At 38.6% G+C, this 125,446-nt stretch overlaps 2 protein-coding genes across 2 annotated transcripts; one reads left to right on the plus strand and one right to left on the minus strand.

Moving 5' to 3' along the window:
* Nucleotides 1-36,307: 36,307 nt before the first annotated feature.
* LOC127410293 (B-cell lymphoma/leukemia 11B-like) lies at nt 36,308-96,933 on the minus strand. Its single transcript, XM_051645482.1, has 3 exons — nt 96,372-96,933; nt 84,647-85,006; nt 36,308-40,316 (listed from the first exon to the last, which is right to left on the minus strand). The coding sequence occupies exons 1-3, from the start codon at nt 96,433-96,435 to the stop codon at nt 38,368-38,370; spliced, it is 2,373 nt and encodes a 790-aa protein (XP_051501442.1). The 5' UTR covers nt 96,436-96,933; the 3' UTR covers nt 36,308-38,367.
* A 147-nt stretch (nt 96,934-97,080) lies between these two features.
* Nucleotides 97,081-119,818, plus strand: LOC127410188 (cyclin-K-like). Its single transcript, XM_051645321.1, has 13 exons — nt 97,081-97,214; nt 103,249-103,387; nt 107,141-107,351; nt 107,855-108,121; nt 108,264-108,345; nt 108,910-109,041; nt 109,131-109,236; nt 109,322-109,379; nt 109,805-109,974; nt 113,329-113,531; nt 114,236-114,269; nt 114,637-114,705; nt 118,356-119,818. Exons 4-13 carry the CDS (start codon nt 107,928-107,930, stop codon nt 118,844-118,846), a joined length of 1,539 nt encoding a protein of 512 aa, XP_051501281.1. The 5' UTR covers nt 97,081-97,214; nt 103,249-103,387; nt 107,141-107,351; nt 107,855-107,927; the 3' UTR covers nt 118,847-119,818.
* The last annotated feature ends 5,628 nt before the right edge of the window (nt 119,819-125,446 follow it).

Genomic DNA, 125,446 nt, shown 5'->3' on the forward strand with positions numbered 1-125,446 from the left:
GTTAAGTAATTATATTCTGACGGGCAAACACATTCAATAGCACCTCCTCAAGTGGAGTCCTAGATAGAGAGGTGGGGGGACCAGCACAGATATACTTTAGTTCAGTATTCAGCTGAAGGCCATTCACTATGTATGACCCAATTCAAATAAAGAAACACTTTTCTATCTGAATTAATGTACATGGGTTTGGCCAGTTTTTAGAGGGGTCATTCTAAAAAAAGCGGTGCTATTTGTGCTCTTTATTATAATAATAGTTTAATCCAATCATGTACTTCAAATAACACAGTGTGATTTTATCGGTTTTACGAGCCGTATCCTTGGCTACCTTTGATTAGAATTACGTGAGTAACTGAGAAAGCCGCATAGGTGATATAGGGGAAATACGGGACAAAACACAATTTTTTCAGAATATGTCGGGACATTAGAAAAAGTGCTTAAATACAGGACTGCCCTAGGAAAAATGGGACATCTGGCCACCCTAAATATAACAATACACTGTATTACATGTCTTGCAAATTTAGACCTATCACGTCGCATGAGTCGGCTGCAGAGACTGCCTATTTATTTCATAGCGATTTTTTCAACACTTTTTTTTTTAATCCTCTGAAATAGTTTACAATGGCTTTCCAATGACCAAAATATATTAATACAATTTATGAAATGTCCCATTGTCTGTGAAAGATGCTAGAAAGATATGTTTAAGTAGCACTTAATGGACTTAAGAGCGGTTCAAAGCTCTCTTTAATTTACAAATGTTTTACGAACTACTTCGATAACGATGCTTTTGGGAAATGTGCCTTAGAGATTAAGTACTACTTAAGTGCTGCTAACATTCTACTTAGTGCTTCGGGAAACCCAGACAATGTTCGTTACAACATATATGAATACATTTTTAAAATCAAAAGTTGTATTAGTTAACATTAGTTAAAGCACTATGAACTAACATGAACTAACAATGAACAATTTTATTTTTATTAAAGGGGTCATGGCATGAGGAATCAAATTTTCCTTGATCTATTGTACTATAAAAACATACTGTGAGTTTCAGAACTGAAAACTTCCTCCTTAATAGAAAAAGATCATTTATTTAACCAAGCTACAAAAACAGCTCGTTTGGAATCTGTGGAACTTGTGACGTCACAAGGACCAAACACATCTGCATATGACTGCCTCTTCAGCAAGACATCTATGCCCTGCCCACTGGTGCTCAGTCAGTCACACAGGTGAAGAGAAGAGAGATGGCCTGTGTTGGGCCTCATGTGCTCAGATAGGAGACAAAGGCAGGCCAATACACAGTCAAAGACTGATAACACAAAAACAGCACCAAAATCAAACAAAGGGAGTCCAAACAGACTACAGATCCAATCAAACCTTGCTCACTTTACACCTAGGTGTGAAATTCTGAAGGATCAAACTCTCAACTCATATTGGCTGAAACACAAAACAGAACGCATCCCTCAACCATGATGTCATCGAGCATATAAAACCCCGAAGATTCCTCCTAAGCTTAGCTTCCAGCGACAGTATGTGCCGCATCTAGTTTCAGCCCTGCTGCTCCCAGGTGTAGCCTCATTACCCAAGGAAGTAACGTACGTACCTGAACATTGGCCATACAATCTCCATCTTGTTGGACGAGCGGAGATTCTCCGTGTTCCACCGAGCTCGCTAACGGATCCGAAGGAGACCGCCGAGCAAACCGCGTCTCACCCTTTTGCCTGCAGAAGTGAAGAAAGAAGATTTCTCTTCCTTCTTCAACCAAGTCGATGATATCTCTGCCAACCCCGCCGAAAATCAGCCGCCATACCTCCCGCTGATAGAGCGAGGAAACGGCCTCCCGTCATCACCCGAGCTTCGAGAAACCGAGTCGGAGTCAAACGACGGACGAACACACATTTTACCCGCGTCCTCACGCAACTCAATTAAGAGGTTTACGTCTGGGCAGAGATAGTTTATTATAGTGTTATTCTTGTGTATCAAGGTGTTTTTACAGTTTACAGACCGCGAGTATGCTCATTGCTATCATTTTAATTTAATAATACTCAAGGTATTATTGTAACTAACTGTTACCACGAATGTGATTTGCTGTGTTGTCGTCTAACCACATTGGGCTGTTTGTGCATTTCCACCATCGTTGGTGAGACCGGCACACTGAGTTCATCCATTAAAGAACCAACGACCGCTGCAGACGGATTACAAGCCATTCACTGCGTCTCTGAGTGATAAAACTAATGGTTGCCGTCTCTCCCACGATCGCTAAACTGGCCTCAGTGTCATCACCCTGTTCTCTCTCATACTAACCATATACACACACAACCCCTGACAAACATTCCCGCACACACATTTGGCGAACAGATAACTTGGCTATAGAGGCCAGCTTTCTCCCTAAGTTATCGTACCAGCGGAGACACTTGTTAAATGGGCAGATGGCATTAACCAGTATCTCCACCCACATTCACGGCCACATTCTCTGGCCGGAAACCTCGCGACATACTCTCCATGAGAGCCACTCCCGCCATTTTGTGCACTCCTTCTCTCCTTACACACACACACACACACACACACACATACCTACCCTCCTCTCATGTATTATAGGCTTATCTGTTACCATATCTAATCATGTTACTATTTCGTTTGTAGTTGGAAGTCGACAAGTTTATCGACTGCATTGTATTGTTTATTAATTGATATTACTGCATCAATAAAATGTATTATACTTTAAAGAGAAGTGTTTTGGTATTGTCCTGCATGCACCTGTGTCAAAGGCTGGCAGGGGATGTCAGTGCTTGGATTCAAGACTTCATTGTTTACCTTTTGAATGTCGATGTTCTCCAGACGTTGGCTTTCCTAAGAGAAGAATCCTATATTGATACTGTTATACTTTCTGGTTATTAGTCCCTGATTCCAGGGTGGTGCCCCGGTAATATTAATCCTTATTAATATTCTGTTGATTTTGATAATTGATAGTTATTTTTGATGATTGTTGATTTGAAGGATTAATAAGCTTAAGTTGATTCAAATCAATGTTCTATTGATTTTAATAATTAATAAATATCTTTGATAATTATTAATTATTGCTAATAACCAAACCTGCTCCTGAATGAAGCCCCAAAACCTGTCATGAGAGAGACATCCAAAGGGGACTTATACAGGACACCTTCATGTGCCGATCTGGATTTAAATGTTTTTCTACATAAACTTGCATGGCGTTATCATACATCTTGCTCTGCTTTTAAAAGATGCAATGTCAAGTTCTAACACTAAAATGGAGACACCACCGTGTTACATTCAGCTGGGCTGTTTTGCACCCATCTGTGCTATTTTTAATTGTTGGTCTTTTGTAAACATGGACTAGATGGATTTCTATGATCGTATTTATGCGTTTCCACACAACACTGGTGATATTAAGAATGATATAAGCGCAACTTTTAAAAACACGTCTAATTCTGCTGCTGCAACTGACTGGGAGAAATCCATGCAGTCCTGTGTGTAAACAAACCAGGAAAATGTGAGATGTCACTCTGGAAAAAAGACCAGCATCGCTGCTTTGACCTGTTGAAGCACCCATCATCACCGTGGATTGTATTACGCTTGCGTATTCATAAAATTTCAGCTTGGATTGTGTGTGTTTTCGGCTCATATCAGTGTATATTGCTTGTGAACCAGCCACAATATGATTCAAGCTTTGTTAAGGAATGTTTATTGAAAGATGGGCCATTTAAAATTGGAATATTGGATGAAAAACCGTAAGTAACCAAATCTATTCATGAATGTTTTAAATTTCATGACTGTTTTAAAGTTTATGTTGTGCTTTTGAGTGAACAGTTTGATACATTTAGACGAAATGTGTTGGATTTACGTAATGTTTTAACCCTGAAATGTAGCTTGTTGATGTTAGCCAGTCACAACAGAGAGCATTTACATTGAAGTCTTAAAGGGCCAGACAGTTAAAAACAGAGCGTTTCAGACAGAGGGCCAGAGACAGGGTGGAAAATTTTATATATGACTAAATTAGGACATCAGGGAAGAAAATAACATTATAAAAAAAAGGATATGTCATGACCCCTTTAACTAACATTAACTAAAGTTAACAAATGGAACCTTGTTGTAAAGTGTTACCAATGATTTTTAGTTTAGTTTGGTTGTTTGCCCCTCAAAGTTCACATGTCCTGGCAGTCACTACAGGTATATTTTATCACATTAAATATGGACATGTTTCACTAAAGCTTGACAACAACAAAGTGTCAGAATAGATTTAGTCTTCATTTAAAATACAATACATGTTCACATACATATTGTAAACAACATTAACCAGTGCACGTTCTCAGGTGTGAATGCATAAGGTTTAAATGCAAGCCACTGTGAACAAGCTTCTCTCATGCCCTCTTATAAAGATACAACAGATGTCAAGATATTCAATGAATAATGACTTTTTTTTTTTGTGCCGTTTCCCACCAAAACATTTAGTATGCCTTCAGAAGGCTTGTTAGATGACACACAAGTATGATACTGAGTCCTTTTCGAAGTTTGAAAGTGGATTCACTATCCGCCAGAGGTGGGTAGTAACGCACTACATTTACTCCATTACATTTACTTGAGTAAATTTTTGGGAAAAAAATACTTTGAGTATGTTTAAACTTGGGTACTTTTTACTCTCACTCAAGTACATTTCTAATGATTTTTATTTTTTATTTGACTTCGTTACAATGGGCGCAGTTCCTGACATTACATTACTGGGTTTAATTTTAATTCAATTTGAGAGATTATAAAATGGGACCTTTACAACAGCGGAAGTTTACACAGCTGTGCGCGCTGTCACAGACTGACACTCGAGCCGAGTCCATCACTGCTGCAGCATCAAACTCTTCACAGTGAAAAAAAGAATAGTTTCATCATGCAACACCATTTTACACTAAGTCAAGCGGATATTTCAAGATTAAAATTGCAGCTCCAACTCAAGGCAGCATGCTGAGGTAAGTTGTGGCTCCAATGATAACACAGGCTTTTCTGTGACATGGTAATGGTCATTTTCAGGGTGATTCTGTAACTGGGCTCTTATGACATCAGTTTTTAAGTGTACATTTTTTAAATCAGCCCAGCAATATATCAGTGCTCTTTGTCCCGCATGACATGAGCAGTATTTACGAATTTACTGGAAACTATCGCTGCTACTTCGGACTGATTAACAGTATAAATCCATGTAAACATCCACATTAAGTGTAAATGCCTTTTGCTCTGCCAAATGTGTAATTGACAATTTGAGCGCGAACAGACAGCATTTCTGCTTAGAGCGTGAGAGATGTATGGGCGTGAAGGCGATCCTATGGCGAAGAGAGTATTGCGCGACTGGGGTTGGTGCCCTACGCAGGCTGTGTACTTTGTGTTTAGGGAGTGGTGGTACTGTGTACAGAACTAATGATCTAAATTCTTTCAACACTGAAAACTGTAACTACACTGAACTAACAACTAAAAGCTATGAAATAGCGAAAGTAGGCATTAATAAAATGATCTTGCTTTGGTTTTTTATTTCAGCATTATATATAATGTCCCTGTGGGACATTGTTCAAGTTTTCTCTGTAATAATTACTAGAAAGGTTTCCAAACCTCTCTTCTTATTGACAAATTCATCCAGATCTGACAAGAGCCCTTAAAGAGATAGTTCACCCAAAAATTTAAATTCTCTCATCATTTACTCACCCTCATGCCAGATGTGTATGACTTTCTTTCATCTGCTGAACTCAAATGAAGATTTTTAGAAGAATTTCTCAGCTCTTTTGGTCCATACAATGCAAGTGAATGGGTGCCAACATTTGAAAGCTAAAAAAAAAAAATCACATAAGTCAGCATAGAAGTAATCCATTCCAAGACTCCAGTGGTTAAATCAATAGCTTCAGAAGCAATGTGATAGGTATGGATGAGAAACAGATCACTTTCACATTCTTCTTCTTGTGTTTTTGGTGATTCACATTCTTCTCTGCATATTGCCCCCTGCTGGGCTGGGAGAAGAACTTCTAGCAAAGAAATCACTTAAATATTTATCTGTTCCTCAACTACACTAGTCATATCACTTCTGAAGATATGGATTTAACTACTGGAGTCATATGGATTACTTTTATGATGCCTGCTTTGCTTTTTGGAGCATCAACACTGACCTACACAGTTGAAATATTGTTCTAAAAATCATAATTTGTGTTCTGCAGAAGAAAGGAAGTCATACACATCTGGGATGGCATGAGGGTGAGTAAATGATAAGAGAATTTTCATTTTTGGGTGAACTACCCCGTTAAAGTGATAGCTCAGCCATAATTTAATATTTCATCATCATTTCCCTACCCTCATGTTGTTCCAAACCCATGTGACCTTTTGTATTCTGTGGAATACAAAATATGTTAGAATGTTAGAGACTGACAGTCTCAGTCACCATTCACTTTCAAAATATAGAGAAAAAAAACAAAAACACATTCACTGAATGTAAGGCTAACATTCTGTCTAAAATCTCCTTATTGTGTTGCATGGAAGAAAGAAAGTCATACAGGTTTGGAACAACATGATGGTGAATGATGACAGAATTTCTATTAATAATAATAATAATAATAATAATAATAATAATAATACAAATAATAATTCTGTAATACATGTTAAATGTGTATTATGTAATGGAATATATGGGAGTTAATGTCAATTATGTAATTTGTGAAAGTAACGAGTTACTCACTACTTGAGTACTCTTTTAATTGGATACTTTCTTACTCTTTCTTAAGTAATTATTTATGTTAACACTTTTACTTCTACTTGAGTGATTATTTTTATGTGATATATTTTTTAAGTAATTGTACTTTTACTCGAGTACAGTTTTTGGCTACTACTTCTTTAAAATTTAGCATTTTGCACTTCACAGAAAGTCATACATGTTTGGAACACCATGAATGTGAGCAAATAGCAAAATATTTTCAGGTGAACTTTTTGGGGCCACTGTATATTGATCACACACTGCAATATATTGCTTTTGCCATTGGATCTTTTCTTTATCAAATAGCATTCAATAACAAAAGGCAGTTCAGGATGTAAAAATGTGCTCCCTACTTTATAAGACATGCCAAAGGAAGAATAGAAAAACATTTCAGTAGGTCTTTATCGAAAACAGTGGAGAAAGAGAGAGAGAGAGACCACAAGGAGAGAAATAAACAGATTAGAATAGCAATTGACATTTCTCTAAAGCATGCCAAGGCTTATTTGCATCAGTTCACCGGCTCATGTTTTATTTATCTGTGATCACAACCGATCGTGAGGAAAATTAATCAATAGGAAAGCCACCCGAAGCGGCGGTATGCGCAAACACCCCCCCCCCCCCCCCCCCCCGCTTCACCCCCATACCTTTACACCCGGCATAGAGGTGATGGATTTCTCTATCCGAGGCATGCTTGGAGGAGCTCCATATGGCTGGGATCAAAGGTGTTGTTCACTGCATGGTTCTGCTTGGTTGCCAGCCACTGCCGTTAATTAGAAAACAAGATCAGAGGCGGTATTAAAATCCAATTAAGCTGGAATGAACAGATTGCCAAGTGATGTTCACTAATGTATTACCGAGCACCATGCAAATTTCAGTGCCTGTGTTTGGTCAGTGGCGTGTGTGCGTCGAATGTGGGTGTGCACATGTTTATCCCCCGTCTCTTCCTTCCATCTTCTGCACTCAATGAAAGTTCTTCAAATTGCCCGACTGATCATACTTCAGCAGCATAACATTACCTGGAGGGTGAAGATGTTGTGAAGAGCAAAAAAAAACTGGTGCCAAACAGAGTGAAGGGGCTTTACATGGCCTACATGTGAATGTTACAGAGCATCAGTGTGATTCTATAGGACCATTCCGACAACCTGAGCAAATGATGTTGCTGAATTGGGCTAATGAAGCAGATTCCCATGGGCACGAGACATATGAACTGTGAGACATAAGTGCTTCCAGCTGGTGGTCCACAGCCGACTGTGCCGACTGCAGCGGATGAGGGGCTCGCAAAGGAAAAGACATCAAGCCACATAATAAAGGCTAATGAGTGACAGGAAAGAGACCTTGAGTGTCAGGAAATTACTCCAATGCAAAGACAAATAATGGGTCATTAAAATGAATTCATAAATAGAGGCATGCAGCAAAAAAGTGGAACATTATTAGCACGGCAGATGACCCTGTGGCATGTATAATGCTATGTTTGCATTCGACCAGCTGTGACTATTTCTTGACAAAATAGCATATGATAGTAGAGGGAAACCCTACTATCTGATTTATTTCAAACATACTCATAAATTTTCTGATACAGTTGGATTAACATGACCGTGTAATCAAATTTAATCACCCTCACTTACTTAGCTAGTTCGCTAACCAAGTTCCCACTTGAATTCCTTGTTTATAAAGCCACCAATTGATTCTGGTAGCATTTTTCTCATCAGGAAAAATCATCCAGCCTATCTAAAACACTGTGGGTGTCCGTTTACTGGACTTAGACATTTTGTGACCAGTTTGTAATAATATAAGAATAATAATATGTTTATTTTATATAGCACCTTTCTTGAACCCAAGGTCACTTTACATGAGAGCAATTACATGTAAAACAGCAAATGGACAGATACACACACACAAAAAAAAGGGCACTCACTAACTAATTAGCAGCCAAAAGATAACACTGAGTGTAAAGATGAAATTTTAGTTGTGATTTTAATGACGAGAGAGTGGTGAGTTCCCGAAAAGGCTGTGAGAGAGCATTCCAAAGTCGAGGGGCAACAATCATAAATGACTTGCCTCCCATAGAAGACAACCTAAATTTCAGGACAAACAGGAAGTTTGCATCAGTAGACCTTAGAGTGCAAGTGGGAGTGTAAGGGTGAAGCAAATCATTTATGTACTGAGGAGCAAGTGTGTGAAGAGCCTTGAAAGTTATAATCAATATCTTGTATTGAATGCTATAGGTAATTAGTAACCACTGGAGCTGTCGCAGAATGGGAATGAGGTGTGCAGACTTTTTACTGGAAGTAAGAGCTCTAGCTGCATAATTTTGGATGTACTGTAGTAGGGCTACAACTAACAATTATTTTGATTATCGATTAATCTAACGATTATTTGAACGATTTTTTGACTATTCTGCGATTATTGCAATGATTAATCATTAGCTCTTAACCGATTATTCAGCTTGTGCACTGACATAAAGATTGTAATAAATGTGCTTACTAACAATAAAGAGGACAAAATCATTTTTTAAAAATACTTATAAATGACATTGACTAAATTAAAGGGGGAAAAAAATACTTTTTACTATGTTTAATTCAGTAAAGAAATTCACTGCAAAAAGTCCTATTGTTATCAAGTGTTTTTGTCTTGTTTTCTATTTAAAATTGTCTAGAAATCCTTAAAACAATATACATTTACTTGAGAAGCAACATATAAGATATTTAGACTTGCTTTAAGTGAATGTATCTTAAATATAAGTGTATTTTGTTTATAAGTGTATTTTTTCACTTGGTTATACTTCTGCGAGTGCAGTAAAGGCAAAATATACTTATATTCAAGATCTTTTTTCTAAAAGCAAGTCTAAATATCTTATATGCTACTTTTAAAGGATTTTTAGATATTTTAAAATATTTGCATTTTTTATATTATATTCAACATTCTCAGATAACAATTTTTTCTTCTGCAGTACAGCTGCCAAAGAAAATGTACGTTGTTTTAAAGGAGTTTTAGATATTTATATTGGAAAACAAGCCAAAACAAAAACAAATCAAAAATGTATTTTGTTGCAGTGTATAATGGGGTGAAGACTACCCTCTCTCACCTTTCTGTTCACTTCAATCCATCTTTAACAATTTTGTTCACGATAAGATATGCACAGTGAAATATATTATGATTCAATAAATCATGAGCCATCATGTTATAAACTAGCTGCATAAAGCTTGAGCGCTCAAGTGACAAGTGACCCCGCAACAGAGTGTGCCTCAGCCGGGTGCAGTTTCAGTCTCTCCCCCTTAGATCAGAACATTCGCGCAACTCATAGAAGAGGCACTAACTGCACAGAGAGATGCCAGTTTCAGAGTTTGTAGTTATTTACATGATCTGCTTCTGTATTATTTGAACTTTAATAAAGCTATAACGCGTTAAATATAATCGCATTTAAGACGTAACGCCAGGGTGTTTCCTTTAAAGATGCTCGACACGCAAGTTTTGCTTCAGCAGAGCGGCAGCTCCAGCTCCAATTATTCCACAATGAGAGTTCTTTTGTTTTTACATATTTTGTATTTTTGCAGTATAATTCCCTCATACTTTGCAATCTACATCACCTGAAGCTGTTTGGAAAGTTTAGAGTGCGTCTGGACTATGAGCTGTGTAATTCTTCCTTTCCTCTGCAGTGCTGCTCTCACACATCATCCTTAGAGTTTAATGTGATCTCATGTTACATTAAATGAGATCAAACGACTATTCGACAACGGAATTTTATTTCGACAATTCTTTATTGTTGACGTTGTCGATAACGTCGACTAATCGTTTCAGCCCTATACTATAGGTGATATAGGGTCTTAGTGGGTAACCCAAAGAAGAGTGAATTACAATAATCCAATCTAGGGGAAATTAACACATGGACTAGTGTTTCTTCATCATTCGTGTTGAGCACTGGACGGAGACAGGCAATATTGCGTAGGTGAAAAAATGATGTCTTTATAATATTATTTACATGCGCCTCAGAGGTGAGTGATGGATCAAAAATCACCCCAAGGTTATGAATAGCGAGAGAGGGCTTAATGGCAGTACAATCAACTTCCAAAGTAAGGTCTGAACAGTATGATACCAATGATTTGGGGCCCATTATTAAAATTTCTGTCTTCTCCGCACTGAACTTCAAGAAGTTAGCATCCAACCAATGTCTTAAGTTATGGAGGCATGCAGATAATGAACTAAGGCCATGCTTCTGAATCATTTGGCCAAGTGAAAGGACATAAATTACAAAAAGAAGGGGGCACAACACTGACCCTTGAGGGACCCCTCTTAAAACAGATGTAGTTGATGATTTGTAATCCTGTACTGAGACAAACTGCTGTCTGCCTTGTAGATAAGATTTGAGCCAATGATGAGCAGTACTGGAGATGCCTATAGCTGACAGACGAGTAAGACGGATTTTATGGGAGACAGTGTCAAAAGCTGAGATAAGATCAAGTAGAAGAAGAATGTTGAGTGAACCTGTGTCTGCCGAAATGAGAAGGTCATTTACTACCCTTATTAGAGCTGTTTCCATGCTGTGTAGTGGGCGAAAACCTGACTGAAAGGGCTAGAAGAGATTGTTAGGCTTCAAGTGTTCCTGCAATTGGGAAGCAACCACACTCTCAAGGATCTTGGCCCACAAATGGAAGGTTGGAAATAGACCTATAATTCTCCAATACACATGGGTCAGCACCAGGTTTCTTGAGTATAGGGGTGACAGCGGCAGTTTTTAATGCTAATGGAACAATACCTGAAGCAAGTGATGTATTAAGCAGGTGAGAGATATGCGTAGCGATAGCATGAAGAGAACATTTAAGAAGAGAAGTAGGAGCAGGGTCAAGTTGGCACGTTAAAGTGTGTGATTTATTAATCAACTCAGCAACATAGGATGGAGTGTTATGGGAAATAGTAGTAAGTTGGGCATCCAGGTGGATATGAACAAATTCAAAATACTCAGCAGCAGCCTCAGAAGGCTTAAAGCGGCCGCAGATTGAGTCAGTTTTGTTACTGAAAAACTGGAGAAATGATTCACATAGCTCAACAGACGCAGGCAGTGACAATGATGGAGACTGTGAAATATAGAGTTTTGGTTTTACAGTTTGAGTTACTGAAAATAGAAGAAAAATAGTTAGCCTGTGCAGTGTTAAGATAAGCCTTGTATTGGACAAGATGATCAGAGAGAGCCACAGAATAAACAGATAAACCAGTTTTCTTGAGGAGCCATTCCAGACATCTACCCTCTGCTTTCATGGCCCGCAGTTCAGGAGTATACCAAGGAGAAGAATGAGAGGAAGGAACCAGTCTACACTTGACAGGTGGATAGTCATCTAAAATGGAGGTAATTGTTGCATTGTACAAAGACATAATTTCATCAGGACAGGAAAGGGTTAAAGAAGATGAGAGAACAGTACTGCAGATAGAATTAGTGAAATATGACAGATTGATTGATTTTATATTATGGTATGATATCTGCTTTTTGCTACAAGACTTGAGATAACAACTGAAACTAAACTTAATGAGCTTATGATCAGAGAAGCCATCCAAAGTTCCCAATATAGAAAGATTGTTAAGTCCAGAGGAACATACCAAATCCAATGTGTGGCTATGAAAATGACTTTGAAAATTTACATACTGATTAAAATTGAAACAATTGAGTATAGACATAAACTCATTAGAAGCAGTTGAGTTAGTGTCAGCATGCATATTGAAATCTCCCAGCATGATCACTGTTTTATGTGATGCACAGGCTAAATTAAGTAATTCACTGAGGTCAGAAAGAAAGATTGGATGTCTATTGGGTGGTCTATAGATTAGAAATACAAGCAGCGGGGTATGACCAAACAGTTTAATACAAAGATATTTAAATGATGAGGTTTCATGAAAATCAGTAGTTGATTGAATTCTTTGTCGGTGGACAGCCACTAAGCCTTCACCCCTGCCTTGGATTTGTGGTTTAGCAAGGAAGGTGTAGCCCTCCGGTGTCATCAGGTTGAGTTCCATGAAATCCTTTACTGTTTGTCAAGTTTCAGTTATGAAGAGTATGTCCAAGTTATTGTCAATGATTACATCTCTAAGCATATTGCCTTTACCAGTCAACAAGCAAACATTTAAAAGAGCACCAGTATTACATGGGGACACATATGGAGTTAATTAACAGAGGTTCGGGAGGAGCATGTTAATTTTAATCTGACAAATCACAGCCCACGAGCAGAAGTATATAAGCCGCTGCTTACCTGCTTCCTGTGACAACTCTCCTGACATGAGAGTCTTTCTGGCATTCAGCCCCGCCCATTTCCCCACAAACAGACCCAGGCAGACGGATCATCGGATGCAACTTCCCTGCAAAGCATTCGGCTCCACCAGAACAGCTCTTCCATCCAAACAGTCTCATTATTCAACAGAAGCTCCCACAGCAGCTCTTTGTTTTTTAACAGTATTGACGGCTACCACGTTAAGTGTTTTATATATATATATATATATATATATATTATATATTTTTTTATCCTGTCTGTCTTTCTATGCTCCATTCGATAATGCAAAGTTGCTGCCGCAAACTGGCTACTCCTGCACTTTAAAATTTTTTTAAAAAATAAATAAATAAAAGTGAAACCGCTCTCTACGACTGCTCATATGTTCTCTAATCTAAACTTTCCACCCAAAGCAGTGCCAGCTGCCTCACGAAACGGGCGCCGTTCTGGCTTTATGCCATTAGAATTCAATTTTATTTGAAAGCGAAAGAAACAAAGATTAACTATTCAATCCAACCACCATTTCAACCCCCAGCATTTTTAATCAGGTTCTGCTGCACAGGTGATGCCTGTCAGCCTCATTATCTCACCACAGCTTGTTTAGGGGCGTGTTTTATTCAGCGATTGTTTCTCATCTTCTAACATGAATATCACGATTGTTTCTCCCTCCAAAGTGCCCTTCGGAGCGTGATTAATTTCATTCTGAACACAGGGGCATCATGCAATACAGAACTCCCTTCAATTGACCGATAATCTAATGACAAATTATTTTCAGACCAATGCAGACATTTTAACACAAGCTCGCTGCCGCGCAGCACTCGCTCTAACCATTCCGCAGCACACTGCAGTTATACATGGCCTCTGTCCGAACAGACACAAGCCGAATTCGGCTCCGCAAGAGGCGGATCTTGCGCCGCGTCCCAACTCATTCATAAACGCGTCTCGCTCTCAGCATTATTGACATATATTGACGTATATTGTACAGCAGGGAGCAGTCATACTCCTAAGGAGTGAATGACCACAACTGTATCCTTCAGTAATGATTTCAATTTTTCCTGCATATCTGCATGCAGTACAAAGCCAAAGATCTTATTTCTCAGTTCATTTTATGCTGTTTTTCACATTGTTTATTAAGATGTACTGTATTACCCAGCACATATCTCCTGCATTTCTGTCTGCAGTGCAGAGCTGCAACTCAATTCATTCCTAGATAATTCACACCTATTGCTATGCGATGCATTTCCTATGCAAGAAGTATATTGTACTGCAGGTGACAGTTATACTCCTAAAGAGCGAATGGCCTAAAGTGAATCCTTCGGAGATGATTGCAAGTCCATGCATGCAGTACAGAGCCAAAGATCTTATTTCTCAGATCATTTTATGCTATTTTTTCACATTGTTTATGAAGATGTACTGTCTTCCCTAGCACATTTTTTCTAAAGTTTTACCTAAATATGATTATATTGTCTTTTCTACAGCAACGCCTGAAATTGTGCCTTCCGCAGGGTCTCACCAATATTACTTCCAGCAGGTCTCTGCGAGAGCCTATTTAAATTCCTGTCACTGGATTGTACCTCTCACTTTCTCTATCTAGGTGTCTTTCCGAGACTTCACCATTACCTGCCGAGGAGCCAAATATGGCAACCGTTTTAGTTATGAAAGCACAACTGTGATGCTTCTGCCTTCGGTTCAAAACATCTCTAAGCAGCACAAATGTGCTGTCCACGTGCCACAACTGCGGCGTCTTATGGGTCATGCAACAAACCCCCACAACACCACAAAGCAGCACAAACGTGCTGTACAGGTGCCGCAACTGCGGTGTCCTTCGACCATGCAAAAAACTCCCACCACATAGCAGCGCAAATGTGCTGTACAGATGCCGCAACTGTGGTGTCCTTCAGACCATGCAACAAATTCCCACCACACCACAAAGCAGCGCAAATGTGCTGTACAGGTGCCGCAACTGCGGTGTCTTTCGACCATGCAAAAAAATCCCACCACAAAGCAGCGCAAATGTGCTGTACAGATGCCACAACTGTGGTGTCCTTCAGAACATGCGACAAACTCCAACCACACCACAAAGCAGCGCAAATGTGCTGTACAGGTGCCGCAACTTTGGTGTCCTTTGGACTACGCAACAAACTTCCATCACACCGCAAAGCATCGCAAATGTGTTTTTTCCAGGTGCCGCAACTGCAGAACATTTCAGGCCCTGCCACTAAATCTCCCACATCACCGCAATCATGTTTCCTGTTTCCTCTTAAGACTCGAGGGGCACAGCTCATAAATGTATACCCATTAAACCACTATTCAGCAAAGTTCTTTACTCTGCACCACCCACCATTCAAATGCAGTGTGGGCCCTTCCGTTCAAACGTTATGCAGGCTTTCCCATCGAATTGCAGTGTGGGCTCTCCCATTCGAATCCCGTCAGTGTGAACCTCAGCGTATTGGTCACAGGCCTTCCCGTTCGAATCGCAGTGTGGGCCCTCCCGTTTGACCGCAATGCAGGCTTTCCCGTTCAAATTACAGGGTGGGCTCTCCCATCCGAAACACTGTATGAGCTCTCCTGTTCGAGTGTAGTGGTGGTGCAGTAATCTTAAGAGCCTTTTAGCTTTTCCCATTAACTGTGGCATTGGCATTTCCTTTGCTCATGGTCTAAATGAGCCCGACACACAATAAGGCAGCTAGAATTACAGGAGATAGCGGTCACCACCTCTTCTCAAAGCACCATATTTCCCTATCTATGGGTTGCTGGGCTTACCCGTTCAAATGCCGTGAGCGCTCTCTCTCTATGGAGCAGTCTCCCGTTCGAATCATAGTGTGAGCCCTCCCTTTCGAACACAACATGAGCCAACTCTCATTCTCATTCTTCCTGTTCGATGGCTTGCTGATCTTATTTGTTCGAATGCCGTGAGTGCTCTCTCTCTATAGAGCAGTCTCCCACTGGAATCGCAGTGTGAGCCCTCCCTTTCGAACATAGCGTGAGCCTTCTCCCTGTTCGATTGCTTGCTGGGCTTACCCGTTCAAATGCCGCGAGCGCTCTCTCTCTGTGGAGCAGTCTCCCATTCGAATCGCAGTGTGAGCCCTCCCTTTCGAACGCAGCGCAAACCAACTCTTGTTCTCATTCTCCCTGTTCGACTGCTTGCTGGGCTTACCCGTTCGAATGCCGTGAGCGCTCCCTCTTTATAGAGCAGTCTCCCATTCGAATCGCAGTGTGAGCCCTCCCTTTCAAACGCAGCACGACCAACTAGTGCTCACTTTCTCTGTTCGACTGTTTGCTGGGCTTACCCGTTCGAATGCCGTGAGCGCTCTCTCTTTATAGAGCAGTCTCCCATTCGAATCGCAGTGTGAGCCCTCCCTTTGGAAGATCGTGTGAGCTAACTCTCATTCTCACCTTCCCCGTTCGACTGCTTGCTGGGCTTACCCGTTCGAATGCCATGAGCGCTCTCTCTTTATAGAGCAGTCTCCCATTCGAATCGCAGTGTGAGCCCTCCCTTTCAAACACAGCATGAGCCAACTCTCATTTTCACCTTCCCTGTTCGCATACAGTGAGCCCACCCACTTCTGCGATGAGTGGTGGTCTCTCGTTCGAATCGCAACGTAGCCCTCTCGACCAGCAATCGTACAAGAACGCACCTTCAAACAAATGTTTAAAGCACTCCCTATGTACAATTTTTTTTAGGGAAAACAATTCAGAAGCATCCGCCAAGCCAATTTACCAAATAGAATTGTTGCTGGCTTGCTGTCCTAAATACTTCCTGCCATAGTCATGGTACTGTTATTTCATCTTAACGCCTTTTTGGGGGTAATCTGGACTTGAGTGGAGTCTCGAGCTCCGAGCCCTCCAGTATACGGACAGCAAGCCAAATACGTGTACGGTTTCAACATAAGATTACATTAACATATGAACTACTGAAATGGAGTTAATTAACAGAGGTTTGGGAGGAGCATGTTAATTTTAATCTGACAAATCACAGCCCATGAGCAGAAGTATATAAGCCGCTGCTTACCTGTTTCCTGTGACAACTCTCCTGACATCCCACCTCCACCCAATCTCCACCTATTCTCTAGATTAATTATCTAAATAAGTAAAGTCTGGGGGGGGGGGGTAATCAGGGCTCCAGTTGAGTCTCGAGCTCTGAGCCCTCTAGTATACGGACAGCAAGCCAAATACGCTTACTGTTTCAACACAAGATTACATTAACATATGAACTACTGAAAGCCCATATGTCCTACTGACTGATTCAAGGCTTACTGGAGTTAGTAGCAAGCCAACATTAATTCCACGATAAGAAGAGCATGATGAAGACAATCTGAAGTTAGCGCAGGAGGTCCAAATAGATAGAACCTAAGTGGAAGATGAGAAGTGTAAATTCCAATGCCGTTTCAAAGAAAAGTGAACGTAGTCTAGTAATCCCAAGCTGTTTACAATAATCATAAACCACAGAGTCTAGTCAGGAGTAGCAGTTAATATCACGTAGCTGCGATGAGGAGTATTCAAGCGCCATATCCGCAGAGATATTTACTAGTATGGCTAGCAAAGTGAGGCCAAAAAAGCTCACTGCTATACATTTAGGGTTCATCGATGGCATGGTGGAGATCAGCGGAGATGGAGAACCAATTACACAAAGACCCAACATATACCACGTTAGCCATAACCAGACAAGCAGAAAACACCAGAATACAGCCCAAGGAGAAAGTAGAGGCTATCACATTAGCTGTACTCAGGTGGAACAGCCAAGGAAAAAACACCCAGACACAGCTCAGTGAGAGAGTGGAGACTAACTCACTGGCTTAGTCAACAGGGGTAAACAGTGGTCAGTGGGCTCACAGACGGAGTGTGAGGCAGTGCATGCGGCAAAGAGTCCAAGGTATGTGGAGAGTTCCAGGGAGAGGTATAATCCAGAGTAATCCGGTGCAGCCCAAATACAGTCGACAGTGTACAAATAGTTCAGTATAGTCCAGGAAGTGAATTAGCAACAACAAAGAATCCAAAAGAGAGCAGAGTTCCAAATACAATCAACAGGGAACAAAAGTTCAATGTAGTCCAGGAAGTAAATCAGTGACAGTGCAGAATCCAGAAGAGAGCAGAGTTCCACAAAGGTGATCAGTTGGTGAAGGCAGAGATAACAGTATTAACTAGATAGTAAAGTTTGAAGACAAACTTTATGTTGGCTTGACAAAGCCTTGTCTGAAAGTTAAAATAGTTTGAAGAGTTGGAAGTTTGAAGGTCTTACAGTCAGACAGACAGAAGGAACATCATACAGATATACAGCCAGCTGCAAGAAGTCCTATGCAACCCTACCCCTTGATTGTTTTTCTGAATGGCAAATTGGTTGCTAGGGTAACACTATTTGGTTGCTAAGCAGTTACCATGGTGATACTCAAAAGGCTCCTTGCCATCCTGAGTGAAACATGTCAACATGGAAATCTCAACGATGTTCTGGTGCAGAGATATGTGATTTGTTACTTGGTTGCTAGGGTAACCCCATCTGATTGCTAAGCAGTTACCAGGGTGATACTATTCAAGGCTCCTTGCCATCCTGAGTGAAATAAGTCAACCCGGAAGTCTCTACGATGTTCTGGTTCAGAGATATGTGATTTGTTACTTGGTTGCTAGATTAACCCCATCTGGTTGCTAGGCAGTTACCAAGGTGATACTCAAAAGGCTTCTTGCTACCCTGAGTCAAATGAACAAAACCAGAAGTCTCTACAATGTTCTGGTGCAGAGATATGTGATTTGTTACTTGGTTGCTAGGGTAACCCCATCTGGTTGCTAAGCAGTTACCAAGGTAATACTTATCAAGGCTTCTTTCCATCCTGAGTGAAATAAGTCAACCTGGAAGTCTCTATGATGTTCTGATGCAGAGATATGTGATTTGTTACTTGGTTGCTAGGGTAACCCCATCTGGTTGCTAAGCAGTTACCAGGGTGATACTTATCAAGGCTCCTTGCCATCCTGAGTGAAATAAGTCAATCCAGAAGTCTCTACAATGTTCTGGTGCAGAGATATGTGATTTGTTACTTGGTTGCTAGTGTAACCCCATCTGGTTGCTAGGCAGTTACCAAGGTGATACTTAACATGGGTCCTTGCCATCCTGAGTGAAATAAGTCAACCAGGAAGTCTCTACAATGTTCTGGTGCAGAGATAGCTGATTTGTTATCTAGGGTGCTCTAAATGGTTGCTAGGGCGTGGCTACAAAGTTTCCATGAAGACTGATTTCTCACCCAATTCAAACAAGCCAACTCTCAAGTCTCTACAACATTCTGAACTGAGATACCCATCTAAGTGATTTTAAATGTTACTCTTGGTTGCTATGGTGCTCTAAATTGTTGCTAGGGCATGACTAAGTAGTTTCCATGATGATACTTGAAGACTGATTTCTCACCCAATTCAAACAAGCCAACTCTCATGTCTGTAGGACATTCTGATCAGGAGATATCCATCTAAGCCATTTTGAATGGCAGTCAATGGGTTTTGCAAGGGTGCACTAAATGGTTGCTAGGTTGTATGCAGTTGCTAGGGTGTTAAAGTGATGGAGTGAAAGAAAGAATAAAAAGAGTGATGGAAAGATAGAAAAGAGAGTGATGGAGTGATAGATAGAAAGTGTGAGTGGTAGAGTGATAGTAAGTAGATTGAATCCTCTAAAGGAGTTATTACAGGGAAAAGTTTTCACACCTTGAATGGGAGTCAATTTAAAATCAGTCCTGTTTGGAAGTCTGATACGGGAATACCGGAAGTCCGATCAGTTAGAAAAGAGATAGCAACCCGAGTCAGACCAGTTTGAAGTCTGTGGCGCTAATCAAAACAACAAACAAAACACAGGAACAAACACAGGAATGCCAGTGAGAAGTGGCAGCCAAACGTGCACAGCGTACTCCCACGTGGCCACAAAGTGCTTCCTCTTTGAGGAACTTTGTCCATTGCATTTGTGCAAATTACATGTCAATGCTAAGATTACATTCCCCAAGTAACCACAAATAAATTCACAAAAAAATGTAATTCCAAACTCTCCTACTTTGTCATTTTTGTTTATCAAGCCGTATAGGGTTTTTTGGGAAAAACACTGCTGCAATCTTTCCCATGGAGTATTACAGGGAAATCAACACATTTAAATAAAGGTAATCACAAACATGGGCATGCAAACTGAAAACATTTATATCTGAAAACCTTAAAACGAGGGTGGTAAATGTATTCTAACTTTTAATTTGACTAATTACATATGAATGTATTTAATTGAATTATGTAATTAATCACATATATACATTTTGGCTTAGACAAACCTCCAAATAAAGGTATTGCAATTCAAAGACATTACATTATTGTGGCAGACATAATGAACCACATAATATCATTTTGCAAAAATGTTACTACAGTCACATAATTTTCATGAGATCAGGCTTTTTATTTATTTATTTTTTTACGTTGTGCCAAGATAATAACAGTTCAACATTTAAAATTGTGCGTTTTGTTTCTTTCTGTTGCTCTCTGTCCAGATGTTTTTGAATGCAAGAACACGTCCTGTGTGAACAGCTCTGCATGCCCTCCGTAAACTGTTTGGTAAGGTGCGTTACCTGTAGCTGGCTCTGCACTATGTGTGGATCCGCAAAAACATGAAGGAAGTACTTCAAGTTTGAATTTTTTCGATTATAGAAAAGTCCCTTATAACAGAATTTACGTGTGGGTCGTGGGTGTGATTAATTGTTTTATCATAGTGTTTATCATATAATTAATTAAGTAAATCAACATGTTATATTGACTGCAGAGCATGTGAGCGGAGCATTGAGCGGAGCGGTGATAATTCCACTCCGCTCAGGCCGCTCAGCACCGCTCGCTCAACCCAGAATGTTTTTCATGATATACGGGTTTGGGAACCTGCGAAATAAGCAATAGGCCTGAGGGAGTTCAAACATTGTTTTAGTGAAGTTGCAAACCTTATACCCTACATACATGCAAAGTATAAATCAAAGTTAAAAATGAGGAAATTGAAAGGGAGTGTGGCGAGACTGTGAGAATTAGCAAATATTCCTTTTGGAATGCATCACATTGCCAGAAAGCACAAGAATGTATACATGGTAGAGCAGCAAAAGGTGAGCTAGTAGGCTACAATACCATTAGATATTAAATGAATAGATAAGTAAGGCATCTTGTTGTTTTGCAATCATGTCAGTGCAGCTGCCAGCTAGATGCAGGCCCGGTTCTGTGGGGGTGCAAACATTAGAGTACCCTCAATTGAATATGTAAGCTTGATAATACTGTATATTGGCAAAGCAGATTTCCTTGAATCCCGGTGAACACACACAAAAAATCCCTGCACCAAAACTAATAACGTGTGATCTTGCAGATCAGTGTACCCTAATTTGTGCAGCATTCTGCTTTCATGCCTCCATTGTACAATTGAGCATTTGATTGGTAAAGATTTTTGCTCTCACATAGAGAATTTCATAGCGGAATTATCTTAATATACCGCCTGTTGCTTTCAATATCTGCTACGGGGTCACCATAAACTGCCATTTTGTGAAATCACTGAGCACAATATTTTTTTCACATTTTCTCCCTTTGTGTTAAGAGAAAGAAAGTCATACAGGGTTATAAAAACACAGGTATAAGAAAACAATGACTGAATTTTCATTTTTGGGTGAAATATTCCTTTAAGGGCAGTGCTCAAAGTGAGCTGGTACGCAGTAAGCAGAATGAAGAATGAAGAAATAATGAATGAAGAACCCAGATGGAGAAACGCTCAGGGCGCCCGGGCACCCGGGCACCCCACCCCCCGATGGATGGAGAAACTCTCAGGGAAGGAGTATCGGCACAATTTCATTCCACTTCAAGCACTGGTTAAGGGGGTTTTAGACCCTCCAGGAACAGCCTCTCATGGATTATTGCTTTATTAGACTGAAATGCCAAACAAAAAGCTATGCCTCATTATTTCTAACGACTCATGGTGTTTCAAATCAGATAAAATATTGTAACTCTGACAAATAATTATTAGTTGAGCAACCTTAAGAAAAAATAAAAAACAATTATAATGGTAAAACAGCCTCCACATAATTGAATCAAAAGTGTTTGCACCTCTCACCTCATCTTCACCCTCTAGCGCCTCTCTCTCTCTCTCTCTCTATTTAGAAAAGTCTATTTTTCTTAACCTCATAAAAGCCCTTTAATGAGGTAGAGTCCTTAAAGCTGAGGGACAAAGAAGACCATCATGCGGGGAGATGCAAGCTCTTCCAAAGCCACCTGCCAAACACAGGTGATGGCACCATAAAGAGGTCCTATCAACACTCACAATGGGAACGCATCCTCCAGACAAACTCAAGTTGACCCCTGAGCCCTCCAGAAACTCCCATTGATTCACCTGCATGCACTTGAGACACAAGAGGTCAAACTCCAGACAGTGCAAACTTACCAGCATCCCCTGTGTTACTCCTTCTGTTCTAGCTCAGTGATCTGCTCACATTTGGAGAGGGAATTTACTCCACATGAGGTCTTGAATACTGTTGGTTAGCTATTGACTGCAAGGATTTTTGGTTTGAATTGTACTCCAGGTGGCTCACACCCTGCTAAAAAGACCAGCTTAACCACCATGCAATTCCCATGATGTTCTAGGTTGGTTTATGCTGGTTAGATGCTGATCTTGCTTGTTGACCAGGGGTGTGTTTCCCAAAAGCATCATTAGACATCTATGGTCGCAAGTTCCATCATTACCAACATAGTTCAACGAATTGGTGCTTCCCAAAAGCATAGTTCCTACGAATAATTGCAAACAGCATCGTTAAGTTGTGTGGTTGGAACTACAGCTCTTTACCTGTGGTCGGAAGCATAGTTACTTTTAGTTCACTGTGTGGACATTATTTCACTTCACTGAGGCTTCTATATCTTTTATTCATATATATCTTTAATTCTGTCACTACTTGGACCACGTTTACATGCATTTAAGAGAAAGATTTATTCAGGGGTTCTGCAGAAAGCAGCGTTCTGAAACGTCACGTAAATGCAAGTGCGGTTTCTGTTTCTGCGGCTTTTTTTGTGTTTATGTTAACGTAAAGTGCCGTTGATAAGTTTTTGAAGAGTGTGCATGTCCGTATGTGCTCAAGTGCGTCAGGGGAACACAGAAGTCTAATTTAGAGGGAAACCCATCTATTGCAAAACAATGCATCTGTCGCATTACACAGTGCATGTCGCTTTCACGTCTTCAGCAGCTTTCTTGGATTAAATGGCTTTCTGGTGTACGTGTAAATTAGTTATTATAATTTAATATTTGCTGAAGTTTTTACTCCACCCCTTAATTAACATCATTAAAGGCAGCTAAACCAATGTGGTTCGAACGATGGATGTGTAACATAGTTACTACGGGTTCAGGAAACAGTCACGACTAGCTAGTTAATTTCTACAATGATGCATCGTACTATGGTGATTACACAGTTAGCTATGTCGTTGTATGGTAAATGCACCCCAGTATGGTTTTTCTGGTATTGCTTGTTAACCAGGGAAGTCTTGCTGTTAAGCTAGTCAAAAAGCCTTGTAGGCAAACCAGCACTCCAGAATCCTGTGATGTGGACCAGCATTCAAAACAACATATCAGCAGGGTAGCATAGATTGGTGGTCCTCAACTGGTGGGTTATGGCCCAAAAATGAGTCACAGGTCTTTAAATAATAAAATGCAACTAACCATATAATCATGCATAGTTAGGATGGCAAAATAAACAGAGCCCTACAAAAACAAGACACAGTAACTACAGAACACTGAAATAAAAAAAGAAAGCTTCTTGGTTAAAAAAGTTATTTGGTTTTAATGTGGATTTTGTTGTTACAACAATTTTCACTTTCTGTTTTCACTGAATCTGAGCATAGTTGAGACAAACCCGTCTATCACTGGACAGATCATAGTTAAAGAGGCCTGACAACAGAACAGGCTCATCAACTTTTATAGGGAGGAGAAAACGCATCTATTTATATATATATTGTTAACTTTAAAGGTTTGTCCATCTAATCAAAGTCTACTGTATTTTGCTGCAAATTCATCGGCCACTGTACTAATACAATATTTGTGTGGCTAAGACTTCTACAATATTTCTACATAAATATCAGCTGCTGTTGTTTATGCATTTACAATATTTAAAAAAAATTATATTCAGCCTATGTCAGTGTCATAATTGTATATATTGTTGGCCAATGTAATTAATGGTAATATTCATAAATTTCTTGTTAGATTTTAAGGACAGTTTTGTTCATTTTGTGTGAGAAACCATTTTATTACTGTGTTGGGTCACTAGCTGATGTCCAATGTAAAATCTGGGTCCTGAAGCAAAACCAGTTGAGAATACATTCATAATATACAGTATATATATTCAATTTTGTGTATGTAAGTGTATGAAAAGTTTGGCAGCCTCAAGTGGTTTATGGATGGTGTTAACCAAAGACAAAGAGGCTTCTTAAATTTATTTGACAGTCTTGAGGGTATAAATATGAACAGAAATGCTGCATAGCCTGAAGTGTATGTGTCCCTCTGGAGTGTTTGAGAGAAAGAGAGAAGTATCTGTCTTCACTTACCCTCGTAACAAGCTCAGTGCTAAGCAAACACTTCTCAAGAAGTCTTGCCGTAAAACAGACAGATATAAAAGTCACTTGAATATGAGGAGTTAATTATCTGCTTGTAAAAGATGAGCACGTCTTTTCAGAAAAGAAGAAAAGGCCTCTGCCCTGAACCTGTCCTGTCATATCTTAATTTATTTATTTATTAATTAAAAAATGTGATCATGCAAATGATGCACAGATGAGCCAAAACATTATGACCACCTGTCTAATATGCTGTTTGTCCTCCGCATGCTTCTAAAACAGCACAGACCCGCCGATACAGACCCTTCAAGTCTTGTATTTGTGAGGTGGAGCCGCTGTGGATTGGACTTGATGGTCCAGCACATCCCACAGATGCTCAGTCAGATTGAGATCTGGGAAATTTGGAGGCCAAGGCAACACATTGAACTTGTCATTATGTTCCTTAAACCATTCCCAATCAATGTGTGGCAGGGTACATTATCCTGCTGAAAGAGGTCACTGCCATCAGGGATGTGTCAAATTGACGTCCACAGGGTATTCTAGCAGAACATTGCCCAGAGCATCACAATCCCTCCATCGGCTTGTTGTCTTCCCACAGTGCATCCTGGTGCCATCACTTCCCCAGGTAAACAGCGCACACTTGCATGGCCGTCCACGTGATGTAAAAGAAAACGGGACTCATCGGACCAGATGACCTTCCACTGCTCCAAGGTCCAGTTCCGATAGTCGTGTGCCCATTGTAGGCACTTTTAACAGTAGACAGGGGTCATCATGGGTACTCTGACCGGTCTGCAGCTAATGGACTGTGTGTTTTGACACAATACTCCCGTAACCATCATTTACATTTTCTGTGACTTGTGCCACAGTAGACCTTCTGTCCAGATGGGATAGCCTTTGTTGCCCTCGCACATCGATGAGCCTTGGGCACCCAACACCCTGATGCTGATTTGTGGTTTGTCCCTACTTGGACCACTTTCGGTAGGTTTTCATCACTGCTGACCGGGAGCACCCTACAAGCCTTGCTGTTTCAGAGATGCTCTGACCCACTCGTCTGGCCATAACAATTTGGCCCTTGTCAATGTTGCTCAGGTCTTTACTCCTGCCCATTTCTCCTGCATTCAACATGAGAACTGATTGTTTGCTTACCATCTAATCTACCCAGACCTTGACATGTGGCCTTGCTAGGAGATGATCAATGTTATTCACTTCACCTGTGAGTGGTCATAATGTTTTGGCTCATCAGTGTATATTACATTTCACAAGCTCAGGTTTTTTCTTGGCTATTTTCAGCTGAGATATTCCATCATAGTATGGCACACATATTTAATTTGCAAATGTTTGTCTATGTACATTGTGTACAACTTTCAGAAATCATTTAAAACTGAAGTTTGTAATTTCTGCGCCACTAGCAAAATAATGCAAAAATAATGATTGTTCTCAAAAAGATTCCAGAAAACTCTCCCTGTCCTGTCCCAAACTCAAACTATTGGTTGAGATAATGTTGCTGCTCAAACTAGAGGAATGTTTTGATAAAGCCACAGGGTTTCACTTGGATTTCAAATGGATTACTTATTGTAAGTCAACTCTGCATAATAAATTGGGATACAAGTATTTTATCATTTAAAAAGTTACACCAGCTTTAAGGACATTTTCAGAGTAGGTCAATTTGTGTTTCTTAATAAGTTCTCTCAGCTCTGTTTAAATGGATTTAGGAGAATTCCTGATATTTTCTCCACAATCAGGGCAGAAAATTTGAAAAATGTGTTCAAATAAAAGAGAATAAATGTAATGGTTTAAAATGATTTACTACCAGTGTTTTGTTTAGATGCAAAGCTTGTGAGACTTCACCCTTAAAAAAGGGGGATGAGGGCATGAAACTGTGTTGTTTCAGTTGCCATTGTATTCAATGGCATGCTGACACCCATTCTGCACAATCCGATATTAATTTTCCCCCGCAGAACAATTTCATTTGTATAAATGAAAAATGAGTTTTGGTCATGCTGATACAAGCTCTGGAGATATTTGGTGACACATTGGAATGGGGGAAACAGTGAAGCGTAGCTTGTATATAATGAAAAACCACACCTACGGTCTGAATAATTGCCGCCACTCTTTCCAAGTAGTAGTCATTTGAATTCATGTAGTCAGACCTCCCTGGATCACCCAAACAGTGGTCAATTACTGAGGTATTTAGACAGCCTCTTCTCTTGCTCGGTAACTGTTGACACTGGAGTCCACACTTATCCCGCAGAAATATGAAATCTTCTCATTTGATTTGGACTGTAATTATGTCGTAAAAGCAAACTGGCTGTGAAACTGTGGCCCCGCCAGTTGAATTTGCTTTCATCAAGTGCAGACTGGCTTAATTACAGAGTACAAGATAAGCGATCTTTCAGTGCACAAGCCCCGTCTGTTGTTTTATTTTCAGAGCCGTAGCATTCTGCTGTTTGAAGCTAATCACAAGATGATTGTGCTGTTTGCAGCGGCTCGAGAGAAATTTTGAAATCAAGAGCAAAGTGTTTATGTGATCTCTTGCACAACTTTAAAGGTGGGATGAACTTTTTTCCCTCCTCACGTTTTAATGGTCAGGTATTCATGATTTGACCATCAGGTATTCATCCTGATGCAGAGTCTTGTCTCAAATCTCTTTTGGTATTACAGCAGTTTTCTATACACTTCATGTTCATTTTATAAACCTTGTCGAAGAGCAATTCATTTAAAATATTCTCAGACTTGATTTTCAATCTGTGGAAGGTGTTTTTCAACGGATGGAAGATATCAGTTGATGGGTCAGATATATCATTAATCATGCAAAAGGGATAACAAACAATATGTTTTATGTACTGCATTTAAAGCAATATTTCACCAAAAAATGTCAATTCTGACATCGTTTACTTACCCTCATTTTGTACCAAACCTGTATGATTTTCTGTTTTCTGTGGAATACAAGAGGAGATAATTAGTAGATTTTTCATGCTGCTCTTTTCCATACAATGAAAATATGTAAGGAGAATTCACTAAGAATGAACTGCTCCTGGTAACAGCATTGGTTATTTGCACACGCGGTCTGCACTGGTTTGGCGCCCCGTTCATTAAAGGAATTATGCAGATCAGTTTACGGTGCAAACGTGGCCACAAAATTGCTGTTGTACCCAATTTGCACACGCAGTTTCGATCTTGCGGGCCGGTTCTTTGCATTATATAGCAGAGGATGCAGTAGAACACCGTGATCTGACACACTCTGCCAGACTTCTGAATCATCTCTTTAACATGCTGAAAGTGGGCTTGACTACATTGCATGTCTGGATACTGTATATGTCAGGTAATAACACTCTTCTCCATCATTTGATTATTATTTGATGAATTACTGCTGATATGATCGATAGAATATAAACAAACATCTCTTTTAAATCAACTAAATTTTACTGCTTGCTTTAATCTGGAAGTAACAGTGCATTGTAAATTATTTTGGGCAATTTTTGTGAATGAAGCGCAATATATATTGAGCCTTTTACATTTCCTATTCCTATGGGACAGTGCACATCTATACACATTTCTGTGAATGTCCCAGTTTTTTTACAGCTAATTTTCAACTGTAGTCCTTGGGCAGGTATAACAGAAAAGAAGAAGAAGAAAAAAACATTTAAAACACAAAAACAGGACTAAGAATATGCCAGAGTGAACATATACTTCATAAAACAGTAACATACGAACATACACAAAACAATGGCAATACAGCATTTTTGTTCACACTGATTTTCTTTTAACTATGATTTAAGGTACCAATGAATGAGTGGTAAGTTTTACATTCCCTTATGTGAATAAGAAGCATATTCCAGGTCTGACTTGATTTCACAGATAAACTGTTCTGTCCAAAAGCTGATCTTCTCATAGGTACTTCACAATCCCCTCTAACAATTGATCTTGTGAATATGTTATCTGAGGTTTTATAAAAGCCATTCAAGTTGGAATTAAATTAATACATTTAAATTAATTAAAGCCTAATTTACATAGAATGTGTTTGTGCAGAAAGAAATTTTAGCACTAATTGTGCCTGCTTAACTAGATTGCGGGGGTTAGTGAATAAGATGCACTTATTTGTAAAAGTGGAGCAACTGTTTAGTGAATTCACCCCATAGTGTCCAGAGGTTTCAAGCTCCAAAAAGGACAAAAAATGCACCATAAATGTATCATAAAAGTAGTGAATTGTGCACCATATTCAAAGTCATCCAAAGCCATACAATAGCTTTGTGTAAGGAACAAAACAATATTTAAGTCGATATTCACTGAAAATCTTGTTGCAGCTCTCAAATCTCATTTGTGTACAGTATTCAAATTTTCTAAATTGGCAAGTGAAGAAACATTGCACAAAGTTTGACATAATGACACCAAACACCTTTGGTTCCCATGTGCCTTGAAACTGAACGTGACATGCCACATTTGAAAATCTGCACACTCAAATGAGATTTGATAACTATGGTGGAATAATTATTTACATTTTTGGTCTGTTCTTCACAGAGTTAATTAAAAAAAAGAATTTTGTCAAAGTTTTAGTCTATTGATGAAAATGTCCTTTAAGTTTAGTCAATGCCATATTTATTCATTTTAGTCAGATTTTCTCTGACTAAAATGGTATATAATTATAATAATAAAGAATAATAATAATAATAATAATAAATATAGCTGCAAGAAGCAATTAAGGGGCCAAGCACATCAACCATTATTAGGCATAACAATGGCAAAAAATAAGTAATTAAAGCAATCTGGTCATAAGTTTAGGCAAAATGGTTGAAAAACCATGAATACTATCAATTGCATTGGGACATAAAAGCTTATTACTTTTGACCAACAGGTGGCGCTGTCATCAAATTGATATGGTGTGGTCAAGGTGTGGTCATGATGACACATCTAAAGTTTCATGTCAATACGCCAAAGTGTTGTCGAGATAGAGCCTGAAAACCATTCTGGCACCGTGCCGTCAAATTCATTGTTGTGTTAAATGAAACGGTTTGGTCTATCAACACGAAATCCAGAACTTTCTGTCTGCATGGTCTGAAGGTGGTCTGATTCGATTTTGGTTAAAATCTGACAAACGCTCTAGGAGGATTCTGAAAAAGTAATTTTTTTAAAGGATTTCAAAATGGCGGACAGGAAGTTAAATCGATCATGGCATAATTGGTATCCACGTTCTCGACATGACCCACGGAATCTACCAAGACTGGTCTCGTGTCAATAGCACAAAGTAATCAAAAGTTATTAGCATTTTATGAAAATTTGGTATATCTTGGCACTGTCCCAAAACCTTTTGAGTACCTTCAGGGCATTGTGCCAATGACACATAACGAGTTTCGTAACGATATGTCAATGCATTTGAAAAATAAGCCTTTTACAACAAAATTCAAAATGGGCGACGGCCAAAATAGCCGACATAAGAAAATTTGGTATCATTCGACTTGGCATCCCGCACAGAATCTAACAACATCAGATGTGATTTTACGTGAAACTGTTCAGAATATATAAGCAAAACTATTAATTTTTCATATCTCGTGACCACTAGGTGGCACTGTACCGAAACTGTGCAGGTACCCTCAGGTCATTGTCATAACATACTCCAAGTTTGGTGTGATTACACTAAAGCGTTGCAGAGATATAGCCTCACGTCCAATTTGGCGTGCTCTTCATCGAATTTGTTCGCACGTTTTTCGAGAACTTTTGACTAATCAACTTGAATTGAATTTTGTTAGACTGGTCTGAAGATGATCTGGTTCCAATGGTCTAGGAAGAGTTCGAAAAAGTATGTTTTTCGAAAAACTCAAAATGGCGGAAAAAATTTCAAGACAGAAAATGATGACAACTGGAGCCAAGGAATCAGAGGAAATTCTAGCACTTATGGTTCAAAAGTTATTAGCATAAACATGTGTGAAAATTTGGGCAGTTGGTGGCACTAGACGGTTTGAATTAGAGACTCCAAGTTTGCTCCAGTTAATGTTCAGATTGTCCTCTATCTGTGTGCCAAATTTCACAACTTTCCCGCATACGGTTCTATGGGCTGCCATAGACTCAATGGCGGAAGAAGAAGAAGAAGAAGAAGAAGAAAAAGAACACTAACGATTACAATAGGTGCCTATGCACTTTCAGTGCTTGGCCCCTAATAACACATTTTAGTTTATGATAATGTACAAAATGACATAAATGTGTTAAACTGAAACAGACCAAACTTTAATAAAATATTTTAAAATTGTAAAAAAAAAAAAAAAAAAAAAAAAACAAATACAGTAAACAGTATTAATTTAAACACGTTATCTAACATATAAAAGATACAACAAAGAACAATTGTCCTTTTTGTGAAAACCTGAGCTCCTGAAATAATAGCATATAATGAATATACAGTACTATTAGCTACTTTTAGAATTTATCTAATTGTATTCTACTACTTTTATAATCTCATCTTTTTTAGCATTGACAATTAGCTAGCTGGTTGTTTAGACTAACATAGATGTTAATAATGGAGATGTAGCAGCTCAGATAAGATAATAATGATATATCACACATAATTCTTCCAATTGTGCGCATTGCATTTATAAATATGTATTCTAAAAATTTTCTTGTTTTCGGAATACGTTACTTTTGTATGTGATCGGTATATTTAAGACATTTAAGAGCATATTTCATATTTAGAACAGAATGCTTTAAGTATTCTGCCCAACCCTGTTTCTGTTTCACAGGGGAAAGTCATACAGATTTAGAACAACATGAGGATTGTGACGAGGAGGAGGGCAGGCCCGGGCCGGGCCATGACTACGCACGCCCGGCCCCCAATCGGGCAAATCAGCCGAGGAGAGGGATAAAGGCAGCCAGTTGCGGCAGTTTGGGAGAGAGAAAGCCACACGTAGCTGCCGTGTGTGCATTTGTGTTTGTGTCTTTTTGTTTAAGTTTACATTAAATATTACTTTGACTGTTCAGCACCAATGTAACAGGGTTTAAAATGGGCAAGGAGGCGGCGGGAACTGGCTGAAGAGACAAAGTAATATTTAATTAGACAAAAAGACTCAAACACAAATATATATATATATATATATATACTGTTGTGTGTGAAAATCCCAAGAGATCAGCAGTTACAGAAATACTCAAACCAACCCATCTGGCACCAACAATCATCCATGCGATTATCTAATCAGCCAATCATGTGGCAGCAGTGCAGTGCTTAAAATCATGCAGATATAGGTCAGGAGCTTCAGTTAATGTTCACATCAACAATCAGAATGGGGAAAAAATGTGATCTCAGTGATTTGGACCGTGGCATGATTGTTGGTGCCAGATGAACTGGTTTGAGTATTTCTGTACCTGCTGATCTTCTGGGATTTTCACACACAACAGCTTCTAGAATTTACTCAGAATGGTGCCAAGAACAAAATAATAAAAAAAAAAAAACATCCAGTTAGCAGCATTTCTGCGGATGGAAATGCCTTATTAATGAGAGAGGTCAACAGATATGGCCAGACTGGTTTGAACTGACAAAGTCTATGGTAACTCAGATTACCACTCTGTACAATTGTGGTGAGAAGAATAGCATCTCAGAATGCTATTCTGAGATGTAGATTGGCGCTGTTTTGGGGGACCTACACAATATTTGGCAGGTGGTGGTTTTAATATTGTGGCTGATCGGTGTATATGTAAGTTATTAATTTACTTTTCAGAATTGTACAAGTTACTCAATGAAACGAGTCATCTTTTTCTTTGTTCCTTTAGGTCATATCTCTGCTGTGGACAGATCTTCAAAACCCACAGATGCTGAATGGCCACAGCACGACCATGTGTCCTGACATCTCTCAACTGTCTTAAAAAAAAATCCTCTCCGTGCAGATTTACCATTGTTGCCATTTTCTCTGCCCCATGTGCTCATCATTTTCACAGGAGGCAGTGTGATTGGGCAATGGTCATGAAAACGAAGATTAGTAACTGGATATATGGACTAGAGATCTGGTGAGATGATTCCCTATCATCCCGTGAACTGCGGTCGCTCGGCAGGGTCAAGGCGCAAATTGCAACTTTTCTGTAGCTGACACCCCATTTGTTGTGACCGCATTACGTTCAGACCCCTAATTTCCTTGTCACTCTCTCTCTCTGTGTGTGACTTATTTGGATCCAAGTCATTTTGGCCTGACAAATAAGGGGCTCCTTCACCACCATAGAGAGATCTGTCTCTTCCCATGGCAGAGAGAGGACAGGCCCAGTGGGACCTGCCATTATGAAAGGCTAAAAGGGACCTTAAATGGCGTGCCGTATCTGAACTACGACACCAGCTCATGTGGAGACGTGGTCAAAGCAACTTGGCGTTTCATTGGTGTGGCTGCTCGTAATTAGAGTGTGAAAAAAGTGGTACCTCGAGGGGAAACTGGTGCCATGAATGAGGCTCTGGGAATGTGACTTTTTAAGCTGTCAGGGATGCGCTGGGACTGGGCTGTTTGTGGGCAGAAGATGTCTCCCAGATGTCCGGCTCCATTGTAACCGCATGCTTGCCTCTTTAAAGTGACATTCACTAGGTCATTCCTGTTATGCAGCTGCTTTTGAACTTTGTAACTATTAAAATAAAAATGTACATTCTTATTGTAATTTAAGGAATTTCAGAAATATGCTCTGGTCAAGCTCAGGAACTTAAACGTAATTAATTATAACTTGATAATGTACACAATGGCAAGACAATTAACTGGCTGGAATTAAAGAGCTAAAGTTAGCCATTGCTCAGTGAGGGGCTGATCAGTTGGTTTACATGAGGCTGTCAACTTTAAGTTAATTGTAAAAAAAAAAAAATGTACAACTTTTGAAATGTAACAGCTTTTCAATATGAATTGTTCATATTATCATATTGGTTTCTGTAATTTTATCAAACAGGATGGAATGTTTTAGTGATACAAACAATAAAAAACACAAAACATCTATTTATAAAATCCATTGCTAATACTTAATGTTTGTGCTGTTGTTTTCCCACCAAAAATTATATCACTTCCTGGAGGATGGTGTCTACGAAACTGTTCGTTAAAGCAATATTACAAAAGACTAAAATTATAGATAGGAATTTTGGGGACATATAGGAAAAACTTGATTAAACTTGACTAAACTGATTATGAATTATAACAATATTCCCCATCAAAAATCATTTTGTATGAAATGTTTTAATTAGAGGAAGGAAAAAATGGAGAAACACCTGGAATATTTCTTAATTAATTACCAATTTTTCATTTTAAAAGAAGATAAGGCAGATATGGCATCCGCTCAATCAAAAGTTGTGAAGAAAACTAACTAATACGATTTCTTTTAAAGTTGTAAGTTTAAACTTTTATCCAATTTATTAGGACATAAATGATAGGGACATGAAAATGTACTGCATAGTATGAAAGACCTAACTACACATTGCTTAAACATGCAGGTTGGCCAAGACATCATAGGATGAATGAACTATGGAGCAATTGTTTGTTTACAACAACTCTAGGTCACCATGCAGGCTGCTTTTAGGCTGTGGGTCTTCACATGAGTGGCTTATTCGGGGGAAAAAGCCAGTTCTATGACTGGTCATGTGTAAATGAAAAGATTTTAAAGTGCTTCACTCCCTAATATGAAATGTTGCAACTACAAAAGTCCCGCCTGCCTCACAAAGGACAAGAAGGGATGAGGCAAGATGGGAGAGGTCAGACAAGATATTGTGTGCTCTGCACTTAGACTAAAGAGGAGGAAGGGCAGGTGCAGTGAAGACGAAGCTTTAACAAATTAGTGAAATCTTTGGGCCAAATGTCACGTGCAGATCCCAGTTGGGGCTTAACTTGCAAGATTAAGAGAAATGTATTTTAGCCTTAATAAAAAATGGATGTGCTGATTTCTCAGGCTTTCTAACAGCATGATATATGACCCACCTACTCATTTTTTTTAATAACTTTTTTCTCTCCACATTTTAGAATAATAATAAAGTCAACAAAAGTATGAATATATTTTAGATTTTTTTATACATCTTTTTTTATTATTATTTATTTATTTATATATATATATATATATATATATATATATATATATATATATATATATATATATATATATATATATTTATTCTGCACAATCATGAAAACACAAAGGCAGCCCTGGATTTTTTTTTTTTTTGTATTTCTTTTATTTTATTTTTTTACATCCTCCAGTGGATGGATTTACCAAAATTATGAACAGATATAATGACAAAACATTTGAATAGACTCACAATTTCATAATGGACTGCAAAATATAATGATTTTTTGCATCATTTCATAAAATGCCACTGAAATTACAAATACATTGAGTTTTTAACAATGAACAAAACATACACACGCATATATCCATTGAAATTTACGGAAATACCGGCACCAAAAAAAAGGGAAGGAAACAAAGGAGGGAAAGGGAAGAGGAGAAAAACCCTGCTATGATATTTAAAATAGTAGAAAACCAGGTTCTTTCTCATTTAAAACACATATACAGAAAAGCTCAGTATCCTTATACTTCAACACTGTAAACATAATTTAAAGACAGTGTCATTGTTATTATTTTTTTACTTCCAATTAAGTTGTTTTACCTCCACTGTCAATAACTATAATTAGACAGTAAAGAAATGGCTCAGTCATTTCTCAAAGAAATCTGTGTGTTGAAGACTTTGCTTACAAATGAAACATTACATTTGCCCAAATAAATGAATAACCATCCTTTACAACTGTACTTGATTTGATTCCACTTATTGAATTTAAATGATACTTGTTAATGATAGTTTGCTCATGGATTGGTTTTCGTCCGCTATATAGCAGGAGTCTGAACTGTGACATAGGATAAAGGCTGAACATTAGTTTGAGGCACATCCATGTTTTCTGGTTCAATCTGTTTCAGAAAGCCATTGGTGGCACCTAAATCTGGCAAGTTTACTAGATTAAAACACTTTTTTTTTTTTTTTTTCAATGTATTTCAAAGTTATGGCCACTTTCATTTATGTTAAGTTTGCAAAATATCTAAAAAGTAGGTGATGATAAAAGACAGTCATAAAATTATTCTTGTTCTTGTGCTGTGCATTTCTTTATATCTCTGTTTCACCCTGTTGATTGATTCCGAGTGGTCAATATGTGCAGCCTTAGTTTAAAGTAAACTTTCGAGTCACAAAAAGGCTTGGTTTAAGGGAAAACATTTACACTACAATTTTTTTTTTTTTTTTTTTTAAAGAATAATCTTATTCAGTAATTTTGTATTTTTCTCCAGTAAAAATATCTATATAAGATCAAATTACTTGAGAAGCAAAATTATGTAATATTAAGACGTTTTCTTGTTTTAAGTATAACCCTTACTAAATTTAGTAACATTTATTCTCAAAGTAAGAAAAGAAGGTGCTCAGGGTGTATGAAAAATACATTTAAATCAATATATATTCTCTGAAAACAAGTCTTAATATATTATGCAGTTTTGTTTCTCAAGAAAATGTATCTGCTTTTAAGCATATTTAGATATTTTTACTTTCAAAATATTAAGAAAATGATTTTTTGCAGTGTACATATAAAGAGTGAAAATAGAGAGAGTAAACCATGGTTTGTGGAGGGTGGAGTTGAGGGTTGCCTTGTGTATTTAAGCTGATGGTGTGTAAAAGGTGGCAGATGGAGGGGGAGTGTGTAATCCTAGAATCCTTAATAAGACAGGCAGTCACCGAGGGCTTCCAGAGGGCCCCAGCACAATTCATTGATTGCGGTTTCAACGCACAGGATGTTGCATAAAATGCATTTATATGTGTGTGTGTGTGTGTGTGTGTGTGTGTGTGTGTGTATGTGTGTGTGTGTGGTTTACAAGGACATTTTTTTTTAGGTAACAAACTGGTAATTACAAGGATATGATGCTATAAATGTGGTTTATGAGGACATTTCTAGTGTCCCCATAATTCAAATCGCTTAAAAACATACTAAACAGGTGGCCTGGGAAGCTCAGCGAGTATTGATGCTGACTACCACCTCTGGAGTCACGAGTTCGAATCCAGGGTGTGCTGAGTGACTCCAGCCAGGTCTCCTAAGCAACCAAATTGGCCCGGTTGCTAGGGAGGGTAGAGTCACATGGGGTAACCTCCTCGTGGTCATGATTAGTGATTCTCACTTTCAATGAGGTGCGTGGTAAGTTGTGCGTGGATATCGGAGGGTAGCATGAGCCTCCACATCCTGGGTGTCTCTGTGGTGTCATGCACAACGAGCCATGTGATAAGATGCATGGATTGACTGTCTCAGAAGCAGAGGCATCTGAGACTTGTCCTCCGCCTCCCGGATTGAGGTGAGTAACCTTGCCACCACGAGGACCTATTAAGTAGTGGGAATTGGGCATTCCAAATTGGGGAGAAAAGGGGATAAAAAAAACAAAACATATTAAACGATGTTTGTTTTTTTGTTTTTGTATTTTATGTAAAAATGCAGAATGTTTTTTTGTGAGGGTTAGGTTTAGGTGTAGGGTTAGGGGATATAATCTATAGTTTGTACAGTATAAAATCATTATGTCTATGGAGAGTCCTCATAAGGATAGCCGCACCAACATGCGTGTGTGTGTGTGTGTGCGTGTGTGTGTGTTTGCTCAAATGGTTTCTATGAATTCTACAGGTAAGAAGGTGAGGGGCTTAATATTGGTGTCCAAATACCTGCAAATTAATTTTTTATTTCAAGTTAATTTGAGATTGCTTTTGATCATTTCTTACAGCATTAAACTGCAATTGTATCATCCATATATACCTATGATACAAATTTGATATGTAATAAGCTTATGGCTTCCCTGAACAACTTAATGCAGTCTGAATTAGTGGAAACTGCACAATGATAATACACATTATAATACCATTATCATATGAAAGGATTTGACCTTGTACCTGTTTTGGAAAGTACTGAAACTTAATTAAGAGATTATGTTGGTGGAAGAGATGTATAGAGGTTAATTAGAGAACGTAAACACTTTAGTAAACCTTAAAATCTGGGGTTTAACAAAACTTTTGAAAATATAATGTCAGGAATAAATGCAACACTGGTTGCCTCAACACTGTTTATACACAGGAACTAAAGGATTATAGAGGAAATTTTGTTGTTGTGATTTGCACATCACTGCCATTCTCAAGGTTGATGAACATTTCATTTCAAGGGTTGTCAACAGAAAATCATTCAAATGCAGTCAAACTGCCTGTCAGCTGCCTTAAAACATCCCTGGGTTTTTTGCCCCCATAAATTTGTTCAATATTTTATTGTCAAAGTGACATTTGGTGCTTTACGTCTAGCTATTGTATATCACACAAGATAAAAGGGGCCATTGACAGCAACTATAACATGAAAACTTTCTCAGATTTTTAGAAGTGGACCTCTTCTTTAGAAATTACCAGATATTATTCCTTTAAGGAAACTAGTTAAAGACACGAAAGTTGGCTGAATGCCAAAATCTCAGTATTCGTCATATCATATGATAGGGTGTAGAAATATAATTTCAGGAACTGAATGCATTAGAAACCTATCAATAATGTACCTGCACATGCCATTGATAATAACAAATAATCCAATAAATACAGAAATTATTGCACATTAGAAAGGCTCCATGAATTCGTGATGGACTACTCCTCTGTTAGTTGCAGGGAAATGCAAGAAGGGTTTTTCGAACAACAGTATAACATTCCCTTGTGTTCTTGTTTCTCAGGTGGCAGTTTGTTTTATTTGTCAAAAAAAAAAAAAAAGAAAAGAAAAAAAAATGAAATCTCACTAAAAAGAAATCTATTCAAGAGAAAGACTATCCAGCTAAACCCATAATACAGTGCATTAGTAAATGTTTTCAAGCCCTGTCAGGCTGCTCGAGTTTGACCTCATTGGTCATCAAATGCTCTCCATGCCACTTCTTCATGTGTTTTTCCAGGGTGCTGTACACGCTAAATGGCATGTGGCAAATTTCGCAACGATACACCTCTTTGCCAAACTGCCCATGCGTCTTCATGTGCCGGGTAAGCTTGCTGCTCTGGGCACAAGCGTAGCTGCACAAGTCACACTTGTAAGGCCTCTCACCTGTGTGGCTGCGCCGATGCACGGTCAGATTGCTGCAGTTCTTGAACACCTTACCACAGAATTCACAGGTGTCACTCCGTCGGCTCTCCTTGGAGCTAGGTGGTCTCCCTGGCCTAGGACCCCTCAGCTGAAGGTGTGGTGTACTGCTTCCACTTCGCCCTGACATCCCACCCCCCTCTAGAATCTCCCCTGGAGGGGTGGAGAAGCGCAGGCTGCCTGTCTCAGATGAGGAGTGCTCGGAAGATGTGCCGAAAGGTGACTGCCTGGAGTCGCTGAAGCCCAGGAAGGGCTCCCTTATGAAGTGGTGGGATGCAGCATACCCAGCTAGCAACTGAGAGTACACATTTTCAGGGCAGACGATGGGAACCTGTGGCAACTCCACATCCTTCTCCACCTTGATCCTCTTGGCGGATGACCCAGAGAGGCTGGGACTGGAAATAGGCAGGGGCTTCCGGTAGAATAACGCTGAGATAGGATTCTCCGGATAGCAGCCTCTGCCGTTCACCATGGGCCGTCCGTCTCTGTCAATCTCCCTGGCTGCCGAATCTACATCTGTCTCTTCGCGTGGCCTGCTGCCCGGTGGCAGTCTCAAGTGATTGTCAAGATTATTGTATTGGTTTTCTGTCACTCTTTCAGATGCCAGAGGCTTCTCCTCTGGTGAAGGTCTTGGGCCATTCTCTCTGTTTCTGCTCAATTCTGAGTCCATGCTCAGGGTGGACTCAGGCCTGCTCCCGTTATGCTGTTCTTCCTCATCTTCTTCCTCCTCCTCTTCTTCTTCTTCATCCTCCTCATTATCCAATCCTTCCCTTGTGCCACTGTCCTCTATGTTCTTAAGCCCTTCTCCGGCTGAGTCCTGCCCTCCCTGCTCAGGTGAGCTCCCCATGGAGCCTGACTTGTGCATGTGGGTCTTCATGTGGCGCTTCAATTTGCTGGCCTGTGAACATGCATGGTCACAGAGATGACACTTATAGGGCCTTTCGCCAGTGTGGCTTCGTCTGTGCACTATCAAGTTGCTTTGGAACTTGAAAGTCTTGCCACAGAACTCGCAGGACTTGGCTTTGCCGACCTGGTTTAGTGGTGGTGAGGAATTGCCTCTGGATGGTACTGATTGTGGCTGTGAAGGTGAGGTTAGGAAAGGTGGAGGTTTGGAGCCATGCTGGAAAAGGCTGGGACTAAGAAGCCGATGCATTGGGGGTACACAGTTAGGGGAAAGAGGAGGGGTTGGCCCACCATTGTTGTTGTTGCCCGCCAATTCCCGAAGACGTTGAGAGAAGCCCATTGATTGTTCTATGCCCATAGGTGTCAGCCGCATCACCCTCTCAAATGCACTTGGATGCTGGGACAGGAGGCCCATTTCCTCTGGGCCAAGGCGTTCCAGAGGATGGCGGGGTGGTGGAGGGCTTACAAAAGAAGGGGTAGATGGCAAGCGGGTTTCCATGTACCCAGGGGGCAGTGGCTCTCGTAGCAGCGGGGCAGCCATACGTAACAGTTGAAAAGGGTTGCTGCCATCACCCAGAAAGCTGGCAAGAGGGGAGCGGGGCAGGGCATCAGCCCCCAGTGGTGGAGGAAGGGCCATGCGTGGGGTAAGTGAACAACTAGTAGGGTGGGTGTCCAGGTAGATTCGGATCCCATGGGTGTTCTGCGCATGCTGCAGCAGAAACCATGCACTGGAAAATGGCTGCTTACATGACGTGCAGATGTAACTGGAGGGCTCATCTTTTCCTGGAAGACACCAAAGAACATGAATGGAATTAATATATATATATATATGTATATATTAGCTATTAACTCTATGATTTGCTGCAAGTGGCGGTTTAGATAGCACACTTTCATAGCTTTCCATGTCATTCGCGCATCTGTTGGCTCTCGGTCATGGCTTTGAATGTAATCAAAGCCAAGAGTTTTGTATGGTTAGGTTCATGGATCATATCTGTTGAAAATTAAACAGGCAACATGTGTGAGACATCTCATTATGCTGCGGCGACATCCATTTTATAAGATGAAAATTACATCATCCTAAGAGGGGAGACAAGAGCTCTCTGATAGCCTAGCATGTTATCTATCACGCAGCAGAGCCTGCTGCTCTCTAAAGCCCCATCAGAGAGGATCTGCCCATACGTGACTCAACCAGGATCTAAGTCAGGGTGAGAGCAGGGCAGCTCCCTGAGGGCTAGAGCCTAACACAGATGACAGGTATCGCCCAAAGGCCAAAACACAATGTGCAAATGCTAATGTCAGCAAGACGTAAATATATAACTCCGCATTCAACACCCGACCTTTCACTATTTCCATATGGATATAATTATATGGCAAAAGAAAGAAAAAGATAGGGTTTAAGAAAGAAAGGGAATGAAAGAGTTGTGTTGAAAGGTTCATATTCTGACAGGTGCATAGCTACTAGACACACTCACCCATATACATGTTTGTGTATCATTTGAGAGAAATGTGGTTTGCAAATGCATGCCAATGAAGTCATGCCCATGCTTTTACACTGCAATGAAATAAACATTTATTTGAATATCAATCCTTGCTTGTTTTGCAATATAATCAAAGCAAATAAGTTACATGTTTAATCTGTGATTGGATCACCAGAGATGTTAATATTGGATTGGATTGGATTGGTGTGATATTGGATATTTGTTTAGGTCATCATATTTCAAACAGGTTGTGTGAGTGGTTCTTTGCAGATATAACTTGGGGTTTGTCTGGTCTGACAAGCAGCTTTCTGATGTTTAGGACATTGACAATTTAAGAGGTTGTGTTGGACAGGTCTACAGGCTGCATTTAGTTTGGCTGGATACATTGCAGAAATCCCTTCTGTCACAAAGGCTGTTTATTTTCCTTTTCAGATCCTGGACTGGGGCCTAATTCTGTATATAATCAACGTGTCCAACAGTTCCAGTTCCAAAAATGCCTCATCAACATTTCATAATCTGCTGGTGGCAGGACTTAACAGAACATGGGATGGACAAAAGAAGAGAGTGTGATAGAGCATTCGTGCATGCACAAATATATGCATTTGTGTATGTGTGTGCGTGTGCACTTATCCTGGCATAACTGTGTGCTTGAGCTACTGCAATTTGCATCCTATCACATCATACAAAAAACACCATATGTTACTAAGGGACCGTGTCAGCTAACAGACAGACAGGCTTAATGACGACCAAAGACAAATTTCATCAACTTTCCAAACAAGCCAGAATGTGTGTGTGCGTTTGTGTGTGTGTGAGAGAGAGAGAGAGAGAGAGAGAGAGACCCATAGTGAATAAACTAGGATATGCTAATGACCCATCACAGATCTATGTCTTGTGACAGCAGCTTGTGTGGCACGATGGTGTGAAATTACCCAACAGGCACCTCAGGAACACATATCTCCATCTGATCATGGCTCATTGGGTGTGTGTGTGTGTGTGTGTGTGTGTGTGTGTGTGTGTGTGTATGTGTATGTATGTGTGCACGCCCACACTACAGAGACCTGGGAGGGCCATGTCATAGCAAAGCACTCCAGCCAATAAAAGTGCTCATTACAGAATCATTGCTGTTCGCTCTGTAATTCAATTTGCAGTAATTACCACAGTCCACATCCATGAAACCGTTCACTGCGGGCTGCAAAGGTCAACTGCTAGTTAGCAGAGAGCCTTTTCTCCTTTCAGTGTATTCATTGCAAGAGCCTAATAGCCCAATTTTCTTCCCTCTTGCACTTCAATAAATATTGCTGGGATTACAGGTTAAACAGCTAAATTGAGATGTGGCTGTTGTATTAGAGAGCAGGCTGTTGCAGTGCATGGCACTAACAAATCTGTAGTAGCATTCTCGCTGTGTTAAACAGCACTAGGATGTTGACATGCATGTCTCTGTGTGTGTAGGATATGTGATTAATGACACGCGTGGGTGTGTGGGTAGAGGGGGTCTTACACTAAAGTTATTCACCCTCTTGGGTATTACAAAACCTCAAGGCCAATTAACTTATCTTCAGGGACCTCCAACCTGGGTTTAGATATTTTGATTTCAACATTCTGTGGCAATTAATTTCCCTTTAAGAGCATAAATGCAGTGACAGAGAAGTCAGGAGGAGGGGCTGAGGGTGTTTTTTAATTATCTGCGAACAAATCTGGCAGACTTGGGAGCACTGCTGTTTCATGACGGAAATAACTTTAGCATTAGCTGCTGCTGTCATTAGCATTACCTGAGCATAAACCAATTACTCACTGAAGCTGAGCTAATGAAACAGTTGTTTGATGGTCACAATGTGTGATTGTGATGATGTCCCAATGCAAAGAAGAGTGTTCATGTGCAAATACATGCAATTTGTTTGATGATGTCACAATTGGAGGTCTGCCACCTGACCCAAACACAGACAAACCCTCAGGTTTTAGGCTGGGTTCGGGTCAGTTTTTCAAATATAACTTTGGGTTTCAAGTCAGGTTCATGTTTGCAATTAATGAAAAGGGGCTGTTCACACCAAACATGTTTTTGTGTGCGTCTACACTGTTGACAGTCTTGCTGTTTTTTCAGCATCTTGCACAGGTCACCAGTGTTTTTTTAGACACCTGCATTCTGTTTCATTTGTTGTGCTCCATCTAACATTTTTAGTGCAGGTGTCACAAAGATTAATTCTGAAGATCAGGTTGCAAAGAGGAGTTCATTGCTCTGGTGTGCTGAGGGGCCACCGTATGATGTTAAAACTCTGTATGTTTACTGTTAAAATACTGTTACAATGGGAATGTTGCCTACGATGCTTAACACTTAAACGCATACCTTAGGTCTTTAGAGAGACAGGACCTCATTTCACCCCTTGTACCTCATCCATTTTTTGTGCCCACACCTCTTTAATATTCCTGAATCTATCTCTTTGTAATACACACACAAAAAGCCAAAATTTCAATTTTTTTTTTTTTTTTTATAATGGTAAATATATAAAGTACCAAAAGTGTATTGGGTCATTAGAGACCCTAGGTGTGCAATAGTGTTGTTTCTTTTAATATTTTATGATTATTTCATATCTATATAAGTTGAGTATCACATAATAACTATTTGATTATTTATTACAAGATAAATTAGTACTATAGTCATACAATTAAATACTATATAACGTTGATTTTCTGTGCAAAAATGGTGAATTATATGTATCCCATTTGTGTGTACACATACATAATATACATGCTAACAGTATGATATGACTATTGTCTTTTGGGTGTAATATTGAAATTATGTAAGTTGTGCTTCTATTTAGACCCAATAAGTGCCTGAGAAAATGCATATGTGTAGCTTATGTGTTTTGTGTAGCTCAATATGTGTTTGACAGCCAGTTGCGTCTCATGAAATTTCAGTGTGAAAGTAATGAATCCTGTTCTAGATTTGTTGCATTATCTCTTTGATATATGAAAAATAAAACTTCAAAATATATACAAATACATTTTATTTTCTAATTGTCTTGAACATATTTAAAAACATTTACACTATCTGGGCATTTTGTAGATCCATTTTTGATTGATAAATACATCTCTATAGACCCGAATATGTAAAAGTGTTTGGTGAAATTCCCATGCATTTAAGGGTTAAATAAAATTTGCAAAACAGCCTATTGCAACAAATTTACTTGCTTGGAGAAGACATTATAAAGTGACTGAGTGATTTCGGAATCAGGTTTAAAGTTTGACGCTACTGGTCTGGTTGGGTTGGGTCACAGGGTCTTGGGTATAGGCTGGGTTCGGGCTTATGACATATGTTCATGTATGCAACTCTTTTGATGATGCCACAATACAAGGATATATTTTTATGATGTCACAATTAGAGGTCGACCGATATGGTTTTTTTTACTGGCCAATGCCAATATCCACAAGGCTGTGGCCAATAGGCCGATATAATGCCGATATATCACACAATTAATGTAATAGTAAATGACATATACATAAATTGGCTAAAAATTTATTATATTTACTCAAAATTTCACACAAAACTTGAACTTTGTAAAAATAATTAAAAATAGGATTTAATGTGTTTTAGATGCCAGTTTCTCCTGGTTTCTGTTTAGACTTCCCCTTTTAGTAATTGTTTGCACATAAAGAAATTTGTATGTAATTTTAAGTAATACATTAGGAAGAAAGAAATAACAACAGTGCACAAAGTAGTCCAGCATCCACAGATGGTACAGTATGTGCACATTAGCAATAGGTATCGGCATTTTCGAGTAATTTTGTAGTTGGGTAATCGAATCCACAAAAAACGAGTAATCGATTAATCAAAAATAAAAATGTGAGTTAAAAATAGCAAGTATGATACAGTATGTGCGTGAAATTGCAATTTTGTTTTATTCACAGAAGTTACCAAGAACGATTTAAAATTACAATAACCTCAACATACTATGTTTTTATTTTAAGAAAAAAATTAAATAAAATGAAAAATATACATTAAGAAAAATGAAAAAAATAAATAAAAATAAACATTTAAATAACAGTAAAAAACATTTGCACTCACACTGAGCTTTTGCGTCTCGGCTGACCACGTGATCGGATCACCGAAAACGCATCTTAATACCAGGTGGAAACAGGACCACAGAAAGATATATGAGCAACATCATGAGTCAGAGTGACACAGTTTTGATCCAGGCTATTATAAAACACGCTTCAGAAGAAGATATAAAAGCGCTCAACTGTAAGCAGTTTTGTGAGGTTTGTGAATTAAATTGGTTAAAATAAGTATACACATATTTGTAGATAGTGATGATACAAGTTCTTATTGATATTTTTTTATCATTCTCGGATTCTCGGTAACAAACTAATTTGCCAAATGGGAAAATCTATCTGCCAATGCTGATAATTTAAAAACACCAAATTTTGGCTGATTTATCAGCCTCTGCACTATATAGTTCGACCACTAGTCACAATACTAAAATAGCAATACAACAGCATATGTGTGTGTACAACTCGGGCCTGGCACTCTCACAGATCTGCCCCTCGAACCCGCTACATTCTGTGCTTTAGAATGCCACAGCAGTAGATTTGCATAAAGAACAAAGGACAAGGTGATGCCATGGGGACTATGGCACGCCTTCACTCCTCTCTGGACCCCCCCACCCCCAAATGTCCCCTCTGTGCACCTGTCACCAGCCGGCTGACACCTCACGCCGCCGTAACATGGGCCTTCATTAGCATGCCTGTGATTTGGGGCTCCCGGGGGCCTCACCTTGCATCACTAATGTCTTGTTTGTGATGATCGCGGCTAATCAGGGGGCCAGGCCACTATGCTAATGAGAAACACAGAGGTGCAGCATTCTGTGTAGGGAGACACCGCTGTCTGTGCCACCAACACACACTAGGGAATCAGCAATGTGGTTTGGATGTTAGAGTTTATGTGTGAGAAAGAGAAAGCAAGCTAAACAATGTTTCTGCATGGCTACACATGGAAAAAAGTTTTGTTTCTTTAAACTTTTGATGTAAAACTAATAATCTGAAATCAATTTAAAGGTAATGTTTGACATTTTTGGATGGTACAATATTTTCTCCTATCTCAGTTTTATGTGCAGAGACATCTAGAAGTAAATCATTTGCTGGCTGGTTTCTCTTAAAAGTTTAAACAATGTGGCTTGATAGCGCTATCAAAACATTGCTCTGTTTGTTTTATCATCCTGACTAACCTGGCACAGCAACATTGGCTCAATCAATAGTGTGAGTTTGGGGTGGGACTATCTGTTTTTTCTCTTTCGACCAGTGGATGACGGGGAGAGTCAATTGCAGTTGGTGACATTAGCGGCCCAGAAATTACTTCACCTTAAAAGTTTGCAATTGATATCCTTCTCTCACTGTCATTCTGTCTTAGATTTCTTTCATTCCTCATGATAGATGTAATCCTACATTGATTGAGCTGTGAGCCTGAATAGCCCATCAGGTTGGCTTTGATAAATGATTATGACAGTGAAATAAATGATTTTGGCAGGAAAATGGCATGGAGGGAGCCAGACCACGCTGGAGCCAAAACCACCCTACTGCCTTTCTGAAGGTAGCCCATTTTTTTTTAATGCTAAATTCCAAAGCCTGCTGTGCGTGTGCGTGTGCGTGTGTGCGTGCGTGCGTGTGTGTGCGCACATCCTTTTTGATTTGCACTAAATGAAGTCCTAAAAAACTTTAAATGATTTTAGGACTGAAATGTCTCTTTTTACTCTTCTTTTCCCATGAATTATCAGTGTTTGAAGACCCACTAAAACCACAAAACTAATTTACTTATTCAGTATTTGTCTGGTTTTCAATAAATATATCTAAAAAATTTACTTGAGAAGCAAAATTGCATTTGAAAATAAGACTCATTTTTGTATATTCTGAATTTATTTTTCTTACCCCATTAGCATTGTTGTTTTCTTGTTGTAAGCATAAACCTCATTAAAGTTTGCTAGATTTATGCTTAAAGGATCATGAAACTCCCTGTTTCGGCACATTTGAGCTCTCACATTAGAAAAATAAATGCCAGCCAAAGTGGGCGTGGTCAGCAGTGGAGTGAGGGAAGAAGGGGGAGTTAACACAACAACTGTCTGATCCTGTCCCTCAGCTTTATTTAACTAATGCAGTTAACAGCAACAAAGATTCTTACATTGACAACATTTTTGTAAGCTTAACACATTAAAGGTGCAATATGTAATATATTTACTGTACTAAAGCATAAAATTATCATAATATGTTATCAGAGATTTAGGAAACATGCTAAGTTGAAATACTGACTTCTCCGAAAACAATGCTACAGCCAGTATATTCTACTTTGAAATGTCCGTTCCGGGCCAGAATTTCTGTTTGTGTTTTGGCCTGTGTGATCCCGCCCACTGCCTATTTCCCAATAGTATTCCGACACACCGGGTTGCCAGATTTGAAACAAGTTAGCGGGCAAACAAAACGTGCTGCAGCCATGGAAGCCAGCAACACATCTAGCTAACATTGACAGAGTTATAAAAAATCCACATGAGCTGGTTTATAATTTGCAAACAATAAAAACATTGCAAACATATATCTTAGCTGATCAACTTACAGTGTAAGGCTCGTCACTTGCCATTGTCAGTTTGCTCGTTCCTGTTGCGTGTCTTCAACCTGGCAACCCACGTGAGGTTCGAGTCTGGGGAGGAGGGGGCGGGGGAGACAACTCTCTCCAATATTTTGAATTTGGACTGCAGTACCTATTTTAAACTTTTGATGTCAATGTTACATATTGCTCCTTTAAGGATGGATAGATCAATAGCGTATGTGTCTGAGACAGTCAATGTAAACCCCATCTCAAACGAGCCTAGGTCCACCTCTCCGCATATCTCTAAACACTCACATTAATAAATGCATGTTGCATGACTGAAAGCCTGTCCTGTCCCTCTATCAGCACTGCAGGGAAGCCATGACGTGATGTTGCAGTATATTACATGGAAACCTAGGTGTGAGCGATATGATCAATATCTTATATCACAATATGAGTAATTTTATATCACGATATATATATATCACAATATAGTATTTTTTTTTCAATAAAAATCAATAAATATATATCAAATAACTATATTGTAATGCCTATTTTTGGTAAATCCAGTCAGTGAATTAAATACCTCATAAATGAAAATGACTTTAATGATTAATTTTATTTTTATTTGAAACTTGACTGTCAAAGTAAAAAAAAAAAAATCAGCCTTACCAAAATGCTCAATTTCACATGATGCCACATTTCAGTATGATATGCTGATGACCAGTATTATTATTATTATAAACTTTCATCAAGAAACTCAAGATCTTCTGAAAGCAATATGCCATAAAGATAAATAAATATCAAATAAAAATAAACACTTCATGCTAATAAATAAATAAATAAATAATGACTGAATAGAAATTAATTAATGCAAAGAGCATCCTTTGGCTTTCATAATTTTCTTTAGCATGCTTCATTTTGAGGTGGCAAAACAGATTGCTTGTATTACTACGAGTGATTATCGTCGCAGATTACATTTTTCTGCTCCGTGCTTTTGTGAACCAACACCCAAATGTCGCACGTGTTTTAATAATAAGCTCTTTTTCATTTCTGGATGTTTCTATTGATCATATCAGCAATAATTCATCAAATAATGATCAAATGATGGAGAAGTACAGATGCATGATGTCATAATCACACTTTCGGTATGTTAAATAGATGATTCAGGTGTCTGGATCACTGTGAAAATCCCTAAATTAACTATTTTCCTCCTAAAATTTAAACTAATGGATGCTTACATTGTATTCTATCATGTGCAACACATACATATCTGTTAACATCTCATAAAATGTTAGTGTTTCATGACCATTTAAAGCAAGCAAGAAAAAAAATATTTTGATTAAAGGATGTTTAAATATTTTACTGCATAACACTTTTTGCAGTGCAGAAAAATAAATGTCCACCCAGAAACCAGGTTGGATAACCATGAGTCATGTGCATAGTGTGAAAGCCTGCTCTGACGTTACAGTACACTAAACCAACATCTAACTTTATTACTAAATGAGTACTTTTTAGCCTGTAGTCATCTGGTAGTTCAGTTCTCTGATGAATTACACATTACAGTTATATGTGATTGTTGGCTGTAATGAGGACAGACAACTATATATGCAAAGACTGTAGCTCACGTTCTACAGTGGAAAAACTGTGTGTTGAGAAAAGCCACAGAGGATAGTGGCAGAAGTAGTGGTTACGACTGGCACACACACACACATACACACACAAACACGGCGGTCTCCTGTCTAAGTGAAAGCAGGCCTGTTGCAGTAACCATTTCAAATCTCCAGTCTCTGTCTGCTGGAATAAAGAGGAGGGACATCACAAACTGCCTCTAGAAGAGAAGACACCACTGTCTCTCTATCTCACTCACACACACACACACACACACACACACACAAAAGTAAGCATAGAGACGCATATATACACAAAAGGCTCCCACATGCTTACACTTACACAAACAAACTCATATTTTCATAGCCACTTTCACAAAAACACCTAGACCCACAGTATAAATTCAACCTAACCCACTAACACACAAATCCACTCAGCAGTTTGGCTGTAGACCAAACTGGTCTACAGCCAAAACTGGTTTCACAGCAGGTGGGACCTTTACCTGATCTACCATTAGTGTTCATACTGCTACTTCTAAACATCTTAATATCCTGACATTCGACACGCTCACCACCAAGACATCAAGGTTTGGCTGGTTAGCCTTGTCCAGTTAGCCATCTGGGGGATAAAAATCGTCTTTCTCCATTCAAAAGCAGCTGTGTCTTTTGACAAATTTTTGTAAGCAACATACAGTATGAATCACTAATATTTAATTATATTGTAATAAGTGCTGTCAGTTGATAAAAATGTTGAGTCGCAATTAATCGCATAATTTTTTGTAGTTAATCATGATTAATCGCAGATTTGAAAAGTGCTGAAATTTGACACTATATATAATTATTTTCTTGTCAAAATTAATTTATTTCCATCTTAGGAAAGAAAACAAAACAATATGTAGCAATATAATGCTTTATTAACATTTTCCAAGCAAAGCCTTCCACAATATAAAGACAGAAATGCACTAAAATAGCACCAATTTAAATAACATTAAAAGTTTCCCAATGTCTAAGTGCGAGTTTGACTAATTGAAAGAACTAGTCCCCACATAGGTTGCATATTCATTGCAATGGGCATTAAATCCCTTAAACTCTCATCCTCCACAATATAAATCTGCATGTAGACTGTGGCTATCCGCTTTGTTACAGCAATCGTGAACCTACGTTCGTGATTCGCGTCAGAACGTCAAAGCACGCACCAAACGCCGCTTGGACTCACAATGAAAACCTTGCAAACAAACACGTCTCATTCGGCATTTCGGTGATAGTTAAGATTTGGTGTGCTTCTGTGGTAATTAAAATGTGCCTTACATAGGCTGAAAAATACTTGATTTCAATCACAGGTCCCATCTAGGCTTGTTTTGAACATCAAACAGCGCCAATCCGACCAAGTGTACATGGAATGAGCTTTTTCAATCAAAATTTTTTTTGTAATTTGATCAGTAAAAATGCATGAAGTGGCCAAGTGTAAATAGGCGCTTTGATGTAACAGCTCATGATAGTCGCTAGTGAAGCTCTAATCAATGTTGTCAGCATTGTCATAATGTAATTTTCCTGTGGCTTCAGAGTGATTAGCTACATTTATGTGAATGGCCATTTTTTATCCCCAGAACTGAGTGCCCGTATGCTGTGTTTATATCATCAACAAAATGACTGCCGAAAACGTTCGTTGAAGAAGGTTTTTCTGATATTGTCAACGATAAGGAAGACGAAATATATGCATTATGACAGTAATTAAACAACTTAAATTACAAAGCAACTTACAGTGCATTCCAGGGATATGTTTTATCAATTTATGTGTTCCCTAGGGATCAAACCCAAGATCTTGGCATTGCTAGCGCCATGCTTTACCAGTTGAGCTACATGAACCCTTTAAAACATACTAAGATTCACATACATTAATTAAAACATACTGTTGATGAAAATAATAGAGAACAGAGATAATAGAGGAAAAAATACTGCAACTACTAAGTTATGTGCTAATCAGAAGGCGTAACTTGAGCTGTGAATACATTGTTTCCAGGAAACCGTGCGACACACAATGCAATATCCTAAACTGGCTAAAACACTGACAATTATTAACAGTCTTTAAACCATGAATTCAGAATACAGTAAATTCTACAAAGAAGCTAATACTTCAGTATATTCAATATAGGCTATTATTTCAGCAGCTCAGGTTTTCACAACAAGGAAAGCGGTACTGGGTTTTTTTTTTTTTATATCTGAATTATTATACAATAACCAGCACCAGTTTCTGGAAGAATCAGGCCAGCCGAGGGTAGCACAACTGCCTAAACAAAAACACATGCCACCCTTGAGTGGCCTGTCATCATCTGATACAGACAGAGAGAGAGAGATCCTATGGCACAGAAGGGAATATACAGTGAAAAACAACTGGAAAGACTTCTCTGTCAGTAAGAGATATAACTCTTGGCTCGGTGAGAACATAGAAATAAGTGCATTAGCACAGCGTTTTGTGGCATTGCGATGAGTCTGAATCATAGCTCGGCGAGTGTGTCACCACGTTAAGATCTGGCTGGCGTGAAAGGCTGTTCAAGAAGAGCTGCAAGAACTTGATCGATGACACTAGTGCTTGCGCCTGAAAGAAGACACAGACAAGCAAGCTGGGCGGAGAGAAGAAAGCATAGTAGGAGGACAGAAAAGGACCAGTTCAAAGCAAACAAGTGGAGTGTACTGTTTAATGTCATCGCAATTGTAATCTGGATCACAATCATATCTCCCACCCGCATATCAAGCAGTTAACGCTTATGGCTAATCACTGTATGTGCAAAACTAGCGAGAACAAAAATAGCCCTGCATTTGCTAAGATGTGCTTTTGAAAAAGTTTCTTACTACTTTGTTAGAAACCCTGCTGAAAAGACCACTTTACGCCAGAATTACAATTTTCATGCTCATTCCATCTGTTAGCATTACTGTTCATCTCAATGGCAGTTGCTCGCTGGCACATGAACATGGTTTGCGTTTAAAATTAGGGATGGCACTGATCCGATACCTGGATCGGTATCAGGTCTGATACTGATGTTTTTACCCAGATCAGGTATCGGTCCGACGAGCCCGATCCAAATCCGATAGCATGTTGGTCATTGACGTTACTCTCAAGCTCAAAGAATTATATAAATAACCTTCAAATCACCATTAAAGTAGTCCATGTAACTCGTGCATTTTATTCAGGCACTAACAGTCATCCAAAAACTTTGTAAATTGCAAAAGGCTGTGTTAAATAATAAATATATAGTCAGCATGCACAGCTAAGTAGTCTCTGGCACCATGCTTTACTGAATGAGCGCTGCTCTGCCGACACACACACATAAAACGCACAGAGGCTCGTGATGCGCTGCTCACCGCAATATGTGGTCGCTCAACACAAGCTCCAACAATAGTTCAGTCCGCCTATAACATGCATTAAGAATGGCACAGGAAAAGCATTTGACCAGATGTTGAATGAGAAGCGTATTACACTACTGTGAATTAGCCTACAAACAAACACTCAAACACAGACTTCCTGGAGCGTTCAGCGCCGTACTTTCAAAATAAAAGCCAGAGTCAAATTAAAAGCTTTAAGAAATTACAACTGAAATGTATTACCAATGTATAGTAAAAGTACTATTATTTTATTATTAATGGTAATAAGTATTATTATTATTATTAATAATAATAATAATAATAATAATAATAATAATAATACGTTAAAATGTGTAATGAGAACTGGCTTCTTTTCTACTGAAGACTTTCACTGGAATTACTGTTATTTTTGCTGCTGCATCCTGCAGACTAGTTTACAATAAAGTTTTTTGTTTCTTTACACAAAGAGTACTCCCAGTCAGTTCCACACAGTGAATTATAGATGTTCTAAACTCATTAAGAAAAAAAAGATAACACTGGTATCGGATCAGTATTGGTATCGGCCGATACTGAGAGTTCAGGTATCGGAATCGGATCGGAAGAGAAAAAATGGTATTGTTGCTGCCCTATTTAAAACTGGTCTTTTCAACATGGAAAAAACTTAAGGCTATTCAATGTTTGAAATAATACTTGTGTGAGATCGGTATTGATCCTCTATTTTGCAGGTTTCAAACTGTAGGAAATAACTTGCCTCTTGCATGTGTCTTAGCAAGGGAGCATCCCGTATGTGAAATAACTGCCCTGGCATTTTTGGATAGCATGTACTATGTACAATATAATGGTCCCCAGCTGGGCCCAAGCATCTATAACCATTTAAAGTTCACTGTAAAAATCTGCAGGCCCTCAGCACGCCTTCCAAAACAATCAGGGTCCTGTATAGCAGCTCTTAGGTGCCGCAAAGCACTTTTGTGCACAGGGTCTGTAATGTATGCCAGTCCTGCCATGCAATTCTGATGTTGGAAAGAAGCGGGAAATTTCAAGAGTGTTTCGACTGGAGTCCATCCGCATGTCCAGTGATTATGAGTATGGAACTGAAACTGTCAGAAATCTTGCGTAGAAACTAGGGATGTCCCGATACCATTTTTTTAAAACCGAGTATGTGTACCGCTACTTTTAAAAAAATAAAATAAAATTTTTTATTGCATACAGCAGTTTATTTAAATTTTATCATCAAAATGGTGTTTAAATAAATAAATAATTTAAAAATTTAATCAAATGAAAGTACAACAATTAATTTTCAACATGATATTGTATTATGTTTATCAAATGGAGTGCTGAGTGCCCGTTGCGGCTGTTATAAGCGAGCACCCATCTTATTCAGCGAATGTCTGTGTGCATGAGAGAACATTTCCGCAGTCACTCAATGTCAACGTTCTCTCGTGCACACAGATGCATGCTCTACTCGCTATATTGTTACACAGCTTTGATGCCTGTCCAGTGAAATCGCAAAGCAAAATGCAAACAAATGTGTCCCGACTCATGATCACCATGTGTATGTGTAAAAAAAAAAAAAAAAAAAAAAATATATATATATATATATATATATATATATATATATATATATATATATATATATACATACATACATACATACATACATACATATACACACACACACACACACACATACACACACACACACACACACATGGTTACTAAGTGGTCTTGTGGTAGATTTGGTTTTGCCTTTAGTAGCAGGAGTTCCCGGGAGTTCTAATCCACTCTGATATAACTTTTTATTTCAATAAACTAAGCATCTGTTTGTCAGTGGATGTATATCATGAGTCAGGACACATTTGTTTGCATTTTGCTTTGCGATTTCACTGGAAAGGAGTCCGAGCTGTGGAACCATGGAGCGAATAGAGCACACGTCTGTGTGCATGAGAGAATGTTGATGTTGAGTGACTATGAAAATGTTCTCTTGTGCACACAGACGCGCGCTGTATAAGACGTCCGCTCACTTATAACAGCCGCAAAGGGCACTCATTATAATGGATCAGCTATATATATATAGTGTATATATATATATATATATATATATATATATATATAAGTATATAAGTATATATAGCAGATAGCTGATCCATGTAGTTATCTACTGACTAATAAAATCCCAGGACCAGCAGTGGAAGATCTGGATAAAGTTAGTAGGGATGTCATAAAATATTGATATATCGATTATTGATTGGCATATTATTTTATCTATATATTTTTGAGGTATCGATATATACAAATTAGTCGACATTTAAATTAGAAGCCCAATTTGCATGCTTTCCAATACACTCAGTTGGCCTTTGTTTAACAGTCTTGCGTAATAGCATTGGGAGACCACAACAGGGCGATATACCATTTACTGAAGCACACAACGCACACACAGGACGAGCTGATGCAGCACGGGAGATAGTAGTCCAAGTAGTCCAAATTACAAAAGTTCTGGTACTTCTTCAAGACTTAACATAGTGATGTTGATGAGTTTGCATGTTTGTGAAACTGTTGTAACTGCACAAATTGAATGATTAGAAATGGTGATGTTTATTGTGCAGTTTCTCTGTATGTAGCCTTGAATAGGTCTTTCAATCAAGCTAACCACAAAACGACATACTTGTAACTGAAAATACATTGTGTAGGCTCTATGAAAGATACATGTTTACAATAGATCATCCAGTGAAGCTAGAGTAAATAATCTTTGTCCTTTGATAATGATTTGGGTCGAATTTAATGGAAAACTATGCGAGTTGCGCTCCGTGGCACTGCAGAATGTTGACGCTGAGCGTTGGTGGCGTGTGCGTACATTTTGTATAAAATAAATAATTGTTCTAATTTTAGAACATGCCATGTCATCTGCCTGATGCGTCCGGTGTGCGACCCCCTTTAATTAACCCTGCGGCTCATACTTAATAAAAGTTGTGTTGAGAAATATTTTGTGACTATTGTGTATTTCTTTGAATATTTCAAAGACTATTGTGTAATGAGCAGCCTTATTTATATCTGAAAAAAATCCCGATATATATCGCTAATCATCGGGACAATATTCCGATTATCGATGCATGAAAAAGGCATCGATCCCAAGCCTAAAAGTAATCTAATTAATTATGTGAAATATTTATTGGAATGCTTGAATTGATCATCCACAATTACTATTTAATTTAAAACAGTAAAAGATTATTTGAAATTATTTGTGCACAACCTACTTAATGTTCATAAGTTTTGTGACATCACAATGTATGTGCCTATGCAGAGATTGACTTTTTGAAAATAAACCTACCCTGAGAAATATCCACTGGAGTAAAAAGTGTAACAACTAGCACAATAATGGAATGAACTGTTCTGCATTAGCATGTTTTTTACATTTCTATGGAATTAAAATTTTATGGAGAAGAGAACATTTTTGTATTTCATAAATTAAGTTACCAATATTTAGTTAATGCCTCCAAGCCAGTCATATCTGTGAGAAAAAAAGTCTAAGTAAAGAGAGAATGAGCATTTTTTCCTTTGTCTTATCCATTGTGTGTCGTCTTGCCCTCAGCCCTCTGCAGAAGCCCTCTTCATCCTCAGCGGATACAAATGGGGGGAGATCAGCTTCTCCCAGGGCTGTTTTCACAATGATGCATTTTCAGCGTTTGGCACGGCTCCCTGCATAGCTTATGGTTAAGAACAGTCTTTCATCTAGCCAATGCCTTTAGCAAACATACCGGCAGGACCACATCTGCCGCGCACTACATGCAAGAACAAGCCTTCACTGGCATGAATAAAAACTGATACGATCAAGGCTTTATTCATTCAGTGGGCTGCCCAAGAGGGTTTAATGCTGAATTATCATGGTGTCTGTTACCCCCACAAGTCTTCAGACCGTAACTTCATCGGCCTCTATCAGCATGATGGAGCAGCCCCTTCCCCTCTTTTTTAGAGTGCTAAACTTACGTTCAAGTGCTTCCTGCTGAATTCTGAATAAGTGCAACACCAGACAGCTTAAGAAAAAAACAGAATAGCTTGAAGTTAGTGTGATTTACATTGTTGAGTATTAACTAACTAAAAGTAGCGACGCTATCAGGGTTTGGCAGAATACTTAAAGGCTAAATAATCTCTCCTAAATGTATTCAGTAATGTATTTCGATACATCACATAAAAAAGCAATGTATTCAGAATACTAGAATACTTTTAGAATACATATTTATAAAGGTGAGGCACAATTGGAAGAATTATGTGTGATATGTCAATATTATCTTATTTGAACCACTACACCGCCACTATTAACATCTAAGGGAGTCTAAACAGCCAGCTAACTATTTGACAGCAAATTTCATTAATTTAGCACTACCTTGATTTCTTTAAATTAGATGTGTAGTTGGATGCTGATGTTTTTCTTTATGAAAGCCAGAAGGTATCAGAAGGCAGTTTGTGGTCAGCTACAATATCCTGTCCACTTTCCAACACGAAAAATGCTGCCTGTAGCCTACCTCCAAGACCCAAAAGCCTCTAGCAGTGACATTGTAACCCAAACAGGGTTGTTTATGAATGTTCAAAATGGCATTTTTAATGTTTTAAAATAACCCATTATTTGATTGGACTAACAAAGAATAATACATTTTGACACAAAACTGGATATGAAATGCAAATTAACCATATTTTCAAAATTATGACTGAATGCTTTCTTCCATATTTAGGCCTATTTATTCTTTTATAAACTGACACTTTTATTTTTATTTTACACTTATTATTACTGACAATTTTAGATTTTTTTTGTCAATCACTTCGTATGATATTTGAAATAAATTTACACAGTTTTAAGTTTACACAGCAGTTACAATCGCGGGAAACAATGTATCATGCGCTCAAATGTAATATTGTGTAAAAATGTGGCAGTATTGATTCTAGTGTCTACCGCTGGCCATTTTTTGGAATACCCAATTCCGTCAGCTCCACCGGGGACCTCCTTCCCTATGGCTCCACCTTGGTCCTCAGTCCCACCGGCTCTGCCTCAGTCTTCCAATCCCCCAGCTCCACCTTGCTCCTCCGAGCCTCCAGCGCCGCCTTGGTCCTCCCTGCCATCGGCTCCACCCTGGCCCTTTCGAGTCTTCGGCTACTCTCTGGGTACCAAGTTCCATGGTGTCGCCCTTCAAGTCTCTCACAGCTCCACTTTCCACGGCTCCGCCCCTCGAGCCTTTCAGGGCCCCACCTTCCATTGACTCTGCCCTGGTCCCATGCCCCACGCCCTGTCTCGCCAGGCCACGCCCCATGCGTCAAGACCCCCTCCCCCCCAGCTCTCAACAGAACTTTGGAACTATATCATGTTTTATGTGTTTGTTCATGTTTTGGGGCGTCGGGAGCCACCCCTAGTAGGGGGGATATGTAATGTTTAATGTGTGTGTTCATGTATATCATGTCTTTTATTTTGTATTCTAGTTCCTGTTTCATGTCATGTGTTCCCTAGTCATGTGATGTACTATTTTCCCTCTATGTTCATGTGTCTTGTTTTCATTGGTTCATTGTTTGATTATCTGGTTTAGAGTTCTGTTTGTTCATTGGTTATGTTCTCCCATGTCCATGTATTTAAGCCCTCATGTTTTCCATCGTCCTTTGTCAAGTATTATGTAGATGTGTTTGGTAACGTTGTGTCATGTCAAGTTTATGTCAAGTCAAGATTATAGTCAAGTTCATGTTTATGTTTCACATTTAGAGTTAGGGTTTTTGGTTTTCACGTTTATTAATAAATTTGCACTTGGGTTATTCATTCCATCGCCATCGTCTTCATCATTGTCAGCACCAGCAGCAGCAACGTTACACATGTCACACAATTCTGAGAGGTAATAGTAGCCAATAGGGATGTCCCGATACCGATACTGGTATCGGACTCGGCCCCGATACCACACTCATCTACTTGTACTCGTACTTGTAAAAATGCTCCGATACCAAAAACCGATACCATCTGATATACGAATGTCATTATGTAAACAGTCAGCGCACAAATTCTAATCACATTATGTCCTAGTGAGATTATTTAACCTCAAAAGCTGCAATTTAATGAGATAAATATATAATTTACTTTGCATGTGCAGCATGCTTCAAATGTGAGCAGAGCACCAGTGAATGTGTAAAGACAGTGTTGTGCCGACGCCGGCTGCACCACACGTACCTTTTAAAGCTCCGCCTTGGCTCATACAGGAAAAACACCATCATGAACATCGAGCGCTCTGTTTGTAGCAGATGACAGTGACTTACATTCTTATTAAATTAAATAGCAGGCTTTTGCAGTTTAAAAATCACTTTGAGTCACGTAGCACCCAGCTTTTCAGGACTGACAAGCTGCCGTCTCCATCAAAATAAAAGCTCAATTTAAATGAAAAAAGGTATGACCTTATATCACTATTGTAAAGTTATGTAATATTCACTGTATTACTACTACTACTACTACTACTAATAATAATAATAATAATAAATCAATGGTAATTCTATTATATTTAAGCAATATCTCACATCGGTGACGCTCTGTTATGCAGCAATTTATTTGACAAAATATAACTCCAATGCTGTATTTTGGATTGTGCTGTGAGGTTCTGTATATAAGCAATTAATCTGATTAAAATAATACAACATTATGTTGAACATTTATTGTTATATTTTCATTTGATTAAAGTTAATTAATCAGTTTTTTCAAACACCATTTTGATGATAAAATTGAAATAATCTGTTGATGTGGAGTTCAGAAAAAAAAAATAAATAAATAAAACAGGTATCTGACTCGGTATTGGTGAGTATCAGAAAGAAAATATCGGTACTCATACTTGTTCTCAAAAAAATGGTATCGGGACATCCCTAGTAGCCAATCATTTTAATGACTGGCTTTTGCATTTAAGAATAACCTGAGCAACATTTCAGATACTTTGTGATTATATTGATTATATTCTCTCAGCGTATTATGTATTCAAATGGCTTGATGACGCAACGTTTTTTGTGCATTTATATGTTTTTATGTGTATTTTGGAGATTTTATTCACATCTTGGTGTTTCCACCCAGCATTTTTTATGCAATATTCAAAAATTTGCATTAAAAATATGTGGATGGAAACCCAGCTAGTGTAGCTTTTCCAGTAACAAGCTACTATTTCCAGTGAGTTGGTTTTTATGTCATTTTTTATTGTGCATGCAGCTTTACAGCAAAACGAGCAGAGGCAATAATGAAGCGCACTCTCAGAAACACAAAAGTGTCATTTATTTTATTGAATCAGTTAATTTAAATAAACCGGATCAAAAACAATTCCCTGATTCAATTCACCACGACCCACCAGAAATGCTGCTGTTCATCACTGTTAGTGCTGTTAGTATTGCTTCAGATTGCTTCAATTGCTTTTATTAGTAGCTTACAGTGTAACTAACTACTTCTCAAAAGGGTAGCTTTACTGCAGTTTAACTACTTTTAATTAGGAGTACCTTGTAGGTTGACAAGCTACAGTTTCAAAGTGACTAAACGGGCCACAAACAAGCCTTTAAACCCTTTATATGCACAGAGATACTGAAGTGCACTTGTTCTTACAGTGTAAGTGCAATCAGAGAATCCAAACTGAGATAAAAGGAAAAACTATGGAAAGCACATAGGTTAAAACTCATCAGTATAGGTCAGAGACACTTCATTTAGAGCCGGCATTAATATTCTAAGGCAGACAGACAGAGAAAAAAAAAGTCAGTTTGCGAAAAATGGCATGAGAAAAAACTACTTTGAAAGCCTTCTTGTACTTTTATAGTGCCACCCAGCACAATAACACATATCCGCCACCAAATCAAACTCTGACACTAAAACCACAGAAACGGTGGAAAACATTGCTGTTTATTACAGTATAATTTAGCTCAGTCTGCACTATCTAATCTTGATAATGACACAATTTTTCAGATGTTCAGCCTCTGTGCACAAAGTTTTACTATACTAAACACATAAAATGTTCTTTGACAATAAAGCATGTGCCACGTAGAAGATGATATAAAAGTACAGATAGAATGCACATGTTGCAGGACAGGTTTGAGAGAGCTGTAACCCATAATCGGTTTGCCTGAGAAACAGGCCAGGAGTACTCACAGAAGAGCCCTTCTCCTCTGGGCATGTGTGGCTTGGCTGCCTGATTGTGACGGTATAGTCAGTGTTTGGCAAATAACTCTGCCAAGACTATCATAATGTCTTACTGGTGATGAAGAGCCATACTGATATCAAGTGGAATAAAAAAATTCCACTTAAACTAGTTAATTACATTATTCCACTTCAAGCTTAAAGTATGTTGTTCCAGCTTGGCTCATGCTGTTTAGTGCTGGTTCGGTACTGGTGGACCAGCATAGCCATGATGTTCCCTAGCAAAACTTAGCTGGTGAAGGTGGTAAACCATCTATGAAACTGTTGCTGATTAAGCTAGTTAAGAAGCCTGGTGGGGACACCAGCATACCCAAATACCATGTTAGGGACCAGCACCCAAAACACAACATATGATGGTGATCAGCAAAGCTGGTCTTTTTTTCAGACGAGACATCAAAGCTTGTTGCTTATTCTTCGGGTTTGGTCATATACTGTATTTGCATATTGTTTTATTTTGTTTTGAAATTCACACCTTGGATCCCTTGACCCGATAAACTATGAAGAAACAGACAACGCAACATGACAGGATGATCTGATCATCCCTTAAGCCCAGATGCGAAAACTCACGGAAATCTCGTCATCAGCAGAGTGCTCGAGTACTGAACGCGTGCAGCCTGATTTTTCTAACCGTGCCTCTTTGAACGTGCAGACTGCGCATGCGCCTGGAATTATTTGCACAAATTTGTGGATCCACAAGGTGGCAATTCTCACATTTGAGCCATTGCTATCATGAAGAAAAGCTAGAAGAAGACATAATTGCCAGTAAATAACAGCAGACGAAGGTAAAAATAACAACTGCAGATGTGCACGTCAAGAGCGTGTGTGAGAAGATCAGGAGATACCTGCATTTGTTTAACTCAAATTTAAAGGAATATGAACACATCTTTTTGGGTCTAATCATGTGAAGAGAAACTGTCCGGCGTCCCATGGCAGTCGTAGCGTGTATGCGCCAAACACCTGTGCATGCGCACACCGTCAAATGGAGTATACTTTGACAGGCTCGCGTTCAACACTGAGCGTTCGCGTCAAAATCTAAGTATACTTTGGGCTTTATGGTTTGTGAACGTGGTTCAGGGAGAGAAATGACAGTTCACAGATCCTAAGATACTTAGTGAGAGCAAACAGTATTTCATTTGACAGACCAAAGCTCTGTTCCAAAAACTTAACAGCATTTTAATGCACCATGACACACTCCTGACACAAGGCTGTTCAAAACAGTAGACAGCAATATTATGTTCCCTTATAATCAAGGTGAGAATTTAACTTTTTCCATTAGGAGGCAATATTTCCATCCATCCATTCTCTATAGCTGCTTATCCTATTCAGGGTCGCGGGTAATGCTGGAGCCTATCCCAGCTGTCTCGGGCCTATGGCAGGGAAACACCCTGGACAGATGGCCAGTCCATCACAGGGCAACACACACAGACTCTCACTCACGCCTACAGGCAATTTAGATTCTCCAATTCACTTGACCTAAATGTCTTTGTACTGTGGGGAAAACTGGAGCACCTGGAAGAAACCCACACGAACACGGGGAGAACATGCAAACTCCACACAGAAAGGCCAAAGTTGAGCCATGACTCAAACCGGTGACCTTCTTGCTATGAAGTGACAGTACTACCGACTGAGCCACCGTGCTGTCTCCAGGGCAATATTTGCACCCTGGAATTGATTTCCTGGGGCATTTTTTCCTTTGTTAGGGCCTTTTTTTACTCAGTGTTTTCATTTTACATGTCTTATACATATAAATCAATTAATTCAATTTGAATGATAAAATACTGTTGGCTGTTACCAATACAATTAAATCAACATCAACTAATATTTGTAGGACTGGGTATTGGCATTGATTTCCCAATTTAATTTGATTTAATTATCAATCAAATCAAAATTTATTCCAATTTTGATATGATTCAATATCAATTCATTTTGGAATATTTCATTTACAATGTCAACAGGCATGTTTCAATAATTACATATTGCCACATTTTAAGAGCGGTACAAGTGCAACTTTTCATTCTGCTGCTGCCACCGACTGAAAGAAACACATATAGTCCTGTGTGTAAACAAAATGGGAAAATGAGATATGTGAAGACCAGTGTCCCTGTTTTGGCCTGTTGAAGCCGGTTGAAGCATCCAACATCACCGTGGATTGTATAATGTTTGCGTATTCAGAAGATTTCAGCGTGGATTGCTTGTGAAACAGTCACAATATCATTCAAGCTTTGCAAAGGAATTGTTATTGAAAGATGGTGCTATTAAAATTGTAAGTTAAAAAACATTTGTGAAAAAAAATTGATTAATGTCATGACTGTTTGATTGTTTGTGCTGTGCTTGAGTGAACAGTTTGATACATTCAGATGAAATATGTTGGGTGTACATTATTCGTTAACCCTGAAATGTAGTTTTATAATGTTGTGTGGAGTTTGTTCATTTTCTTCGGATTGAATTTCAAATATGGCTGTATTGGAAGAGCTGCATGATGTTAGCCAATCACAACAGTGAGTGTTTATATTGAAGTCCTAAAAGTCCAGACAGCTTAAAACCGAGTGTTTCAGACAGAGGGCCAGAGGCAGGGTGGAAAATTATGATATATGACTAAATTATGACTGTTTGGTGCAAAAAATAAAAAATAAAATAAATAAAAATAAAAAAAAATAAAATAACTTTACTAACATTATAAGTGGACCTCAGAGAAGATAATAAAATTATTTTAAAAAAAGAGTATTTCAAGACCCCTTTTTGGTTACATTATATTTTGTGATTTCTCAGACCTGATTACTTACTAAATATAACATCCATCCCTCTTGCACTTTTGTCCTCTAGCAGGTGAGGAGGCTTTTTAGACAGATAGCAGCATAAGTGAGTTGGGGCAATGGGCAGGGAAGTTTAGCACAGTGACTGATAGTGTTGCACACTAGGACAGTTTACTTTGAATGAGAGGAGCGAATGGTCACAGACTTTAGCACCGAACTCCGAATAACTCCAAACTAATGCGAAGCGAGGGAAGCAGAGCGTCCTTTGTATGGGTCGATGGTATGAGGATTCGCCACTGACTCTGCAACATCTGATGACGTTCTACAAATACTGTTCGGAGAAAATTTTAATGAAGATCATGATATATGTAACTGTATCTATATCAGATGTTATTAATAAAAATAAATAAATAAATTAAAAAAAACAGAAACTCATTGCCAGGGCATTTTTTTATTTTTGTTATTTTTTTATTTCATGGGCATATGTAACTGCTGATCTCCTGGGATTTTTATGCACAACAGTCTCTAGAGTTTAATCAGAATGGTGCCAAAAACAAAAAACATCCAGTGAGCGGCAGTTCTGAGGACAGATACAACTTGTTGATGAGAGAGGTCAACGGAGAATGGCCAGACTGGTTCGAGCTGACAGAAAGGATACGGTAACTCAGATAACCACTCTGTACAATTGAATTGAGCAGAATAGCATCTCAGAATGCACAACACGTCAAAACTGGAGGCAGATGGGCTACAACAGCAGAAGACCATGTCAGGTACTTTATTAGGACCATAGTGTTCCAAATAAAGTGCTCAGTGAGTGCATTTTTTAAGCTTGTTAGGATATCATGTTATTAGCTTAGCAAAATTCAAGATTCACGTCTGTGTGCTACATGTGAGTAGTGCAATTTGAGCATTTGCATCCAAAATCAGTCACTTATGATGTTCCATTTCGGTTAAGATGCCGAACTACTAAGGGGTTGTTCAAGCAGGATGTGTTTTTACATGAACAGAAGAGACATTAATAGGCCCAATAACTCCCATACACCATTTCTAATTTATGTAATACACTCGAGATGTTTTTTCCACCCAAGATTCATTAACTTGGTCGATTGTTTTAAAACTTTCATTTATCAGCTGTGCTGCATGTCAAAAGATCAATTATTTTTAACTTAACACAACAGCTTAAATATAGAGATACTGAAAAAATTGTGAGATAAAAATAGTTTCACTGTCATGTTAACACCTCCTCACCATCCCTGCAATATTTTCTTAAAAACTGTATTTGAATTGTGTCATGGATAATGTGACAAAAGAGTGAGAGTGAGACCGAAAAAGACTGAGAAGGAAAACCGTTACACATCTGGCCAACACCATCAGCACATGTTGAAATTTAGCTGCGACGCTCACAGTCCAAATTAGTGGCGAGTTTTATTCCCTGCTGTGGAAGGAAAAATATCAAATCTGCTGCCATATGACTACAATAAAGTGGTATGTGGAGCGTTTGATGCCTTGATGTGGGAGACTTTAACTCTTTCCAGGACTCGGCGTGGAGCGCACATGCAGCTCTGTCCTGCTCTATAACGCGTCCAATATGCACCAGGTTGACCTCTGCTGGCAAACAGCACCAATCAGCCTGTGACAGGGTGGTCTCTTTTGGACGGATCCCAAAAATAAGCAGGAAATCTCGGGGGCTCTAACCACAGTTACCCTGTAGCAGAGAGGCTGGCATGGCTTGGGTGTTGGGCATGGTTTCTGTTAAGTGCCAGGCATATGGTTTTATGCTTTATAGCCAGAGGTCAGAGGACGGAGAGATAAAAATGGGTGCAGATGCATGACTCTGGTCATATTGTGAACATACAGAGGTACCAGATGTAAACCAATATGAGATTTAAATGATTGTAAATCAGAGTTCAAGTTTATGTGTGTAATTGTTTTTTTTTTTTTTTTTTTAAGTATAAAGGATATTTTCTCCTATCCTAGCTTAATTTGCAGAGACGATTATAAGTAAGCCATTTGTAGGTTGATTTCCCTAAAAAGTGTAAGCACTGGCTATGTGGTGCTATCAGATCATTGCTTGGTTTGTTTGAGAGTCCCAACCAGCCCGTCAAAGCAACACTGACTCAATGAATGGCGTAAGTTTGGGGCAAGACTCTTTGTTTAAATGACCAATGGCAGACGAGTTCAAATCATTCATCTTTATTTTATCCTTTTTTCTCTTTCCTAATTGAAAATTTAGGAGATTATTCAGATCTGCACTTAAATTGTAGTACAGTTTTAAATCCAATCCCCCTCCTCAAAAATCCCAATTTAACCCCTGGCCACACTACAAACTACTAACAAAAAGTAGCTAACCACACTGAAGCTATTTAAAGTTCACTTAGTAACTTTTGTCTTTGTTTCGTCTTGGACTTACACTGACATCTAGTGGATTGGATGCAGCATCATTTAAAATCAGTAGTTTTCAGATTCAGACGCCATTGTAGAAAGTATTCACAGTCAGCCATGATTACTTTAATTAATGAGTGAAAGTGTCAAATAAGAGGATGGTACTGAGATTAAGCGATTAGTATTCGGCTGGTCATATGATTCTAACATGGCCGCCCCCATGTGCAGACCCTCTCCATGTAGAATAAAAAAGCTTTTATAAGGTTACTGATATGAAGCAGCGGGGGTATGTGTGTGTGGCTTTGCCGGCGACTGCAATGTGAACTGAGTCCAGCCCCAACTTCATGTTTCAGTAGGAAATATGTCAACAGGCCAAAGAAAATTGCACTCGTCGAGGCACTTCACGGGGACTTTAAATAATTTGGTTTCCCAACACTACATGAGTGCTTGGACGGTTTAAGTTTGATTACTCCCTCGGCTCCATTGCTGCGTTCTCAATACAATGTGACAAATGTAGCATTTTGTTACACTGCAGCACTACTCTTTGGCTACTCTTTGGAAAATGTAGTTTGTTGCTCTAAAAGCTTTGCTATTGTGAAAAGAGCTGAGCTACTGTCATACTACTGAAAAATGTAGTTACGTTAGTACCATCGTTACTTTTAAGGAACTACTCCCCAACACTGATTTAAACACCTTATTGGAGATATTTGTGGTGAATGAAGATCTGAAAGTGTAACAATTAACAAGACATATACAATTTAAATATATGTGAAAAAAGTGTTTCTCCTTATGTTGGGTCTGTGGTCCAGGCATGCACAAGAGGAAGACATCCAGAAGACGTTTTCATTAAAAAAAATCTGTGCATTTGCATTTGCATTTGCGACAAAGGGTGCTTGAGAAAGTAACTTAGAAAGAAAATCAGATGGTTAATCCTTGAACTAGAAAAAAAAACTACGAATTTCAACAAACATTTCTTCTTTTTTAACAACAGAATTCAGAAGTGCTGTAGACTGCTGCCAGTGCCATGACATTAGTGAAAGTCTGGGCAAATGAAAGAGGAGTAAAGAATGTTAAACTTACTCATCAAATTTACTTTTTATTGTATTTTAGTCCCCGACAAACACACGCACACACACACTCCAAAACAGCCACTGTAACCCCTAATCACAACCCTGAAGGGTGGACATCAAATGCTGCAATGTTGAAAACAGATGATCAGAGGTAATTAACGCAGGTTCATATGCAAATTTAATTAATGCAAAACTACATAGTCATTATGCAAATGGTGTCTTCTTGAGCCTCAACGCAAATATTCATCACTTGGAACAGGGATCACTCTCCCCATCGTTTGAAACTCTCTCACTCACAACACACACACACACACACACACACACCCACACACTGTTCTCTTATAGGATCATGTATGAATAGTGTATTTATTTGAAACTTCTTTCCATTTAGACCAGACTGTGCCCATCAGAGCAGACAGCTGAGAGGCAGGAAGACATGATTTGGCGCAGGAGTGAGACAATAAGACTGTTAGACCGGCACACTATGAATATTCATGACACTGATTACTTACCATGATTAAAGCCTACTCTAATATTTAAATAAGCATCAGCTAGGTGATTAGACAAGCATTGGAAAGGACGAGCACATGCCGTGCACTTTTTAGGGATTAGGGGCAGTTTAAAAAAATGCAGGATAAAATGTAAAATTAGAATGAATAATGCTGTTATTACCTGACAGAGGTATCATATCAAAAACATGTACTACTGTGTTTTCTATAAAAGTGATTTCTCTTAAAGGAATAGTTCAACCAAAATGAAGATATTGCCACCATTTACTTCAAACCAGCAAGTCATCTTTCTTCTGTTGAATACAAAAGGAGAGATGCTGAAGAATGTAACGGCCACTCTCTTCCAAATAATGAAAGTGACAGGGGAATCATGCTGTTAAACTCCAAAATGTCAAAAAAGCACTTTTAATATTGCATTCATGTAGTCCATACGACGTTATTATTTACTGAAAATCTTCCCTTCAGCCGTAGCTCTAAAAATATCATTCACACTTGCGCATATTCAAGCTTGGTGCACTGCGATCGATTATGAGATACACAAGATGTAATCACGTCTTGATGTGCCCTATTTGAATGTACGCAAACACAAATAAGATTTGAGTGTCATGGCGGAGGGGAACACTTTTAGTGAATAACAACATTAAAAAGACTTCCCACACATAGATCTGATATATGGCAATCAGGGTTGGGAGGGTTTCTTTTAAAATGTATTCCACTACAGATTACATAATACATGCTGTAAACTGAAATTTGTAACGTATTCCGTTAGATTACTCAAGGTCAGTAACGTACTCTAAATCATTTAGATTACTTCTTAAGCACTGGTAGATTTTTTCACTTGTTTTGACTATAAAAACTGCCAGTACAGTAAGACAAAACACACACGTTAAAAATACATTCTCTGAAAAACCTAAATATCTTATGCAGTGTTGCTTCTAAAACAAGATAAATCAAATTGATCTTGTTTTAAGTATCTTTAGATATTCTTACAGAAAAACAATACAAAAATTCTCATCAAGAATAAGATTTTCACCCTAATATCAAAGGTCTTACTAGAGAAAAAAATTATGATCTAACATGGATTTTCTTGATGGAAAAAATATGATCGTGCCTAGTAAAAGGTGCATGTAAAGTGGCTAGAAATAGCATTGTAGCTTAGCATAAAGCAAATGTTCACATGACAATTAACACAAGAGTTATTTCTATTTCTGCTAATCTACTTCTCTGTCTGCTCTTATGAATGTAACACGTTTTTAGAAAGTGTTTCACCGCTGTTCAAATGCTCCAAGGATCGCATCATTTATATGGATAAATGTTTTCCATCTGAAAGGACTAAATATAGAATGAAACAAATGACAATAAAATGCAAAGTAATCTCTTCAGTAATCAAAATACTTTTTCAAAGTAACTGTATTTTGATTACCAACTATTTAAATTGTAACTGTAGTGGAATACAGTTACTAATATTTTGGATTTTAAATACGTAATCCAGTTACATGTATTCCGCTATTCCTCAACCCTGATGGCAATATATGCAAAACACTGTATATCAAATACTGTATATGTTCATACGGTTTTCTCTGATATAAAAAGTCATATACCTGTACATGAATGCAATACATTTTCAAAATGCTACAAAAATGTAGTGTTCATATATTAAAATATATTTTTTCCAAATACTAGTGGATTTTGAATATATTCATATATGCTTAAATATACACTATAGGTCAAAAATTTTGAAACACATTCTTTATTATAATTTTTTTTTTCTTCACATTTTACAATAATAGTAAAGTCATCAAAACTATGGAATAACATAAATGGAACTATGGGAATTATGTTGTGACTAAATAAAATCCAAAATGAATCAAAACTATGTTATATTTTAGCAACTTCAGAGTAGTCACCCTTTGCCTAGAATTTGCAGACATGTACTCTTGACATTTTCTCAACCAACTTCTTGAGGTTTCACCCTGGGATGCTTTTTAAACAGTATTGAAGGAGTTCCCATCTATGTTGGGCACTTATTGGCTGCTTTTCTTTATTATTTGGTCCAAGTCATCAATTTAAAAGACTTTTTTATTTTTTTTTTTTATTTTAGTTTTATAATGAAATAAATTAATATGGTGGCACAGTTATATTTTTGTCTACTAAACTAATTTCAAACATTTAAGCATATGCCTTCAGATCAAAAGATTTTTAAGATCATGAGAAACATTTCAGTCAAGTGTTTCAAAACTTTTGACCGGTAGTGTATGAACTACATATATGTGTGTGTGTGTGTGTGTGTGTGTGTGTGTGTGTGTGTGTGTGTGGGCAGGTTTGGGTGGTTTACGAGGAAATTTTTTAGGCTACAAACTGGTAATTACAAGGGTATGATACTATAAATGTGGTTTATGAGGACATTTCTAGTGTCCCCATAATTCAAATCACTTAAAAACGTACTAAATGTTTTTTTTAATTTTTTTTTTTATTGTTTTTTTTTGTTTGTTTTTTTTGAAAATGTAAAAATGCAGAAAGTTGTTTGTGAGGGTTAGGTTTAGGGGATAGAATCTATAGTTCGTACAGTATAAAAATGATTATGTCTATGGAGAGTCCTCATAAGGAGAGTGAGAAGTCATGCAAGCATAGGTCAGTGAGAGTGTTACTCACTGTTCGATTGGATTGTGATTGATAGCAGCATATTATCTGTGAAATCCATCCTAAGATCAAAACATCTCCTTTTGTGTTCCACAGAAGAAAGAATATCATATGTATTTTGGAACGTGTCGAGCACGGTTGAACATGAGGGTGAGTAAATGATAGAATTCTTATTTTTGGCATTTTTTTATTTTATTTTTTTCTCTCCCCAATTTGGAATGCCCAATGCACTCTAAGTCCTCGTGGTGGCGTAGTGACTCACCTCAATCCAAGTGACGGAGAACAAATCTCAGTTGCCTCCGCATCTGAGACCGTCAACCCACGCATCTTATCATGTGGCTTGTTGAGCGCGTTACCGCAGAGACATAGCGCATGTGGAGGCTTCACACAATCCACCGCGGCACAACTCACCACGCGCCCCACCGAGAGTGAACCACATTATAGCGACCACGAGGAGGTTACCCCATGTGACTCAACCCTCCCTAGCCGGGCCAGTTTGGTTGCTAAGGAGACCTGGCTGGAGTCACTCAGCATGCCCTGGGATTCGAACTCACAAACTCCAGGGGTGGTAGTCAGTGTCTTGACTTCAAACCCTGGATCTGAAAGGGTTAACTCACACCCATCAGGCTTGGCTTTTTGGCCCACGCATGTATGCCTCCAGCCTTTAGGCAACCATAGCTCCATATTGTATTTAATTAGCCCCATCAAATATAATCTAATTTGGCTGAAACTTATGACAGTTAAGTGGCAATCTTATGTGTTGAGCAAAGCTTTCACGCTCTAGAAATATTTAATTTAAGCCTCAAGCTCCCTCCTGTCCTGCATTTCTGTGGATAAAATTGAGGGCTTCTTCACTTATGTCTATGAAGCAATATTAAAGCTAAAGTTGTTTGGTAAAAATAAAAAAGCCTTCAAGATTAAAAGCTTTGAAAAGAAGCATTCAAACTAATAACTGCTAAAAATAAAAGAACAAGGCTCAAGTCTGGGTCTTGCCGACTACAATATGGTAGTGTGTGTGTGTGTTGTCGCTATTTGTCATATTCTGACTAGCGAGTGAAGCATTTCCTTGTCCAGCCTCTCTGCTGAGTGGAGGGTGGGCTGCAGTGCAAGATAACATGTGGCCCCTCCAGGCCCTCACGCTAAACTGTGTCTTTAACCCTCTGAATGAAGAATTTTCTTCATTAATCCTCACACTATGTCTCTTAGCACTTGAATTTTAATGGGCTTCCTTAACCTTTAATTCTTAATGCGATAATATTTCCCCAAAACACGTTGGGTGAGGATTTCTGGAGGTTTCTTCTCTTAGAGAATTGGTTTCAGCTGCTAGAGCGCTCAGGGCTGTGATGTTTCACTTAGAGACTGAGAGAGAAGGGGGGGTGGGGGGGGGTTTGCTGTGTCTTGCAATAATAAAATCAAGCGAGGGGTGTTAATCCCTCTTGAAGACCCGAGTCAAAAGAAGAAGACCTTTGAGAGGAGAAATCCAGTCAGAACTGGTGAGCAATGTGTGTGTGTTTGTGTCTGACTGTATGTGTAATTGTGTGCTAATAGCATTTAAAAGAATAGTTCACCCTAAAAATGGAAATTCTGTTATCATTTACTTGCCCCCATTTTGTTCCAAACTTGAGTGACTTTCTTTTTTATGTGGAGTACTAAAGGAGGTATTTTGAAGAATGTTTATGCTGCTCTTTCCATACATCTAAAGCAAATAGTGACCAAATAGTGACATTTTCTTGCAAAATTGTTTGCACTTTTTCATGTAACGACAGTTCATAGTTCCAAAAGGACCAAAAAACACCAAAAAGTACCATAAAAGTAGTCCATGAATTGTCCGATACACTACGTCTTCTGCAGTCATGATGAGTAACAGACAGTTAGGTAGGTTACTCAAAAGGTAATCGTCAACAAATTACTAATTATTTTTCTAAAAATTGTAATCTGATTACTGATTTCTGATTACATCATGAAAAATGTAATTGCATTACTAATTACTTTCTAAAAACCAGGGACTAAAAAAGGTTCAAGGAACATAACCGAAAACCAGAACAAAGTGATTTTCAATCGTTCCGGAGTGAAAACGTTATTTTTAAATGCTGGTAACCGGTTATAATCGGTTAATTTCGTTCCAATAACTTTTTCATGAAACTAAAGGCCAAAGGGTTTATCACAGTAAATGTTTGGAACTAAACCACTTCATGTTGCCCGAAAAAATGAAACGTGCTTTGATCCTGAAGGAAACTGCTGCATCACACATTTCCTTGCCTAACTGCCCGTTGTGAATGTCTCATTCTGTGAATGAAGACCTTTTAAACAACTATGTATAAATACCACATATACATGCACAGCTAATCCAGATACAAGGAAAACATTATTAGAGGTAAAAAGTATATTTCTCTGTTGTTTCCAAGTCTTCACTGAATTATTGTCAGAAATGGTACAGTAATAATGAATTGATGCTGCTGGGTTTTGGCTTAGAAGCAGGTCTGTAATAAAAATTATACTTAACTGTTAATTAACTGTATGCTTGTTATGATTTCTATGCTGATAAATCGACCACACCGGAAATAATTTAATTGCTTTCTTTTCCACTTATTTTGGTTTGGCAGATGACTTATTTTGGGCGGTTTTTCCAGACCATGTTGCTTGTTTCTCTTGTGACATCTGGCAACACTGCAATTTGTATTTCACCCACCCCTTAGTGCAGAGTACTGTCATTATAAAAATAACTTTATTAACTGTTCTTTTATTTTGTTCTAACCAGTAACCATTTGGAAAGGAGGCTGCAGAGCTTTTGAACCGGAACGAACAAAAATGTAAAACATTTTGTTTTTAGTCCCTGCTAAAAAACACTTCACATAAAAGTTTTTGTTTGTCTGTTAAACAAAATTGAAATAATGTCTATATTTTATCCTTTTTTACTGTCACACACAAGTCATAGACTCAGCACAGCCATTCGGCTGTCACAGAAATGCATAGAGACATACAAATGAACATAATTCATGTTTTACATGTATTCTACATAATATTATTTTTGAAATATGTGTAACCTAAGTAATGCACTTAAAAGTAATTAAAGTCAGCAACTGTAATCTGATTACAAGAATTTAAAATGTAATGCCTTACAATACTTGTTATTCTAAAAAGAATTCGATTACAGTAATTCATTATTTTGTAATTAAATTACACCCAACATTGGGAACAGACCAAAATGTAGGTCATTATTCAGTGTGCCCCACCACATCTGGTTATACACAAGAGATTTGTGTTTTTTAATCTGAATGCAAATGAGAATGAGATTCGAGAGCTACTACACAGGGGAAGATTATCAGGTACAACTAATAAAGCTATGGCTTCAGGAGACTTCAAATATAGCGCATGAGTTTTGTTTTGTTTTTGGTTTTTTTTTATTTTTATTTTTTTTTATCATATTTGTTTTTCATTTTTGGGGCTTAATGGACTACTTGCACAACTGCTTCCGTTTTCTAAGTAGTGCGGCTCAGGTGTTTCCGGTTACAGCATTCAGCGTGCCTGCGTGCAGAGATTTATTCATGGGAAAGCAGATTAATTCTTTTTTTAGCGCTGTCAGTTGATTAAATAAATAAATCATACACTGGTGGCCAAAAGTTTGGAATAATGTACTGATTTTGCTGTTTCAGAAGGAAACTGGTACTTCAGTTCATCAAAATGGCATTCAACTGATCACAAAGTATACTTAGAACATTACTGATGTAAAAAACAGCACCGTCACTATTTGAAAAAAGTCATTTTTGATCAAATCTAGACAGGCCCCATTTCCAGCAGCTATCACTCCAACACCTTATCCTTGAGTAATCAGGCTAAATTGCTAATTTGGTACTAGAAAATCACTTGTCATTATATCAAACACAGCTGAAAGCTATTTGGTTTGTTAAATGAAGCTTAACATTGTCTTTGTGTTTGTTTTTGAGTTGCCACAGTATGCAATAGACTGGCATGTCTTAAGGTCAATATTAGGTCAAAAATGGCAAAAAAAAAGGGGGGGCTGGGTAGCTCAGCAAGTATTGACACTGACTAACTCCCCTGGAGTCACGAGTTCAAATCCAGGGCATGCTGAGTGACTCCAGCCAGGTCTCCTAAGCCAGTGGTTCCCAACCTCTTTTGGGTACTGTACCCCCAAAACACTTTCACCTGCCTGAAGTACACCCTTATGCATGTGTGACTGATGTGTTTCCTAGATTAGGTGTAAATTTGACTAAATTATGTTTAGTAGCAATATTATTTGTCTGCCTGTCATTTACCTGTGAATAATGATAATGTATTATTATAATAATACTTGTACATTTATCAGTCTTCAAGAGTCCAGACCAGTTATACAAAACAAAGATAGAATTTTATACACATAGTAGCAGCCTACTCTCAATATGACCCATATGTATAGACTTGTGTACAACACATGAGGACTCACCAATCAATGAGAAACTTGACCCTGTCTCTCACTCATAAGCTTTGTCAGTCTTGGGGACAGTGTGGCAACAGCAGTTATCAGGCTTTTTTCCAAGTTGAGTCTGTTCCTGTGCTTGGTCTTGATTATCATCATAGATGAAAATGTCACTTCACATAAATATGTAGATCCAAATGGCAGCAGTTCATTCAGTGCATGTTTCCCCAAATCAGGATATTCCTTCTCCACATCACACCAGAACTGTGACAGTGTTGTCTCTGAGTACCTCATCTTCAAGTCACGGTCTGAGGACACATCCAGCAGATTTTCCTGCAGTCTGGTAGGAATGTTGTTGTTTGTACTTTCAGTCATGAAAGGATTACGCACCCAGTCAAGTTTGGCAGACTTGTTTTCAACGTCAGGGAAGTAGGAGTTGAACGCACTGTTGAGTTTGGATAAATGTGTGCTTACTAGTTGCACCATAGGAGCTCTGTCAACATCACCTGTAGAAAGGTAGGTGTCAAGCTGCTGGAAACAACTTATGTCCCCATCTTCACATTTCCTCTCCCAGAGATTGATCTTCTTCATGAATCCACACACTTTGTCATACATGTTTAGAATGTGTGTCTTTACCTTGCAGAGTTAGATTCAAGTTGTTCAGTTTGCTGAACACATTTGACATGGTGTTTGTGTTCAGAGAAGGAATTGGAATAAATGAGGATGTCATAAATATAAACCAGGATGAAACAATGAAGAAAATCCTGCAGCACTTCATGTATGCCTGGAAAACACAAAGCGAGTTGACCAGGCCATTTGACATGACGCGTTATTCATAGTGGCCGGTTGAGGTGATGAAGGCAGTTTTCCACTCATCCCCTTCTGGGCTACCCAGTCTGTTTCCTCAAACACAGCCACAAGGTGGTGTGAGTGCTCTGACAGAAAAGCACTTACTTCTTCGCACAGCTCAAAAAGCCTGTGTAGTGTAGTGTTTTCCCTCTTGATAGCCAACGTACGTCGGTGTGAAGCAGTAGCTGCTGGTGCTCAGTCCCACTGTCATTACAGAGCCTTTCAAACAGTCTGTGATTCAGAGGCCTTAACTCGATAAAGTTAATCACATGCACTGTGTCATTCAAAACATCATGTAACTCAGGACTCATTCTCTTGCTGGCCAGTGCCTCCCTGTGAATGATACAGTGATCCCACTCAATGTCAGGGTTGACCTTCTTTATTTGGGCAAGTAATCCTTTTACCCTCCCAGTCACTGATGCCGCACCATCCGTACACATGTGAGTACAGGATTTCCAATACAGATTGTGCTCTGAGAAAAAGCTGTCAATAACATGAAACACGTCCTCACCCGTAGTGCTCCCCGTTAGCTTCTTGCAGAACAGAATGTGCTCATTAATTTCCGAAATGTCTCTGTATCGCACAAACGCAATCAACTGGGCTTCCCCACTGACATCGGTCGATTCATCCAACTGCAGAGCAAATGAACCGGAATGTTTAAACTTTTCCACCACTTGATCAACAATATCAACACCCATGTCATCGATCCTGCAGCACACCATGTTATTTGACAATGGTACAGTCTGCAGTGCATCAGCTGCTTTCTTATCAATTATTGTTACTGCTAAAATAACAGCAGCAGGCAAAATTAGCTCCTCAGCTATAGTAAACGGCTTTTTGGACTTAGCCACAAGTAGCGACACAGCATATGAGGCTTCCAATGCTTTGGTTGATACTGCAGCTGTTTTCTTTAATTTCTCTTGACTTCCCTTAAATTTCGACAGCTTTCTATGGAAAAACTCGTCTGTCTTACCCACACAGGAAAGATGCTTGGTAGTGAGGTGCCATTGTAAATGGACTCTGGCACGGAGCCGCAGAGGAGCGAGCGAGGGTCAACTGGCGGGAAGTGGCCAGGGTGAATAAAAAATACACACCAAAACTAAAGTAAAAAATTGTCCTATAAATACAAAATAAACTAGAGATTTCACACCAGTGACCTCAGTAAATGTTTTCCTGCCTATTGAGATTAAAATAACTTGAACATATGAATTGTTTAGAAATATTTATTTTTTTTTTTTTGCAAATTTTTGAAAATCTTCCCACATACCCCCTGGGGACTGCCCCCCGGTTGGGAAACACTGTCCTAAGCTAGGGAGGGTAGAGTCACATGGGGTAACCTCCTCATGGCCGCTATAATGTGTGGTTCTTGCTCTTGATGGGGTGAGTTGTGCGTGGATGCCACGGAGAATAGCGTGGGCCTCCACACGCGCTACGTGTCCGTGGTAACATGCTCAACAAGCCACATGTTAAGATGTGCGGATTGACGGTCTCAGACACGGAGGCAACTGAGATTCGTCCTCCACCACCCGGACTGAGGAGAGTCACTACGCCACCACAAGGACTTAGAGCGTATTGGGTATTGGGCATTCCAAATTGGGCAAAAAAGAAACAGATTTCTCTAGAAACTTGTCAGTCAATCATTGTTTTGAGGAATGAAGGCTATACAATGCTTGAAATTGCCAAAAAAAAAAAAAAAACAGAAGATTTCATACAAAGGTGTACACTACAGTCTTCAGAGACAAAGGACAACTGGCTCTAACAAGGACAGAAAGAGATGTGGAAGGCCCAGATACAACTAAACAAGAGGATAAGTACATCAGAGTCTCTAGTTTGAGAAATAGACACCTCACATGTTCTCAGCTGACAGCTTCATTGAATTCTACCCACTCAACACCAGTTTCATGTACAACAGTAAAGAGAAGACTCAGGGGTGCAGGACTTATGAGAAGAATTGCAAAGGAAAGCCACTTTTGAAACAGAAAAATAAAAAGAAAAGGTTAGAGTGGGCAAAGAAACACAGACATTGGACAACAGATAATTGGACAACAGTGTTATGGATCTTAACCCCATTAAGCTTTTGTGGGATCAGCTAGACTGTAAGGTGTGTAAGAAGTGCCCAACAAGCCACATCTATGGCAAGTGCTACAGGAAGCGTGGGGTGAAATGTCACCTGAGTATCTGGACAAACTGACAGCTTGAATGCCAAGGATCTGCAAAGCTGTCATTGCTGCATGTGGAGGACTCTTAGATGAGAACTCTTTGAAGTAGTTCATTTTTTTTTTCAAATTGTAATAGTAATTTTTCACATTATTAATGTCCTGGCTATACATTGTGATCAGTTGAATGCAACTTTGGTGAATAAAAGTACCAATTTCTTTCCATAAGAGCAAAATCTGTACATTATTCCAAACTTTTGGCCGCCAGTGTATATTTGGCACTAATGTGACGTCTCAGTTTTATAATTTGCTGAAATTTGCCTCTAAATATATTTTTTCCTTTCCAAATGTAGCTAAACTCAGCTCCTGAATAATAAATCAAACATGTATAACCTGCAGCAGTCTGGCCATTTCATTAACACGCAATTCATTAATTGATGATATTTCATACCAGTTGAGACTAAATGATAAATTCCACCATACAACGATTGCAAATAACTTTACTTTGGATAAATGTCCCAGATAAATTTATTATAAATACATTAGCTGTTATCTTACTCTGACCATGCTTTAAAAATCACTCAGAACAGAATGAAACAGTTTTATTATGTATTATCAAATTAAATAAATAAAGAACTGCGCTAAAATATATTTAACCACACTACATATATTTAATCTATTTCAAATATTATAACTCATTATCTTTAGCAGCTTTTACTTATGCATTTGCATTTCAACATTTATCGATATACAGTACTTACCAGTGAAACAGTGACACAAAATAAAGATTAAAACATAAATTTAGTAAAAACAGGGTGATGCATGCATTCATCGCATCAGTGTTTGTTTGTGTTTTGTAATTGAGAATAAACTCCAGCTATTGAGTACACCACAACTCAAGCCTTCCACATTCTTTGTCCGAGACTGACAGAAGACTTGACCCTTAAAAATGGACCCAGCGGAGTTCAACCGGGTCCGGACTGCCATCACTACTCTCACCCAAGCTATTAAAGATGCTTAGGGGGTAACCGCAGCTCTGGATCAACCATCTCCATCTTCATCATCCTCTCATCTTCATTGTCCCCTGATCCATCCACCTCCGCTCCAACCTCAAATCCTGCATCCACGTCCCGGGACCAACGCATCCCAACTCACATCTCTTCAGTCCAGTAGCCAGACCATCTCCACATTCGGGTGTTCCTGATGAGTGCCAGTGTTTCCTCCAGTGCAAGCTTGCTTTTGCCATGCAGCCATCTCAGTTCCCCTATGAATGAGTCAAAGTTGCATATCACTTCTCATCTAACCGGCAGAGCACTCATGTGGGGCACGGCTCCCTGTAACCAGGACGGGAAGGTGCTTAATTCCACGGATGCCTTCATGGAATACTTCCAACAAGTCTTCGGCACTACTACTGAGGGTGAACACGTCTGTGAGAAGCTGTCCTGCCTCTGACAAGGTGACCAATCCGTGGCCATCTACGCAATTCAGTTCTGGATTCTGGCAGCCGTGTCTGGGTGGAATGAGCCAGCGTTCCTCACTACTTTCCGCCTGGGGCTTTGACCAGAGATCCAACTCCACCTCATGGGGAAGGACGACACCTTTGGGCTAGAGAAGACAATACAACTCACCATTCATATTGACGAATGTTTCCAGCTCTGCAGAGCAAGTCAAAAAACATCCTCCTCCCCATGTACGACTACTCATCTTCATTTACCTCCCAAAAGGAAGGGGCTACAAATTTCCTCCTCCTGTGGTGGTTCCTTCTCCTCAGCCCCAGGAGGAGCCTATGCAAGTCGGATCGTCCAAGTTATCCCAGGTGGAACGAAACCAATGGATCGTGGGACAGCTCTGCCTGTACTGTGGGTCGGCTGACCACAAGTTACCATCCTGCTCTGTCTGTCCTCCTCGCCTGAGGGTAAGTTCTGTTTAGTGCCCCACAGTTTTTAAAAGAACCGTTGTTCATCCAGTCACATTCACCAGCCCAATCACCTCATGCATCATATCTGCTCTTGTTGATTCAGGCTCTGCCGGCAACTTCATCTCTCAATCCTTTAGCTCCAAACTACAAGTTCTTCTAAAACCCTGTCCTGCACCAATGCCCATCTGTTCAGTGGATGTCAAGCCATGAGCGACGGGGTGATCACCCATCAGACGGACCACATTACCCTCCAGGTAGGGTCTCCTCACACCGAAACCATCTCCTTCCTCATCCTCTAAAGCTCCACTACCGATGTCACCTTGGGGTTACCATCTTTCCATAATCCAGTCATCACTTGGGCAACGGGAGAGATACCAACGCTGTCTGTCCCTTCCGTGTCAAGCCACTACCATAGAATGTCCTGCTCTCAACACCATGATTGACAACCCCACAGAATACCACTCCTACCTGGATGTGTTTAGTCCCATCAAAGCCTCCCAGTTACCTCCTCACCAGGCATGAGACTGTACCATCAACCTCCTCCCAGGTACTCTTCCCCGTGGGCATGTCTATCCACTGTCACTTCCTGAGCAGAAGGTGATGGAGGAATACACCATAGAGGCCCTCTCTCAGGGGTATATTCATCCATCATCCATATTGACTACAGGTCCCTCAACATCACTGTAAAATTCAAATATCCACTTCCCCTGGTACCTGCTACACTGGAGCTCTTTCGAGGAGCCACCATCTATTCCAAGCTTGAACTTCACAGTGCCTACAATCTCATCCAGATCCGAGAGGGGGATGAGTGGAAAACTGCCTTCATCACCTCAACTGACCACTATGAATACCGCGTCATGTCAAATGGCCTGGTCAACTCGCTTTGTGTTTTCCAGGCATACATGAAGTGCTGCAGGATTTTCTTCATTGTTTCATCCTGGTTTATATTTATGACATCCTCATTTATTCCAATTCCCTCTCTGAACACAAACACCATGTCAAACTAGTCCTGCAGCACCTCCGAGAACATCACCTCTATTTAAAGGCTGAGAAATGCCTATTCCATCAAATTTCCATCCCCTTCCTTGGGTACATCATCAGTCTGCAGGGTGTTGAAATGTATGCTGTGAAGGTTGAAGCTGTCCAGTCCTGGTCACAACTCATGACCATCAAAGAGCTCCAGCGCTTCCTCAGATTTGCCAACTTCTATCACTACTTCATCCAGGATTTTAGTAAAGTTGCTGCTCCCCTCACATCACTCCTAACAAACAAATCCAAATCACTCCTGGACACCCGTTGCAACTACCGCATTCTGCTGGCTCCAACATGCCTTTACCACTGCTCCCATCCTAAAACATCCAGATCCCTCGAAGCCCTTCATCATCGAGGTGAATGCATCAACCACCGGGGTGGGAGGAGTATTCGCATAACGCCATGGCAATCCCCCGAAAATCCATTCATGCATGTTCTCCAAGAAGCTCACCACCATGCAGCAATCTTATGACATCAGTAACTGAGCGTTTAGCAATCAAGATGGCATTGGAGAAATGGAGACATTGGTTGGAGGGGTCCAGGGTCCCCTTCCAGGTGATCATCAACCATCAAAACCTGCAGTACCTCCACTCAGCAAAACGCCTCAACCCGTTGGGCGCTATTCTTCACTAGATTCCAGTTCATTGTTACTTACAAAAACTCCTTTTGCCATGCCTCCACTGGACTAACTTCATTTCAGTGTGTCCTCTGGTTCCAGCCCCTGCTCTTCCCATGGTCCAGCAAACCATCTGAAGTCCCCGCCCTGGATCACTGGTTCAGGAAGAGTGAGAGAACATGGAATGACGCCCATGTCCATCTCCAGAGGGCCGTCAGACACACCCAACATCATGCCAATGACAGTCAGAGGCTCCCATCTACCACCCAGGAGATCTGGTCTGGCTATCCACCCAGGATTTCCATCTAAAACTCCCCTCCAAGAATTTGAGTCCCCGTTATATTGGTCCTTTTCCCATAGCACATCAAATTCCAAATTTTCAAATAGCATAGTCACCAACTCCCCCCTCATTACAAAATTGCGCCATTTCATGTCTCCCTTCTCAAACCCTTTGTCCCTTCTTCCCCAGAGACAAGAATACCCCTCCTCCACTGCTGCTTCTGGATGATGGTCCAGCATACATTGTGCGCAGTCTCCTGGGCTCGGTGCCACCAGGGTCGCCTACAGTACCTTGTGGACTGGGAGGGGTATGGTCCCGAGGAGCAGTCCTGGGTCCCTAGTGATGACATTCTGGATCCAGCTCTCCTCACGGAATTCCATCAGGCCCATCTAGACCATCCAAGTCCACAAGGTCGCCCGCGGCATCGGGGGGTGGTTATGTCACTCTCTCTCCGGTCCCTCACTCAGCTCTGCCTCTCTCGATTTTCTAGTCCAATTACCCCATCATCCACTCCTGTTCCTTATTCCCAGTAATCAGTAGTCTGTGTATTTAAGTTCCTTAATTCATTCAGTCCTTTGTCAAGTCTTGTTTGTAACTACACCCATGTTGGCAAACTGTTTTTGACCCTCTTCATTCTCTGTGTTCCAATGTTGTCTTTTTTTTTTTAATAATGTTGCATGTAAATTGAGTCCAATGTTTGTTTGTGTTTTGTAATTGAGAATAAACTCCAGCTATTGGGTTCACCACTACTCAAGCCTTCTCCCTTCCACCAAGCCTGACAGACTGAAGCACGTAGTTTAATTCAAAAAGCGCCACTGGTGCTGACACCCTTTGTCTCTTTCCACCTTTTATCATTTTCATTTCAAGCTGATCTTTGTTTAAATGTCTGCTACAGACCTCTGTGTGACTCCATTTCAACAGTGAAATGCACTTTGATTGGAGTATATACCAGCCATTCTCAGATCGGCTTGGGCTGAATTAAAGCTCTGAAAACAGTTCTTCCATTGAATTTTTAAGAAACTGTACATGGTAATGTTCAGAATATTTCTTCTGCTATCTCTGAAAATTTCCGTACTTTAAAATCCTCTTTTGAACACTCATTCTAAGTGGCATTTTGGGAATTAGGCAACTATGCCGCATGTAAACACATTTAACCGGAAACTAGTGGGCCGCACTATTTCAAAGCGGAAGTACGTCATGAGGCTCAGTGCAAGTAGTCATAGTAGAGCTGTTAGAATTAACGCATGCGATTAAAGTTTAACATGGTAATTTTTCTTAATGCATTGACCGTTTATATAGCATAAACACTGGTGTGAACGCAGCTTCACGATTGCTGTAGCAAAGTGGATAGCCACAGTCACTAGCAGATTAATATTGTAGAGGATGAGAGTTTAAGGGATTTACTGCCCATTTCAATGAATATTCAGCATATGTGGGGACTAGTTCTTTCAATCTATCTCCCACTTAGATTTTGGGAAATGTTTAATTTTACTTGAATTGGTGCTATATTAGTGCATTTCTATATTTCTATTGTGGAAGACTTTGTTTGGAAAATGTTAATGAAGCATTATATTGTTACATATTGTTTTGTTTTCTTTCCTAAAATGGAAATTAATTGTGACAAGTAAAAAAAAGTGTCAAATATATAGTCAAATTTCAGCACTTTTAAAATCTGCGATTAATCACGATTAACAAAAAATGTTTTGATTAATCACGATTAAAACAAATTAATCAACTGACAGCACTACTTAATAGTCATGGTCACTGTGAACTCTCATGGTATGGAAAAAAGTTGAGTAAAGATTTTTGAAAATGTATCTTTTTGTGTTCCATAGATGAAAGACATAGTGGTATGAAATAACATGAGGGTGAGTAAATGATGACAGAATTATCCCTGTGTAACTCTTAAAAATAAAGATTCCGATTAGAACCAAATTAGATTTACAGCTTAAAGCCATAAGAGAACCTATGTAGTTCTTTAGAAAACCATCTATGTACTGGTGCTTTAAAGGAACATTTTGGGTTCAATTCAAATTAAGCTCAGTCGACAGCTTTTGTGCCATAAAACTGATACCACAAAAATTAATTTCAACTCGTCCTGTCCTTTTCTTCAAAAAAAGAAAAGCAACAATCGAGGTTACAGTGAGGCACTTACAATGGAAGCGGATGAGGCCAGTTTTTTGAGGGTTTAAAAGCAGAAATGTGAAGATTAAAAATGTTCTACTGTATTTTCTACTCGTGTATTATTTAAACTGTAAAGTTGTTTAAATCATTGTTTTTACAGTCATTTTAGGAATATATGGCGTTATGTCATCATGGCAACAAAGTTGTAAAATTGGATATAACTTTAAACAGAAAAGGTTAGTATGCGGCTTTATCGCGCTAAAACCATGTTATCATGCATACTGTTTACTTCTTCTGGCTATACTTTTGAAACAGTGAGTATTTTAACATTTACGGATTGGCAAGGGGGGGCCTGAGTAGCTCAGCGAGTATAGATGCTGACTACCACCCCTAGAGTCGTGAGTTCAAATCCAGGGTGTGCTGAGTGACTCCAGCCAGGTCTCCTAAGCAACCAAATTGGTCCGGTTGCTAGGGAGGGTAGAGTCACATGGGGTAACCTTCTTGTGGTCGCAATTAGTGGTTCTCACTCTCAATGGGGCACATGGTAAATTGTGCGTGGATCACGGAGAGTAGCATGAGCCTCCACATGCGGAGTCTCTGCGGTGTCATGCACGATGAGCCACGTGATAAGATGCGCGGATTGACGGTCTCAGTAGCAGCTGAGACTTGTCCTCCACCACCCAGATTGTGGTGAGTAACCACGCACCAAGAGGACCTACTAAGTAGTAGGAATTGGGCATTCCAAATTGGGAGAAAAGGGGATAAAAACTTTTTTTTAAAAAACATTTACGGATTGGCCATTGTTAAGTTCCTCACTGTGGCCCAGATTTTCACTTTTTTAAAATACATTTATTTTTGTGGTAATCAACATTATTACACAAATGCTGTCAACAACATTTAACTTGTATTGAACCTGGAATATTCCTTTAAAGAACCTAGAAATTAATACACTGATCTGAAGCCTAAACTGTAAAATGTAAGAACTTTTTTAATCTGTAAAGAACCATACAGCCAACTCAAGAATCAAATACAGCCAAAAAAGGCTTCTTTATAAGAAGACCTAATGTGCTGAATAGAACCGCTGAAGAAGCTTTATTTTTAGGAATGTAACCATTTCAAGCTTACCAGTAGGAATGTTTGAGTGTTGTGTGTGCTAGCCCTCTGTGTAAAACACCCACCTGTTGGGACGCCCTCCTGCTTGGGGCAGATTCCTCTTGCAGGCGTCAGTCGTTTCTCCTCCTCCTCTGCTGGCGTGACCTGGATCCCAACCTCCACCGGTCCAGACCTCCGGCACACTTCTGCACGTGGGGGTCTGGGGGACGGGGAGCCGCCACAGTCTGACGGTTTGTCGAAACATGCTCCAGGTCCGGGGCACAGTCTCCTCTTGTGCTCGATAAACACTAGGATATCTCCCAGGGGGAAGTTGGTTTGACATTGACCGCAGGTCAGCAGGTCGCTCTCTCCGGCTTCGAACACAGGGCTGGCTAAAGACACCTCTGATGGGCACTGTTCCGCCCCTACATCATGATCGACCGCAGCTGAGGCATGGAGAAAAACAGACAGGAACATCAACCAATGCATGGCTAGATTTATGCACTTTATGGGTAAAGGGAATTTTCACCCAAAAATGTAATTATATTATTATTTATTAATCTTCATGTTGTTCAAAACACATATGACTTACTTTTTTATCTGTAGAACACGAAAGATGTTAGGCTAAATGTTAGCCTTGGTCAACATTCGCTTTCATTGCATCTTTTTTCAATACAATGAAAGAAAATCGTGACTGAGGCAAACATTTTACCTCTCCTTTCATGTCATCCAACAGGATAACAGGACTATCTCTTTAATAATAATAAATAGCTATTATATTAATATTTGACCTGTAACAAATTCTTCCACAGGCTATTGCTTCAGATGACTGTACTGGCTGTAAATATTGTCTGTTTTTGTTTTCATTGGCTGTTTTTTGCTCTAATCCATTTATATATATATATACATATATATATATATATATATATATATGTATATATATATAATTGATAAACCTATCATAAGCCAACTTTTGAGTCTCAAAGTCTTTAGTTATAAGTCAAGTCTTAAATTTAAGTCTTTGGTCATTAATAATTATTGACAAATTATTAATAATCATGCAGAATTGATTAACTATATTAATTAATACACATTTCTGGAGTTAGTAACCAACAGGCACAGAACTATACTGTTTCCATTGCACTAATCTGATAACAAACCAAAAACAGAATCAGCCCTATACAGTAGAATATGAAAAATGTCCAGTTACTAGCTTAAAGGTGGAGTATGTCATTTTAGTCGTTGAATATCTCTTCATGGTCCGCTAGCTGTCCGATCTGTGTGCGCACTGGACAAAAATCCGGTGTTTGTACACAGCCCTGGCTCTGTAAATGGGAAAATAAACAAAGTGGATCGGACTGATCCACACAATACTATTGCGCAATTTGGGGGGCAGAGCTTCTGAAGGAGCACTGAAGGGAGGGGTGTGTTTGTTTGTCTGTTGAGTTCAAATATCAACAGTCTTTCTCATGAATCGCTTACTCCACCTTTAACCCCTATGATGCATAAATTATCAAATCATAAAGAAAAAAAAAATGGTTTATTTTCATTCCAAAATAAAAATTGAACCTTGCAGAATCTTATTTTTTTATGATGTATTTTGAGAGAGTTACATCTTTCCACTGCAGAAGAAAGAAGTAGTTAATACTCCAGAGGTACTTAGTGCATCACTACTTTAGTAGCATTTGTGACTACCACAGCATTGTTAATGTTTGGCAGGTGAAGGTGAATATTATTTAGATGGATCTAAAGAAGTTGGTTAGGTAATAAGCGTACATGTCGAGTTCCTAAATGATAAATTGTTGGTGTGTCTATGATTTGTGTTCCATCCATAGTTATTGTGAGGTACAAATCTGTTTTTCAGTGTTGCTATTCAACTGGTCCAGACATGATTAACTTGCTTCTTGGGATACTGCATGTACAGTCTGCACAAAGTACAACAACAAATGAGTTCTCTGAAATGACTTCATGGACTGAAATTTTCCACTCACATTTGCAGCTAATCTCGCAAATTGAGTGTGTACAAAATGAACAACAGGCACGAATCCCAATTTATATATGTATAAACTGAGAAAAAAGTCTCTAGACATCAGCTCAAGTCAAAAGCTGAAGACAAATCTCAAAATTAGCAAAGTCAAGTTCTGAATTCTCCAGAAACATGTCAACCACATAAACTAAAATTGTGACGTAAATATATGAGTAAATTCGGAGTAATTTGTGCGTAAAATGGACCTTCCCAAAAACTTTCCGCCAGATTCACAAACGTTTCGTACTCCCCAGATTTGTTAGTAAAACGTGTGTATGTTAGTGAATTCCAAACATTCATAAAGAGGGGGCATGTGCACTTTCATTCACAATTATCATAATCCACGCCTATGAAAATGCCATATAAGGCTTCAGACTCGCTTGTAAATCCTTTTAACATCTATGCAGAACAGTAATGAAATAGTTTTTATGAATGAAGTGCATTCACATTGTAAAAAGTTGATTTAGCAAGCGCAATAGCGTCTCAAAGAAAGTGAGTTACTGTCATAGCATGTTTTTGCTGACATACGACGCTCTTTTGTGAATCAAACCTTTCAAGAAGTCAATAAAAATGGTTTGACATGAGTGTAAATCATGTTCAGTTCACACCGGAAGGAGGATGTCCACCTCCATTAACCTCCTCTGGTTCATCTGTGAAACTTCTCGGGTAAATCATGATGGTAAAATTATAGAATGCCTGAAGAAGATCCTTGACCGAACACTGTAATATATTATCGATTTTCAAGCTATACGACAGTGTGCTGGCTTTTTCTGTTTTTCCCCGTTGTATTATGTACAACGATGTGTTTATTTATGGATTTAACAGCATTATCTTTGACCAGACGTTATCAACTGAACATGATTTACCAATTCCTATACTAATTTACAAAACTTAAATTATAGAGCTCATATCAAATAAAAACCCTGTCCTACCAGTCACGTTAGAGGGCATTATTTTTTCGAGAAAAATCAAGCACTTCTGCTGGGGAAAACGATAAGCAGAGTTGGGAAAAATGTAAGATTAAAACAGTAAAGAAATGTTTCTAAATAAGTATAGGGAATGGTTTAAAAAGAAAACAAAGCTTTTTTTTATAATTTCTGTTTTTTTTTTTTTTTTTTTTAAGGTTAATTTTACTCATTAAATTATTAGTTAATTTTTTCATTACTTATTTAATTTCACTTTTATCAAAAATGTAGTCTGAAAGAACACTACACATTTGGATGTCTTACGAACGATTTACACATAGTCGGGAGCTGGTGTAAATTCCGTTCGTACCAACTAACATTTTGAAAATCCGAAAACTTTTGTGAATTCGTGAATTTACGTTGGAACGGCTTTATGAACGATTAACACAAAAATTAATTCTGCTCATGCTTCATGAATGAGGCCCATATTGACCAATTGAAAATCTGGGATTCAAAATCTAATTTAAAATAAACCTGAAAATAAACATGGAGATTAAGATATTACAGAATGTAAAACAAATAATCGTTCTGAAGTAAAATGAATACCAAATATTTAGGATTCTGCACGCTTTCTTCATCACTAATTTGTGACAATGACCATGTGAACTCAGATTTCCTTGCTTTCATTGAATCACACAAGATGCCCTCTGGAACGTTCTCAAATCATGCCGGATAACATGGATCATGTCACCTCGATTCAACTTTTAATGCAAATTATTATGCTGATAGTCTTATCTGTGCAGACAAAAAAAAAAAAAAAAAAAAAAATTTTTATTAGAAAAATGCAAAATAGAAGCATTTTCACATGTGAACTCTTCGACTTTTGAACCCCACTGTTTATGATCACAGTATAACTGCATGCTCGATATCTTCCACTGAGCCTGATTCTTTCCTCTTTCCTCAAAAAATAAAATTCACAGCTTGCACTGCAAAGTCTAACCCCTGTGAGTTGCACAGATCAGTCAAGGGATCTACGTGTGTGTTAGCATGTGTGTGGCAGGCAGTACAGTCTGAATCTTGCAGTGGTATCTGTGTTTCCGGTTTAGTTCTCTGCACGCTGGACGGATGTTGGAGTGGTGCACATGCACTGTAAAGGTATATCGCAGCAGACGAACTAGCACTAGCTAAAGCCGCAAAACAGCCTCAAAATACACTCTCAGGCATGAGCCGCCTCGCATGTCACAGAATCACAGGTGCACTTTGGGAAAAGTGGTTAAGGAGCCTCACAAACAGCCGTTTGTTATGTAAAAAAAAAAGTTAGCTACATTTCTCGAATTTTGTACTCTCGCAAAATTCCCTATCTGGCAACTCCATGTCGTTTGCTTTGGACTATCATCATCTCAGTTATGACGAAACAGTCAAGGCACACTCTTTGCTGTGATATGGATCTGACCCAAAACACAAAACCACACAGAGATACAAAACAGATTCACTGAGAGCAAAAATACAGGAAAGAAACTGCAGCAAATATGAGATCCAATAGCTAATCAATCCCAGTCTCTGCCTATGACAAACACGGGACAAACACGTTCTTGAACACATACTAGTTAATTATTGGAAAGCTGCACGATAAAAAGTGAACCTTAAAGAGATTTACCCAATAATGAAAATTCTGATGTCATCCTCTCACCTTACGTTGTTCTAAACCTTTATGGTTTTCTTTCTTTGATGGAACACAAAAGGAGATTTTAGGCATAATATTAGGGACTGACAGCCTCAGTCACCACTCATTTTCATATTATGGAAAAGAAAAATTCAGCTTTTTTTGTGTTCAACAAAAGACAAAAAGTCATGCTGGTCTGGAACAACTCATGAGTGTGAGTAAATGATGATAGAATTTTCTTTTTTTGGGTGAACGATCCCTTTAAGGATCTATTATCTAAATGACTTTTGTTGGTGTAACCAAATGTTATCACACTGATGTAGTCATTAAATTATATACTTGAGTTGAAAACTGTTTATTTAAATATTACCACATGAAGCACATTTTAGGCTAACTGACAAAACATTCTTTACAGTGTGGGAAAGCGGCAATAACTCCTCACAATATTTGACTCTGACTCACAAACAAACTGATATTTAGAGATATATTTGGAGCCTGTGATACCTAAACACATATTAAACGACATCAGATACATGTCTGAATGCTAAAAGTGCTGTGAAGGATGCATCAGAAAGCGGCACCGGGCCTCTGCCACACACTCAACTGGCTGCCGCTCGCTCGCTGGCTGACAGGAGACCCATCAGAGAGGCAGCGTAACGCCAAGGAGAAGAACACAAACATCATGGGGTTGGCATGGAACCAATGCCACAGGAATGTGCACTGAGGGCGTGCTGGGAGCCAGCATGCCTTCCCAAACGGACCAAACGCAAGTGAAGGACACAATGGAAGTACGAAGGTGGTTGTGAAAGCCACAGGTACAGCAGATCATGTGTGTGGTGTGATATTTAAATCAGATACATCTATGTGTTAAGTGTGTAAAGAAGCGGTATCATTGCATAATATATATTATGTACAGTACATCATCCACTTTCTATTAATAATAATGCTGTAGTTGTGTAGTTTACAGATAAATTGCTCCCTTTTCAAAGGCCATTAAGTCTTTGGACTCACTTAAAAATGTCTATACAGTAAATGTCATTGTATTAGATAGCTATCAAACCAAATGGCATATTCAAAGAAATGATGCTAGAGCTTTTCTCAGAACTAACGTCACTTTTCTGCCATTTTTCCTCAACTTCACACAGGTGTCCTTGCAAAGTAACCACAAGTGCAGTTCATCACATTAACTATGGACATGTTCCATTAACATTTGACAACAAGAAAGTGTCCAAATATGTTTATTACTTACATTTTATTTGAAACCTAATGTTTTGCTTGAAAAGTGTGTTTGTGCTATATTTCTTTAAAATAAATGCCACTTGGTTTTGGTATTCTGTTCAGGGACTAAAAACGGTTCAAGGAACGAAAACCGTAAACGAAAGAAATTTTTAGCAGAACGTAACCGAAAACCGGAACAAAGTGATTTTCAATTGTTCCGGAGTGAAAATGTTATTTTTAAGTGCTGGTAACCGGTTATAACCGGTTAATTTCATTCCAATAATTTTTTTCATTAAACCAAAGGCCAAAGGATTATCACAGCCTTTACAAAAAAATCTAAAATAGCTGCAAACTTGCCGCAAATAATTTTCACATGCAGATGAGCTTGTGATTCGCCGCAGATGTTTGCCAGACGTTCGCAGCTCTTCACTGGTAGTGGTGAACCTCCAGCAAACCTTTGGCAAAAATAGACAAAAGCTCATTTGCATGTGAAAATTATCAGTGGCGAATTTGAGGCAAGTTTGCAGCAAATTTGTCATCAACTTTTTGTAAGGGAGTATATTTTTTGGAAAAAAAACCACTTCATGTTGCCCGAAAAAATGAAACATGTGCTTTGATCATGAAGGAAACCGTTGCATCACACTTTTACCTAATTGCCTGTTGTGGATGTCGCATTCTATGAATGAAGACCTTTTTAACAACTATGTATAAATACTACATACATGTATGGTTAAAAAATATATATATTCAATGTAAAAAGTACATTTCTCAATTGTTTCCAAGTCTTCACTGAATTATTGTCAGATATGATGCATTAATACAGATTTGATGCCGTTTGGGTTTTGACTGAGAAGCAGATCTGTAATTAAAATGATAAATGAATGCTTGTTATGATTTCTATGCTGATAAATCCACCACACAGGAAAAGTGTAAATGCAAATTTTTGCTTATTAAGGTGAGGCAAGTGGCTTATTTTGGGCTTGTTTTTCCAGACCAGGTTGCTTGTTTCTCTTGTGAGATCTGGCAACACTGCAATTGGTATTTCACTCACCCCTTATCACAGAGTACTGTCATTTTAAATAGAACGTTATTAACCGTTCTTTTATTTCATTCTAATCAGTTACCTTTCGGAAAGTAGGAAACTTCTGAACCGGAACAAAAAAATAACGTTTTTGCTCAGAACGAACCAATATTAAAAAAAACAAATTGTTTTTAGTCCCTGATTCTGTTATCTAATGCAATGACGTTCATACATTTCTAAGTTTAGCTTAAGTGTCCAAATCATTCTTATAACTGACGTTTCATAATTTGAAACCTAACAAACATTTTGTTAAATGTTTTGCACTAAAAGGGTGTTTGTGCTATATATATATATATATATTTAAAATAAATGCCACTTAGTTTGATATTTATGTTATTTAATGCAAAGACATTAATACACTTTTAAGTGGGGCTTAAATGTCCAAATGCAAAAAAAAAAAAAAGAAAAAAAAAAAGAAAGAAAAGATCAATTTGTAGATGAAATCAATATGTTAAACTGAAATAACAAAATAAAAATAAAACTACTAAATGTACAAATAATTTAGAAGAATTCTGTTATCCTGTTATACTATAAAAATATAATAGTATAATAGTATATTTAATAGTATATTAATAATGAAGATAAAAATTATAGTAAGCATGTAACCAAATATTCATGATTGGGCGGAACAAATCTTTATTGATCAACATCAATTCTGAACATTGGTTGTCTGTGGTGATTACGGCACTGAATTAAAGTAGCTAATATTTCAAGAAACACACAGCGGACAGCACTGAGCACATTCAGCACAAAGATTGTGGGTGATATGTATTTACAACACTGTTAACGTCTGCAGCTCGTGTGAAAAGAATATGATTTTTGTCAGGTGCATTTGCAGGCCCAGCTTAATAACGTGAATGCTCTTTCTTATCTTCATTAAAGAGGCCTACGCACAGACCCAACTGCTTCTGGATGTGTGCCAAACAAATGTGCACAAATTTTTAAATGCACGTGCACTCTAACATCTTCCTCAGAACCTGCCAATTTCGCATAAAGCAGGATATTTAAAGGTAGAACCCCAATAACGTTGTTTTAAAAGTATCCTGTTTTTACGTTTTTCATTTTCTCTGTGTCAGTTTGTAATACCTGCCCAAGGACAACAGATGAAAATGAGCTGTTAAAGCTAAACTGGCAGTTTTACAGAAGTGTTTACATCTCTATAAATTTTAACTGAATAAAGTAAAACTAAAATCAGAACGTTTGTTGGAACCAAGGACATGAAGTGTTTAGGAGCAATGCGCAGAGTGGGCATAGTGTCTAGATTACTGCTCCCCAGAGTGAAATCTATACTCCAATAAATTGAATTAATTACCTTTAGCCTAAGATAAGAGATTTATACTGAGCTTGGTGTGGGAATAATACACTTGGGAGAAGAGATAGCAATTCAGGGTATTAACCATTATAAATACAGTTATCACACTTCCTGAAGGCAGTAATCAGATTCTCTAAATACACACAAACACACACACACACACACACACACACACACTCTCTCTCTCTCTCATAAGGACTTACAGCACCCCCTATCAGCTATACCCATACGCACTCACACTCAATTGAAGCTATGCAAACCAGCAAATATGATACTCATAAAATAGACCGTAATATTGTGCAGTGGAACAGACACTCGCATATAATATTTGCCAAGTCAGGTCAGACGAGTCCGATCAGCGGGAAACCACACGCCAATCAAACAGCTCTGGGCTCACAGAGTGTGTGAAATAATCTCTCTCTTTGTTTCGTCCTCATTCAAAGGCTGTTGTGACATAAACAAATAGGGTGGATATCACCATTTAATTACTCCTAAAGAAGTGAGTCACTTGTAAAAGGCTGGTGTGACCATTTCCACTCTTAGAAGTCAAAGGCACAGTGGTCGGAAAGTTCATGCCTTGTGTTTTATTAGCGTTAGGCAAAGCAAAGTGACCACCACCTACTAAAAGATCATGGAAAACATCATGTGAACATTCAAAGCACTGACACTCACAGCCATTAAAAGCCAATGCAAGAATCGTTTTACATTTTAAGAGCCACAGCCAGTAAGGGCCCTAATGGACAGCCCCCACCCACAGTTTAACGTTTAAACAAACCCATCCAAATGTCTGTGCAACTGCTCATGTAATGAATCATACATGTTCACACTTTTAACATGCTACAAGAGCTATGGAGATATACCAATCAGTTTCTTTGGCACTGAAGAGCTGTTGCGGAAATCTAAATATGTGCGGTTTCATCTTTCTAACTTCCTTGTGAACCCCTGCTGATCGAGTTATCTTCTATAAAGGAATAGTTCATCCGAAAAGGAAAATTCTGTCAGAATTTATTCACCCACATGTTGATCCAAACCTATTTGATTTTCTTTCATCCATGGAACACAAAAGGAAGTTCACCTCTGTCATCATTCACTTATATAGAAAAAAGATGCAATGAAAGTGAATGGTTATTGAGGCTAACATTCTGCCTAACATCTACATTTGTTTTCCACAGAGGAAATAAGGTCTTACAACTTTGGAACAACACGTGAGTATTTTCATTTTTGGGTGAACTATTCCTTTAAAGCACACACCTGTGCATGTGCATGCGGGCGTAGAGTGCGTCCCGCGTTTATTTCAAGACGCAAAGTATGTCGATATTCCTGTTTCTTGCTTTTCTCTTTGAGTGTGATCTATAGGTCCTGTCGCTCGGGGCAAGATCTTCCTATTGTGCAACCTTTAGCTAACTGACATGTTTTGTGCCAAGAGCGTTGACATAGCCAAATGAGGGTAATTTGGTTTTCCCCTTCATACAGAACCCCCACCCCCCCAAAATAAAAAAAGATTGTGATATTGCCGATGAAGGCTGGCCTGCAAGCCTGAGTAGAGTCCACTTAAAAAAAGGGTCGGTTAACAATATGTACACATGAGAGAGTGAGAGAGAGAGAGAGAGTATAGAAAGCATACACACATCTCAATGTAAACTACACATTTACCAGCTGACACACACATACACACTCATGCATACTAATTATGTTTGAACTAAACACATTTTTGAGTCACAGTATAATTATTCTGCTCAAACACACTTGCAAACATACTAACACACACATATGCTGGAGGGGTTTTGCTATACAAATAAATGTATTTAAGAAAGCACTAACATAGAAATTATTTTGGTATTTATTGTTAACGAAAACCTACAATAAAACCTCTGAATGGAAGTTAGCTATCCGCTAAATATAACACATCAGATAAAATAATATTGCAAACTGCCAGTGGTTTGAATTTAAAGCCCACCAGCTCTCCATAAGCCCTCCCACTTCTTTAACACATTTTCTTCCTTTTCATTTTCACGTTTTGCAAAACGGCAACATCAGCAGTGCAAAATTTGACATGCAAAGACCAGCTACTCACTACTGAATCTGATGTGTTCAGGAAAGAGCTCCTTCAGATTATACCCACACTCTCAGTGAAACCAGAAACACCAAAATGAATAACAGAGCTGAAAGTTTTGAATGTAAAATGTCATGGCGGATCCAAAAATGTGGGGGTAGGGGGAGATAATAAAAAATAAAAAAATAATTTGTTAAATATATTTTGAATAGGAATTATTAACCGCTTAATACAAATAAATCTTGCTGTAAAGAGATTTTTAAAGAGGTGTTTAAAAAGAGGTTCAATTCGTAAAATATTAGAGTATAGGATGGATCATATCAGTGAAATGCAAAGTAATCGTAGCTCTAATGTTTGTGTTATTCACAGACAAACATTTCTTTTTTTTAATTTTTTGTGGTTATAAACAGTGAACATGAAAGGAGAATATATCATTAAAATGATATAAATTATACACATTAAAGCTCTATGATATTAAAACTCATTAACATACATTAACTCTAAAAACATGCTTTATTATAAAACTTTCATATTTTATGATCAAATTATAAAAAAAAAGTTCAAATGAAAAAAGGCCTTTTGAGGAAATGAATTTGAAAAGTACAATTAAAAAGGGTGTGTAAAGTATCTCTTGATGTATCGGATAAATAGATACAATTCTGGAAGTTGAACACCAAAGGAACACGTATGTCCTTGTGAGTCCTGTCTGATAGTCTGATATTGTAAAACACAGGTTAAAAAAAAAATAATCAACTAAATAAAAAATGTACAACACCAAATGCTGACTGTAGGCATTATACATATAAATGAATAAATAATTTAAAATAAGCTATATAAAGCAGACTTGATAGGCCACTCTGTGCAGGTATGTGTGTGTGTAAGGGTGAGAGATATAATGTGTGCGTGTGTGTGCGTGTGTAAATGTGTGACTGTGTATTGAGAGGCGACAAAGCAAATGATAGCGTGTGGGTCTCTTATTTCATGCATTATCTTTTATGTTAAGCATGCCGATATTGTCCCACATTTATTCTCTGAACTGCTGGTCTGATAGTATTAAAAAATATATATATATTAATTTTTTAAAACAGTAACAGGCCCCAATTGTTGGTTATAATTTATAAATAAATAGATTTTTGGAATCAATTAAGCTCAAACAACTACTGGTTTACTGTAATGATTTTTGTTATATGAAATTAAGTTAATTCTATTCTTTTGGTGACAAAAAGTACATGTAATTCAAAATATAATTCATGTGTTGGACTTCATGATGGTTTTATGGCTTAAGTCAACCAAGTGAAAAACTAACATGACTCCTGTTACAATTCGAAGTAATGCATGTTTACTTAAGACAAGTGTGAGATATACATCTGATATATAACAACAGGCAACATGAATAAACTGGTAGGCTACTCCTGCATTGTTTATTACATTATGGTGAAAGAAAGAAAGAAAGAAAGAAAGAAAGAACAGAAAGTTGTTTATTTACATAAGTCCTTTGGCAATATATTAAGGTATGCCAGTACTGCTGAAGGTGATGAAGGTGTTGTACTCACTGGGTATGGTGTCCCTCTGTGTGAGGGACAGATGCTGGGGATTGCCTTGCTTCCGTCGGGACATTGCCCCACCATTTACAGCAGCATCTCACGGACACTCGGACTGATGTGTGCGCGCTCCCCGATGCTCTCCAAACTTTCCTCCACAGTCCGGTGTGTTCCACTCCGCTCTCGTGTTAATATAATCGCTATCACGGCAAAAAAAAAACTAACACTTGACCTCTCTGAAAAGTCTAAATCGCGCTCGACTGATTTGAAGCAATGACTAAGAGCAACTTGGCCTGAGATAGCGATGCGTAAAATCACTCCGCCGACAGCCTCACCTTGATTCCAAAACACTGTCCTGTAAATTTCTGTCTTTAAAATCCCTACAGCATAGAATTAAACATCTATGGTCCTGCTATAATGGAAATCCAAGATCCGTGGACGGCGCGCTCGCCAGGTGAGAGAAGTGTTTGGCACAGTCCTCCATGTGCGCTTGGCATCAGAGCGCAGAATGGCTCAATTCGCTCGCGGGTCCCTCTGAAGACAACACCTCCTCTCCAGATCAATCAAGACCCGAGCAATTACGTCTCGCATTCACGCCCGACATGTTCCTCTCAGGGAGGACCCATCGCCTCTCTCTCTCTCTCTCTCTCTCTCTCTCTCTCTCTCTCTCTCTGTGTGTGTGTGTGTGTGTGTGTGTGTGGCAGGGGTGCCTCTGAATGGGATTCAAGTTCAATTACGGACGTGACGTGAGGTCCGCGATGTGGAACAGAACCAAAGCGCTGGGGGCGACTAGTGGAAGCAGACCGGGTACAGAGGGGTCGCCGTGCGCACCAGCAGTGTGTGTGGTAAACTTTGGTAATGTGTTATCTATTACTCACCACTTTCATCATAAGAAAAACAAATCTGAATGCTTCTTACGCTCTTCTACTGAGACACTATGTTAATTTATAGTGTTTTTGAAAGTAGTAATAACTTTAGTAGGGTAACTTTACTATTGTATACTATGGTATTTGTAAATTATTGTGCTCCTAACTGGACATGTAAGATGAATTGTGGTGGCTGACTTTATAAGATAAAGTTTACAATTTTCATAACAATGATACCATGTAGTGTACTACCTTTTGCTTTTATTCAACGTTATTTACAAACTAATACAAATGAAATCAAATACAAAATAATAATGCTTTCAAAGAAATATTAATACACATTGATGCTAGTCTCGATGTTCAGATTCGTGAGACAAAATGTGCTTGTCCTATTGTCATTTAAGACAATAGCGCCGCCTGTTGACTGCACTGAAAATGCTTTTAAATGCACTAAATTGTGTAAAGTGGTTTCATCTACATTTGAGATCAATTATACTGAATGAAGTAAATCCACTGAGATCTAATCATGCTCATTCAGCATCCTTAGAATACATCCATTAGGCCTCATATCATTTTCTTTAGGGAGCTCAGTATTTTCCAACTTCTAACCATTGCCCAGCAGTGTATAGCTCTCACGGGACATGAAATGAACTATAATTGTTTTAAATGTCCATCTTTTAGATAGTATTATACTTGAAGTATCTACATTTTAGTACAGAACATGCATTCTTTAGTTTAATGAACAAGGTTTATTTTAGCTAGAAGGAACACTAATCCCCATGATGAAGACTTCAAACAAAATACCATAATTTAACACAAAACTGCACGAGTAACACTTAACAGAATTGTGAACACAACTGCAACCCTTATTAATTACCAACAACAACTATTTACATTCTACATAAGCCACTGTACCTTTGCCCAGGCCACTCCCCCAATCAAAGCTCAACTGAAACAACAATCTTTTTCTAATTGACATAAAAATGAAATAAGATTGTTCAAAACACAAAGAATATATTTAAAAACAGAGTACAATGAAAAACATAATTAAAATGAATAGAAATATATATATGTATGTATTTTTTATAACATACAATTATGGGACAATTATTATTATTGATTTTTTTAAAGAGTTTTCAGTGTGATAAAGATTAATGCAGATTTCACAACATCAGCTCCAGTTTTTCATATAGGATAAATGTAACTCCCCTAACAATAGGGGAGACTGGGGCTAGTTGTCACAGGGGTTATATCTCAGATACTATAAGGGTTTGAGTCAAAAATCCAATTGCAAAAATGCTTATTTTCTCTAGAAGTGGTTTCGTATGTTTGTTTCAAACACTTTTGACACACGTGTCGTATTATAGTCATTTTAGTGAATTATATCCTCCAAAAAAAATGATAGTAGACTAATCTAATAGCTGTTAGGTAAACGAGTGAATGCAATAAAACAACACATACATAGATTTTAACTGAAATGTTAAACTGTGTTCTCAGGACGAGGGTTGTATTCATAAATATCTGGTCAGGGCAGGTTGTCATGTGTTTAAAATGTTGAAATGTAATTCATTACAATGTCTGTTTGCCAGAACAGTGGTACTTTTTCTGCTGTTTTATTTCTGCTGTTTTATGTTTCATAATTAGTTTTATTAAAATTTTGCTTAAAAACATTAAATAGACTACTTTGTAAATAAAGATATGTTCTGGATTTTTTTTTTTTTTTTTTTTCGCTAGTTAAAAGGTTAAAAAAAATTATATACATCATATACAGTATATTTCAAACAAAGTATGTTTCTCAAATCAGCAGGTTCCTTTTGTGTCAACTTTTCCTAAATAGTGTCACAACTTGCCCTGGTATAGGTGTGTTTAATGAACTGTATCTTTTTTCCTGGGCAATAACAGTGAAAATGTTTAAAAACTTTTTGTGGTCAAGACTTTGAGGTATGTGCCTATACGGAAATTGATTTTCACGAAAACAAAATCTACCCTGAGAAATATTTACTACAGTACAAAGTGTGACAACTACTCTCCCCTATTTAGTCTTACCATAGGGTCTGCTTGTCACTAATTTGTTCAGCACATTTTAGGGATTTTAATTACAGGCATCCTGCAGCTCAACATCTGGCCTACTTTACAGCAGAAACTGATAAATGAACCTATGATAAATGTCATATAACTTCACACTGTAACCCCTATTTATCTAAAATCATCAAACCTCCTTCCTTATGGAGCAATAACTTCCATACAGCGTACAGTCTATATACTATAGCCCTGGAGCACTGTTACATTCATAAATAAAACATGATATTTTCCATTAAGGGTTATTGTCGTTGCCTTTGGAGAGAAACACCATTATACAACACCAACACACAACACATGAAAAAGCACAGTATGCTGTTATTTTGGCAGTGTCTCAAAATAGTGAGGTGCCTACAGCTCAGCTGATCAGGAGCACCCCCATGATGCACAAAATACTCACTGAGTTTTCAGACAAAGTCTCTGTCTTCAATCTAAAAGGTGTAGATGTTGATTAGGGACCGCACAACCCATTACATTTCTCTTTAAAAACGTGAATTGTGCCGACCTATTTAAACTACGTTTAAATCATTTCAGGGTTGAATGTTATGGGCTTGAAGATCGGTGCTAAAATGACAAATACAGTATGATTAATGCCAGTAACAATATATTTCTCTGTAAAACTACTGATCACTATGATTTTTACGCATAACAGAGTTGTTTTGAGTTTGAAGAGGAAAAAAAAATGGGGGGAAAAATGAAATTTGTGTGTTGGAAATGAAATTATTAATTAGAAAAAGGAAATTTGCTAGCATAAAGTGTTAAATAGAAAATCAGCGACAAAGGCTAATTCAGAATTTTCTCTATTTTGGAAACAAATCTACACATCTGCATTATTTTTCTTTATTATTATTATTATTATTATTATTATTATTATTAATTTCAATAGGCAAAATTTTATTTTTCATTACCCAGTAAAATATATGTATGTATATCTTAATGTTTTTTTATTATTTAAGATGCAATAGGCCTACACAATAAGTGAGTCAAATGTATCAAGTAATATGACTAAGGACAAACAATTGTTTCCTGAAAATGACCCTACCTTCCATTTCATACACAAAACAAGGCAATGTTTAGCCAATAAATCTCAATTCCCATGTAATCTCTTTATGTGTAAGAGAAGAATGTTTGAATTTTGAACAAGGAAACAGAACAAGGATTTATTAACGATTAAGCAGAAGGGACGTTCAATTACATGTGTTCGTTTGATTTATAAGCCTTAAACCCTAGCTAAACATATGAGGTTGTTCTTTTAAATCTGGAGGCTTCATCAAAAAATAGTGTCGGTGAAAATGTAGGTGAAAGAAAAATGGTATTTTTGAGTTTGCTATGATCTAGTTTGCCAGGAAACTATTACTGTAAGCGAAGGCCTGACAGCAGAATTCACAGTCAAATACACCCTCTAGTGGATTCTTCACAGCTCCATCTTTATAGTGCTAGTGTAGTGGTTCTCGACCTTTTTGACTTGCAGGCCCACTCCCTCCATCTTTGGGTATGGGAAAAATTTAAATAAAATGCAGCATTGTTTTCTTTTTTTTTTTATTTTTTTTTTTTTATGAAAATCAGTCTGTGCAGATGTCTAACCTGTAGTGAAAAGAAATTGTGAGTAACAGCTCAGCAGTGCGATATGATGTCAGGTACATGTTGTGGCCCTTCATCTTTATTTTTAACCGTTTTTAGCATTTTAATGAAGTTATATTAGTAGGCCTATTTTTGGTCAGCTTATTTTAAAGGGATAGTTCACCCAAAAATGAAAATTATCTCATCATGCCATCCCAGATGTGTATGACTTTCTTTCTTCTGCAAAACACAAAGGTTTTTAGAAGAATCTCTCAGCTCTATAGGTCAATATAATGCAAGTAAATGGTGGCCAGAACTTTGAAGCTCCAAAAAGCACATAAAGCCCACATAAAAGTTATCCACACAATCCATATCTTCAGAAGCGATATGATAGGTGTGGGTGAAAAACAGATCAACACTGAAGTCCTTTTTTACTATCTAAATTCTTCTACCTGCCCAGTAGGTGGCGATATGCACAAAGGACGTGAATCGCCAAAATTAAAAGAAGAATGTGAAAGTGAAAGTGGACTTTTATTTATCCCCGTAGGGAAATTTTGTTTCAGTGAATTTCGAAACATGGGCAATCTTGACAGTAAACAAGCCATTGGACAACATATAAACACATCTGACATCTCTAAAGCATGCATAAAAATGATGTACACATTGCACTAGATCCCAGGTGCACTCAGTGAGACAAATTTGGTACATTTGTTCTAGATTTGTTAAAGGAATGCCGAGCAATTTGCTTGGATTATTTAAAATATTCCTAAGGGAAATCTTTTGTGCCACAGTAGCATTTCCAAACCAGCCGATGATACAAAAGGTCATGACACTCTCAATAAAAGCACTGTAAAATACTTTCAATATTGAAGCATTGACACTGAAGGAAACCTACTTTTTTTTTTAAATACTGTCTTTGCTGTGCCTTTCTGTTAATGACTTCAGTCCATTTATCCCACCTCAGTTTATTTTATTTTATTTTTATTTAACCTTTATTTAATTTTGTTTAAGTTTATACTCTAAAACAACCCCAAGATATTTATACTCTGTAAACATCTGAATTGGCTCTCCTTTTATAGTAGAAACTAAATAAAACATGATGAAGGCTCTTTCCTGAAATCTATACACATCTCCTTAGTTTTAGAAGCATCACACCAAGAGATAAACTCATCCAAAATAGGTCCATGACTGTCCTCATCCCCCTAGAGGAGACTAACTAATGCAGTATCATCTGTGAATTGAACTAAATATCTTTCTGGAAAATAACTAGTACAACTATTTGAATACAAAATAAACAACAAGGGTGAGAGAACACATACCATACAACTGCTGAGCTCTGCAACTTAAAAAGTCCAACAACCACAAAATCATTCCTCCATCAAAGGAGAACTCTGTTGCCAGTCTTTGGGCCAAAATATGCAGTTGAATGTTATTAAAAGCAGAGGAAAAATCGGCGAATATGATTTTAGCATGGGTTTTTGAAGACTCGAGATGTGAATAAACAAGATGTAGCAGAGTTAAAACAGCATCATCTATGCCCTTGTTGGACTGAGGCAAATTGATAGGGATCCAATAGGTGCTGAGTAGTTGAGATAATATGCCTTTCAGTGAATCTTTCAAAACACTTAAACACCAAGGAAGTTAATGCAGTGGGATGGGAATAGGTTTAATAATTGAAGTTTTCCATAAGAGTGGTACTACAAGCTGGTATAAAGACGATTGAAAAATTGAGGTGAAAACGGGGGACAATTGCTCAGCACAGTATTTCAACACATGACCACAAATATTATCTGGCCCTGGGCTCTTATGTATATTACAGTTTTGAAACAGTTTCATAACATCTGCCTGTTTGATAGTCAGATTATTAGTCGGCGTGAAAGGAGACTCTCTCTGACTATTTTTATCCGTGCTTGTATCTTCAATACGTGAGAAAAACTGATTTAACTTGTTGGCAAACTCTATATCAACTTCCCTTTGCCGTTATATGGTACACTAATCATGGTTTTGATACCCTCCCAGGCCTGCTTAGAATTTCCTTGAGACATTTTAGCTTCAGTTTTTTTTTTTTTTTTTTTTTGTTGTTTATATAGAGCCTTATATATCTTTATTTGTCTTTTAATTTATCTTTGAATGTCTCTTTTAACTAAAACATCATTGTGAATATAAGCCAGTTTCTTTTTATTTAAGAGATGTTTAAGTTTCTTAGATACCCATGGCTTATTGTTTGGAAATAGTTTAGTCTTTTTAGGTAAAACTGACTCCACATACTATTTATAGAGTATGAAACTATAGTCCTTTGTGTGTCCAGATCTGGAGATTCAAAAGTTTCCCATAAAGTACAATCAAAATATCCCTGTAGACACAAAATACTGTCTCTATTCCAGATCTTAACAGACTTAACCAGAGGCTTCTCCCTTTCAAGATGTCTTTTTGATATATTGGTCGGAGGTTGACCACATTGTAGTCCGATGCACCCTGTGGAGGCAAGGGAGAAGCAGAAAAGGCACCTTTAACATTTGAAAGGTTAGTAAAGCTTTATAACTATAAGTAGTGGTGATGATCACCAAAAAGATTTGTTCAGATTTATTAACTGATTTGTTCATTGACCATTTCTGCAAGTTACACCTTTGTGCCTGTAGATGGTGCCAAATGATCATCTTTGACCAAGTAATTGTCTTGAACAAGAACTGAATGAATAGCTAGCTTCCTCCTCTCATTCAGCCTGTCAGCTGATCCTTGTTCATGATGACTGATTCAGAACGAGTTCAACAGTACAAAAAATGACTAAATATTTCAGTGAAGGTGGTGTTCGTTCAGTGGGTCAAAGCAATGATATACACTATATTGCCAAAAGTATTCGCTCACCCATCCAAATAATTGAACTCAGGTGTTCCAATCACTTCCATGGCCACAGGTGTATAAAATGAAGCACCTAGGCATGCAGACTTCTTCTACAAACATTTGAGAAAGAATGGGCCACTCTCAGGAGCTCAGTGAATTCCAGCGTGGTACTGTGATAGGATGCCACCTGTGCAACAAGTCCAGTCGTGAAATTTCCTCGCTACTAAATATTCCACAGTCAACTGTCAGTGGTATTATAACAAAGTGGAAGCGACTGGGAATGACAGCAACTCCAAGGCCACGTAAAATGACAGAGCGGGGTCAGCGGATGCTGAGGCGCATAGTGCGCAGAGGTCGCCAACTTTCTGCAGAGTCAATCGCTACAGACCTCCAAAGTTCATGTGGCCTTCAGATTAGCTCAAGAACAGTGTGTAGAGAGCTTCATGGAATGGGTTTCCATGGCCGAGCAGCTGCATCCAAGCCATACATCACCAAGTGCAATGCAAAGCGTCGGATGCAGTGGTGTAAAGCACGCCTCCACTGGACTCTAGAGCAGTGGAGACACGTTCTCTGGAGTGACGAATCACGCTTCTCCATCTGGCAATCTGATGGACGAGTCTGGGTTTGGCGGTTGCCAGGAGAACGGTACTTGTCTGACTGCATTGTGCCAACTGTGAAGTTTGGTGGAGGGGGATTATGGTGTGGGGTTGTTTTTCAGGAGCTGGGCTTGGCCCCTTAGTTCCAGTGAAAGGAACTCTGAATGCTTCAGCATACCAAGAGATTTTGGACAATTCCATGCTCCCAACTTTGTGGGAACAGTTTGGGGATGGCCCCTTCCTGTTCCAACATGACTGCGCACCAGTGCACAAAGCAAGGTCCATAAAGACATGGATGAGCGAGTTTGGTGTGGAAGAACTTGACTGGCCTGCACAGAGTCCTGACCTCAACCCGATAGAGCACCTTTGGGATGAATTAGAGCGAAGACTGCGAGCCAGGCCTTCTCGTCCAACATCAGTGTCTGACCTCACAAATGCACTTCTGGAAGAATGGTAAAAAATTCCCATAAACACGCTCCTAAACCTTGTGGAAAGCCTTCCCAGAAGAGTTGAAGCTGTTATAGCTGCAAAGGGTGGGCCGATGTCATATTAAACCCTATGGATTAAGAATGAGATGTCACTTAAGTTCATATGCGTCTAAAGGCAGATGAGCGAATACTTTTGGCAATATAGTGTATATGCTCCTTCAAAGCCAGCACTCAAATAATCTTGGCTCATGCTATAATCAGTCTTTAAAAGCACCATAAACAGAATTTGCATGTCTACACATGTACGAAGACACTTTAAAATTAGTTTAAACACCATAACCATTTTCACCACAAATGGCAGGCCGTATTTTCCTATATTTCCTCAAATTTTACCATGAAAAAGTTCAAGAAAAGCTTAATAATATCTTACACTGTGCACCAAAGCACAGCATTTCCATTCATATTCATGTAATTTTAACTGTATGGACTTCAGTCATTTTTACACATTCATAAATTATGTTTTGTGCATACCTATAAACTTTGCATTTTACCTCTTTCTGTCCTTGTTGAACGCGACTGACCCACATGCCGAACTAAACAAACGACATATGCCTCCTCTCCTTCAGTCAGTCAGCAGATACTTGTTCACGAACTGAGTGATACATTCAGTTCCAACCCAGTCTTGTGAAAATGTTTACATATTTTACGAGTTGGCAATTTCGTTTGATTTCGTACGAGTTCATTCGTTTAAATTTGTACGATTTCCTCACGTGCAAATGCCCGGATGTCTAATGCGGAAGAAAGCACGAGTTTGGACAGTGCAGACAGTCTGTCTCCATGAGAGTTGACTCTGCATGGCCGCGGCCCAGACAGTAAATGCAGCTCTCATACTGGTCTGACGGCGGGATGTGCCCCTCGCACAAGAAACACTTACGGAATGGCATCTTTAAAAAGATGCGAACGTGTAAGTGACTCTTTTAGATATATAAATATATAAATAAATATATATTTATATTTATATCACACAATATACAATGCACAATATACATTGCTGTGTAAGGATACACAAATCCTGCCGAAGCGCTGCAGGGAATTAGGATGCTGAGGCCCATTCACCAGCGAAGCGTCAAACAGCAAGGCGGTGTGATGTTCGCCGGAGCACTGCAGGGGAGCAGAAAGTCTTCCTGTGAAGATTCCGCCCGCTGACTCATGTATATCGCCGGCGAAGGTAGAGGGCTTCTAGATTGCTGTCTTGAAGGAGGAAATTCTGAGGAAATGTTTGTGCATCTGCTTTTATAGCAGACAGTTTTGCGCTAAAACGGGCGGGGCTCAAACACTGTAGCCAATATTAGAATATTGGCGTTATTGTAGAGAGGTTTCAACTAGGTTGTGTAAGAACTACAGTTTCACTGAAACTGTGTTTTCTTAATGGCATGAATCACACTGAAGGCCTAGACTTTAAGTTCACGGCATGCCACTGGGCACTCCCCATATGCGTTAATAAACGCAATGTCAGGTATACTGAGTCGTAAGGGAACCCGTTTTTTCGGTGCGATTGTTTATTCGAAACGAGATTTTGAATGGTAACTATGGATGGCGCTATTCACAGCGGGTCCGACAAATCGTCCGCCGACAGTCCGAAGGTTTTTTTTACGGAGTGTGGTCCTATTTTTTTTTCTTCGGACTGTGATGAAAACTGACTGACCAATGAGAAAATAGCTTTTTGTTATTTTTCAAGAGTCGTTGCAGCTGCTCAATCCAGCGCATTGGTGGCGCTAATCAAATGGCAAACACCGGGATTGACATGCTGCTGATACACATCGCAAACATTACATACAGTACTTCAAAATAAATAGTTGCAGTTCATGAACCCTTTGTACTGCAAACTTAAACCCGGACTGTTTTTGAAAGTTTGCTTATGTTGTTTTGTCTTAATGTACATTATTTAATATGTATATCAATGTCCCTGTATGCTCATGTCATTAAAAATAGCAGCGAGGTTCACCAAGTTCGTTTGCAACAAGCTCGTAGTAAAATCCCATAAAAAGATTTGGGTTACGTCCCCCCCCATCCCACCTGGAATCTACGCCCCTGCGGTTGAGGCATGCAAAGATCATGTACAGCGTGTACAGGGAACAATAAATAAGACTGAAATAAATGAGGAAAAAATCATTAGAAAAATGTTATTAATACAAAAAAAGAAAAAGAAAAAGAAACTGCACTTTAAATCACCATAGGTTCTTCTGTAATCTTGTTGCCATGAACAATAGAGCTTTTCAGTGACGTTATCCAAGGCTAATTTGCCATGGGTTTCCTCTGGAATTTCCTATAGGTATTTATCATGGGGTTTTATCAATTTATGAGAAAATATTCAAAAGCAAAACTGTCATTTTGATCTCTTTGCTATGCAGCTCTTTGAGTCGCGCTTAATCCTCCAGGCCTCAAGGTGGTGCTGAAGCGGCTCTCGTGTGTTAAATGACGCAGCTGAGCTAGTATGGGGCAATAGAAGAAGACTCGCTGTAAATGGCCACCTCCACCTCCTGAATGTGAGCCCGAATAAGATTAAAATTACACCGATTTGCTGAATTCACCGGTATTATCATCCTGTCATATATCACAACGGTAAGGTTACTGCATAGTTATTTATGAGATATGATGTGAACGATGAGGTTTTTAATCTGATCGTGCTAGATGGCTGTTGAAAGCGCGTTATTGTGATCTTGCATTCAGAAACTAAAAAACTATTTCACATGACACTTGAACTCATGTAACAGATTGCTTGTGCTGAAATATCCTCATCTGGACACACTGTAGTCCACTGATCGTGTTTGTCAGATCAAGATGAAAATGAATGTACTGTGGGCATCGTAGAGTTAAAGATTATATTAAGACACAAAACTCATTGTCATACATGAAAATTCAAAGATGATCACATTTATGGTTAATGTCCTTATAAAAAAGATCTATAGCAGTACCATGGTAAAATAGGTGACAGTACGTGAGGACCATTGTTCTCTTGACAGAAAATATATACACACAAATATTGATGTTTTTGTAATGTCACTGGCATGTCTGTCCATTTAGTAAAAATTATTATAATTTTTTTTATGTTCTGTCTTTTGCAGCACAGACTTGCAAATTGATTGCTGTCTGACGGACTGTCAGTCCAGTCTGGAATCAGCTGTCCCTTCCTGCCAAATGAAGGAGAATTCTAACGCCACTTCTGGGAGTTTCGCCACAAATCTGGATCACATAAAACCATGCTGGTACTGGGACAAGAAGGATCTGGCCCACACCCCGTCCCAGTCGGATGGCCTGGACCCGGCCACAGAAGCCCGATACAGACGAGAGGGAGCCAGGTTCATCTTTGACGTTGGAACTCGTCTGGGACTGTATCCTTCTAATGCAGCCATTTAGACCATTTAAGTATAATTATAAACTAAAGTACATCTTGTTTTCTGAACCTAATATGTGTGTTGTGCTGACTTTCAAATAGTAAGAGAATTTCAATATTATCCTTAACCAGTTTTTAAGACATTATGACACGCTGGCGACCGGGATAACATACTTTCATCGTTTTTACATGTTTCATTCTTTCAAGCAGTTCCCCAGATATGTAAGTAAAACATGCTGTTAAAAATCTGCATTGCTATTTGTTGTTGTGACGTAATGATAAAGCAATAAGCCACACATGGTCACACGTTACAGTCATTTTACCACAGGTCAGGGGTGATCTTATGAACGACACAAAGTGGAGTGCCTAAAACCCCCTTAACTGTGTCAAATTGAGCGTCTTAATGCTTTAAATTAAACTACATCAACAGCAGTAGTTACATTTATTAATGATGATGATGATGATAATAATAGGAACAGTGATCAAGTACTGTGGTTCATTAGTGTAACTCTGGGCTGTTCACGTTTGCCAAGCAACATATAAACTAGCCGCCTGAACATAGAACATGTGATCACAGGTTTGTGTGTATCTGAATATTCAAACATGTGTAAAAGTATCATTTCAAAGGTAACAGCTTTTAAATTCTGTGCCAGGGGGTATAAATAGGGTATTGTGTAGGTGTGGAGATTGTTGGTGTTTAATGTTCATTACAGTAGGCCTGACAGCCTTCCAGTTTCAGAAGTAGCAAACTATAAATGAAATCACATTTATGGCCTTTCTCCACAGGTGACCGGGGCTTGCTGTCTCTTCTTGGCTGGTAAAGTGGAAGAAACCCCTAAGAAGTGTAAAGACATCATTAAAACGGCTCGCAGTCTGCTCAACGACGTGCAGTTTGCCCAGTTTGGAGATGATCCAAAGGTTTGCAACACACTCAACACACAGTATATCAGTCTTGGGATGTCCCTGCTGTATTAAACGTCCTTGCTTCTCATCGAATGTCTGTACAGGAAGAGGTCATGGTCCTGGAAAGAATTTTACTCCAGACAATCAAGTTTGATTTACAAGTGGAACACCCCTACCAGTTTCTTCTGCGCTACGCTAAACAGCTAAAAGGTATCAACAATGTTTTCAGAGTTTTTCCGCTTTTATACTGAATGTTTGAATGCATTGTCACTGGCCTGATGTTTTTTTTTTTTAGGGGATAAGAACAAAGTTCAGAAGCTTGTGCAGATGGCGTGGACATTTGTGAATGACAGGTTGGCTTTACTTTGGCAATTGATTATCAGACAGATATTTGCCATTAACGACTGAATTGTCTATCTTGCTCATTTCAGTTATAGTCTAAGCTTAATACACATACACTTTAGGGAAAAAAAAGTCTTTTTTTTCACATTCTCTAAAGATTTAAACGCTCACCTACTGCTGACTTGAACGAAATGTCTAGAGTTTGTTTGGAGCGCTCGCATGACATGACTGCAAAGGAAAGCAAGACGTAAAATTTGCGTATTGTATCAGTTCTCTCTGGAATTTAAAGAGCACAACAATCCTCAAATAATTATCACCTGTTAGGTTATACAGAGTATTTAATCACAGCTTTACAAATGTAAAATGAATTTTTAATTATGTAGGATTATGATATTCGCCTCTTCCTAAATATGAACATGTCTGTGTTTATTTGCAGTCTCTGCACAATGTTGTCTCTTCAGTGGGAGCCAGAGATCATAGCTGTGGCAGTTATGTACCTCGCCGGCAGACTGTGTAAATTTGACATCCAGGAGTGGACGTCTAAGCAGTCGTCTCGTCGCTGGTGGGAGCAGTTCGTACAAGACGTGCCAGTAGAGCTGCTGGAGGGTGAGAAATAATGCAAACGCATGAAATAAAATACAATACACAATATGTTTGATAGTGTGCATTTCAAACTTTCTCAAATGTCTATCCATTACAATAGTTAAATTCATATTTAAAGAGCGTTAGCTCTTGATTCAGCACAATTCGTGATTCAGTAACTACCCCAACAGTGGTAGTTACATAGTGGCTTTTCACGGTTTTCTCTGATTCTGAACATTGTTGAGTCAAACCCGCGTGTACAGTGCTTGGGCTCTCACGGGTTGATGAGCTTATTTCCTCAACAACAATGACCACGTGGACGATACATGGAAAAAAAGATGACTTTCTCAGTTGCTTCCAAGTGTTCACTGAATGATTATTAGATACATCGCCGTCAGTTATGGGTTGAGACGGGTGAGACTTGTTCTCACCACTTTTTGAAATAGCTTTCGTCAGGTTGGTGTATAATCCAGATGAAACATCTCCAGTTGTTGAGTAGGAGTTTCTATTTCATCTGTGTGTTTTGACTGGCGATCCGGCGCGGTAATGAATTATTTTGAATGTTATGATAAGTGTTCGTTGCGGCTGTTATCAGTGTTGTTTAGTGTCGGCGGTTTTCCCGCAGCTCGCGCTCTTTTCCGTGTCCCCCATTGTGATGACCTTCTTGACCGTGTTGAGTGTGTGTGTGTGTGTGTGTGTGTGTGTGTGTGTGTGTGTGTGTGTGGTCTTTTTCTCTCTCTCCCTGTCTCTTAATTGCTCTCAGGTGTGCAGTAAACAGGTGAGCTGATTGTTGATGGCGCGCACCGGTGTGCAGTGTGTTTCCTCCCTGTATAAACTGAGTGTTTCATGGCTGGGTTGTGTAATGGGAGACGGTTGTTCGTGAGCTGTGCCATCTCGTTCACGGGCTCTCTGGTGCATATTGACTTTTTCTCCGGGTTGCGGAGAGATTGTGGTGGTCAGAGTTCGCTGTTTTTTCATATACAGAGCTGTCAATAAATGTGTCTGTGTTTCCGCTACTCTCGTCTCCCCTCTCGCATCTTTTATTGCATTTTATTTTTAAAGTGTAACACCCATCCACTGACATACAGATGCAGTCTTGTTTTATTAAAATAAAAAAAGTTAGATTTGGCCGAATTAGAATCCAAAACCTCTAAAAACTAAAGGAAAATGTTAGCACTAGATCAGTCAGTCATGTTCTAAATCAAAGTGCTGATCTATGTGTTATAATAGTGGCAGATGTAGAGATGAGATAACCATATTATGTGAAATATTTGGGTGCTTGAATCAGTCATTATGAATGACTGTTGATCAATTTTAAATTTAAAATTGATTGGAAATTTAAAAGAATCTTTTACTGTGCATAAGATAATTAATATTCATGAGTTTTGCAGCATGGCCCCCACAGTACAATTTTCTGTACAGTTTATTTTTATTTAGACAAATAGAAATACCAAACCAGCTGTCTGGCACCAACAATCATCCATGTGATTATCTAATCAGCCAATCGTGTGGCAGCAGTGCAATTCATAAAATCATGCAGATACGGGTCAGGAGCTTCAGTTAATGTTCACATCAATCATCAGAATGGGTAAAAAATGTGATCTCAGTGATTTGGACCGTGGCATGATTGTTGGTGCCAGATGGGCTGGTTTGAGTATTTCTGTAACTGCTGATCTCCTGGGATTTTCACGCACAACAGTCTCTAGAATTTACTCCGAATGGTGCCAAAAGCAAAAAACATCCAGTGAGTGGCAGTTCTGTGGATGGAAACGCCTTGTTGATGAGAGAGGTCAATAGAGAATGGTCAGACTGGTTCGAACTGACAAAGTCTACGGTAACTCAGATAACCACTCTGTACAATTGTGGTGAGAAGAATGCTATTCTGAGATGCGGGTTGGCGCTGTTTTGGTGGCACGAGGAAGACCTTCACAAGTGGTTAGGTAATGTTGGTTTTAATGTTGTGGCAGATCAGTGTATATACAGTGTGTGTGTATATATATATATATATATATATTATTTATTTATTTATTTTTTAAATAAGTTCCAAAAACAACAGTGTAAATGTAAAATTGACCAAAACTAAAGTTGACCAAAGAGACATATTTTAAGTATTTAGAAATATTTTGATATCTAAAAACATCTTAATGTCATTCATATAGTTTTAAAGCCTTTAAAGGAAATCTTATATACCAATTTTATTATTTGATATATATATATATATATATATATATATATATATATATATATATATATATATTTGAAGTTAAATATGTAAAAATGACTTCTTAAGAAGTATGAAGCACATTAAGCCTTAAGAAATATGACAATTTATATGACAATTAGTCGTGAAAGCCCTAAAGGGACAATTAATCGTCATAGCCCTCAAACAGACAATTAATTGTCATAATCGCAATGATTTGTTTCACAATTAATCATCAGCCAAATTTCATAATCGTTACAGCCCTACTAAAGTCCAGTGTATACTTCTGTTTTGATCTGAATGCTTAGCGTATGCTTACAGTCCAACATTCAGCCTTTCAATATACTCCAGTTGATTGTGTGTGCATACAAAGGCGGTTGACAAATGTGCACAACGACTACTATAAAAAACTGGACTATTTATTTTCAGGAGTTTAGACCCATAAAAATGTCTTGATTGTCCTTTAGGCTCGAGTTATACACATGAAGGTTATCTCCTGACCTCTTCGCACACATGCTCTTGACGTGGACATCCACAGTTGTTGTTTACACCTTAGTCTCCTATAGTTCACCGGTGGCAATTACATCATCTTGCACTTCTCCGTGAAAGCAGCGGCTCAATTGGGAGTGTTGCCACCTTGTGAACCCACTAATTTGTGCAAATAATTCCAGGTGCATGTGCATACTGCACATTGAGAGTATGTGTGGTTAGAGGACTGGCCACTCGCACGTTTGGATTCATTAATTACGACTCCAAACCCAAAGTCCTTCTTGAAAAACTGACCCAAAACCGGGCCGAAACCCTACAGGTTCTCCGGTGCCGTCGGGCCCGGGTCAGGTTGCGGACGTCTAACGTAGACGCCTTTGCATGGCAGTGTGATCCACTATGATTCTTACACAATTGAAGCGGCAACATATTACGATCTCTTTCCCTTGTGTTGTGTTCTAATTTTCTTCTCTCTTTGATTTGTTTTTTTATTACTATGTGTTTTTTTTAATGCATTTTATTTTCTTATTCTTTTAACTCATTTTTATTCGCTTATTAGCCTATTATATTTAAATTCAAAATTTCCATTTAAAGTTTGCTCCGTATTTTATTCTATGTATGTGAACATCTGTAAAGCCCTTTGTAAACACTATTTTAAAAGGTGCTTTATAAATAAAGCTTTACTTCTACAGACATCTGCCATCAGATCCTGGACTTGTACTCTCAGGGTAAGCAGCCGATACCCCAGCAACCTCAGATACAGGACAAAGAGAAACCACCACCACCTTCTGCAGCCCAGCCCAGTCAATCAGGGCCACCGAACCCACCTGCTCTACTTCCTTCCAAGAAAAACTCCCCTCAGGCCAGCCCACCTGCCAAGATTAAACGGCAACATGTAAGTAAAGCACTCACTTTCAGCTCTGGTAATACACCATGCCTTCATACTGGTAGAAGTTCCGTTTATCTGATTATTGATCAGTTGACCCGTTTGGAGACACATCATGCATTGTTCATTGGGTGACAAACGTTGGGGGGCTGTTAACTGGTTTTTATAAGAAACAAAAGGGTCTTCCTCTAGGTCTAGGGGATGCATGGTAGCTCAGAAATCTGAATCCTCCATTGAGCTGCATTTAAATCTCAGAATGTTTTTTGACTTATCGAAGACACTAGAAAAAGTATTGGATGAATCGAAATCTATTCAAAGGTTGGTACCTGACATACAATCAGTAATATGCCCCATCAATCTCTATAAAATCGTATTTTTGAATCCTTATCCAATAATGAAAGACGGTTGCGATTGATCTATCCTGACTGGCGCAGAGACAAGTAACGGGTACCACATGACAAAACCATTTAAGAGGTGCTTCAGCAATAGTCTGGACATTAATTCATATATGAATAATGGCATTTAGAAACTTTAATAACCAATTGAATTTACACAGTTAAGCATTAAAATGTGAATGATTATTTAGACCATACTTGACCAGTTAGGGACAACATCAGGGCTGCTAAGCGACGCTCATTTTTAGAACACCACCCCCATGTTGGTTGTTCGGCATTTAAAGTTTCATACTGTATGGTTTTTTTTGTGTTTTGTAGGTCTCTCCTAAAGATGAACCTAAAGCCCCAGCAGGTAAAACACTTACAGAGGACATTAAATGGTGTCATAAAAGATGAAAAATTCCATATTATATTAATTGTTATAGGAATAGTTCATTCAAAAATGATTATTCTCATATCATTTACTCACCCTTATGCTGTCTCAAATTCGTATGACTTTCTGTCTTCTGTGGAACACAAACCAAGATATTTTTATAGATGTATGATCTAATATCCATACAATGCAAGTCAATGGGGTCCAATGCTTCCAAACTCCAAAAAAGACAAAGGCAGTGTAAATCCTTTGAGTTTGATATGGCATTAGGGTGAGTAAATGATGAGAAATTTATTTGGGGGGGGGGGTAATCCATTCATTTAATCTTTCTCTGTCTTTGTTTCAGAGCAAGTTGGGTCTAAAATACCACGTCTGGAGAGTCCTTTGCCCCCTCTACCAGTCTCCCAACCCCCAGGTGAGGCTTTCTGTGCTTAGAACAGGCAGTAAAAATGAATCTTTGGAAACTTTTCCCATGCTAATCATAAACCAAAAAATGAAGTGATCTATTCAATTTACAACAAAATGCTGCTAACTACCAAAAATCAGCTTATTATAAAAACCTATTGTAGGGGTTTACATACAAGTCAATAAACCGACAACGCATTCAAGTTTTCCGCTCTTGACATGAAAACATAAACAGACATACACACATTGAATAATCTAACAATGGTGATAAAGGTGTTTACAGGCCAAGCAAATCGGGGTAATGGTCAAAAAGCTAGTTTTTTTACTTAAAGCGTGACCTTTCCCAGATAAAAGAACACCGTTTAAGGCATTTACATGACCTTACACATTGTGTAAGAATTTGGAAATACAAAAACTCAGTTGCTGGGTTTCCATACAACTTTTAAATTTGCGCTTAAGAAAACCTGAATGGAAATCCTTGAAATGCACATAAACTCTCCAAATTTGCTCAGAAGTTGCACAAGGCAGAGGTGGATTTTCTGGAGTTTTGCACAAGTCAAAATGCGCAATATGGTGATGGAATCACCATTCATGCCAATGTTGTGGGTGGCGATAGCTTGATGTGACTAGCCCAACGAAAGGTTCGATCTTCGAACATAGCCCTTGACATTCAGAAGTGTTTACCCCAAAGATGATCATTAAAGTGGGTCATGGCAACCATTTCATCCCTCAAATATTAATTACACTAATATCTCTCCGGCACCTGGCATAATTTTTTTTAATGAAACAATGTACAATTGCTCCAATACTGCAAATACAACTCTCCGCCCGAAGCAAGGAGGTCATTCAGCTACTCCATGACAACGCTGGCTCTCTCAAAACATAGTGGATGGAAACGATAAATGCATCGTATTTTTTAGAAATTCATATTGTTTTTTTTAGACACTTGTGAAAAACTTTTCATAGTGAGGATGTCTTAACAAATAATGACATAAGTAGTTTTCATTTATCACTTAATGTCATACAAAGTCCAGTAAACATAAAAAAAAGCTAAATCAATATTCGGTGTAACCACCTTTGCCTTTAAAACAGCACCAATTCTCCTAGATACACCTGGACACAGTTTTTCTTGGTTGCTGGCAGATTCTTGGAGAATTCGCCACAGTTCTTCTATCTATTTAGGCTGTCTCAATTGCTTCTGTCTCTTCATGTAATCTCAGACAGACACGATGTTTAGTGGGGGGCTTTGTGGGGGCCATGACATCTGTTGCAGGGCTCCCTGTTCTTCTATTGTAATCTTTTCTATTTGCAAAAGTAATGTTTGGGAGTCTAACATTTATATTTCCTATTGACACACTAAAGCTGAAGATATAAATAACCATCTTAAGACAAATGCTTTTGTGAAACATCTTATGTGCCTAAGACTTTTGCACAGTACTGTACATAAATGCAAAACCTTTGGATTGAAACCCAGCTAGTGTTTACAAGAACTTTATCGCCTCGTGGTGTTTTGAACACTATTGTTTGTTAAATTGCTATAATCACTTATACTGTATAGTAACTTTGTCAGAATGTCAGAAACAAGTTTACTTGTTCATAAGTTAAGCTATAGACCTTATTCACAGTAGCGCCATATTTGATTTTTTGAATGACGTGCACTGTATAAAGCTTTATCACATCTAATTTTAACATGTTTTCTGGAGATTTTTGTCTACTAAAATTTCTTGAAAAGACGTTTTTTCAATGTTTCGTCAGCAGAACGTTTAAACAACAGTACAACCCATTGAAGAAACTGTAAATGTATCCCTCACAACCTCATTGTCATTCCCTTCAAAAATTTATGATGGCACTACTGTAAATAAGGTCCACACCAGTGGTTCTAAACACACTACTGGACACTACTTGTTTATTATAAAAAAGTTATTATTATTAACATGACATTGTTTGAATAGTAAAACTGACAATTTTGTAAATGTATCAACAACTGCAGAAATGTGATTTACCAGTCTAACACATAAAACAAACACTGGGTCAGATATTGTATTATTATAAGCCTTTTTACCGAATGACACATGAATTTCCGGCAAAATACTATTAATTTTTACATAAAAAGAACACAGCATCTACGTCAGTGGTTCCCAAACTAGGTGCCACCACGACTGGCTAGGGGTGCAGTGGAATCTCTGCTTAGTTCAATATTTTAATACCCACCGATGTTAAAGGTGACATGAAATGCTCTTTTTTATATATATATATATTAGTTTATTATCTTCCCTGAGGTCTACTGATAATGTTAGTAACGTTTTTTTGCATTATAACATTCATAATTTAGTAATATATGATCATTTTCCACCCTGTTTTATGGCCCTCTGGATGAAATGCTCAGTTTTGAGAGTCGCGTCAAAAGCAATAGAACCCTTTATAATCGATGATGCTGTCTACCTTAGAAGCATCATCTGTTGCGACGTGTTGCGCCGACAGTAAACAAATATCCCGTTCCATTTTGCGCTGCACAAGCTGGCGCTACTTCTGCCAACAACACAAATAAACGGTGTAGAAAGTTTGTCGACGCCCCCAGTGTAGGCAGCCTCAAGCCGTTGCATCGAGTTGCGTCAATGGACACGTAAACAGCGTAAATAGTATGTTTAAATACCATAAACTATGATATTTGAAATATTTTTTTTTTTATCGGGTCAAAGTGTTTTTAACTGCCCCATCCTTCAATATCAGTTCCTTTGCAAAGCTTGAATCATATTATGACGTTCACAAGCAGTCAACATTGATATGAGCCGAAAAAACATGCAGTCCATGCTGAAATATGCTGAAGCCTATGTCCTGCTGTCTCTCACTCTGAGTATGAACTGAAGCACCAGTGGGCGGGGCCAAGGGTGCGTCAGTGTAAAAGTAGGCATTAATGTTTTTGAGCTGTAGAGGTGGCCATGAATTAATGTACCTCAAGTGACGTAGGGTTGTTGCGGAAGTAGAGAACGGGGCGTTTTTACAGCTTGGTTTCAGTAAATGCTTTTATTGCATTGGGGATTAAGTTTTGAGTTCTGAAATTTACAGTATGTTTTTATAGTAGAAGGACCTCTTATATGTCAAAATATCAAGGAAAATTTGATTCCTCATGACATGACCCCTTTAGAATTACTGGCAGTACCAAGTACTGACTGAATTCCGTACCCGCACGCTGTTTGTCTACAGCTGGCTGCTTTCAAACGCGTGTGCTCTATAGAGCGCTCGTGCCTCGTGGTGAGTGCAGCTGCACATGTGAACAGTCAAATGCGCTTCTTGGTCAAAGAGCCTCCCTTGACGCGATATTAATGTTAACACAACCGTTAATGAATTACGAGAGTGTAAGCAGATGGGACAAAAATCGGTGCCATCTTGACGTAATATTAATTATACATTTCATACAAATAAAAATGACTAGACACTTGACTCGCAGCCTTTGATGTCCACAACAAATGATAAGGGAAGATTATACGATTGTTTTTTGTTTGTTTTTTTGTTGCAATTATCATTGTTTTTTCATGCTGTTTGCTATGGTATTCTAATACTCTACAGACACATTTTTTTAGGTCATAACCCATTTGAGAACCACTGCTCTGGTTAAAAATACTTCTACTTAACCACAACCTGACATCTGTCCTCCTGTAGATCGTAAGGCTCCGTCTGCTGTCCCTGTGACTCCAGTTGAAGCAGAGCCGGTTGCGTCAGCTGAACTGGACCCAGCACAGGGTCCAGCTCCTCCTCTGCCGCAGGGGGCCCCACCCCCTCTACCTCACCGCCCGCCTCCCCCTCCCCCCTCCAGCTACATCATGGGAATGTCCACGTCCAGTTCGTACATGTCAGGGGAGGGATTCCAGAGCCTGCAATCCATGATGAAGACCGAAGGGCCTTCCTACGCACCCATGCCCCCTTCATATGGCCTACCTTACCACCCACATGTCTATCCACACCCAAACCCCCCACCTCCTGGCCCTCCACCCCCAGCCACTTACCCCCCTCCAAATCTGCCTCCACCCACTCCATCTTATCCCCCGCCAGGCTACAACCCCAGCTACCCACCTCCACGCATGCCACCAGGGCACACTGTGCCCCCTCCGGTAATGGGGTATCCCCCTCCGCCCGTTCCGTGGATGAGATGAGACGTGATGGAAAGGTGGAGGAGAAAGTGTTTCAATCCCATACATTTCTTCTTTCATTCAAACATGCCGTCTTTTGATTTAAGCCCATGATATGTGCCTGTCAAACTGTTTGGAAGTATACTACTCACAGTTTGTATCAGGATTACATATGTTCTGATGCAGATATCACATCAGGGCACAGGTGTTGTAGCTGCCAAAGTGTTTTGTGGTTGAATTGGTGTGTTAAATCCATGAAGCTTTAGGGTTTCACCGTTCTGCAGATTTTCTTCGCCAGTAGTCTAAATTAAAGGAATAGTTCACCCTAACATTCTCATTATTTACTCTTGTTGTTCCAAATATGTATGCTGTTATTTTTTTCTGTCAAACACAAAAGGAATTTTGTTTTAATTTTTACTCTGCTCTTATCCAACAGCAGTGACCATGTATGCGCTCCAAAAACAAAAACAAAAAAACATTAAAGCATCATGAAGTTGTCCATACGACTTTATATAAAATCCAAAAAATAACTGCACAAGATTTGGAATGACATGAGCGTGAATAAATATTGACAGTTTTCATTTTTGGGTGAACTGTTCCTTCTAAACCATTTTCTCAATTCACATCAGCACTGACATTCCAAACACCTTTCAGTGAATGAATGAGAAAATCTTGGTTTTATAAATTATTTATTTTGTAATATCCTTAGGGAATGTTTTTTCTTCAATGTAAATTCTTCTCTTCCCCCTTGCTTTGGTTTTTAGTTGCTGTGTTGCAAAATTAATGTGTTTCTGGAAAAAATATACCACAAATTATCCTTAGTCTTTTTTATTTAGATGTGTTTCTGGCATCTTTGGCTGATGTAAAGTCAAGTGAGTCCATGAATGGTCACATAGTATCATAGTTTTTCCATAAGTATGCTGTGCCCAACCACCTTATGTTCACTTGTTGATTTTTTTTTTAGGCAGTTAATAAAAATACTTTTTCCCTCCTTTTTTCACTGATTTGAATGATTCAAATGCAATACAACTGGGTCATTGAAAAATAAGGTTGTCCGAGGTGATCAATATTAGAACTTTTTAGAAATCTAGTTTAAAAGACACATCAAGTTTATAAAAATGTAATCTTGTGTCCATGTCCAATTTTTGAATAATATTTATAGCAATTTCTACAAAAACATTTATGTGGTGTAACCAAGTATTCAAGGCAAAGAAATATATATATTTTACAAATATCATGAATTTTTGAGTCAAGAATATCAATACGTTTATTTATTTTTCTTTTTTTCTTTTTTTCTTTCAGGGTTTCACCACATGACCTGACAAAATGTCCCTTTTCATAAAAATTTCTTTTTTGTAATTAACATTTTTTATTAAGTCTTACAATAATAAAAGCAAACACACACACACACACACACACACACATATATATATATATATATATATATATATATATATTTTTTTTTTTTTTTTTTTTTTTTTCAAACAGAATTTTTGGATCTCAATACACCACCAAAAAACATGGGCCGTGTCTCCATCCTCCGATTGGCATCGCCAGCAGGTGGGTGTGTCTTTACGACCAAGCCTATACAATCTAGAGGGTGTCCAATAAAATCTATGTAAAATCTTGAATTGCATAAGATGCACCCTTGCATCTCTAGATGCAGACTTGATGTTTTTAAGAATCCTAGCCCAAGCTCCCTCCTCCAATACCAAGAAATCTTTCTCCCATAATCTCTTGATAGAAGTTAAAGCTCCGTTCCCCAGACTCTGAATTCGCAGGGAGTAATACACTGATTCCTCATGACCTTCTCCAAAAGCAGTAATCACCACTCCCAGAGGATCTGCTGCTTTAGGGGGTGTATGATAATCCCAAAAATAGTACAGAGTAGGTGGTGCAGTTGTAAATACCTATAAAATTAAGATCTGGGGATCCCAAAATGTTGAACCAAATTTTCAAAAGATCTCAACACCCCATTCTCATATAGGTCACCAAGTGTATTAACCTCCCTCACAATCCACTCTGACCAGCAGAAAGGGGACTTATTAATACATAATTTTGGGTTCTGCCATATGCTCGAGGTAACATTTAAATAAATGTCCGAGTTAAACACTATGTATGGACAAAAGTGTCCAGAGTGCAAATGCAAAATAATGAGGTGTAACTTCTCCGATTAGTTTGACAGAGAGGCTTTGCAATGGCGAAATAGGGGCAAGAACTTCCTGTTCAATACCAAACCAGGGAGGGGCTCTCTCAGGTGGAAGTGACCAATGAGTCAAATGTCTGAGATCAAATGCATATTAATAATACAAAATCATGGGTAGACCTAGCCCACCTTTGTCAATTGGCCAATGTATCTTATTGAAATGTAATCTGGGATGCTTACCATTCCAAATGAAGGACTTTGCTATGCTATCAAATTGTTTGAAATAAGAGAGGGGGACATCTACAGGGAGAGATTGTAGCATGTAGTTGAATTTTAGAATACAATTCATTTTAATAACATTAACGTAATGTAATGTAATGAAGCCCACTTGCCCACATCGTTCGAAAACCTTTTTATTAGGGGATCGAAATTAACTAATTAAATCAGACAAATTTGCTGGGAATAAAATGGCCAAATACTTAACACCCTGTTTGGGCCACTGGAAGGCACCTGGCTGGAAAGCTGTTACCGGGCAGTACGCTGTCAGAGACAAAGCTTTGGATTTAGACTAATTAACTCTGTATCCTGAGAACTTAGAAAAGGAATTAATAATTCTATGGAGGCAAGGCATAGATCTAGTGGGGTCGGAGACGAATAATAAAATATCATCTGCGTAAAGCAAATGTTTATGTGCCACACCTCCCGCCACCACCCCTGGAAAATCATCTTCCCTTCTTATCGCGGCTGCTAATGGTTCCAGGTCAAGACAGAACAATAATGGGGAAAGAGGGCAACCCTGCCAGGTGCCCCTATCCAGAGTAAAATAATCTGAAATTAATCCATTGGTTTTTACCGCTGCTACCGGGTGTCTATAAAGTAAATGAATCCATCCAATAAAAGTATTCCCGAACCTGTATATTTCCAAAATCTTAAAAAGATAATCCCATTCTAACATATCAAATGCCTTTTCAGCATCAAGTGAGATGGCAGCGACCGGAGCCTGATCATTCACCACTGACCACATGATATTGATGAAACGCCTAATGTTATCAGAAGAGCTGTGGGCCCGAATGAACACCACCTGATCTGTATGTATAAGAGATGTCATAATTTTACTTAATCAGTCAGCCAAAATTTTTGACAACATTTTAACGTCTAGCTGGATCAGGGAAATTGGATGGTAACTCTTACACTCGCTTGGATCTTTGTCCTTTTTAAGAATCAGACTGATCTGGGCTTGTGTCATGGTTGGCGGAAGCTTTCCATTCTTTAGTGATTCCGTATAAATTTCGAACAAAAGTGGAGCCAGTTCTGTAGCATGAGATCTAAAAAAATTCAGCGGCAAAGCCACCTGGCCCCGGAGCCTTGCCTGTAGGCAGGGCCTTAATTACCTCGTCAAGCTCCTCCAAGTTTATCTCAGAATCAAGAGAATTTTTTTGCTCAGTCGTCAGTTAGATCTCAGTCGGGGGATCTAATGGTTCTACAAAGTTTCTAATATCTTCATCAGTAGACGAAGACGTGGAACTATAAAGATCAAGATAGAATTCTTTAAAAGCATTATTAATATCAATGGCTGAGGTAAAAATTTCACCACCAGCATATTTCACTGAGGGAATGGTAGAAAAAGACTCTCTCTGCTTTATATATCTAGCCAAAAGCTTCCCTGCTTTGTCCCCCAACTCAAAGTATGACCGTCTTGCCCTAAATAGCTAAAACTCCACCTTCCGCGACAAAATAGTATTATATCTGTATTTCAATCAGGTAAACTCTCTGAGGCCATCAGATGACATTCGGCGCTTCAGTTCTGTCTCGGTATTTTTAATATTCTCTTCCAACTCCACGAGTTCTCGTGCTTTGGACTTTTTGATGAATGAGGCAAACTGTATGATCCGACCCCTAAGAACCACCTTAAGTGCCTCCCAAGCCACGCCCACAGAGGATACTGAGGACCAGTTGGTCTCCATATAAACAGTGATTTCAGCCTTTAACATTTGTTGGAAATCAGGATTTTGCAAAAGGGTATCCCTTATTAATATATTAAATATATTAATATATTAAATATATTACCTGTATTAAAGTGCCAACTATATGATTTATTTTTCCCCATATGTGGCAACACCTCTAAACTCACCAGAGTGTGATCTGAGACTAAGATGTTTCCAACTGAACAATCAACAACAGATGAAATGAGGGACTTAGATATAAAATAAAAAAAATCTATTCTAAAATAAATCTTATGGACTGATGAAAAAAATGTATAGTCCCTACCAGATGGGTTCAAAAGTCTCCAAATATCTGTAAGACCAAGATTTTTACACATCCTGTGAAGCGTCAATGTTGCTCTAGGGGGCTTACAAACTTTTGCTTCACTATGATCAAGGACTGAGTCCATCAATAGATTAAAGTCTCCTCCCGATATTACAACATCCCTTCAAGATCTATAAAAAAGCCCTGATCATCAGCGTTATGTGTGTAAATATTAGCCAAAATCAACCTTTGCCACTGAATTTCTGCTAAAACAATAATAACTCTTCCTAATTTATCTTTAATCTGTTTGAGACATTTGAATTGTAGATGCTTATTTATCAATGTAATGTCTCCCCTGCTCTTACTTGAGCCAGCACTAAAGAAAACATGTCCACCTCATATCTTCCCAAATTTTTCAGCTTCCTGCGGGGAAAGATATGTTTCTTGAAGAAACACTATATCATATTTCTTACGTATAAGAAAAGAAATACATTTCCTTATTTTTATGGGGTGCCCTAACCCATTCACATTCCACGTGGAGAGAGACAATCCACTCATACTAACATTTGACATTTTGACATATTAGAAAAAATAGATTGTTTGTCAAAAATACAATTATATGGACCACATTCCAACATTAGTGCCACAGTCAAATTCTGAACTTCCCCCAGAACCAAACAAACAGAAAAAAAAAACAACGTGCGCATTAACCCCACGCACAACAGTGCCAACGACAGTGCCAAACTCAAACAGTCCATGTATGCCTACGAGAGCCCCCCGCGACAACTTTGCCATCTGATTGCTCAAGTCCGGTGCTTTTGTACAAATTTTGTGAGACAGAATTACATAACAGAAAATAATCTATAAAACAAACTCCAGCCAATAAATAAACACAAAAAACGTGTAGATTAATTCACAAAACTGTCTCGAAGGTGTGTTCCTCCACAAAACAAATTCCAGCCGCTTGCGGGACCAGCAAACACAAAAAAAATAAAATAATAATAATAATAATTAAAAAAAAATAAAGCTGTTCAGTTTCCTCGGACAGTCAAACGAATGTTCAGTGAGCCGGCTGTTCATGAGTGCAGGAGAAGACCTAATCATTCCAATGTCCTGCAAAAAATATTCCACAAAACAAACTCCATCCAATAGGAGGCATAAGCACAAAGAACGAGCAGATTCATCCACAACTGTCCCGAAGGAGTGTTATTCCACAAAACAAACTCCAACCGCTAGGCGGAACCAGCACTAAAAGAAACAAAAAAGGCGCCAAGCTTCCTCGGACGGTCAAGTGTATGTTCAGCAAGACAAGCCCACTTGGATGCACGTGGGAAACACACCATGACTTCCTCAGTCCATTGATTTTATGAAAGACATCGCTTCTTGAGGGCATGTAAATATTTTGCGGCCATCCTTAGTATCTATTCTCAATTTGGCCGGAACAACAGTGTAAAAGTGACCCTTCATCACTGCAAAAGTTTCTTGAAGGAGTGTTACTACACAAAACTCCAGCCGTTAGGCTGAACCAACACAAAAAGAAACAAAAATGGTGCCCATCTTCCTCAAACAGTCAAATGTATGTACAGCGAGACAGCTCACTTGGGGGCCATATGAAAATCACCAAATGGTTTACTCACCCCATTGTCTCTATGAAAGACAATGCTTGCTGTGGGCATGTAAATATTTTGCAGGCATCCTTAGTATCTATTCTCAATTTGGCCGGAAACATCAGAGCAAAAGCGAGCTTCCATTGATGTAAGAGTTTCTTGCATTCCTTGAATCAATCACGTTTCTCTCTTGTCGAATTCGCAAAAGCTGGGAACAAGAAAATGCTGTGGTTCTTCCAAGAAAGCTTTCCTTTGCTCCTCGCCTTGCGCAACACAAGATCTTTATTGGATGACCTCAGAAATTTGTCCAGAATTGATCGGGGCCTGTCTCCCTCAGTGGATCTGCGAGCTGGGACTCTGTGAGCTCGCTCGATTTCCAACGTATGGCCTGTTATGTCGAGCAGACTCGGGAAGAGCTCCTCTAGGAATTTCACCATATCTCTGCTTCTTCAGGCTCGGGAATTCCAACAATTCGGATGTTGTTTCGCCGATTACGTTTCTCCAAATCCTCTAGTTTTTCCCAAACGTGTTCCAAGTCTGTCTTGGTCGCTAGTGGATTAGCAGCTAATTCCCTCTCCAATGACTCCAGATAATCAATCCATTTCTCTACGTCCACGATATTTG

The sequence above is a fragment of the Myxocyprinus asiaticus genome, chromosome 19 (genome assembly GCF_019703515.2).
Source record: "Myxocyprinus asiaticus isolate MX2 ecotype Aquarium Trade chromosome 19, UBuf_Myxa_2, whole genome shotgun sequence".
In the NCBI taxonomy this organism is placed as follows: domain Eukaryota; kingdom Metazoa; phylum Chordata; class Actinopteri; order Cypriniformes; family Catostomidae; genus Myxocyprinus; species Myxocyprinus asiaticus.

What these genes read in the sequence shown, in the direction of transcription:
- LOC127410188 (XM_051645321.1), top strand. Translation starts at nt 107,928, where the DNA reads ATGAAGGAGAATTCTAACGCCACTTCTGGGAGTTTCGCCACAAATCTG. An exon ending in CTACGCTAAACAGCTAAAAG is followed by an intron (nt 109,237 to 109,321) that starts GTATCAACAATG and finishes TTTTTTTTTTAG; the next exon opens with GGGATAAGAACAAAGTTCAG. An exon ending in TGAACCTAAAGCCCCAGCAG is followed by an intron (nt 114,270 to 114,636) that starts GTAAAACACTTA and finishes TCTTTGTTTCAG; the next exon opens with AGCAAGTTGGGTCTAAAATA.
- LOC127410293 (XM_051645482.1), bottom strand. Translation starts at nt 96,435, where the DNA reads ATGTCCCGACGGAAGCAAGGCAATCCCCAGCATCTGTCCCTCACACAG. An exon ending in ACAGAGGGACACCATACCCA is followed by an intron (nt 85,007 to 96,371) that starts GTGAGTACAACA and finishes TCCATGCCTCAG; the next exon opens with CTGCGGTCGATCATGATGTA. An exon ending in GCAGGAGGGCGTCCCAACAG is followed by an intron (nt 40,317 to 84,646) that starts GTGGGTGTTTTA and finishes GGTGTCTTCCAG; the next exon opens with GAAAAGATGAGCCCTCCAGT.